Below are 107172 nucleotides of genomic sequence, written 5' to 3' on the forward strand. Positions count from 1 at the left end.
AAAAGACACTTGCTCCTTGAAAGAAAAGCTGTGACCAACCTAGACAGCATATTAAAAAGCAGAGACATTACTTTGCCAACAAAGGTCCATTTAGTCAAAGCTGTGGTTTTTCCAGTAGTCAAGTATGGATGTGAGAGTTGGACTATAGAGAAAGCTGAGGGCCAGAGAATTGATGCTATTGAACTGTGGCATTGGAGAAGACTCTTGAGAGTCCCTTGGACTGCAAGGAGATCCAACCAGTCAATCCTAAAGGAAATCAGTCCTGAATATTCATTGGAAGGACTGATGCTGAAGCTGAAACTCCAATACTTTGGCCACCTGGTGTGAAGAACTGATTCATTGAAAAAGACCCTGATGCTGGGAAAGATTGAAGGCAAGAGGAGAAGGGGATGACAGAGGATGAGATGGTTAGATGGCATCACTGACTCAATGGACATGAGTTTGATCAAGCTCTGGGAGTTGGTGATGGACAGGGAAGCTTGGCGTGCTGCAGTCCATGGGGTCACAAGGAGTCAGACATGACTGAGCGACTGAAATGAACTGAACTGATTAAGAAAAAGAGGACCTAAATAAATAAAATAAGAAAGAAAGTGAAGAAATAATAAGCAATATATCTCAGAAACACAAACAATCATAAGAGAATACTATAAACAGTTATATGTCAACAAGCTGGGCAATTTAGAAGAAATGGATAAATTCCTAGAAACATAAATCTTCCAAAACTGAATGAGGAAGAAATAAATAATCTGAAAAAATTACCAGTATTAAAATTGAATCAGTAATTAAAAGACTCCCAACAAACAAAAATCCAGGACCAAACAGAGTCACAGGGGAATTCTACCAAACATGAAAACGAGTTAAAAATCTATCCTTCTCAAACTGTTAAAAAGAATGAAGTTAAAAAGTATGAAGGGGAATACTCCCAAATTCATTCTACAGAGTCACCATTACACTGATACCAAACCCAAAGACTCTACCAAAAAAAAAAAAAATTAAAGGCCAGTGTCCATGATGACTCTAGATACAAAAATTCTTAACAAAATATAAGCAGATAGAATTCAATAATATATAAAAACCCTCAAATACCTTGATCAAGTTGAATGTATTCCAGGGATGCAGGCATGGTTAAACATCTGCAAATCAATCAATTAAATACAATACATTAACAAAATGAACAACAACAACAAAATCACATGATTAACTCAATCATTTGAGTTCAGTTCAGTCACTCAATCATGTACAACTCTTTGCAACCCCGTGGAGTGCAGCATGCCAGGACCTCCTGTCCGTCACCAACTCCTGGAGTTCACTCAAACTCCTGTCCATTGAGTCAGTGATGCCATCCAACCATCTCATCCTCTGTCGTCCCCTTCTCCTCCCGCCTTCAATCTTTCCCAGCATCAGGGTCTTTTCAAATGCGTCAGCTCTTCCCATCAGGTGGCCAAAGTATTGGAGTTTCAGCTTCAGCATCAGTCCTTCCAGTGAACACCCAGGACTGATCTCCTTTAGGATGGACTGGTTGGATCTCCTTGCAGTCCAAGGGACTCTCAAGAGTCTTCTCCAACACCACAGTTCAAAAGCATCAATTCTTCGGTGCTCAGCTTTCTTTATAGTCCAACTCTCACATCCATACATAACTACTGGAAAAACCATATCTTTGACTAGACAGACCTTTGTTGGCAAAGCAATGTCTCTGCTTTTTAATATGCTATCTAGGTTGGTCATAGCTTTTCTTCCAAGGAGTAAGCGTCTTTTAATTTCATGGCTTCAGTCACCATCTGCAGTGATTTTGGAACCCCAAAAATAGTCTGTCACTGTTTCCCCATCTATTTGCCATGAAGTGATGGGACCAGATGCGATGATCTTAGTTTTCTGAATGTTGAGCTTTAAGCCACTTTTTCACTCTCCTCTTTCCTTTCATCAAGAGGCTCTTCAGTTCTTCTTCACTTTCTGCCATAAGGGTGGTATCATCTATATATCTGAGTTTATTGATATTGATTCAGCAATCTTGATTCCAGCTTGTGCTTCTTCCAGTCCAGCCTTTCTCATGATGTACTCTGCATATAAGTTAAATAAGTAGGGTGACAATATACAAACCTGATGTACTCCTTTTCTATTTGGAACCAGTCTGTTGTTCCATGTCCAGTTAAAACTGTTTCTTCCTGACCTGCATACAGGTTTCTCAAGAGGCAAGTCAGGAGGTCTGGTATTCCCATCTCTTGAAGAATTTTCCACAGTTTATTGTGATCCACACAGTCAAAGCTTTTGGCATAGTCAATAAAGTAGAAATAGATGTTTTTCTGGAACTCTCTTGCTTTTTTGATGATCCAGCAGATGTTGGCAGTTTGATCTCTGGTTCCTCTGCCTTTTCTAAATCCAGCTTGAACATCTGGAAGTTCATGGTTCATGTATTGTTGAAGCCTTGCTTGGAGAATTTGAAGCATTACTTAACTAGTGTGTGAGATGAGTGCAATTGTGTCGTAGTTTGAGCATTCTTTGGCATTGCCTTTCTTTGGGATTGGAATGAAAATGGACCTTTTCCAGTTTATCTCAATAGACACAGAGAAAGCACTTGGAAAAATCAATACTCATTGACGATTAAAAAAAAAGAAAACTTTCAGCAAATTTGGTATAGAGAGAACATATCTCAACATGATAAAAGCCACCTATGACAACTCACAGCTAATATCATACTGAAGAGTAAAAACTGCAAGCTTTTCCTCTAAAATCAGGAACAAGACAAAAATGCCCACTCTTGCCACCATTTCCTACCAAAAAGAGTCAGGACTATTTGAAAAAATGACTGATTCCAGGTCAGGGACAGGAAATGTACAAGATAAGTCTGGGCCAACTTGTGCCAGAAAGCAAGAAAGTTATCAAAAATTAAGATGAGCAAATCTAAAATACATAGGAACCAACTTAATAATTTTTCGCTGGCCAAAATGGGACAATTTAATCAGCAAAAATAATAATTAAAGCAATTCAAATATATGAAAATCAGTGCATTTACAATAATATTTAAAAGCCCTCATTTGTCACAACTGGAAGTTGCTAGAACACCAGTACATTATTCTGACAACTGATAAATAAAAAACAATCACTGATTCTATCTTCCATCTACAAATTGTTTTCAGGGCAACCAAAAAAAAAAAAAATGATGATAAAGTTCTCTATGGTAGGATTTTAGTTAGCAAATTCAGAAGGAACGATAGATTTAGAAACTCTTTTTTTTTTTTAACTTCTAAAGAAATGTTGACAAAATGTGGTCCACTGAAGAAGGGAATGGCAAACCACTTCACTATTTTTGCCTGAGAACCTCATGAACAGTATGAATAGGCAAAAAGATATGACACTGAACGATGAACTCCCCAGGTCAGTAGGTGCCCAATATGCTATTGCAGAAGAGTGGAGAAACAACTGCAAAAAGAATGAAGAGACAGAGCCAAAGTGAAAACAACACCCGGCTGTGGATGTGACTGGTGATGGAAGTGAAGTCCAATGTTGTAAGGAACAGCATTGCACAGAAACTTGGAATGCTCAAGGTCCATGAATCAAGGTAAATTATAAGTGGTCAAACAGGAAATGGCAAGAGTTAACGTCCATATTTTAGGATTCAGTTAACTAAAATGGACTGAAATAGGCTAATTTAATTCAGATGACCTTTATATCTACTGCTATGGGCAAGAATCCCTCAGAAGAAATGGAGTAGCCTTCATAGTCAACAAAAGAGTCCAAAATGCAGCACTTGGGTGCAATCTCAGAAATGGCAGAATGATCTCTGTTCATTTCCAAGGCAAACCATTCAGTATCACAGTAATCCAAGTCTATGCCCCAACTAGTAATGCCAAAGAAGCTGAAGTTGAACAGTTCTATGAAGACCTACAAGACCTTTTAACACCAAAAACAGATTTCCTTTTCATTACAGGGGACTGGAATAAAACAGAAGGAAGTCAAGAGATACATGGAGTAACAGGCAAGTTTGGCCTTGGAGTACAAAATTAAGCAGGTCAAAAGCTAACAGAGTTTTGTCAAGAGAATGCACTGGTCATAGCAAACACCCTCTTCCAACAACTCAAGAGACAACTCTACTACACATCGACATCACCACATGGTCAATACCAAAATCAGATTGATTATATTCTTTGCAGCTGAAGATGAAAAAGCTCTATACCGTCAGCAAAAGCAAGACCGGGAGCTGACTGGCTCAGCATGAACTCCTTATTGTGAAATTCAGTCTTAAATTGAAGAAAGTAGGGGAAACCACTAGACCATTCAGGTATGACCTAAGTCAAATCCTTTACCATTATACAGTGGAAGTGACAAATAGATTCAAGGGATTAGATCTGATAGACAGAGTACCTGAAGAACTATGGACAGAGGTTCGTGACATTTTACGGGAGGCAGTGATCAAGACCATCCCCAAGAGAAAGAAATGCAAAAAGGGAAAATGGTTGTCTGAGGAGGCCTTACAACTAGCTGTGAAAAGATGAGAAGTGAAGGTCAAAGAAGAAAAGAACGATATACCCATCCAAATGCAGAGTTCCAAAGAATAGCAAGGAGAGATAAGAAAGCCTTCCTCAGTGAGCAATGCAAAGAAATAGAGGAAAACAATAGAATGGGAAAGACTAGAGATCTCTTCAAGAAAATTAGAGATACCAAGGGAACACTTCATGTTAAGAAGGGCACAATAAAGGACAGAAATTGTGTGGACCTAACAGAAACAGGAGATATTAAAAAGAGGTGGCAAAACTAATAAAAATAATTGGGAAAAAAAAGAGGTGGCAAGAATACACAGAAGAACTATATGAAAAAACCTTCATGACCCAGATAATCACAATGGTGTGATCAGTCACCTAGAGCCAGACATCCTGGAATGTAAAGTCAAGTGGGCCTTAGGAAGCATCACTACGAACAAAGCTAGTGGAGGTGATGGAATTCCAGTTGAGCTATTTCAACTCCTAAAAGATGATGCTGTGAAAGTTCTGCAGTCAATATGCCAGCAAATTTGGAAAACTCAGCAGTGGCCACAGGGCTGAAAAAGGTCAGTTTTCATTCCAATCCCAAAGAAAGGCACTGCCAAAGAATGTTCAAACTATCGCAGAATTTCACTCATCCCACACACTAGAAAAGTAATGCTCAAAATTCTCCAAGCAGGGCTTCGACAGCACGTGATCCATGAACTTCCAGATGTTCAAGCTGGATTTAGAAAAGACAGAGAAACCAGAGATCAAATTGCCAACATCCGTTGGATCATAAAAAAGAGCAAGAGAGTTCCAGAGAAACATCTACTTCTGCTTTATTGACTACACCAAAGCCTTTGACTGTGTGGATCACAAAACAGTGTGGAAAATTCTTCAAGAGATGAGAGTACTAGACCACATGAACTGCCTCCTGAGAAATCTGTATGCAGGTCAAGAAGCAACAGTTAGAAACAGATATGGAAAAACGGACTGGTTCCAAATTGGGAAAGAGTACGTCAAGGCCGTATATTGTCACCCTGCTCATTTAACTTATACGCAGAGTACATCAGGTGAAATGCTGGGCTGGATGAAGCATCAGGTGGAATCAAGATTGCCGGGAGAAATATCAGTAACCTGAGATATGCAGATGACACCACCGTTATGGCAGAAAGTGAAGAACTAAAGAGCCTCTTGATGAAAGTGAAAGAGGAGAGTGAAAACTTGGCTTAAAATTCAACATTCAAAAAACTAAGATCATGACATCTGGTCCCATCACTTCATGACAGATGGGGGGAAAAGGAAAAACAGTGAGAAACTATTTTTTGGACTCCCAAATCACTGCAGATGGTGACTGAATCCATGAAATTAAAAGACGCTTGCTCCTTGGAAGAAAAGCTATGACCAACCTAGACAGCATATTAAAAAGCAGAGACATTACTTTGCCAACAAAGATCCGTCTAGTCAAAGCTATAGTTTTTCGTAGTCACGTATGGATGTAAGAGTTGACTATAAAGAAAGCTGAGCACTGAAGAATTGATGCTTTTGAACTGTGGTGTTGGAGAAGACTCTTGAGAGTCCCTTGGACTGCACGGAAATCGAACCAGTCAATCCTAAAGGAGATCAATCCTGAATATTCGTTGGAAGGACTGATGCTGCTGAAATTCCAATACTTTGCCCTCTGATGCAAAGAACCAACTCATTGGAAAAGACCCTGATGCTGGGAAAGAGTGAAGGCAGGAGGAGAAGCGGACAACAGGGGCTGAGTGGTTGGATGGCATCGTCGAGTCGATGGACATCAGTTTGAGCAGGCTTTGGGAGTTGGTGATGGACAGAGAAGCTTGGCATGCTACAGTCCATGGGGTTGCAAAGAGTCGGACACGACTGAGTGACTGAACTGAACTGAACTAAGAGAAATGCTGGATCTACTCACAATTATCAATTGCTAAAATAGGTGAAAAGTTGATGATAAATATTCTAAAGTTGGAATGAAGCTGTCATCATTTAAACCCATGAATCATATATCATCATGAAATATGAAACTATCAGATATTGTGTTTCCAAGATGTGATGATACAGGAAATACACACCAAGCACTATGAAGTATTCTTACATAAAATATACAGACTAAATTTAATAAAAGTTCCAGATCTAACTATCTAAAAAAAATAAGAGGAATATCATAAGGAAGCAATCAGCTGTAAATTCAGGAAATATTCTACAGTGCAAGTCATATTATTTCTCCAGTAAATTAGTGGTATGGGACAAAAAGGCAGGGTAGTAGTTAAATTGAGTAAAAGGGACTTAAGACATGACAGTCAAGTGCAAGGTGTAAACTCTGCTTAGCTCTTAAATTAGATAAGACAATGGTAGAGAGGATCTGTGAGACAATCATACGAATTCTAATATTTGCTAGATGATGGGTAGTATGAGGATATTTTCTTAATTTTAGTGAGTCTGATAATGATATGGGGATATGATTTTATTTAAGTCCTATTGGACATGCATACTGAAATTGAGTATGCTTTATAATACTTCAACCAAAAAAAAAAAGGATAAAATTTGAAAATACTATGAATTAAATGCCAACAAATTGCACAACTAGAAAAAATGGACAAATTCCCAGAAACTGACAACCTACCAAGACTGAATCATGGAGAAATAGAATATTTTAACAGACTGATTATTTGTAAGGAGACTGAAACAGTAATCAAAAACCTCCCAACAAACAAAAGTCTAGAACCAGACAGCTCCCTGGTGTATTCCAACAAGCACTTAAATAAGAATTATTACCCATCCTTCTCGAACTCTTCAAAAAAAAATGAAGAGGAAAGAACACTTTCAAACTCGTTTTATGAAGCCAAACAAAAACCAGACAAGGATACCACACAAAAAAGAAAATTCAAGACCAATATCCCTGATGAACATAGACGCAAAATCCTCAAAAAAATCCTCAACAAACAGCAATACATTAAAAGTATGCATCATGAGCAAGTGAGATTTTATTCCAGGGATGCAAGGATGGTTCACTGTCCACAAATTAATCAATGTGATACATTATATTAACAAAATAAAGGATAAAAACCATAAAATCATATCAGTAGATGCAGAAAAAGCTTTTGACAAAATTCAACATCCATTCATGATAAAAACTTTCAACAAACTGGGTAGAAAGGGAAACATGCATCAACATAATAAAGGCTTACATGATAAGCCCACAGCTAACCAGTCAATCCTAAAGGAAATCAACCCTGAATATTCACTGGAAGGACTGTTGCTGAAGCTGAAGCTCCAGTACTTTGGCCACCTGATGTGAAGAGTTGACTCACTGGAAAAGACCCTGATGCTGGGAAACATTGAGGGCAGGAGGAGAAGGGCACGGCAGAGGATGAGATGGTTGGATGGCATCACTGACTCAATGAACGTGAGTTTGAGCAAACCCTGGGAGATAGTGCAGGACAAGGAAGCCCGGCATGCTGCAGTCCGTGGGGTCGCAGAGTCAGACATGACTTAGCGACTGAACAACAACAGTAACAGCTAACATCATACTCAATGGTGAAAAGTAGAAAGCATTTCTTCTAATATCAGAAAAAAAAAAAAGAAGAATGCTCACTCGTATCACTTTCATTAAGCAGGGCATTGGAAGTCCTAGCCACAGTAAGTGGGCAAGAAAAAGAAAAGGAATCCAAATCACAGAAGAAGTTCTCAATTTGCAGATGACATGATATTATGTATATAGAAAACTCTGAAGAGTCCACCAAATAACTATTAGAACTAAGAAATGAATTCAGTGAATTTTCAGGATACAAGATCTATATATATATATATATAAAAGTTTGTTTCTATACACCAATAACAAACTATCAGAAAGAGAAGTTAAGAAAATGGTGTCATTTAAAACTGCATCAAAAAGAATAAAATGCTTAGGAATAAATTTAACCAGGAGGTGAAAGACTTATACCCTGAAAACTATAAGATATTGATGAAAGAGACTGAAGAAGATACAAATAAGTAGAAACATGTTCCATGCTCATGAATTGGAAGAATTAGTATTTTCAAAATGTCCATACAACCCCAAACATTCTATAGATTCAGTGTAATCTCTATCAAAGTTCCCATGGCATTTTCCCACAGAAATGCTGTTCAGTCACTCACTTGTGTCACTTTGTGTCCCCATGGACTGCAGCACGCCAGGCTTCCTTGTCCTTCACTATCTCCCAGAGTTTGCTCAAACTCATGTCCATGGAATCGGTGATGCTATCCAATCATCACATTCTCTTTCATCCCCTTCTTTTCCTGCCTTCAATCTTTCCCAGCATCAGGGTCTTTTCCAATGAGTCAGTTCCTTGCATCAGGTGGCTGAAGTGTTGGAGCTTCAGCTTCAGCATCAGTCCTTCCAATGAATATTCAGGATTGATTTCCTTTAGAATTGATTGGTTTGATCTCCTTGCAGTCCAAGGGACTCTCAAGAGTCTTCTCCAGAACCACAGTTCCAAAACATCAATTCTTTAACACTCAGCCTTCTTTATGGTCCAACTCTCACATCTATGCATGACTACTGGAAAAATCATAGCTTTGACTGGGACTTTGCTGGCGAAGTGATGTCTCTGTTTTTTAATATGCTGTCTAGGTTTAGCAAAACTTTTCTACCAAGGAGCAAGCGTGTTTTAATTTCATGGCTGCCGTCACCATCCACAGTGACCCCAAGAAAATAAAGTCTGTTACTGTTTCCATTTTTTCCCCAATCTATTTGCCATGAAGTGATGGGATGGATACCATGATCTTAGTTTTTTGAATGTAGAGTTTTAAGCCAACTTTTCACTCTCCTCTTTCACTTTCATCAAGAAGCTCTTTAGTTCTTCTTTGCTTTCTGCCATAAGGGTGGTGTCATCTGTGTATCTGAGGTTACTGATATTTCTCCTGGCAATCTTGATTTCAGCCTGAGCTTCATCCAGCCTGGCATTTCACATGATGTACTCTGCAGAGAAGTTGTAAGTCACCATGCAGGAGGTCGCCATTAGGTCCACTATAGAGCCACCAGGTGGGAGAGATACCAACTGCAGCACCATTACACCAAAGCAGTTCTCACACTGTTGTGAAATTTCTGGGCCCCACAGTAGCCTTCTTAACCTGGATATCTGACAAAGGGACTGGGAAGCCCCTGGGAATCTGACTTTGAATATCGGTGGGATTTGACTACAGAACTTCCACAGGACTGGGGAAACAGAGACTCTTGGAAGGCACAAACAAAATCCTGTGTCCACCAGGACCCAGGAGAAAGGAGCGGTGACCCCACAGGAGACTTCCATAGAAAAAGAAAGAAACAAATCTAAAATTTGTGTGGAACCACAAAAGACCCTGAATAACCAAAGTAATCCTGTGAAAGAACAAAGTTGGAGATGTCACACTTTCTGATTTCAAACTATATTGCAAAGCTATAGTAAACACCACCACCATCAACAAAAAAAACACCAATAACCAAAAAACAAACAGACCTTGAGTGAAGGAGGTCAAAAGATAAAAGGAAAACAGATCTTTTCCCTGAAATGCAAAACTGTAGTCAATTTAACTGTATATCCTTGGGTTAGTTGTTCAGTTGCCCAAAGATTGAATTTTCTGTTATGTAAAATGAAAGTCCTAACAACATCGAGAGCATCAAATGAGAATTTGTATGTGTAAGTCCTTTGTGAATTATAAAAAAACTACATTGACATTAGTGGGGTGTTTGTTTACACAAGCTTTTGTATACACACATTTTGTGAGAGAAATGCAATTTCAGATGATCTTTGTTGAATGAGTAGGAATTAGATTTGCAGAAGAGAGAAGGGATCAGCCAGCTGTGGGAAAATGGTATGATATAATAAAGAGTAATTAGAAAAAATAATGAGCTGAGTGAGAAAATATTTTAGTAAAATAAAATAATGACTAAATATTAATAAGAAGGAATGTAATGGAGGAAAATATTCTTATTTAAAACTTAAAATACTACTTTTCCCTCCTGAAGGTGGAGGAAGAGTGTGTAAATACCATATGAGTAGAAATATAAATCCCACATCATTTTCTTCCATATGAGAGGGTGAAATTTCAAATTTATCCAGTTCTGGGATACTCAAGAGAAAGTCTCTGAGTATACTGCCTTAGAGATAATGTTAGTGAGCAGCCTGATATCTGAAGGCCAGCCCAGAGCCCAGGGATTAAGCTATATAATGAGAAAATTCAGTTTCCTGCAGAGTTTAGTGTGAAGGGTACCCTAAAATGGAGTAGCCAAAACAATGTGAAAAGACTCCTGAGGAGGAACAGAAGAAAAAGAGCTTTAAAAAGAGCTGAGTTTTGAACTGAGGGTGTTTTCAGAGAGGAAGAAAGAGAACAGGGAAAAGAGTTCTTTAGATTTATGGGAGCAGAAATTCAGTATTAGGGATAGCCGTAAGAATGAAAACTGTGCTCCCCCTTCCCAACCTCCCCCATCTTTTTGCTCCTGCTCAGAGATTTGCAGACCCCTAGGCAAGGAACTGGACCTCCCATTTGATGTGGGTAGGACTGTCAAGCATGTTTAAATAAGAACATCTCCTGACAAAGAGACGGGACCAGGGAAAATGTATATAAAAGATGAAACATACACACAAACATATGGTATTAGCATAAAAACAGACACATAGGTCAAAGAAATAGAACAGAGAGCCTAGAAATAAACCCACATATATGGTCAGTTAATTTATGACAAAGGAATCAAGAATATATAATGGGGAGAAGATAGTCTCTTCAATGAATTGTGTTGGGAAAATTAGACAGTCACATACATAAGAATGAAACAGGACCCCTATCTTACACCACACCAAAAATCAGCGCAAAATGGATTAAAAACTTGAATGTAATACCTGAAGCCATAAAACTCTCAGAAGAAAATATGGCAGGGGGGTGTTCTCTGACATTTGTCTTGGCAGTGAATTTTTGGATTTAACACCAAAAACAAAGGCAACGAAATCAAAGTAACACATGGGACTGCATCAGACTAAAAATATCTGTACAGCAGAAGAAACCATCGACAAAATAAAAAGCCATTCTATAGAATGGGAGAAAATATTTGCCAATCATGTATCTGATATACTATATATATTACAGAAAAAGAACAAACAATTCAATTAAAAAGTGGGCAGAGGGTCTGAATAGCCATTTTCCCAAAGAAGACATACAGTTGGTCAGAGGTATTTGAAAAGGTGCCCAACATCACTGATCATCAGGGAAATGTAAATCAAAAGCACCACGAGATATCATCTAACATCTGTTAGAATGGCTGTTATCAGAGAAAAGAAATGCGTGTTGGCGAGGATAATAAAAAGAGAACCTTCTGTGTACTTTTCATGGGGATATAAGTTGGTGCAGCCACTGTGAAAAACTGTATGGAGGTTCCTCTAAAAAATAAAAGTAGAATTTACAAATGATCTGGCAATTACACTCTGGGTATTTATCTGAAGAAAATGAAAACACTAACTAGAAAAGATATCTGCACCTTCATGTTCATAGCAACATTACATAAAATTACCAAGATACAGATTCATTGATAGATAACCATTGATAGATGACGATTGATAGATAAATGATAAAGAAAATGTGATGTATAGCTATAAATATACATATGTGAATATTATTCATCCATAAAAATAAAGTATATTTTGCCTTTTGCAATAACACTGACGCAAGGGCATTATCCTGAGTGAAATGTCAGACAGAAGGACAAATACGGTATGATTCCACTTATATGTGATTTCTAAAAAACTAAAATAAAAATCTGACTCAGATACCAAGAAAAGATTAGTGGTTGCCAGAGGCAGTGGGTAGAGGGTAGGTGAAATGGCCCAAAGCTGTAAATTTTCAGTTACACATAAGTAAGTCTTGAAGCTCTAATGTACAGAATAGTGTCTATAGCTAACAATACTGTATTGCAGGTTTAAAAGTTGGTAAGAGAGTAGATCTTAAAAGCTTTCACCACAAGAAAAAAAAATTGTAGTTGTGTGAGATGATGACTGTTAGCTAAACTCACTGTGGTAATTGTTTCACAAAATATACACATATTAAATCATTATATTGTACACCTAAAATGAATACAATTGTTATATATCAATTATAACTCAAAAAAATAAATTTAAATAAGAAGGTAAAATGGAGAGAATTCCCTGGCAGTCCAGTGGTTAGGACTCCACACTTTCACCACCATGGGCCTGAGTTCAACCCCTGGTCAGGGAAACAAGATCTCCCAAGCCACACGGTGCAGCCCTTTCCCCAAAATAAAAGGCAAGATAGGGGGACCACAAGAGTATAAAAATGTTGGTAATTGTTGAAGTTGATAATGATTGACCTAATTAGGACTGAGGTTGATTATACTATTAACTCTGTTTTGTTGTATGTTTACATTTTTCCACAAAAAATGTTACAGAAAAAATGGAGCTGTTTTTAACCTGGGATGGTGTAAGTTACTGATTGGGACTACATTAAAAGTTGGTTAAACATTAAGGTAATGTTTGTTAAGAGCAAAAAACACAACTCACAGTGTAACTACATTAACCCAATATATTTACTCATATTGTGTAAATAAGTAAGTGAATGAAAGTGAAATTCACTCAGTTGTGTCGAACTCTTTGTGACTCCCTTTGGAATTCTCCAGGCCAGAATACTGGAGTTGGTAGTCCTTCCCTTCTCTGGGAGATCTCCCCAACCCAGGGATTGAACTCAGGTCTCCCGCATTGCAGGCGAATTATAAATTATTATAATGAGCAATGGTTGTAAAGTTTCACATTATATTTCTTGAGATGGTTGATTATTAACTGGATTAGTGGGTAAGTTTTAAACCATTAGCTGATAAAGTGGGTGATAGATAAATTGTCCTGCACATACAGAAAGGCTATCTAAATATTTTATTTTCATAAGGAAACAAGTTCAGTGAACAGTAAAGCTGGTTCAACTACGTGGGAAAGCACATGGCTCATGTGTGCCCCTGGCAGAACCCCCAGTACAGGGAAGAGCAGGTGCTGTTTTCCAACAACACCTCCTTGTGTGTGTCCCGATACTATAGTTAGAAAATGGCTCAAATTTTTAGTTGCTTTTCCCAGAACTCAAACATCACTTTCCTGTTTATCTTGGTGGGATGCCTATATTATACTTGTGATTTTTCTGCTCTCTGTAACCTATTAAAACAAGATTGTCACAGATGGGAAAACAAGAGGTCATTAGTTAACAATCAGATGTTTGATTTCTTGAGCAGAAAAGACACTCTTGTGCATTTTAAACATTTTTAAAGGAGAAATAGGACTAGTCCCTTCAAGATAAAGCCTGTTCCCTGGGTTTTCCTCAAGAGTCAACAGTCACTTTAAATTCATTTCCTCATTTAACTCTGTCCTTTGCATTTAACCTCAGCTCTGCCTTTTAGTTTTTTTTCGGAAGGCTCTTGTCAGTTCATAGAGGTTACTGCTGTATAGTTTCAGTAAACATTGCCAGAAGAACACAGGAAAACCAAAGAGGTGGACAGTGAGCTTTGGTCCAAGTTGGTCTGATATGGTGATGACAGCAGTTCTACTTTTTTAATTCTTTCTTTGATTTTTAGAACAGTTGATTTTGATTAGATCTGGGGGAAGGGAATGAGTTGTACTAATTCCTGGCTTGGGGAGACACAAGCTTTTGTTCTCCCTGAAGTATTAGGTAACACTCCTAGTGCTACTCCTTTCATTTTCTATAAATGGACATAAGAATAGTCCTCACCTCGTGATTATAAAGATTAAATGAGTTAATATTTGTAAAATGCTTAAAACAGAGATTTTGGCACAAAGTACCCTCTATAGGGTTTATAAGATAAATTCCTGCATGGCAGTGTAGATCTTCTCTATAATATTTGAATAAATGACAACAGCTACATTGTTAGGAGTTCTAGGATCTCCTTGGTGAACTGGTCATTCACTGGCTATTGCATGGTCAGCAGATGGTTTGGTGAAACTTCACTAATTTGGAATAAGTTTACAGATTATTAAACCTGAATAAGTGAAAACTCTGAAATCAGTGATCTTCGTTAAGTATTTGAAACATTTTATATTCGTTCTACTCATGGAAGCATTGAAAGTGTCACATTTGACTAAGTATCTTCAGCATATACATGCTTAGTTTGTGATTTTGTATACTTAATTGGAACAAAATGAAAGCTAATAAAGGTTTTGATATGGACAGCTATTAAGTAGATATCAGTGAAAAATATGGAAAAAAAAAAAGCATACAGAGATGTAAATACACTTCTTTGAATGCCATAGACCTAAATAGGAAGTTTCAAAGATATAGCTGGACTACTTTTAATATCTACAAAAAATTAAATTTAGAAGAATCAAAGTCTTTGTAGAATAACTGTATCTTAGTAAATGTGAGAATAGTTAAGAATCAGTTATCATTACTATGTAAAAGTAAGTCAAAGAAGTTTTAGATTTCACTTGTATTGAAATTACATTTTATTTTTATAATTCACATACATCAAAATGTTTTAAAAGCTAAATTTTAAAAGCCATTTTTAAGACTTCCTAAAGTAATCTATTTGAAATCTTGATTAGTGCAATGGGCAGGGCTCTGCTTAGTCGCAGTCCTCTCAGGCTCTTTGCGACCCCATGGACTGTAGCCTACCAGGCTCCTCTGTCCATAGGATTCCCCAGGCAAGAATACTGGAGTGGGTTGACATGCCCTCCTTCAGGGGATCTTTCCCACCTAGGGATCAAACCCAGGTTTCTCATATTGCAGGCAAATTCTTTACCATCTGAGCAATTCCTTTTTCTTTCTTCCTATCCCACCCTACCCGGTTCTCTGTCTTAGGGCATTTACTCTGAACTCCAGGTTGTCATTATTTGTTTACATTTCTGCCCCCTGCATTGAACCATATACCTCCTGAGTGTACATAGAGTGACTATTTCACTGGTGTGACACTTGACAGGCTCGTAGGCAGCATGCTCCTAGTACACTGCCAGGTTCCTCTGTCCATGGAAGTCTCCAGACAAGAACACTGAAGTCGGTAGCCATTCCCTTCTCCAGGGGCCCTTCCTGACCCAGGGATCGAACCTGGGTCTCCTGCATTACATGCAGATTCTTTACCACCTGAGCCACTAGGGAAGCTCAATACAGTGTTAAACAGTCTAATTAGTAATATATGAAACAATGACACTTTATTTAATAAAGCTCTGGGAAAAGTTGGATATACATCTGAGATAGATCCAAGTCTTGATTTTTTTACAGAGTTGGATTTTTAGTTTGGTTTGGAAATTGAAGCTGTGGACAAAATACTTACTTGAGTATTACAAAGGTCAAGCTAATTGGAATTACTGTCCTCTTTCACCAGATTGGATCCCCAATATACTGTTTACTTATATGGCAGAATTTAATGACAGTTTTAAGTTCTGTGTAGTTTATCAAGAGTTTTTGGATTCAGACCAGTTTTTCTAAAAATATTCTATAAAGTGAATAATTCCTTATAGTCTTCTGCTTTTAACCTCACACATTTCAGCTCTTGTGCTGTTAACTTCAAGGATTGCTGAAGTTACCAGCAGGCTATTCAAATGATACACAAGTCTAACACAGCATTTCCCACATTAGCATGTGCTCAAAAAACACTAAAAATCTAAATCACAGCCCTTTTTATTCTAAAAATAAATGACAGGCAGAAAGAAACACCCTTGGCTTATTTCTGGTAAGGTTTTTATGTTCTATAAAAGAAAGAATTGTATTCATCAGCATAGCACATATTTTAATAACAGATATTTTTGTTTAAGAAGTCGTAAATGTAGTAACGCTTATTTGCCACCCCTCCTGCCCCCGCCCCCATCCACTTTTCAGGAGTCGTTGCAGCAGTTTTGAGCTTAAGTGCCTGAATGTGGACACTGAAGTGAGCATTGAAGTGAAGTCGCTCAGTCATGTCCGACTCTTTGCGACCCCATGAACTGTAGTCCACCACGCTCCTCCGTCCACGGGATTTTCCAGGCAAAAGTACTGGAGTGGGTTGCCATTTCCTTCTCCAGAGGATCTTCCAGACCCAGGGATTGAACCCGGGTGTCCCACATTGTTGGCAGACGCTTTACCATCTGAGCCACCAGGGAAGTCCTAAAAGTGAGCATTGATTACCTTAATTAACTAGGTAGCCAAACATTTTTTGACGAGGTTTTAAACTCGGCAAGATTTCACAGGGCTTAAAAATGGTTTGTTTTTTTTTTTTTCAAAAAAATCACACTTCAGTACGTTTAAAGTTGGCTCAAAATGGGCACAGGGGCTTGGGTTGACACCACACAATACTTATTTTTGCTTTTAACTATTTCAGGCCTTCTTGAAATACAATACACCTTGTTTTCGTGTAATGGAAAAAGGAGCCTTGGAATCTTGCAGAATCTGATTCCTGGATTCAGTTCCAGTTCTGCGTGACCTTGGGCAAGTTTCTTTACTTCTCTGAATTTCCGTTTCCTCCGACGCAAGGCGACGATGGCAACAGCCACCTTGCAACCTAGTCTGGAGCGCGCCTGGAACACACCCAGTTGGTCCCACACAAACAGCAGCCATATTAAGGCCGCCCAGCTCCGCGGCGACTCGGCGGCCGCGCTCTGCCCAGCAGGTGTAGGCACCGTGCGGGGCGCGGGTCCCGCTGCGGCGGCGCGGCCCCCACCCTTCCGCGGCTCGCGGGCCTGCCCCTCTGCGTCCCCGGCCCGCTCGGGGCGGGGTCGGCGGGGGCGGGGGGCGCCGGAGCCGGCTCGGAGGCGCGGCTGGCCGAGTGCGGGAGCGCGGAGGCGGCCCCGGCGCCGCCCCGGCCCAGGCGCGAACGCGCGGCGGCCGCCCCCTCGGCCCTCCCCTCGGCCTGCCCCGCCCCCCGCCTCGCGCGCCGCCCGCCCGGGTCGCCGCGGGGCCGTGGTGTACGTGCAGAGCGCGCAGAGCGAGTGGCGCCCGCACGCCCTGCGCTGCTCCGCGGGCCGGGCCCGGCCGCCCGGAACGCTGAGGCGGCGGCGGCCAAGGCGGCGGGTCTCGCGCGCCGGGCCCGCGTGCCCGAGCGGAGGGCGCCGTCCGCCGCGCAGGCCGCGCTCCCTCAGCCCGCGGCGGTGATGAGGCGCTGAGGCGGCGGCCGGCGCTGCGCGGCGCGACCGAAGGACGAGGACGCGGCCGGGCCGAGGGCGCGGGGCGCCGGTCTCCTGAGGCGAGGGGCGGCGGGCGCATGGCGCAGTGACGGCCCCTGCCGCTCCGCCCGCTCCCCGGCCCCAGGCTAGGCCGTCCGGCCGCCACCCCTCCTGCTCGGCCGCCGCCTCCACCGCCGCCGCCATGGCCAATGACAGCGGCGGGCCCGGCGGGCCGAGCCCGAGCGAGCGAGACCGGCAGTACTGCGAGCTGTGCGGGAAGATGGAGAACCTGCTGCGCTGTAGCCGCTGCCGCAGCTCCTTCTACTGCAGCAAGGAGCACCAGCGGCAGGACTGGAAGAAGCACAAGCTCGTGTGCCAGGTCGGCGAGAACGTTCCTGCCCCCGGCACGGGCCAAGCGCAGCAGCCGGGCCGCGCGCCGCCGCCCAGGGCCGCCGGAGTCAGGGAGGCCAGGAAGGCGGCGCCGCGCCGGGACCGAGCCGTCGAGGCCGCGGGCCCGCGGGCCTCCGGAGACGCGGCCAAGGCGAAGGCGAAGGCCAAGCCCACGGCCGACCCCGCGGCGGCCGCGTCCCCGCCCCGCGCGGCCCCCGGCGTTCAGGGTCGGGTAGCGGCGGCCGCTGAGGCGGAGTCCGCGAAGGAGGAGCTGCTGGCCCGCCCGTCGCTGTACCAGGAGAAGGCGAACCTGTACCCGCCGAGTAACGCGCCGGGCGAGGGGCTGAGCCACGGCGGCCTGCGGCCCAACGGGCAGACGAAGCCGATGCCGGCACTGAAGCTGGCGCTGGAGTACATCGTGCCCTGCATGAACAAGCACGGCATCTGCGTGGTGGACGACTTCCTGGGCAAGGAGACCGGCCAGCAGATCGGCGACGAGGTGCGCGCCCTGCACGACACGGGCAAGTTCACGGACGGGCAGCTGGTCAGCCAGAAGAGCGACTCGTCCAAGGACATCCGAGGCGATAAGATCACCTGGATCGAGGGCAAGGAGCCCGGCTGCGAAACCATCGGGCTGCTCATGAACAACATGGACGACCTGATCCGCCACTGTAACGGGAAGCTGGGCAACTACAAAATCAATGGCCGGACGAAAGTAAGTGTGTGCTAGGGGTGGGCGCGGGGCGAGCAGCGCGGTTGCTGTGTGTGAAAGGGATTTCCTTCTTGTGCAGCAACCCGTGGAGAAAACGGATATCATCCACCTACTCCCGGTGCACGCACTTTGTCTAATTGCATGGTCTTCTGGCTAAACTTAGGCTCCCCTTGAACGCTGCTGTTTTGTGTACACTGTTTTAGTCGCTTCAAACGTCGCTGGAGTTGCAGCCGCGCGATGGGGATTATCGGGGTGCAACCCAGAGCAAGTGCTGGGTTCTACCTCGGGCTGGTGTTTGCATCGGCTCTTAAAGTCCCCATGCGCTTTGAACCACTCATCAGACTCTGGCTTACACAGTCCAGGGTTGTGTGTTTAGTTAAGAATCTGCCAACTGACCAAGAAAAGGTACATCTAAAATAAGCATGTAGGCCAAAGACTCCTTGCATTCAGGAAGAGCTTTACTTCTCCCCTCCCCCTCTTAGAGCTCGCATCCATCTCCCTGTCCCTACTGTTTTGAAACCCATTACTAAACAGGAGAAGAAGTATTTCCGTTTTCAGACCTCTCTGTGTAGGTAGGTTACATTTTTAGCATAGGTTTCCTTTATTTGCTTTTGTTAGTATAATCCCTCTCTTGAAAAAGAACTGTTTAGCTTCCTGGAAAAAAATACGGAATTGGAGCAGGAGGGAGGGCTCTAACGTCTCAATTTGATGAAATCTCTTTGTTTTCTCTTTACAGTTGTAGATTTTCCCCTAACAGTTTCTTTCATTCCTACCTGGTCTAATCCCTCTTACCCCCTCAGTGCAGTAAATGATAAACTCTTTCCTTCTTTGTACTCTGTTTCCATTTGACTCCCCAGATCTTAGTCTGTCTTTTCTTTGTATCCAGTTCCACTCCCGGCCACTCTACTCCACTTTCTTCCACCATCCATCTCTGTCTGATATTGTGAGTTTGAGGAGATTGTTTAAAGAGGTCATCACACGTGGGTGTTTATACAGACACTGACTCTTCCCAGTAGTTCTTTTGTGTGTGTCACATCGTCTGTTTTGACAGTCGTTATGTGTGACTCAAGGCTGAGCATAGGCAATAAGGAAAGTTCTAAACATGAGAATTTGGTGAGAAAATACAATGTAAAGTCGAATTTATGAACTGCTGCTTCCTTACTGGATGAAGGCACATGTCTTAATATAGTCTCAAAAAAAAAGTTGAACGCTTACTTAACTTTAAGCTGGAAGGAAAAAGGGGCCTGATTAAACCTCACCTTTGGTCTTTAATGAAATTTTCATTTATATGCATGTATGTGTTTCAACTTTATTATGAACCAAATCTGAATATAGTCATGAACTCTAGAGCAGGAAAAGCTTGAAGGCATTTTGATATAACAGTACAAAACTGACCAAAGTATGTATGTAGTTGGGACACAAGCTTAAGGTGAAGTCATGAAAAAGATAGTGTCCTAAATCTTCCTTGATCTGCTTTCCTTAGTTAATTTAGCTTTCCAAATTAAGCTAAATCCTCTTCTCTCCGATCTTCCTGTTTTTAACTGTCCTTCTCAGGGAAGGGATAGCAGTCAGCCCAGCTCTTACAAAAGTGTCTCCTAATGGGGAGGCTGTTAGAAAATAGCCACCCCCTTCCTCAGGAGTGCCTGTGGCTGAAGGGCCATTGAGGTTTTCAATCACCTGACTACACAGATCATGTGAAGGAAGGATGGATTTTAAACTCTTGAGATTTGATCTTATGCTTGCTTACCTTAATTTTAGGGACACAGTTTCAGGATCTGTGAATAGTCTCAGGGACTGCCTTTCATTGTACTTTTTGGATGAGAGAGATTTCGGTAATCTTGTTTGTGTGATTTTAAGCATTCCTAAAAGAAATTGAAGATGCTTGCTTTCAGGAATGGGAAGGCAGTCAAATGACCAGCCACCATATAATGAACAAACTCAGTGTGCTGTTACCAGATTAGGCTCAATACAGACATGGTCACAGTAATTTTAATTCTGTGAAGTAGGTAGTATTATTCTTCCTTTATGTTTGAGGATGTTTTAGCTCCTAGTTGGAGAAGACCTACCACTTAGGATAACGTAGCTGGGATTCACACTTAGGTCATTCAGACTTCAAGCCTGGTGCTTTTTCTACCATACTGGATATGGGGAGGATATTAAATGAGAAGATATAGGTTGCTTAGCACACTATTGGAACTAAAATTTGATATACATATTTTGTGAGAGCATTAGCCGTGTATGTGAATAATTGTAGTTATGTTAGGACTATATAAACAGTTTTATTAGGTGACTATACAGTGTTTATTTCAGGTAGTGACTAAAAAGCCAGTTAAATTTATCTGCCTCATCATGCTTATTTCAGTATATCTCTCTTTTTAAAAAAAATTCATTTTTGGCTGTGCTGAGTCTTCGTTGCTCTGCGGGCTTTCTCTGGTTGTGCCGAGCTGGGGCTACTGTCTAGTTTTCACTGCTATGAATTCTCTTGTTGCAGAGTACAGCCTCTGGGGTGCGTGGGCTTCAGCAGTTGTGGCCCACGGGCTTAGTTGCCCCATGGCATGTGGAATTTTTCCAGACCAGGGATCGAACCTGCATCCCCTGCATTGGCAGGCAGATTTTTAACCACTGTACCACCAGGGAAGTCTGTTCAGTATAACTCTTAAGAGAGGCATGATATGGGTGCTATATATTCAGACTGAATAACAACAACGTGATTGCAAGAAAGGGTCTTCAGTTAAGTATTTCATTATCCTTTACAACATTATGGTGACTCTGAAAGGTACTTGCCTTGAACATGTGGTATTTTTCTCAGATTTTCACAGCAACTCTGTAAAATAGTTAGGTTGTTGGTGTGTTCTACCTAGTTATAGATTAAAAAAGCGAGCCTCAGAAAAGTTAGGTCACTTGTTGGAAATCCTGCAGCACGTGTGTGTGAGTGAGACTCTCAGTCGTGTCTGACTCTGTGACCCCGTGGACCACAGCTGGCCAGGCTCCTCTGTCCACGGGATTCTTCAGGCAGGAATACTGGAGAGGGTTGCCATTTCCTTCTAATCCTGCAGCATACCAGGACTTAAATTCAGGTTTTCTGACCAAGATTTGATGTTCTTCATTTACAGTATCTGTTCTGTATGGTCTTTGTATATGTCAGGACCTGCTAATGAGATGATGTATAATTTATAATTGGCTGTGGCTCATTTGGTATTTTTTTCAACTTCTCCCAAGTTTCTGCTTCCGGTATGCTTCTCTGGCCACTGTTTGTCCAGCTACTTTAAAAGAGGAACTGTAAGGGAAGGATGAAAAAAATAGAGGAGCATGAAGAAGAAAAACAGGAACGTGATTGTGGTCACTGAGCTCCAGTTTCCACTTTGTCTGGTCCTTTTTTGGGATTTTCTTCCTTTCTGCTCTTAAACTGCCCTTTAATCGTTTATGCTTTTTCACACCCTTTCTTCCGTCAAGAAGGCTTGCCGTGGTGTCCAAGAGGAGGGAATCATGGCCTGCTGATGTGAAGAGTAACGTTGTGTGGAAAATCATAGGTGCTTTAACTTAGAGTAAGAATAGCGGAAGAGGGGTAGAGGAAGAATACAGAGGAACGCAGGTCCTGGGGAAGTAAGGGACTGTTCAGTAGGAGCTTCTTAACCACTCTGAAGGAAAGCATTTGCCTTAAAAATAAAACTGCTAGGATCATATACGTAGTTTTCGAGTTTTGTCTAAAGCTTACTCTAAGGAGTAATAAAATAAGACCAATAAGCAGCAGATTGTATTCCTGAGATTTTTCACCAGTCCCACAGTTAATTGGGCAGCTCTAGCTGATTATGGCTTTTAGAGCAAAGAACCGGATAAGGAAAGACCTGATCCTTTATCATCACTACCACAGAGATGTGGTGTCAGTCCTCTTAGATGCTACAAAGAAAACCAAACAAAACTGTCTCTCAATTCACTTCTGCCATTTTCTCTATACTCTTGGCTCCCAGGATGTACAAGTTGAAGCAGCTTGTTTAATGTTTTAATAGCTATATCATAGTTCAAGTTCAAAGTCAATTATTCTGTATTCAGAAAGGCTGAAAACATTACAACTTAAGTAATAACAGTTTTGCATAGTATTTTGTTGTTTTAAAAGAGATGCAGGTGGACTGAAAGAGTAGTCTTTTTTGAAATTTTAGTTATTTATTTCTGGCTGTGCTAGATCTTCATTGCTGTGCAGTCTCTTCTCGCTGCGGCGAGCGGGGGCTACTCTCTAGTTGTGATACCCCAGCTTCTCATTGCGGGGGCTTCTCTTGTTGCAGAGCACATGCTCTGGGTGCACTGGCTTCAGGCTCAGTAGTTGGACTCCTGGCTCTAGAGCATAGACCTAGTAGCTGTGGCACATGGGCTCAGTTGCTCCGAGGCATGTGATGTCCTCCTGGGTCAGGGATCAAGGTCTCCTGCATCAGCAGGCAGATTCTTTACCACTGAGCCACCAGGGAAGACCCTGAAAGAATAGTCTTTGTAGATTGTGACAGACAAGTTCAACTTTGTAGAAAATACATTTTGTATGGTGAATTAGTTCATATATGGGGTAGTTTCTTTAATTCTAAAGGAGTTTTATTTTAAATTGACAGATTGTTATTTAAATGTGTATAACTCTTCCTTTATTTCCTATCTAACAAGCGTCAGAAGTGTCCTGAAACACCTTAGGCACACAGGAGGAGGCTGTCTGAACTCAGAAGGATGGTGGACCTGGTGCTGTGATGAGACCTGGGGTGGATCCTGGATCTCCCAGTGTTTCTGTGTCCTTGAGACAGTGGCTTAATCTTTCTGAGCCTCAGTTACTCCATTTGGAAAGTGGTGTTAAGTGATGCCTGCCTTTTCTGTCTCTCAGGCTTCCTGTGAGGAGTGTGTATAATCATGCGTGTAAAAGCACTTTTTAAATTGTGAAGCACTATGCAAAACTGTCGTTAACTTTTCTCATTTAAAATTTTCTGATTTCTTTCTTTAAAAGAGTTCTGTGCTTTTCTTGTCTTTCCCTCTTTTTTCTTTTTTTTGTCTTTCCCTCTTTAATAAGCTGGAGGAAAAAAAGAGTAAGAATGATCACCCATTTTTTACTTCCCCCTACACACACACACACACACACTTTTTTTTTAAAGAGAAGAAATAAGTCCCAGAGAGGTTAAGTGACTTGTTCAAGGTCAGAGGGCTGGTGAGTGACAACACTGACTTTTGACTTACTTCATTCGTATATCTGCAACCTGATGCCGCGTCTCCTATAGAAGTTAACTCTTCCCACTTAACTAATTTTGGCGTGTTGTGTGCCATTTTTGAGGCTATGCTTGAACATTTATGACTTCCTTCTCCCTTTTATTCCCATCACTCTGCAGTTTGTTTGGCTTATCTGATATTCTAGTTAAAATTTTCCTCCTCTCTCTAATTCCTCCCTGGCTACCCTAGGTGTTCTTTATTCACCTTTTGTTTTTGCTCTGCTGTTAAAGCCATTTTCCATGAAGCAGGCCTGCTGTCTCTTACTTCCTTAGTTGGAACTGTCTTCCTGCTCTGTTTCTGATTTATGTGTTCATTCTCTGCTTTCCTTTCCCCCTTTTCCCCTATCAGGCATGAAATCTGTCTTTGTTCATCTTCTAGCATGTTTTCTGAAGCCTGAGCCTTCCCAGTATGCCTTTGGATTGATGGTATCAGCTTAGTTGTTTTTATTTAATTTTTCTCTTCAGGCTTTTAAAGCAACACCCACTGTTTCAGTCTGCCTTTCATTTGCACACATTCCTGGACAGTGTTTCATAGATGCACTTTAATGCTATATTTGTGTTCTACCTCCCTTTCCACTTTGCCCTTGTTTCTGCACTTGAAAACACTGTTTGTGACTACAAGATGGCCCTCAGATCATATTGAACCATATTTATAGCTTGTCTTTGACTCTTTCTGTTCCAGCTAAAGACTTTCCAGTCTAAAAAACAAAACAAAGAAACAATTAAAAAAAAAAAAAAAACTGACAAATGATTAACCGAAGTCTTCTCTTACAATGGTTTGTTTCATACCATATTTCTTAATCCAAACTCTGAATTGTTCTGCCTTCTTTATTGGAATGTTTTGTATTTCAATTATCACATTTTTTCAGAACCAAGTCAGAGTTTTATTTCTTTATAAAAAAAAGAAAAAAATGTCCTTATTTCTTTTTGGCTGTGCTGGGCCTTTGTTCTTGCCCCCCGGCTTTCTCTAGCTGTGATGAGCAGGGGCTCTTCTTAGTTGTGGTGCATGGGCTTCTCACTGATGGTTTCTCTTGTGGAGCAGTGAGCAGACACGGGGCAGTGAGCACACGAGGCAGTGCACACACGGGGCAGTGAGTGCACACATGGGGCAGTGAGCAGACACGGGGCAGTGAGCAGACACGGGGCAGTGCACACACGGGGCAGTGAGCGCGCGCACGGGGCAGTGAGCACACGGGCAGTGAGCGCACACGGGGCAGTGAGCGCGCACACGGGGCAGTGCGCACACACGGGGCAGTGAGCGCGCGCACGGGGCAGTGAGCGCACGCACGGGGCAGTGAGCACACACGGCTCTGGAGAGTGTGCTCAGTAGTGGTGCAAAGGCTTCGTTGCTCCGCAGCATGTGGGATCTTCCCAGATCAGGAATTGAACCTGTGTCCCCTGCATTGGCAGGTCGATTCTTAACCACTAGACTCCTAGGGAAGCCCCACAGTTGTATTTCTGAAGAGCTTGGATTGTATCCGTACCCTCTGTCTGTTTGCTCATAGAAATCACTATAAAATTTTCTTAGGTTTGGATTTTCCGTTTTCTTTAGTTGGTGTCCCAAATCTAGTTTCTTTTCCAAAGCAAAATACATGTACTCTTGGCTCCTTCTTCTCATATTCTCTGAGTCCTGTTTTTATAATCTTTTATTTGCTTGTTGATTCACCAAATAATATGAAGTGAGTACTTTCTATGTACAGGAGCTATCCTCAGGGCTAGGAGTACCTGAACAACGGGAACAAAAATGCCCCTAATCTCATGGAGCGTAAATTCCACTTGAGGTGTGGGGTGGGGAGAGTGAGTTAATAAAGAGATGTATAAGTAAGTACATGATATGTTAGATGGTAAATATTAAGACAAAAAATTGACAGAGTGATGGTCAAGGAGGGTATTCTTTTACATAGGATTGGTTAAATAATGTATTTACAAAAGACTCGAATGAGGTGAAGGGCTGGGTTCTAGGGAAACGTGGGAGAAGAACATTCCAAGTAAAGGCATTAAATAGCCAGAACAGTGCCCCTGACGTGGAACGTGCTCGGTGTGTTGAGAAAACAGTGAGGAGAAGGTCACTGCGGTCGCAGCGGAGGGAGAGACTGAGAGCATGACAGACGTGGTCAGCGAACAGGGGCCGGGAAACAGGGTCATCTCATGGGGTATTTCGACCGTAAGCCCTGGCGAGAGCCCTGGGTTCTGTCCTGGGTGCTGTGGGAGGCCCCTGGAGAGTGTGTTCTGGAAGGTCTTGGGGGCTGCTGTGTGAGAGTGCACGGGAGGCGGCAAGGGTGGAAGCAGGGGAACCGGGAAGGAAGCTCTTGGAACAGCCTTGGCTTTATAGGCGGTGGCTTACCTTAGGGTAGTAGCTGCAGAGCTGCAGAGAATTCGTTGAATTCTGGGTTTATTTTGAAAGTAGAGTCAGTGAGATTTGTTGATGGATTAGATAGAGGAATGAGAGAAAGGAAGGAGTTGAGAACGCTTCCAGGTTTTGCCTTGAGCAATTGGAAGGAAATAATTGCTGTTTTATCTTGCTCTGACTCTCTTGCGTTTCTCCTCCTGCCCCACTTTTTAAGCTTCCATTTATAGCAGAAATTGTTGACACTTATTTCGCAGCCAAAGCCAGAAGAAAAAAGTTCCATGCTCTACTTTTCCACATTCCTTCGAGCTGGCCGTGCTCACTGCTCCTGCTGCTGACCTCCCAGTGCCATCCTTCCTTTTGCAGAGGCTTTCTGGCGTCTTCGCACCGCGCGCTCCACGCGCCCGCCCTGGGGCTGCTGTGGGATCCCTGCAGGACATCTTGAGGCACTTCTGGTGCTGTCTACGAGTAGGGCTGTGCTCACTCAAGATGGCTTGTAGATACAAATCCACGTGAAAAGAATTACACGGATTCTGAAATTTAGGGAAACATTGGAGAAAATTGGATGGTTCAACGTGACAGACAAGGATAAGTTTAAATTAAACTTCAGAATAAAATTAGGAACAGAACATCTTCATTTAAACCTGCTGTTGGAAGTAAAGCCACTGTAGAAAATTGAGGAAGAATGACCATAAAATATCAAAAATAATTCCTGATATATTGGTGCAAACAACTATTTTCTGCCTTTTTGCTTTCCTTCTCACTCCTCATTACATCTGTGAGTTCTTTGACTGGTTTATGCTCCCACAATTCTACATCCTTTTACATCTAGCTTAAGTCCCATTCCCCATCCCCATATCTCCCTCAATTCTGAACCTCCAGTGATTCGCTTTTCTCAAAAACTTTATATATCTTGTATTCCTGAAGTATCTTCTCCAGAAAGTTCTAAGGACAAGGAACTGTTTTATACTCTTCTGTCTTACACGAGACGGAAAACCTTTCATTGTTCTTGTTATTTATTATTCATATGTTAACACTCAGTAAATTGCCCTCAACCAGTACCTTTCTCCTCCACTGCCCCTCTTTCCATGTCATCTAACTACAGTAAGACTTTTTGGAAGTCTATGAGCATTTTCATCCTATTGTGGTCAACTCTCCTTTCTATGCTTACTATGCTATTTCTAGTCCGTATTTTCCAGATAAAAATATCCTGGCCAACATGACCTGTACTATTTTTAACTGCAAGTACTGGGAGAAAGTTCTGAAAGTGAAATGAAGTTTTAGCCACTGTGGTAGAACCCTACACATCCATGAATCTCATGGGGAAAGGCATGTACATCTTTCCTCCTTCAACCCGCAGTGAGAATCCCCAGGGAACATGTGTCACTTTAGAACAAGCTACATAGCAGACACGACGCTGAAAGTGACCTCTCACACACTCCTCTTGAAGCTTGTGCCTAGCAAGCTGACACAAAGCTCATCATCATATGTATACCATGGGATTGATGTGTAAAATAAGTTTTTGAAGAGAAAAATTATCATAGTTTTGATTTGGTTTTAGTATTTGGTAATTTATTCAGAATTTCAGATCACAGTAAAGGAGGTTTAAAAGTTATATTTAACAAGAGAAGGCATGAGTTAAACAAGATGAGAAATATTTCTTTATGATGAGAAAATCTTTGGCTTTAACCACATGCACGTATTTAGTCAGCTTCGGGGAGAAAGTTGATTTGCTTGTGTTAAAGGAGGTAGTGCACATGGTAGAAACTGCAGTACAAAGGTCATTTGAGTTTGGTCCTGAGGTGCGTTCATGCATGCACTCATACATGTGTGCGTGCATTCATACATGCACTCATACATGTGTGTGCGCATTCATACATGCCTTGTGCATTCATACGTGCACTCATACATGTGTGCATGCACTCATACATGCGTGTGTGCATTCATACATGCACTCATACATGCGTGCGTGCATTCATACATGCGTGTGTGCATTCATACATGCCTGTGTGCATTCATACATGCATTCTTATTATGCTTAAAAAGAATTTCACTTTCCAGTTGTTCTTAACTTTGGTACTTAAAATGTATTTTCATTCTCTGAGAACAATTTTTTGGGTGGAAGAAAGTAGCCTGAAGATGTAATATTTACCAAAGATAATACATGTGCAAAGAATGGGCATAGTTTTAGATCAGAGTATTTGGAATCAAACCTCTAAAAGAAAACTTTGGCTAAAAATCATGTACGGTAATAAAATAGCACCCTCTCCAGTAGTTTACAGGTTTGTTTTTTTTTCCGCCAAGATAATTACATACATTTGTTCATGGCTTTGTTTTGTATCTGGACCCCTTTAGAAATCTAGTGGTAGCCATGCACCTTCCTACTCTAAAAATGAACATACATGCCTGTTTTGCTTACACAGAGCAAATCCATAGATCCTACAGTGAGAATCTCTGTTTTAAGACGAGTTCTAAAGAACAAACCATTTTTAAGCATCTCATGTCTGGTTATGGTTGATTCAGTTGCTCTTGTTGCTCCATGTCCACAGAACTGTGCTTTGAATCCTCTCCCCCACTCCATGATAATAGGCAATTTAAGTTATGGAGACTTAGATAAAGGATATATATTATAACTTAAATCTAGTGGTGTATATGTACAGACTTCTGAAAGATATTTACCTTGTACTGTCTGGCTGTAAAACAGAACAGAGTTAACTGGTGTGTACCAGGATGGAAACCATGACCTCAGCGAGAATGCCTTCCCAGAGGACATAGCTCCACAAGCATGTCTGCTAGGTTATCCTTGCTTTAGAATTCTGGATGTGCAGTTTTGGCATAAAAGACTGAGGCTATTACCAAGAAATAACACTGGATTATGATTCTTTCTCTTCTTCTTTCCCTTTACACTTTACACTGTCTTGTTTCCTACTCCCACTGAATATGTTTATGTATATTTCACTTTTTTTTACTTGTAACTGACATGTCAGTAAGATTAAATCTGAATTTTTTAAAAAATAGAAACTAAAAAAAAAAAAAAAAGGAAACCGTGGTAGTAATAGAGCACCAGGGCTGGGAGTGGGGAGCAGTACCCTTATAACAAAAATGAAACTAGCACTCATATTGGTTGGTTTTGTTTTTATTAAAAATAGTTCCTGTAACTGTTAGATTTGAAGGATCTCTGGATAGTTTTGGTAGAAAATATTTTAAAAATGTGTGAGAATAATTTGTCCATCTTGTTTTCAGAAACTGTGCTTTGGTGTTGCATAATAACTGTGAGGTTGGTCTCTGATGTAAAGATTCTTGCAGGTGTCTAGGGGCAGGGGTGATTGCTGATAGAAGCCAGGAATGGGACTCAGACCTGCTCGCAAGGCAGTGCTTGTCATTGGGCTCTGAGCCCTGAACAAGTCACTCAGCACCCTTCCCAGCCTCTTTGTCTCTGAAATGGGAATAATGCTGACCTGATTAACAGGAGAAATGTTGGATCATTGGTGATTGTAAGAAGCTTTTTAAAAGGTGACTGACTTTTCCACTCTCCGCAGTGCATTTTCGATCACTGAGCCTTGGTCTTGGCTATCCTCAGCTCTACACCTTTGACCCCATTCATTGTGTTGGTACACCTTTCTTGTTCATTTGCTCAGTCGTGTCTGATTCTTTGCGACCATGGACTGTAGCACACCAGGCTTCCCTGTCCTTCACCATCTCCCCAAGCTTGCTCAGACTCATTTCCATTGAGTCGGTGATGCCATCCAACCATCTCGTCCTGTGTCGTCCCCTTCTCCTGCCTTCAATCTTTCCCAGCATCAGGGTCTTTTCTAATGGGTCGGCTCTTCAAATCAGGTGGCCAAAGTATTGGGGCTTCAGTTTCAGCATCAGTCCTTCCAGTGAATGTTCAGGGTTGATTTCCTCTAGGATTGACTGGTTTGATTTCTTTGCTGTCCAAGGGACTTAGCATCATCTTAACATCACACATTCAAATTCAGTTTTAGATTAAGAATTCTTAACTTGCTTTTAATGGGATTCATGCGTGCCTGCTAAGTCACTTCAGTCGTGTCCGACTCTGTGTGACCCTATGGTCTCTAGCCTGCCAAGCCTCTCTGTCCCTGGGATTCTTCAGGCAAGAGCACTGGAGTGGGTTGCCTTGCCCTCCTCCAGGGGATCTTCCCTCCCCAGGGATCAAACTCTTACGTCTCCTGCATTGGCAGAAGGGTTCTTTACCATTAGCGTCACCTGGGACGCCCTTTTAATGGGATACCAGAACCATATTTTTAGTTAAAAGGAATCTGTTGTTGCTTAGGCAGTTGGCTCATAGCCTTGGCATTGTGAAAACAGACTGGTCAGTTGATAAGGGCACCTTGAACTGAATTTCAAAAGTTGTGTTACATCATGGGTAATGAAATAACTCAGTCTGAGGGACACCTGGATCAAAGGCGTCCATCTTTCTCCCCATGTTCTCCCCTTTAGCAGAATGAAGTCAAATAGCAATAGATATTTTATTTATAACTGAATCATTTAAGGTGCATATAAAAAATTGAAACCTTTAGATGTTAGTTTTAGAGATAGTCATGCATACAAATGAGCTAGTACCTATAAAGTGATTGGATCATATCTCACACAAAGAAATTTATACTTATTTTATAGTTATTATTGATATAAACATAGGTTAGATGATTTTGTAATTTGTTGATAGTGTTTATCTTATTTGCCATATAGGCTATGGGGCTTTTAAAACAATCTGAGAAAGTAATTCTTCCTTCCCTAAAATAATGAGGGGGTTATTGGAGTGAGCTATTTTTCAGTCATGCTTTATGTCTTCTTTACCCTTAGGAATATTATTTTTTGGCTATTATCATTTTGTAGAATTACTTTGGTGTCTGCGCTGTTGAACTTGACTCATAATAATTGTGCTTCTAGTGAAAAATGCATTTTAAGAAGCTCGTGTTATCCTTGATTTAAGAAATTGTGTATAGTTTTCACATTTTTTCCTAAAATTGATCATTTTTAACAGTTGAAACATGAAGCCAGTAAGATATGAACTTACTTACATATCGTAGGAAATAACTTTTTTGTATTGACACTAGACAAAATTGTTTACAAATAAAATAAAGCTTATTTGAAATAAAGAATTGAGAGGAGAGTGAAGTTAAATTGCGTATGTCCATAGCTGTACTTTTTTTTTTAAAGAAATATATGCTATCTAGATATAGAAGAGTAATTTCTTTGAATTTTATAGTACTTTTTATACTTTAATATATTTAGATTAAATACTTGGTAATTTTGTGCTTGCTATCTTTTCAGTTTGGAAATTGCTATATATCTTAACTGTAAAGATCTTACATGTGAAAGAAAGATTGCTGCTTTATTTGTGACTTTATATGTTGTCTGATGATAAAAATAATGCAGTGCTTCAAAATATATGAAGGCAAAACTAATAGAATAGAAAGGGACAATAGATAAAAATTATAGGTGGAGATTTCAATACTTTGTTCTAGTAATTGTTAGAACCAAGCAAATAGATTGTCAGCAAGCATGTATAAAAGATTTGAACACTGTCAGCCAGCTTGACCTAATTGACATCTGTTGAACACTCCTCAAAATTACAGAATAAAATACTTGCTTTGTAAGCACACATGGGGAATAGACCCTGTAATGAGCCATTAAATAGGTCTCAGTGGACCTGAAAGGACTGAAATCATTTAGAGTTAAGTTAGAAGAGAAGACGAATTAAGTTAGAAGTGAATAGGAAGAAATATTGCAAATCTCATATATGTGGAAATTGAAAAACATATTCCTAAAAAATGTATAAGTCAAAGAAGTAATAGCTATGGAGGTCAATGGGCAGGAATAAGAATCTAGAAGTAGACTCACGTTGAAAACATCAGTTGATTTTTTTTGTTGTTCACAAAAACACTAAACAGGTAGTATTTTTTTTTTAATAAATGGTTTTGGAATAGGTGGATATCTATATGGAAAGAGTAAACATGACCTTTACCTCAGTTCGTACACAAAGAATTAAGTCAGAGTGGATCATTGACCTTAATGTAAGACATTTTTAAAAGAAAATAAGAGAAAATCTTTATGACCTTGAGATAGGCAGATTTCTTAAGGCAAAAAAAAAGATGAACCATAAAAGAAAAAAACTGACAAATTGAACTTAAAACATTAAAGCAGTTTGCTTATTGAAAAACACCATTAAAAAAAAAAGACAAGCCCTTTTAGAAGAAAAGGGTTTTATATAATATGTTTTATATATATAAAACATATCTGACATAAAACAATAATGTGTTTTATATTTATAAAACATATTTGACAAAAACTTTTATCTGTAATATTGGAAGCTTTCATTAAACTCAATAACAAGGAGGGAAACAGCCCAACAGAAAAATAGGCCAGGACTTCCCTGGTGGTTCAGTGGCTAGGACTCTGTGCTTCCAATGCAGGGCCCCGGGTTCAAACCCTGGTCAGGGAACAAGATCCCATGTGCTGTAACTAAGACCTCATGAAGTCAAATAAATAAATAAAATATATATATATTTGAAAAAAAAAAAAAGAAAAATAGGCCAAAGATTTGAAGCGATAATCCACAAAAGAAAATATGTGAATGACCTAGTACGTGAAAAGATTCTCAACATCATTGGTTATTAGGGAAATGAAAATTAAAGCCCAGTGAAAAAGCATCATACATACACTATAAAATGGCTAAAATTTAGAATACTGACAATACCACCTTTTGGCAAGGGTATGAACCAGCTGGAATGCTTATACACTGATCATTCATTCATCACTTGTAGGGATGCAGAGTGGTATGGCCACTTTGGGCAACAGGTCAGCCACTGCCCCAAAAGTTAATACATACAGACTCATCATATGACCCTAACTAAGTATCTAAGGATTTCACTTCTAAGTATCTCCTAAGAGAAATAAAAACATATCCAAAGACATGAGTAGTATTCATTATCATTAAAAATAGGAAACAACCCAAAATGTTCATTGTCTGGTGACTAGATAAATAAAATGTACATCATACAGTGGGATACTCTTCAGGCATAAAATGAACTACTCTTTTATGCAACAACATGGATGAATCTCAGAAGCGTTGTGCTCAGTGAAAGATTGTACCATAAATTATTTAGCTCCTTGTGATCAAAGTTTGGGTTATTTCTAATTTTTTGCTATGACAAATAATTCTGCATCAGATATTCTTAAAGGGGAACCTTGTGCATTGTAGTAATGTTTTTATAAGAAAAATTTCTAGAAGTAGTAATAGAATTGCTGAGTTGAAGATTTTTATTTACTTACATTGCCAACATTTACTTAATGCTTATTTTGTACCACACACTATTATAAATACTCCTTCTACCCAAATTTTCTTGTTAATTTTTACAATGACTGTATGAAGTATAGGTACTATTATTTTCCTTATTTTGCAGTTGAGGAAACTGAGGCACAGATTAAGAAAAAAAAAGTGCCAAGTCACACAGCTAGAGATTTACAGAGCCAGGGCACAAAGTGGGATGGTCTGACTCCAGAACCTGACCTCCTACATAAGACATGTGAAGTAGTTTTCTATTTTATGCATGTTTTAGGAGAATTGTATTTACTTTTTAGGTTTCCTACTTGAACTTCCACTATGCATTACAGAAATTTCTTAATTTTAAAACACTGGGGATAAGGCAAGCCTTTCTTTTTCCTTAACGGAATAATTTCAGAAATGCACTATTGGAATGTTGTTTAACATAGACAAAGTCATATTCACAAAAAATACCAATTGTTCACTTCAAGGAACACTGTTTTGATAGTATACAAACACAGCATACAATTCTTTGGGCAGGTTAGTTTTTTCATGTAGATCACAAAAGATATTCGTCAAGTAGTAAAATTAACCTTTACATAGATTGTTGTTCAGTTGTGTAGTCGTGTCCAACTCTTTGTGACCCTCTGGACTGGAGCACGCCAGGCCTTCCTGTATCTCACCATGGGGAGGCCTGGTGTGCTTCATTTTCAAATAGGCCATATATGCAGAAGATGTAGCTCCTTTAAGTGTGTAAACTTTGCATTGGAATCATGTTAATGTCAGCTGCTGCTGCAAAGTCACTTCAGTCGTGTCCGACTCTGTGTGACCCCATAGACAGCAGCCCACCAGGCTCCGCCGTCACTGGGATTCTCCAGGCAAGAACACTGGAATGGGTTGCCATTTCCTTTTCCAATGCATGAAAGTGAAAAGTGAAAGTGAAGTCGTTCAGTCGTATCCGACTCCTAGCGACCCCATGGACTGCAGCCCACCAGGCTCCTCCATCCATAGGATTTTCCAGGCAAGAGCACTGGAGTGGGTTGCCATTGCCTTCTCCGTTAATGTCAGCAACCCACTATAAATCTTCTGAATCAGACATTTTGAATCCTATGTGAAGGCCAGACAACTTCTTAAAACTGAATAGAGTTTCTAGTTCATTTTTGTGTCTGAGAAAACGTATATAAGGTATATTCTTAACCGGTAGGAGAGATTAAAAAAAATGTGACATCTCATATTTCAGAAAACCAAAGGACATTTATTAACTATTCTAAATACCTCTTAACAACCAATAAGTTGGCAAAGAAAAGAAATCTTTTGTTAATGAAAGCAGCTGGTTTACATTTTTTTGATTATATTAATCCCACAAGTTAATGTTCTCTCATCTTTTTTCTCCCAGGGCTTTTACAAGTAGGTGATACATCCGCTTTCACTTGGTTATCCCTTATTTATTCCTTAACCTACTTGTAACATGACGTGTGCTATCAAGTGATGTTCTGAAAGGAAGGAATATTTTTAAGTTATTACTCCCCTATTACATGAGGACCTGTCCTTTGCTCTCTCCTGCCTTTTTTCCCCTCTGTTACTCTGCAGCACTTGACTGGAGGGAGTGTGATATAACTGGAGAAGAACGTAGGGTTCAGAGTCAGGATGCCTGGATCCTCAGCCCTCCTCTGCCATTGGCTAGTTGTGGACGCTACCAAGTTACCTGCCTTGTTTTCACATTTGTCTCATGGGATAGCAGTAGCACTCATGGCGTGACTGGGCGAGGACTAAATGAGCTAATGTATGAAAAGCATTGTAGCTGGCACGTGGTAAGCTGTCAGAATTCTCACCTGTGGTTATCCACCCGTCCCTTTTTCTTTCTCCTTCCTTGGCTACCTGATACTGCACTGCCCTGGCTTTCTGTAATTCTCAAACTATCCCTTCTCTGCTGGCTTCCTTCTGAGTGCAGGTATTTCCCTCTCTGGCATCAGCATTCTCCTCTTTACATGTAGTATGAGATTGGGCACTGGCTTTGAGATCAGGTAGACCTGGGTTTCAGTTCTACTTCTGCTGCATATTAGCTGTATGGCCTCCAATTTTAACCTGAATCCTTTCTCAGCGCAGGTTTTTGTTCTGTAAATTAAGGGCAGTTCCTTTTTTCAGGATTATTGGGAGGGTTAAAGGTAACAAAATATTCAGTATAGGGCTGAGCTGATGGGTCTGCTCCTCCTGCCGTCATTTCTAGCTTGTCTCATCCACTTGATCTCATCCAGTTCTGTATCTTCAGATACCATCACTGAACTTTTGATTCTTAATTCTGTTCCCCAAGTTGGATTTTCTTCCCCCACTGTGTACTTTCTGTATGTCTTACTGGCGTTTTAGAGTTTTCCTGTCTGATATCAGATTACTCCTCTGTCATCTCCCCTCGGAAACTTGCTCTCTATCGTGTGTTCCGTTTTTCCGTCGTCCTCCCAGTCGTGGTACCTTAGAACTGGATTCATTCATACTTTGTTTCAGACTGTCTCTGCTTCTCCTTCCAGTTTGGGTTCCCTTCTCACCAACACTGAGCTCAAACACCTATCTTTGGCTTTCAGTTCGCACTGTCTTTTGATGTGTGCTTTTTCCTAATAGCCATGAATGTCATCTCCCTGTTTCCAGGATTCCCTGTTCTCCCTAATCTATCCTTTACTTTTATCTTCACATTCATCTTCCTAAAGTGGGAGTCAGCGAGTTTTTCCAAAAGGGTTACATGTTTTAGGTTTTGTGGGTCAAACATTCTTTGTTGCAGCTACTGAACTCTGCTGTTTAACAGGAAAGCAGCCGTAGTCAATGTGTAAATGAATGAGCATGGCTGTGTTCCAGTAAAACTTTATTTACAAAAATAGGAGGTGAGCTAGCTTTGGCCCATAGGTCAGAGTTTGCTGACTGCTGTCCTAAATGACAACTCAGATTATTGTCAGTGCTTGCTTATATGACTTCAGGCATTCTGTAGCTTGAAAAATAAATCTGAATTCCTTAGCTTAGTGCTTGAGATCTGCCTCAAGTTAGCTTTATTTCCCTTTACTCCTCATCATACATTGTTTATTTTAGCAAATGGAACGATCTGTTCTTTGGACATGCCATGCTTTATTAGTTCATCTCATGGTTCTTTTGTTGGTTAAGGTCTTAGAGTAAGCACCCTGTGTATTCTTTTTAATTTTTCTCCTTCCCTACCTTTCTTTCTTGAAATAATTTCCTTTTAAGAATACTGCCAGGTGGAACAGTCTTCCTAGTGACTTGCTTTCCTAGTCTTATCTAAAGTATTTTGGTTTTAAGTGTTTTACTTCTCATTGTTTGGAGAAGAAAAATATGATGCAAGGTTCCAGAAATATTCATTCTTATACCAATTGCTCTGAATGGTAGTTTCTAACACTTTCTTAGTCATTCTAATGTGTGTGTAAGGGATACACTGGTACTTGGAAGTTCTTTAGGAAAATAGCTTTAGATCTGATGGGCTTGTCGCTCCCCTGGTAGCTCAGCTGGTAAAGAATCCGCCTGCAATGCAGGAGACCCTGGTTCGATTCCTGGGTCGGGAAGATCCACTGGAGAAGGGATAGGCTACCCACTCCAGTATTCTTGGGCTTCCTTGGTGGCTCAGCTGATAAAGAATCGACCTGCAATGTGGGAGACCTGGGTTCAATCCCTGGTTGGGAAGATCCCCTGGAGACCGGAACAGCTGCCCACTCCAGTATTCTGGCCTGGAGAATTCCATGGGCTGTATATGGTCCATGGGGTTGCAAAGAGTCGAACCTGACTGAATGACTTTCACACACAGTGATGAACTTAGTGGCAGTTTCTTCAGAACCTATTTTGACCTCTGTATAATAGTATTCTATTTTGCCTACCTCGGCATTTGAGATCTTCATTTTTCTCTCTCTAAATATATCAGTATATTCTGAAATATTTGGAATTAAGTTGCAGGCGTGATACCTGTTACCTTAGTATATTCTTTTATATGAGCACACAACTATAATCAAAATTGGGAAATTAACACTGATACAATTCTATTATTTAATATACAGATCTTATTCTGAGATGGTAGCTTATTCCAGTAATGTCTGTTGTAACAAATGAAAATCCTAGATCATGCATTGTATTCAGGTATCATGTCTTTTAAGTCTCCGTCGATCTGAACTAGTTCCTCAGATCTGCTGTTTTATGACTGACGTTTTTGAAGCCTGCAGGCCTGTTCCTTTGTAGAATGTCCTTGAGTTTGGGTTTGTCTGACATTGTCTAGCCATTAGATCAGGGTTATTTGTCTTTGTCAGGAATATTACTCAGGTGTTGCCGTGTTCTTCTCAGTGCCTCTTACCAGGAGGCAAGTGATACTGATTTGTCCCTTTACTGAAGAACATCTCTGTTTGATCTTGTGTGTCTTCCTTAGGGCTTGAGGGCATTCCATATCAACTTGGTGAACACATCCCTTATGAGCCCTTGGAGCTCTTCCTAGCAACATTCTAATTCCTTCAGTTAATATTTTTTAGTACTTTCTCTAGACATGTGCTGGGGGCATAAAGATAAGTAAAACACAGTCCTAATCTTAACTGTACTTATGGTGTGATGCAGGAGTCAGCAGGTTTTCCCCAAGGGCCAGACAGTAATTACTTAGGCTTTGTGGGCTCATGGTCTCTGTTGCAACTACTCAAATCTGTCGTAACACAAGTGGCTAACCATGGAATAGGTTGCAAAATGGAAATGACTAAGATTAAAACGGAGCCTTGAAAGAAATGTCTTGTTTATAGTGAGCTTCTTAGATCTGTATCAGCAAACCCTTCTGCTATTTGCTGGAAAGCTTTGACAAGCACTGCTAGGCATTTGGAGCCATGGAAGGATTAGAGGCAGGCAGTGACATTAGATTTTGATTTTAGAAAGTTAACTTGGATGGAACATGGAGAATGATACAGAGCAGGTCATGGCAGTCCTGGAGGCAAGGAGAGGAGTCCAGAGGCTGTGAATAGGAATCCAAGGAAAAGATTAAGGACCTCTTTCAAAATAGAAGTAATAGAGATGGAGATATCCATACTTACGTAGCAAGAGATGTTTGATCTGATTGATGATATAAGCAAGGGCAGTGGAGGAGAAGTCAAAGATGATTTCTGAGCTTCTCTAGGGAAATTGGTTACCGAGGATGCCACTTGGTGAAGGAAGGGTATATGAAGAACAGCAACTTGACGGCCAGGGAAGATAGGCAGGTAAGTTGTTTTGGAATTGTTGAGTTTAATAAGCCTGTGTAGATACATGTGGAGATTGTTTTATAGATCTAAGGCTGCAGAGAGCCATCTAGACTAGGGTGGTTAGCATATAGATCTTAGCCGAAGCCACAGGATTGATTGAATGCAATCCCCTGGAGAAAGCAGCTTTCACAGCAATGGTAGTGCTAATTACAGAAGCTTTGTGGGAAACAGTACTCTTCTTTGGGGGAGAAAGGGCATGTTAGGAAAGTGTATTGAAAGAAAAGGAAGGAAACCAAAAGACAGTGGTGTTTTAAAAACCAAGGAAGAATAGAAAGTTATAGATAGTATCAAGTACTGCAAAGAGGGTTAATTAGGATTAGAACTGGAAGCATGCAATGCTTTTATTAAAAAGGTTGGGGGGCATCGTTTGGGACTTTGCTTGTGGTGATTTCAGTGAGTTGAATGGTAAGTGAGAAGATGTAGGCAAAGACCAGTCTTCTTGAACTTGGATGGAATCAGTGAGTCATTTGAGTATCTTGTTAAAGTAGAAATTCTGAAATCAGTGAGTCTGGGGTGAATCCCAAGATTCTGCATTTCCAACAACTTCCCAAGCAGTGGAAATGCTGCCATTCTGAGAACTACATAGACCTACAGTTAACAGGTTGTACATTGAAGGCATCCCAGGGCACTGTAGCTAGCTCACAGGGGTGCCATGACTATTTTTAAATTTCAAGGAAAGTACAGTAGTATCTCTTAGACACCACACTGTATTCCTTTTGGTGCTGTCACACCTTTGTGAAGCTGGGTTTTCAGTGTTTACTCTGATTTAAAAAAAAAAAGTTAAGTACTGCCTAAAAACCAGTGTGAAACAGGAAATGAGGCTGATTCCACAGTTTGAAAAATTATGCAGTGCCGGACAGATGCTAAATTATTAGGATTTAAGTACTTGCTAAGTAGTTTGGCCTGTATTCCTTAATAAAGTGAACCCTCAGATATTTCTTTTGGCTTACGAGTGCCATGAAAAAATTACTGCGACACTAATTACTCTTGAACCAAAAAAGTTTGGGAACCGTTGGTGTAACTGTTCTTCATAGAAACTTACAGTGGAGCAAAGCAACTGAGAAGATTGGATGGTAGCTGAGAAAGGGCTTATTTTAAAGTATTGATAGAAAAGACAGGTATGTTACCTGCTGGGGGAGGGAGCAGCTGAGAGAGAAACAGATCTGAAGCTATGGCAGATAAAGGTGTTAACTTGGAGTGAAAGGTCTCTGAGGCGATGAGACGGGATGGAATCTGGACCCTGCTTTCCCAAACCTTGGAGAAGGAAATGGCAACCCACTCCAGTATTCTTGCCTGGGAAGTCCCATGGACAGAGGAGTGTGTCAGGCTTATTAAGTCCATGGGGTCGCAGAGTCAGACACAACTGAGTGACTTCACTTCCACTTTCCCAAACCTTGCTCCAAACGTGCAGCATTGGTTTGCTGGAAGCAGTGCAGAATCTCACATCCCACTCCAGACCTCCTAAATCAGAATGTGGATTTTCAGTAAGATTCCTAGGTGATTAAATGCATGTTAAAATTTCAGAAGCCCTATATAGGCAGGATTATCCCTCCATAGGAGAAAGAATGACCCTTTTTAAAACTCCATCACCATATGTGTGTCTTGTACACACCAGCCATTCTGACTAAGGAAAGTGAGTTAATGAGGCCTGTAGATTTAGATACATTCTAAGAAGTCTGAGAGTAAGAAGCTGAAGTTTCTACCTGATTGCCTTAATTACCTCAGGTAAGTAGGAAACATCTCTGCATCTATTGAATTGAAAAGTTGGAGCCGAAGTAATAGCTGGAAGAGGTGAGTTATAGAAGAAGCATTTTGAGGAATGCAAACAAATGGACTAGGAATATAGAAATTGGCAAGCAATTCTGAAGGTCTGGCTGAGACTACTTTTAGTTTTTCAGGTGTTAGTCTGCGTGGTTATAACCTTTTCCAGTGGTGCTGAGTAGCTTTGGGTATAAATTTGTTAGTTTGCGGGGTGAGGTTAAGGGAAGAATAAAAGGGCTAAACAAAACTGTATCCTGGATAAAAAAGAAAGAAATCACAAGGAGAAATACGAGAAGGGGGGTAGAAGGATTGGAGGTCTTGAAAGCTAATGGAAAGGTCACACATCCTGGGCTTGGAGGAGTTTTGCCCTATTCCTATCTACCAGGGAGAGGTAAATTCTTTTTGTCAGGCTGTAGAGATTTATCAGGACTTGGTGATTGATTGGCTAACAGGGAAGAATGACTAGAATGACTCCCAGAGTTCTGGTTTTAGAGACTGCTTTACAGTACACTTTTATTAATGAGGAACTGCTTTCCAGTGAAGCAGGTTTTTTTTTTTTTGGATGGGCAAGTGTGGAGTCTACCAGTGTACTTTCTGACTCTCTATGAATTTGACTCTTCTAGGTATCTTGTGTAAGTGGAATCATCATACAGTATTTGCACTTTGTGTAGATGGGAATGCATTTTTTTCTTTTTAATTAACTTATTTTTTATTGAAGGATAATTGCTTTACAGAATTTTGTTGTTTTCTGTCAAACCTCAGCGTGAATCAGCCATAGGTATATGTGTGTGTGTGTGTGTGTGTGTGTGTGTGTGTGTATATATATCCCCTCCCTCCCATCTCCTGCCTCATCCCACCCCTCTAGGTTGATACAGAGCCCTTGTTTGAGTTTCTTGGGCCATAAAGCAAATTCCTGTTGGCTATCTATTTTACATATGGTAGGGTAAGTTTCTATGTTACTCTTTCGATACATCTCACCCTCTCCTCCCCTCTCCCCATGTCCATAAGTCTGTTCTTTATGTCTGTTTCTCCACTGCTACCCTGTAAATAAACTCTTCAGTACCATTTCTAGATTCCATATATATATGTTAGAATATGATAGAATAGAATATTTCTCTTTCTGACTCCCTTCACTCTGTATAATAGATTCTAGGTTTATCCACGTCATCAGAACTGACTCAAATGCATTCCTGTTATGGCTGAGTAATTTTCCATTGTGTATATGTACCACAACTTCTTTATCCATTCATCTGTCGATGGACATCTAGGTTGCTTCCATGTTCTACCTATAATAGTGCTGTGATGAACAATGAGATACATGTGTCTTTTTCAGTTTTGGTTTCCTCAGGGTATATGCCTAGGAGTGGGATTGCTGGGTCATAGGGTGGTTTTATTCCTAGTTTTTTAAGGAATCTCCATATTGTCTTCCATAGTGGCTGTATCAATTTACATTCCCACCAACAGTGCAAGAGTGTTCCCTTTTCTCCACACCCTCTCCAGAATTTATTGTTTGTAGACTTTTTGCTGATGGCCGTTCTGACTGGTGTGAGGTGATATCTCCTTGTGCTTTTGATTTGCATTTCTCTAATAATGAACAATGTTGAGCATCTTTTCACGTGTTTGTTAGCCGCCTGTATGTCTTCTTTGGAGAAATGTCTGTTGAGGTCTTTTTCCCACTTTTGGATTGGGTTGTTTGTTTTTCTGGTATTGAGTTGTATGAGCTACTTGTATATTTTGGAAATTAATCCTTTGTCAGTTGTTTCATTTGCTATTATATTCTTCCATTCCGAGGGTTCTTTTTTCACCTTGCTTATAGTTTCCTTTGCTGTGCAAAAGCTTTTAAGTTTAATCAGGTCCCACTTGTTTACTTGGTTTTTATCTCCATTACTCTAGGAGGTGGGTCATAGAGGATCTTGCTTTATGTTATCGAGTGTTCTATGTGTTTTTCTCTAACAGTTTTATAGTTTCTGGTCTTGTCTTTAATCCATTTTGAGTTTATCTTTGTGTATGGTGTTAGGAAGTGTTCTAGTTTCATTTTTTTACATGTAGCTGTCAGTTTTCCCAGCACCATTTATTGAAGAGGCTGTCTTTACCTCATTGTATAATCTTGTCTCCTTTCTCAAAAATACCCATAGGTGCATGGGTTTATTTCTGGGCTTTCTGTCTTGTTCCATTGGCCTATATTTCTGTTTTTGTGCCAGGACCATACTGTCTTGATGCCTGTAGCTTTGTAGTATAACCTGAAGTCAGGAAGGTTGATTCCTCCAGCTCCATTCTTCTTTCTCAAGACTGCTTTGGCTATTCGGGGTCTTTGGTGTTTCCATATGAATTGTGAAATTTTTTGTTCTAGTTCTGTAAAAAATGCCATTGGTAATATGATAGGGATTGCATAGAACCTGTAGATTGCATTTGGTAGTATAGTCATTTTCACAATATTCATTCTTCCTACCCAGGAACATGGAATATCTCTCCATCCGTTAATGTTGCCTTTGATTTCTTTCATTAGTGTCTTACAACTTTCTGTGTACAGTTCTTTTGTCTCCTTAGGTCAGTTTATTTATTTCTGCAATGGTGAATGGGATTGATTTCCTTAATTTCTCTTTGTGATTTTTCATTGTTAGCATATACAAATGCAAGTGGTTTCTGTGTATTGATTTTGTATCCTGAAACTTTGCTAAATTCACTAATTTGCTCTAGTAATTTCTGACACTATCTTTAGGGTTTTCTATGTACAGAATCATGTCATCTGCAAAGAGTGAGAGCTTCTTTTCTGATCTGGATTCCTTTTATTTCTTTTTCTTCTCTGATTGCTGTAGCTAGGATTTCTAGAACGATGTTGAATAATAGTGGTGAAAGTGAACACCCTTGTCTTGTTCCTGATCTTAGCAGGAATGCATTGTTTTTCACCACTGAGAATAATGTTTGCTGCAAGCTTGTCATGTATGGCCTTTACTATGTTGAGGTAGGTTCCTTCTATGCCCATTTTTTGAAGAGCTTTAATCATAAATGGGTGCTGAATTTTGACAAAGGCTTTTTCTGCATCTATTGAGATGACAATATGGCTTTTATCTTTCAGTTTGTTAATACGGTGTATCACATTGATTAATTTGCATATATTGAAGAATCCTTGCATCCCTGGAATAAACCCAACTTGATCATGGTGTATAAGCTTTTTGATGTGTTGCTGAATTCTGTTTGCTAAAATTTTGTTGAGGATTTTTGCATCTATGTTCATCTGTGATGTTGGCCTGTAGTTTTCTTTTTTTATGTTGTCTTTGTCTGGTTTTGCTGTCAGGGTGATGGTGGCCTCGTAGAATGAGTTTGGAAGTGTTCCTTCCTCTGCAATTTTTTGAAAGAGTTTTAGAAGGATAGGCATTAGCTCTTCTGTGTTTGATAGAATTCTCCTGTGAAGCCATCTGGCCCTGGGCTTTTGTTTTTTGGGAGACTTTTGATAACAGCTTCAATTTCAGTGTTTGTAATTGGGCTGTTCATAATTTCTATTTCCTCCTGGTTCAGTCTTGGAAGATTGAATTTTTCTAAGAATCGGTTCATTTCTTCCAGGTTATCCATTTTATTGCCATATAGTTAGTTGTTCATAATAGTCTCTTACAATATTTTGTATTTCTATATTGTCCTTTGTAACCTCTCCTTTTTCATTTCTGATTTTGTTGATTTGATTCTTCTGTCTTTTTTTCTTGATGAGTCTGGATAAAGGTTTGTCAATTTTGTTTTTCTTTTCAAAGAACCAGCTTTTAGTTTTATTAATCTTTACTGTTGTTTCTTTCATTTCTTTTTCATTTATTTCTGCTCGGATCTTTATGATTTCTTTCCTTCTACTAATTTTGGGGTTTTTTTGTTCTTTTTCTAGTTGTTTCAGGTGTAAAGTTAGGTTGTCTATTTGATGTTTGTCTTGTTTCTTGAGGTAGGATTGTATTGCTATAAACTTCCCTCCTAGAACTGCTTTTGCTGCATCCCATAGGTTTTGAGTTGTGCTTTCATTGTCATTGGTTTCTAGAAATTTTTTTATTTCCCTTTTGATTTCTCCAGTAACCTGTTGGTTATTTAGAAACATCTTGTTTAATCTCAATGTGTTTGTGTTTCTTACAGTTTTTTCTTGTAATTGATATCTAGTCTCATAGAGTGGTCAGAGAAGATACTTGATACAGTTTCAGTTTTCTTAAATTTTACTGAGGTTGGTTTGTGACCCAAGGTGTGGTCTATCATGGAGGATGTTCCATGTGTACTTGAGAAGGAGGTGTATTCTTCTGCATTTGGATGCAATGTCCTGAAGATACCAATGAGATCCATCTCATCTAATGTATCATTTAAGACTTGTGTTTCCTTATTTATTTTCTGTTTTGATGATCTGTCCTTTGGTGTGAGTGGGGTGTTGAAGTCTCCTACTATTATTGTTACTGTTTTCTCCTTTTATATCTGTTTGTGTTTGTCTTATGTATTGAGGCGCTCCTATGTTGGGTGCATAGATAATTACAATTGTTATGTCTTCCTCTCGGATTGATCCATTGATCATTATGTAGTGTCCTTCCTTATCTCTTGTAATCTTCTTTATTTTAAGGTCTGTTTTATCTGATATGAGGATTGCTACTCCAGCTTTCTTTTGCTTCCCATTTGCATGGAATATATTTTTCCATCCTCTCACTTTCAGTCTATATGTGTCTTTAGGTCTGAAGTAGGTTTCTTGTAGACAGCATATCTATCTATGGGTCTTGTTTTTTTATCCATTCAGCCAGTCTGTGTCTTTTGGTTGGAGCATTTAATCTATTTACATTAAAGGTAATTATTGATATATATGTTCCTATTCCCATTTTCTTAATTGTTTGGGGTTGATTTTGTATATCTTTTTTCTTCTCTTGTATTTCCTGACTATGTAAGTCCCTTTAACGTTTATTGTAAAGCTGGTTTGGCGGTACTAAATTCTCTTAACTTTTGCTTGTCTGAAAAGCTTTTTATTTCTCCATTAATTTTGAATGAGATCCTTGCCGGGTACAGTAATCTTGGTTGTAGATTTATCCCTTTCAGTACTTGAAATATATCCAGCCATACCCTTCTGACCTGCAGAGCTTCTTCTGAAAGAGCAGCTGTTGAGCGTATGGGGTTTCCCTTGTATGTTACTTGTTGCTTCTCCCTTGCTGCTTTTAATATTCCTTCTTCGTGTTTAGTCTTTGTTAGTTTGATTAGTTTGTGTCTTGGCGTGTTTCTCTTTGAGTTTATCCTGTACGGGACACTGTGTCTCTTGGACTTGATCAACTATTTCCTTTTCCTTTTTGGGGAAATTTTCAACTATAATCTTTTCAAAATTTTTCTCATACCCTTTCTTTTTCTCTTCTTCTTCTGGGGGCCCTATAATTTGAATGTTGGTGCATTTGATATTGTCCCAGAGGTCTCTGAGACTGTCCTTAGTTCTTTTCATTCTTTTTACTTCATTCTGCTCTTCAGAAGTTATTTCCACCATTTTATCTTCCAGCTCACTGATTAGTTCTTCTGCTTCAGATATTCTGCTATTGATTCCTTCTAGAGTATTTTTAATTTCAGTAATTGTGTTATTTGTCTCTATGTTTATTCTTTAGTACTTTTAATTTCAGTAATTGTGTTATTTGTCTCTATGTTTATTCTTTAATTCTTCTAGGTCTTTGTTAATTGATTCTTGCATTTTCTCCATTTTTGTTTTCAAGGTTTTTGATCATCTTCACTATCACTTCTGAATTCTTTTTCAGGTAGTTTGTCTATTTGCTCTTCATTTATTTGGACTTCTGTGTTTCTAGTTTGTTCTTTCATTTGTGTAGTATTTCTCTGACTTTTCTTTTTTTTTTTTTTTTTTAACTTACTGTGTTTGAGGTCTCCTTTTCCCAGGCTTCCAGGCTGAATTCCTTCTTCCTTTGGTTTCTGCCCTGCTAAGGTTGGTCCAGTGGTTTGTGTGAGCTTTGTGTGGGGTGAGGTTTGTGCTGAGTTTTTGTTTGTTTGTTTTTCCTGTGATGGGCAAGGCTGAGTGAGGTAGTAATCCTGTCTGCTGATGATTGGGTTTGTATTTTTGTTTTGTTTGTTGTTTAGATGAGGCGTCCAGCACATTTGGTGGTTGGGTGATGCCAAGTCTTGTATTCAGGTGGTTTCCTTTGTGTAAGTTCTCACTATTTGATACTCCCTAGGGTTAGTTCTCTAGTAGTCTAGGGTCTGGAGTCAGTATTCGCACTGCAAAGACTCAGGGCTTGATCTCTGGTCAGGAACGAAGATTCCACAAGTGGTTTGTTATGGCATTTAGTGAGATTAAAACAAATATCCAAAAACAAGAAAAGGCACTTACAAAATCAGGCAAATGATAATTAAAACAATGAAATATACACATATACATATATACCCTTTTATATATATACTGTTTTGATCAAAGTCAAAACTGTCCATCAAAAATAAAGTACAGTATGTTGACCCAGTGAACAAAAGAAATAAAAAATTATATATACCAGTTACGAACTAAACTAACTAAAGCACAAACTGGAAAACAAATCTAAAGCAAGGTGCCAAGTGGGGAATAAAGCAATGAAAATTAAACTAACAAATATGTTGAAAGGAAAGGAAAGAATGAAAGAATAGATATGCAGAGTTAAATAGGGGTAGATAAAGAAGATTTATATACACTAAAGATTAACTGCAAGGGGAAAAGAACAGTAGGAAAAGCAAACAAAGGAATAGATATAGAAAAAATAATAGGTTTAAAAAATTAAAATTAAAAAAGAGGAAAAAAGAAAAGGGAAAACTCCATAGAACTGCAAAAGCCAAACATAGAGGCAGAGGTTTATAACAACAATAAAAAATGTGGCTGAGGGAAAAAAAAAGCTCAAAAGCTTAATTAGATTTCATAGTGCCAATAAAATTGACAACTACAACAGAAGTGGGAAAAAAAGGAAAAAAAATCCAAAAGAATCTACAGAACAAGTCAAAACATAGGAATAATAAATATTTTTCCCAAGTCACTGCTGTCAGAGTCCTTTCCCTCGCTGGGAGTCACAGTCCACCTCACCTCCGTAGGATGCCCTCCAGCACTGCTGGTCTCTGGACCTGCTGTGGGGGCAGCTCAGATTCTAACCTGGTCCTGCTCCTGTGTGTTCTTGCCTCCAATGTCCACAGTCATCAGAGCTAGTGTGTTTTCTTTTGTGGGAGCTCTCAGTGGCCTTTTATATATTCCATAGACACAGAGTCTGCCTGATTGATTGTGTGGATTTAATCTGCAGCATGTACAGATGGTAGGAAGGTTTTGGGTCTTCTTCCTTAGCCACACTGCCCCTGGGTTTCAATAATAGTTTTATTTCCGCCTCTGCATGTGGGTTGTCCCCTGGGGTTTGCTCCTGAGGCTGCCCTGCAGGGCTTGGGTTTGCCCCTGTGCGGGCCAGGGGTGGAGGTGGTGCAGCTGCTTGGGTCGCAGGGGTTCTGGCACCAGCAGATATTCAGGGGAGTTTGAGGCTAGGGCAGCAGGAAATATAGTGCTCTAGAAGGTATGGCAGCCAGTGTTGGCTGATACACTCCAGTATTCTTGCCTGGAGAACCCCCCTCCCTGACAGAGAAGCCTGGCAGCCACAGTCTACAGGGTCGCAAAGAGTTGGACACGACCAAAGCGACCATACGCGCATAGACACAAGACATTTTCTGCCTGTGGCAGCTCTGCCCCAGTGAGAGTTGAGCATGAAGGTGGCGCAGCTGCTTGGCTTGCGGGGACCCTGGTGGTTCCGAGTGTGCAGGGACACAGACTGCCCCCACTGCAGGAGTTATGGCCCTATCAGTCTTTTTTCAAGCCTCTTGTAGCTGGTGATCAGACGCCTCTTTGGCCAGTCTTTCTCCGTAGCTCCACCCGTTCAGGCACTTAGAGGGCTCCCTTGCTTGGGGTCCTTCTCTGCTGTTCGGCACATCAGTCACTGAAAGGGGCACCCTGGATGGGGTTCTACTCTGTAGTTCAGTGCCTCAGGCATTTGATGCGGTCAGCCTCTCTGTTGTTCAGCTTCGGATGCTGGCATGTGGAGAGAGGCTATGGTGGTGGCTTCACCCTCCATGCGTGACTCAACAGTATCACCTTGCTTCCATGGCTGCCTGGCTTTTCTCCACAGGCATTTCCCACCACAGTCTCCTCCCTCATATCCCTCAATCCTGCTGTCTGCAGTCAACAGCAGCCCTCGCCCTGGGATTGCTCCACACTCCCTAAACTCCAGCTCCCAGCCGCTGCTCCTTATAGAGGACCTGCGTCCCTGTCCAGGGTATGCATGGCTGCAGCAAGGACTGTCTGATTCTCATTCCATTTAGGCTGCCACAGACCAGCTGTTTCACTCTCAGCCTTGAATGTTTCTCCTCTGACTCCGACAATTGCCCCGATGTGGTTATCAGACCTCTGCTTCAGTGCCGCCACCCGCCGAGGGCAGGTCCAGCCCTACTAACACTCCTGTTTTCCCCCTAGTTCCTTCGTCCTACCGAGTTTTGCGTGGTTCTATATATTCTTTCCACTGCTCAGGTACTCCTGTCCGCTCTCAGCTGGTGTTCTGCATGCACTTCTGTGTCTGAAGGTGTCTTCCTCATGTATCCGTGAGAGATGTGCTGCACATCCACCTCGTCCTCCGCCATCGTGTTCTCTCTGGAATGCATTTTAAGGTTGACTTAATATACGTCCTACAAACAGACTGTCCTTTTTTTTCACTCTGGGCGTACAGTAGGCTCTCATTAGCCATCTGTTTTATGTCCAGCAGTGTATATGTCTCAGTCCCATTCTCTCAGTGTATCTCTCCTTCCCTTTCCCCCCTTGGTGTTCATTCTTTGTTCTCTACACCTGTCTCCCCTTCTGCCTTAGGCTTGTCTGTATATGCATTCTCTTTTTAATCCACACAGTAGACTTTTGAGATTATATACAGTCATCCCTCCTTATCTGCAAGTTCCCCATACATGGATTCAACCAACTGTGGATCAGAAATATTGGGAGAAAAATCCAGAAAGTTCCAAAAGCAAAACCTGAATTTGCTGCAATGCTGGTAACTTACAGTTCACCATCAAACAACACAGGTTTGAACAACACAGGTCCACTTAAATGCACATTTTTTATCATTAGTTAGTATTGCAGTAGTGTACCATTGGCTGGCTTCCCAAGTGGCTTAGTGGTAAAGAATCCATCTGCCAGGCAGAAGAGGTGAGTTCTCAGTCCCTGGGTTGGGAAGATCCCCTGGGGAAGGAAATGACAACCCACTCCAGTATTCTTGCCTGGAAGATCCCATGGGCAGAGGAGCTGGCGGGCTACAGTCTATGGAGTCGCAAAGAGTTAGACACGACTGAAAGACTAAGCTGCCACCACCACCACCATATTGTCAGTAGTTGGTTGAATCTGTGGATGTGGAACCTCGGATATGGAGTGCCGACTGTAAGTTATACTTGGTGTTTGGGTATGTTAAGGGTTGGTGCCCCTAATCTCTGTTCAAGAGTCAGCCATGTTTACATAGCATTTACATTGTATTAGATATTATAAGTAATCTAGTGAGTGAGTGAAGTTGCTCAGTCATGTCCAACTCTTTGCGAGCCCATGGACTGTAGCCTACCAGGCTCCTCTGTCCATGGGATTTTCCAGGCAACAGTTCTGGAGTGGGTTGCCATTTCCTTCTCCAGGGGATCTTCCCAGCCCAGGGATCGAACCCAGGTCTCCTGCATTGCAGGCAGACGCTTTACCATCTGAGCCACCAGGGAAGCAAGTAATCTAGAGATGATATTAAATATGTGGAGGATGTGTAGATTATTTGTAGATACTATGCCATTTTATATAATGGGCTTGAGCATCCATGATTTTTGTATCCAAGAAACAAATCACCATTGATATTGAGGGACAGTTATACTGTTGGTGCCTCCACATGTAGCTCCTAAGTAGTGGAGCTCAAACTTGAATACAGGTTGGCCAGCTGCAAATCTTAATACACTTAGTCATTATAAGTTTCTTATCTCCTCTATACTACCGTAATATTTTATTTGTGTTTTATTTTTCATTGTATTTTTTACATTTTGTCCATTATAGTTGGGGAATTACAGCAGTTTAGAGTATAGTGAATCAGACCTAGGTTACCCCATTCTATATATTAATAATATGCTTAATAAACATTTGTTAATGTGACTTAACATTTACCTTAAATGTTATAGTGGGGATTGCTTGTTTTTTAAAAAATTAAATTCTTATTTTTAAGAATGTTTTTGTGATATGTGTGTGTGTGTGTGTGTGTGTGTGTGTGTGTGTGTGTGTGTGTGTGTGTGTGTGTGTGTGTGTGTGTGTGTGTTTATTTTGGCTGTGCTGCATGGCTTGTGGAATCTTAGTTCCCCAACCAGGGACTGAACCACGCTGCTTGGCAGTGAAAGAACGGAGTCCTAACCACTGGACTGCCAGGGGATTCTCTGTGCTTTATATTTTAATCTCACAGGTGGCTTTTTATATTTAGCCCCAGAACACATTTTTTTTAAGACTTTTTATACCATTCTTGACTATGTAAAATTCTAGTTAAATTGTTGCATTTAGTGTATCTCTAGAGATAGTGAAATTTTTTCTGTTAATCTTGGATGAACCTTTCTAACAGTAGTTTCAGCATCTTATCAAGTATTTCTGTAAATACTTTTCAAAAAACCAAAGCAAAATAAAACTAATAGTGCTTCTGCAGGGCTTTTGTTATCAAAGTAATTTATTTGAGGTCACCCTGTTTTTTATTACAATTGGGTATTCACAAAACTGAGACAGTATCCTAGGGTGTCCTCATGTGAGCTGTTTATTTTAAGCGATGAGTGTTCTGTACTAACAAAGTTTGCATTTTTAGAGTAATAAAAGTTACCAGGTACTGTTTAATTTTGGCATCCATTGTTACGTTATGCCAGTTTGTTATGCCAGTTATATTTCTTTTAATCCCACCTATTTAAAATGTCTGCTTTATGTCTTTATAAAAGAAGCAGTGTAGGATTGGAAATTGGGAGACCCAGATTTTTATCCTTTGGCTGTCTAGTTAGATGAGTCTAACTGAAGAGTTTGGGCCAGATCTTTATGGTCTCTTTCATTTTTAAATTCTGGAGTTTATTTATTTTAAGTCTTTGCTGTATCAGAAGTACTGCCAGATGGAACATACAGTCTTCAAACTAGATTGGAAGGTTACGCAGTCCAGATTCCTGGTTCCGGCGACGGAGAACACTGGCATGGCAACGTGGCCCGTGAGCTCCACAGCCAAGTGGAAGGTGTGGCAGGGATGGCGCTTTCCCGTCTCTGCTGCTCGACATTTTCCGCAGAACAGTTGTACCTGGTGTTTATTTGATTAAAGAAACACTGATTATCTTATACAACTTCCCTGGTGGCTCAAACGGTAAAGCGTCTGCCTGCAATGCGGGAGACCTGGGTTCATTCCCTGGGTCGGGAAGATCTCCTGGAGAAGGAAATGGCAACCCACTGCAGTATTCTTGCCTGGGTTATTTTATACATATGAGGCATTTTTATTAGGCCTCATATGTTGCTAGCTGCCAGGATGCATAAATGAGGTGATGTGGAGCCTTAAAATGGGGCTGTGGAGCCCAACAAACCTGGGTCCACAGTCTAGCTGGCCGCTTAGCTCTACGTCCTCAGGTAAGTAGTTGTAAGGATTAAATGAGCTACTAAAGATTATGTTTTGCATGGTGCCTGGTATATAGGAGTCCCTTGTAGAGATTATGATGGAGGTAGAAAGGGATTAAGACTTAGAGAACTCTTTCCTCTGTTGTCTTGCTTGGCTCACGTCCTGTGAGAGGGAGAATTCTGAGTTCTCCAGTGAGGCAGCAGCTCTGAAGGTGTTGGTCTTAGCCAGCACTGTTGACGCTCTGTTTCCCGGGCAGTGTCTAAGTAATTTTGTGTCCTAGCTGATTTGCCATGTAAGTCAGGTGCACCGTTGTTATTTTTACTTTGCAGACAAGAGAAATCAGGCACACAGAGGTTTGGTAACTCCGCAGTGGCCCAGCCTGCAGAGTTGGGCTTTGAGTGCAGGCAGTCTCTGCGCCCTTCCTTTATTTTGTGTGGCCTTTGGGACGGTAAAGAGCCATGTTGCAAACTGGAAAGCTGTGTGTAAGATGGGGTGCTGTCTTATCTGATGTGGAGAGGAGTCTCCACAGTCCACTGGCGATGTGTCTTCTCCACGCTAACCCTGCTCACTTCTCCCATCTGCTACATGTTGCCCTTAGTATTTTGGCCTTTTTTTTCCCCTTGATAATACTGCAACTTGTCAGTAGTCTTCCTCTAATGTATCCCCAGAAATGGATACAGTAGACCCATTATACTACTCAGATATGGCCTGAGTAGTGCAGAATCTAGGAACTGTTTAACGTTGCTTAATGTTGCAGTGGCTTTTTAGTAACACAGTAACTTGTTTAAGGTTATGGTCAACCTAAACTCCTGGATTTGGGGAGGTTTTTTTTTTTTTTTATGCTATCTTCTGGAAATTGTCTTATCCCCATTTTATAGTTTACTCTGCCTTCCAGGAGTTGTGAGAATTAAATGAAATTAAATGAAAGAATGAGTATAAAGTTCTTGGCACAGTTACCAACAGGTGGTGATATCTTAGTAAATGATGGTGGTTTTCCTGTTATATATATTTATCTAAATTTTTCCTATTCAGAAGTTATATGGATAGATTCTTCTGTTTTTGTGATTCAAGATCATTGGTAATGATAAAAATTTGTGATCAAGTTGCTGAGCAGCTATATTTGAGCAGAAATAAATGTAAGTGAAGTTAAGTTTAAGGAAGGATTGTAGAGAGATGGGAAGTAACATTTGAGAATCATATATTCTCATGCTTCTGCTGTTTGTTTTAAATTCTGTTAGGTAATTTTAGTCACTGTGGTTTGGTTTTACATGTTACATGTGTGGGAGAAGGAAAGTTTGTATTATTGCAGTACTATCCTCTGCAAAGCCTTTTAAAATATACAATGTCTAGGACTTCCGTCATTGGTCCCGTTGGTTAAGAAGCTGCACTTCCACTTCAGGGGGTACAAGTTCGATCCTTGATCAGGGAACTAAGATCCTGCTTGCCATGTGGTGCGGCCAAAAAATAAGGTGATGTCTACACCCTCCCCCCCAAAAAAAATCATTGATAAAAACCAATTAGCTAGAGGCTAAGACATAACAGAATCTCCTTCCAGGCAGATGGAGACCTAGATGCGGGATTTTATCCCACATCTAGAGATGTGGGAGAAGCAGTCTCTTAGGTTTGTATAGCTCGCACCTTGACATCATATCAAATACAGAAGTGTGTGTGTGTAATTTTTGTCATCCCTTGCAAGTGGAAAGCTGTTGAACTTCAAATTTATTTCTTACAACCTAACAATATTTCTGTCAACCTTTAGCATAGATGGTAAAACTCAACTTCTACTTTAAATATATTTAAGTTACTTACATTAATCCCACCTCCCCCTTAGTCATTAACTAATTTATTCAACAGATGGTTGAGCACTTGTGTTTGGCACAGATTAATAAAGCCTGATTCATACCCTACAGGAATCCAGAATCTGATTGGGAAAATCCAGGAAACAAGTATTATAATGGTGTATAGATATGGTAGTTCATAAACAGTTAAGCAGCTATCTTTAGAATGATGTGAAAAGCGAAGAACAGTAAAGAACATAGCTCAGTCAAGGTGATGAAAGTAGAATAGAGTTTTAACATTGTTTGAATTGGGCCATGATTATTTTCTAAAACCAGATCTGGCTCTTAAATTGGTTACACTCCTATGCAGCAGTTTGGAGAGGCAGAACTTAAAACAAGGCCCAGATGGATTTACTTGTAAAATGTAGATAGTCACTCACGACTCGCAGAGCTGTGGCGGGACTGACATGAGATGCCTGTGTGCAGGCCCCGTGGACCGGTCTTCTCTCCCAGGAACACTTGTCCTCTCACAAAGGCTGCGGCCTGAGTCTCTGTCAGTCACACCACAGAAGCTTTTCAGAAGTGCCTGGTTGTCGGCCTACAAAGAGAGTTGTGCTGTTATTGAAAAATTCAGCTCATTATTGGAGTTGTTGATCTCTTGAGTCATATATTTCTATAACCATGAGTTATATGTTCTTATGAACAGAATGCTGACTCTATTAAGTTTTAAAATGAATAAAGTATTTAGTGACTACTAAATATCTCTTTAAGCATTAAGGCTCAGGCTAAGTTTAAACATTTAAGTACAGCATTTGAGCTCATTCATTTTGGGAATTTTCTTTGAAAAATCAGATGTTTGTTATTACTGTTGCATTGATTCTACATCAAGAAAATTAAATATAAAAACAAACATTTTGATAAACCATAATGGAAAAGAATATGAAAAAAGAATGTATGTATGTATGTAACTGAGTCACTTTGCTATACAGCAGAGATTGGTGCAACATGGTAATTAACTGTACTTAAAACGATAGGGTTTGTAATTACAAAAAACCAAAAAGAAACTGTTTTTTCCTTTATCGAATAACGATGGAGGAAACGGCTAGCTGTTTACCGGCGCTGGTGAGAGCAGCAGACTCACTGTGTCGCGGTTGCACTTTGCTGCTCTGTCACCTGCTCAAGGAATGAGAACCCGCTGAGCTGACTGTGTCGCTTCCTCACTCAGAACTCCCCAGTGGCTCCCTGTTACCCGTGAGATAAAACCGAGTTAATGATCAAGGAATGCGGGCCTTCCAGGAAGCAGCTTTGGATGTGTCCGGCCTTGCCTGTCACACCCCTTGCTCACACTTTGGGCCCCCCTCCCCCCGATTGCAGTTTACAAAGCACACACCTGAGCACATTCACCGTGCTCTTCCTTATCTTCGTTTGTGACTTTTTCTTTTCCTGGAATATTCTCACTCCTCTCTGCCTGGTCAATTCGTATTCTTCTTTCAAGACCCATTTATCAAGAAGCTTTCCCTGATCCCAGCTTCCCCTAATGGTTGGTTGATTGAAATGATTAGTTTTCCTTTCTGTTCCACTGGACTATAAGTTCTTCAGAGACTCTCTTCCTGCCTCCGAGCAAGTGAACTCTTTAAGTCTCAACATGTTCAAAACTGGACTCCTCACAAGGCCCCTGCACTGAGGCTGTGCCACCTGTATCTTTGTCCATTTAGGGTAATTGCAGTTTTCCAGCTTCTCAAGCCAAAAACCTTAGAGTCATACTCTCTCTCTTACTCTGTATGAGTCCTTCTGGAAATCCTGCTTATGCTTCCTTCAGAGCAGATTGAGGGTCCCCTCACTTCTTAAGACTGTGATCCAAGCAGTCAGCATACTTCATCTGATTTATTGCAGGGAAAGCTTTCTCACTCATCTTCTGCCTTCCACTTGTGCCAGCCTTGGTCTGTTTTCCACATCAGGGGTTGCAGACTTTCTGCGAAAGGCCAGGTGGTAAAAAATTTTAGGCTTTGTGGACCAAACCCTGTATTACAGCTACTTGGTTCTTTTATGGCCTGAAAACAGCCATAGATAATAATACGTAAACAAATGAGTATTCCAAGAAAACTTGACTTACAGAACCGGGCAGTGGGCAGTAGTTTTCCAGCCACTCTCCACGTGGCAGCCAGACCGCTCAGAGCCCTCCAACGACCTCTGTCTTACTTAGTCCTTTCAGTGGTGTCTAGAGCCCCAGAGCTCTTCCCCTCTCTGATCTCATCTGACTGTCCACTGCTTTGCTCTCGCATCTCCAGGCACACACACCCTCCTTTTCCTCACACAGGCCAGGCCCACTGCCCAGAACACTCACTCCTCTTCTTCAGATCTGCTCAGATGTCAGGTCTGCTTGACCTACCCCATTAACACCCTAGCATTGTATTCCCCATTCCTGCCTTGTGTTTTCAAAATACTTATCTTCTCACATACTACTTATTATGCTCTGTGTTGACTTAATTATTTTGTTTGTCCTTTCTCCTCCTACCAGAATATGTTCCGTGAAAGCACTTTTTTCTCTCTTCATTATTGTACCCCCAAGATCTAGAACAGTATCTGACATACAGTAAATGTTTAGAAAAGATTTGTTGAATGAATGAACAAATAGTGGGTATTTTTGAGGTGGTTGTTTTTTAATGCACTCTTCCTTCTCTGTCACTGCTACCAAATCCTGGCTGTTTCACATTCTTCATTTTGCCTTAATTGCCCTGTCCTTCAGTCCTGCACCCCTCGTCCGGGCTAGCGTCTCTTGTCTGTGTGTTGGTAGCCTCTAATTCCAGGTCACCCACTCCATCCCCTGTGAGTAGCCTGAGTCATGTTGGAGAGGTGAAATGTTATTTCGCTACTGTTATTTGAAATTTGTTACAGTTGTTCAGTCGCTCAGTCATGTCCAACTCTAGGCGACCCCATGGACTGCAGCACCCCAGGCTTCCCTGTTCTTCACTATCTCCCTGAGTTTGCTCAAACTCATGTCCATTGAGTTGGTGATGCCATCCAACCATCTTGTTCTCTCTCGCCCCCCTCTCCTCTTTGCCCTCCATCCTTCCCAGCATCAGGATCTTTTCCAGTGAGTCATTTCTTTGCATCAGGTATCCAGAGGATTGGAGCTTCAGCTTCAGCACCAGTCCTTCCAATGAATATGCAGGGTTGATTTCCTTTAGGATTGAGTAGAAATTTGGGCCTTTGTTAATCAAAACCCTATGGAGTGCTTGTTTAAAATTCTGAGATCACAGGCCTCATCACATACTTACTAAATCAGGATTTCAAGTATGGGGTTTGGAATCATAGTTTAAGAAGACCAGGTGATTCTTACTGAACACAATTGGCTTCACTGACTTGTAAAAAAAAAAAAAAACCTCCTGAGCGTCTGGCGAGAGCTTTTCTGCCAGCCCCTGCCCATCTGTCCTTCCCCATCTCCCACAGCCCTGATGGGGACTTCATCTTCCACTGGTGCTTACCTGGTTTTGGTCCTCTCAGGGTGCCATATTTGTTAATGGTTTTTGAAAACATTGTTTCCTTTACTTGGAAACTCCCTCTACTCTGGAAAAGTTCTATTATTATCCTTCAAAATTCTGCTCATTTGTCACTTTCCCTATAAAATGTTTTCTGATGCCCCATTCCCATTAGAGCATTAATCATCCTTGCTGTCTGGGTACCTTGTGTAAGACCCTGTTTTGTTTATTACACTGTCCTGGATGCCTTTGCGTGACTGTCTCCCTGTTATGACCTACCTGAGCCAGTTCAGTTGTTTAGGTATTAGGTTCTCTTTGAGAGATACTGCTCAAGTTTGCAGCTTCAGATTGATGAGCGCTGTTGACCTAGTCCCCCAAAACTGAACTTTTAGATCGCATGTTACTGTGAAACCAAAACTCAGACAGAGCTCGCCACACCCACAAAAGTAGTCTTAGAGACTCCTTTCTAAACTGGATGAAATCTCTACTCTCCATTTTAGAAACTCTTTTATGAAAGGTTTATTCCAGGCAGAAGTGCTAATCTGGTTTTAGTATTCCTTTTAACATAGGTAGGATCAGACAACAGAATTCCCTTGTAGTGGATTTATCACAGAACCTGTAGGAATCTTAAGCCCTCGGGAACCATCCCAAAGAGTATAGGCTCCTGGGTTCATTAGACTCCTGTGCATGTGCTCGTGTAAGAGCAGTGGTCCCTGTTTGATATCTAACCAAACCACATAGCTTATTCACCGCTTTTCTATACTGGCGTCATTTCTAATACCTGTTATGCTAATTACCAACCTCTCTGGATTTGAAAAGAGATAAGGATAGAGGGCTTACCTGAGGTTTTTGATTAGAAGCTTCCGTCATTAACCAGTGACTCTGTCCTGGAGTGGTTTTGCAAATGTTCACTAATGATCCAGGATGAATAATAGGACCCTCTAATTCAAGTCCTCCAGTCCATTAAAGCAAATCAGCACTCTCTATGCTGAAATAACTTACATAGTTTAAATCACACCTCTTTTCCAGACACTGGAATTTCAGGAAGCAGGTGTTGAACTTTTCACCTCTGTATCGCCAGGCTTAGTGCACTGCCTGCCCTGTGGGCCTTGAGAGGTGCTGAAATTATTGTTGGTAATGTTCAGCAGTTGGGGGTTTCGTTTGTTTTCTTTGTTTGAATGCTAAATTGCAAGCTCTGCCAGAGAATTATTTTATTAATAAAACAAGTTTGCCATAGCTGTCAGAGACCGTGTCTTAGCAGTGCACCTTCCTGCAGGGGCTGGAATGCAATAGTGTCTCCCGGAGATCAAGCTGAGGCCTGCCTGGACCCCTGCCTCCTTGTGGGGAGAGGTTGCTCTGTCCTTTTCCTCAGGTGCTGTGGGTGAGTGGCATAAACGCAAAGCCTGGCCTGGGAACCTGAGGAACAGCTGTGCGGAATTGGTGAGCTTGCAGCCGAGGCTAGCAAATCACAGGTCTCCTCTGATAGCAGAACCCAAATAGAAGCTGCTCCACAGACTGGTTCCTGACGTGTGAAGTAGAATTTTATCAATTCCTTGCTAAAAGGGGAAAGAGTGCAGTAAGGCATCATTAAAGATGATTACACTGCCTGTTTAAACTGTTCATAAGCAAGTTGATTTTTAAATGTATACTGGAGTTGTTTTCTCTCAGGCTAGAATTAGGGCCCAAGAAGGACAATAGGTGTCTGGTGTTGAATTAAACAGCCCATCATTTTTGGGCCATTTAAGGAGTAATTTGTAGCAATACTATTATATTATCTTTTCTTTTTTTCCCTGAATTTTTCACTCCTATGAGTATGGTCAGAGGAGTCTGTTGGACTTTTTAAAACTTTATAATTAATATGATTATACTCTGCTTTTGTATACAAATTATAACTAGCTTGTATTAAAATATTCTATAGGAATGTAATAAAAATGTTGAAATTGTTGTTTTATCATATGATAGAAGATTTATAGTTAAAGAGCTCTCAAAAATCAAGAGAGAAGTGATGAATAACCCGTTAGTTAGTCGCTTAGTCATGCCCGACTCTTTGCAACCCCATGGACTGCAGCCCACGAGGCTCCTCTGTCCATGAGATTTTCCAGGCAAGGATACTGGAGTGGGTTGCCATTTCCTTCTCCAGGGGATCTTCCCAACCCAGGGATCGAACCCGGGTCTCCTGCACTGCAGGGAGATTCTTTACCAATTGAGCTATAAGGGAAGCTCAAATAACCCATTAGGAAAGTGAATAAAGGATGTGAGTAAGCAGTTGACAAAAGAATTAAACAGCAAGTAAAAATACAAAAAATCTCATAAATTGGGATTTCCCTGGTGGCTCAGATGGTAAAGAATTTGAGAATCTGCGTGCAATGAGGGAGACCTAGGTTCAATCCCTGGGTGGGGAAGATCCCCTGGAGAAGGAAATGACAACCCACTACAGTATTCTTGCCTGGAAAATTCCATGGATAGAGGAGCCTGGCCAGCTACAGTCCATGGAGTTGCAAAGAGTTGGACACAACTGAGTGACTAACACTGCATTTTATTTATAACATTAAAGTTTAGCAAATGAGTCAAGAGATTTAAATTTTTAAATACCTATGGATTGTCCTTCCTCATCACCCCTGTTTAACAGGCTAATTAATACAGTGAACAAAATTCATAATTTTATAAAGTTTTTAGTTACATCTTTTAGGAAATGAGATTACCTAAACAAGTATAATTGAAATCTGCAGTTTAAGAAAGATGATTATAGTAGATACCAACTTGTTTTTAGTCTAGTTCTTTTGATGTTATGTGTCCTCCCATATTTGAGCTAGAGTTATGTAAACCTGAATGATGGTGATCGTGGTGGGTCCCTGTGCTGTGGGAATGGAGGAGGAAGAGACTTCAGAGCGGTAATGCAGAGTTGGAGGAGATCTTCTGCAGAACATGGGAGAACTGAACCTTGGACGCGCGCAGGTGTGTCTGTCTGTCTGTCGTCATGGCAGGTGGCGAGTCCCTCAGGAGCCAGCTACTGGTTCACCTGAACTCTGCAGTCAGACTGAACACAGCCTTACTGGAAACAGGAGGAGGAGGACGTAAAGGAGGTGGTTTTCCCCTCCAGACTCCTCAGCATCTCTGTGACGTGTGGCAAGTTTTTCATTCTCATTGTAGCTCGGTTTTCTAATCTCCAAAATGAAAAGATTAATTGGACCTGCCTCACAAATTTGTTGTGAGGTGTGAATGAGATGATCCTTGCCTGGCTTATGGTGAGTGCTTACTAAACGTTAACTGTCAGTATCTGCAAAGGCAGAGGGCTGTAGACCTGGGTCAATATATTTTAATAGAATAAATTTTCAAATAGTATAGCTTTTCCCCACATTCAGGGTAAAAAATTAGTACTTTGTTAGCCATAAAATTTTACTTTTCTTAGCTTTGAATCAGTATTTTAAAATAATTCAGTTCAAGAAGGAAAAAAGTAAGTTTCCTTGTTCAACTTCATATTGAATACAAGCCTTCCAATGCCAGAAATAAATGTCTTCAGATTCCAGAGAGGTACCACAAACCTCTTCCTTCCTTTTATTCTTAGAGTAGAAAACAAGTTTATGGTTTTTCTTATCCTGAGAACATCTTCAATCATGTATATTTTCATGTCAAAAAGGGAAAAAATAGCATTTAATTGTTTTGCTTATGTTTAAATAGGCTTTTCCCAACGAAAAACTGAAATGTTTAAAATTGGTGTCTCAGAGACATGTCAAATTAGGAAGGTACCTCAGAATGGTAGAGTAGGCAATTGCATTGTTTCTTTTTCAGGCAAATGTCGAGCCTTTTCCACTGTCTTCCAACCCAGCCCTCATGGGAGTGTGAGGTCATGTCTGCTACTCCTCAGAAAGGATAGAAGAATACCCAGGGAGTATCACTCCAGTCCTCATCAGATCTCCAGAGATAGTTCAGTTTTACTTGGTAGACTTCAGTGACTTTCCTTATCCTTAGGACCACTACATACAGTGTAAACCTCTTGAAACAATTTTATCCTTTATAGGTATGTCTTAATCCATCTGGGCTACTATAGCAAAATACCACAGACTGAGTAGCTTATAAACACAGAAATGTATTGCTTACAGTTCTAGAGGCTGGCCGGCTCAAGATCGAGTGACCATGCGCGCCACGGTCTGGCGAAGCCCCTTTCCTGGTTCGTAGCTGCTTCTGGCTGTGTCCTTGCAGGGAGGAAGGGTCAGGGTTACCCTCAGAGCCCCTTTTTAAGAGCACTTATCCATTCATGAGGGCTCCCCGCTTATGACCTCAGCGGCTCGCAAGGGTTCCACCTCCTAAATCTTTGGGGCTTAAGAGTTTCAGCATGTGAATCTATGCAGGGATGCAAACAGTCAGATCATAGCAATGTCCTTTATCTTACATAATCTTTCATATAAATCCTAGAATAGGGAAACTGCCTTCTTCAAAGCTTTCATTGTAGCCCGCCCTACACAAGGACCCCAGTGGTTCCCTGTTACTTACCTTTCATGTCCTTCCTCTGCTGAATTTTCAAGATTTCATCTTATTTCTGCCAAATTAACTTTGCCTACCTAGTCGGTTATTAAGTGACAAAGCAGACCACTGTAGAAGCGCCCCACTGTGACTGAGTTGCCGCCTGTGTTTGCCACGCCCATACTGTTCGTTCTCTCATCACTTTACCTTTCCAGATCACACTTGTCCTTGGTAGCGGAGCCAAGGTGGTGTGTAGTTCAGAGCCTTGTCCTTTTACTTCATCCCACGTGAATAATTCCTTTCTTCTGAATTCCTTTTCTGTTTGTTACCTGCACGACTCAGTTTATCAGTTGATTTGCAAGTGTGTGGTGTTTTCTTTCTCTACAGCTAAGCCCTTTCAGACATACCATACTGACCCTTCTTGTAGTATGACATGGTAGGTATTTCATAATACTTTTTAATACTGCTAATGACTCCTAGACTAATAATGGTCTCAAGCAGGTAAAATCAGGTGTGGAATGAGTTGTTTTACCAAGAGATTAAGAGAAAATAAATTGAATTTATTAAAAGTATTGTGAACAAGAACCTGTATATTAAAAAAAATAAAGAATAGCAATAGTCTTTTTTACACAAATATATATATATATATAAAATATACCTAGAAAACAAAATTACCAATTAACACTTAAAGCATAAAGGTTATTTAAAACCTGTAAGCACTGTGTAACATTTAAGGAACTTTAAATTTTGATAGTCCAAACTGTAGCTAAGGATAACTTTGTTTAAATGTGAACACTTATTTTAAACATAACGGCTTCTAGATTTCATGAGATTTTATAGAAATGTCTTTTTATGTTTTCTAGAATCCAAGTGGGGAGGAGTTTCAGGACATGCATGAATTGCTCAGCACAGTTTCACTGTCGTGTTTAGGCCATGCAGATACTTATTGAATTCATGACTGTCCCAAATCTTTGCATGTTTCCTGCAATATTTATCTTTCCCTGGAACCTCTAGAAGTTTGACTCCTTCAGGTCTCAGGTTTTGCAAGATGATCCACTCTTTCTGGCTGTGCTTGGTTTTCCCTTCTCTTAACAGTCTCTAGTTGTAGGCACAGAAGGGCTTGTCTGTCTTCTGGGGTAGGATTCTCTTGCTGCTTTCTCTTTTATGCATTACTCATTTTATAGCCACCTGCATTTAGCTCTAATTATCAATAGGCCTTCTATTTGCTGGGTTATGGTGGGGTTTCTCATCTTATCCTTTATACAGTTGTAATAGTGTCCTGCTGCCTTTGCTATGGCTGCTATAGACATTTTGAGTCAGCAGACAACAGGCAGGCCCTGTGTAGCACTGACTCCCTTCTCCTTCCTTCCTTTCTCTTCACTCCGTGGTGTCCCTGCCACCAGAGCAGAGCTAAAGGGCTCTAGGGAACACCAGACAAGGCTCCAATGATAATGGCCCCTCAGATAACACATTTAGGTGGAGGTAACTGAGCTACTTCAGGGATTATAAAATTTAATTAATACAGTTGTTTAAAACTTTTATTGCATCTTTTATTTTTTCCAAAAGTCTCACTTGGAATTCAATGGAAACAGATAAATGCTACCCCAGTTGAAGGTTGGGGCAAGACCTGTTTGTGTGGCCTCTTGTAATTTCATGGGCCTGTGGGGTTGCAAAGAGTCGGACATGACTTAGCGATTGAACAACAGCATTTCCCTGGACTCCCCATCAGCCATCCCTAGGTACTGCCATGGAACCCCAAAGGGAAACGGTGTAGAAGTGACTGACACAGACTTCTCATTCTGAAGCACAGTCATAGAGTCTCAGTTTTGTTCTACTTGGAATACCTGGCTTATTGGGACCACTGCTGGGAAGCTCCTTTGTGTGCCCTGTGCATAGTGTTGACTCTTTCACTTAGTATTTCTGTTTTTGTCTTTCTTTTTTTTTTTTTCTTTTTTAGTAAATACTCATTCATTCAGTTACATAGGCTGAAAACAGCAGAATCATCCTTCACTCTCCTTTTTCTCCACTTCAGTCCGTGAGCAAACTCTGGTGTTTTCTACCTTCAGAATACCTCCTACCTTACCACCTTAGTCAACCCGATTTTCATTTTTCTCCTGGAAACAAACTGCAATAGCCAACTAGCAGTCTTTTTTCACTGTCCACCCCCTGCCCCCCAACACACACACGAGTATAGGAGTGTGTTATATGGATAACATACTAGTGTCATGTTATATGGATAACATAGTATAGTGTCAGTGACTTGGGTTCTGAAGCCAGATTGCCCACATTCATACTTGGTCTCCTGTCGTGTGTCATTAAGAACATTAACCTTCCTGGGCCTCAGTTTCCTTAACAGAGGGGCTTGTTACATGCTAATTTGTCATTTAATCTTGATATTAAATGAGTTAATGTTCAGCGTTGATCTAAATTGTGCCTTTCCAAATTGGTTCCACTCAGAGACAGTGTTGGAGGCGGTTTGTGACTATTGGATGGTAGCGTAAGTGTTCTGTGGTGAGCTCAGGGAGAATGGCCATCTTCCATGGAGCAGGACAAAGCCCACTTGATTTTGATTATCAGCATGAATCAAGATCACAAAAGAGAGGCCTTTCTGCAGTCTCTTGGATCCTTCCATGTCAGCTCTTCCCATCACTGTGACACAGAGTTCTCCACACCTTGCATTGTTCACCAGCCTACCCTGTGTTTTTTATACACATCAATGTAGAAGGTCTTTACTTCTTATCTACAAACATGATTTTTCACTAGAGAAAGAATTTAAGTCAGAATAGCCAAAAATCAGAGATCTATGTTATAAGCTGTTTTCCCTTTTTACTCGTAGTTAGACTTTTAAATTTATTATTATTGTTGTTGTTACAGGCCATGGTTGCTTGCTATCCTGGCAATGGAACAGGTTACGTACGTCATGTCGATAATCCAAATGGAGATGGAAGATGTGTGACATGTATATATTATCTTAATAAAGACTGGGATGCCAAGGTATGCCACCTAATTGAGCATTTATTTTTTATCTTACAGGTGTTTTTTCTCATAAGTAGTATTAAGATTCATACTCCTCATAGGTGAGACTGACTTAAAATGTAGAACAGTTAAACATTTCTCCTTAGATATGCTTTACTCTAAGGTATTAGGGGTGGATCTTTAAAAATGAAGCAGATACTGATATAGCTCAAAAAGTAGATTCCCTTATTTTGGATATTGAAGCATTCATCCAAAATATAACTTTTACAAAAGTATCTTTTATTAAAATAATACCCAAAACACTTATGAGATTTTTTTGCTCTATCACAGCTTTTGAGGGAGATTATATATAAATGATTATTAAGAATTATTTGCTATTTAACTCCTACATTTTATTTTTTGCATTGTTGCAGAGATGTTATTTGGCATTGAGTTGTTGGACTGTTGGAGGCAGGACTTCTTTCTCTGATTATGAAGTTTATCAATACTGACAGATTCTATGGTACAGTCAGAATGTACAATACAGCTAAACTCCATTGTTTCAAAAATATATTCCTTGAATATCAGTCTTAGTTTCACTTAAGTTTAAAAGATTTAAAGTTTAAAGATTTAAAAGATTTAGAAGTGTGTCATGTATGATTGCATTGGAGATTGTATAAACTAATTTTGGTTGATTTCTTTAAAATCTTTTTTATTTACATATATTGAAGGAAAATAGAAAAGTGAACATAATATATAGCCCAGTGGATTTTCACAGAGTGAACACACTTGTGTAGTCATGGTAATTTTTAAAAATCAAATAACCTTTAAAACACCTTCCTTCACCACACACACATACACACAAATGAAAATCACCAGGTCTTAAATGTGCAGAAACTTAGTCCTGTTCTATAAGCATATCCTAAAACTTAGTGATCCAGTAATCTTTCTGTACCATACTGATTTAAAGAATATCCTCTGTCCTTGATACTCTTACAGAAAACCTTAAAGACTCCACACAAAAACTATTAGAACTGATAAATGAATTCAGCAAGGTAGCAGGGTACAAGATTGATATACAGAAGTCTATTGCATTTCTTTACACCAACAATTAAATATTGAAAAGAGAAGCTAGAAAAAATCCTGTTTAAGATGACATCAAAATATATGTATCTAGAAATATACCTAACCTATATGCTGAGGTTTATAAAACTCTGATAAAGGAAATCAGTGATAATGCAAAGAAAAGGGAAGATATCCCATGCTCTTGGATTGGAAGAATTAATATAGTTAAAATGGCCATACTACCTAAAGCAATCTACAGATTTAATGCAATCCCTATCAAATTACCCATGATATTTTTCACAGAACTAGAACGTGTAATCCTAAAATTTATATAGAATTGCCAAAGCAATCTTAAGGAAAAAGAACAAAGTTGGAGGCATAGCCCTTCCAGACTTCAGACAGTACTATAAATCTATAGTAGTCAAAGCAGCATGGTATTAGTGTAGACACAGACATGTGGATCCATGGAATAGAATAGAGAGCTCAGAAATAAATCCACACATCTACAGTCAATTAATCTTTGACAAAGGAGGCAAGAATTTGCAATGGAGAAAAAACAGTCTCTTCAGCAGATGGTGTTAAGAAGCTGGACAGATATATGTAAATCATTGAAGTTGTTATATTTTTTATATATTTACACACACACACATATAATAGAACACTCCTTCACACCATACACAAAAATAAGCTCAAAATGGCTTAAAGACTTAAATATAAAGCATGACACCATGAAACTTTTAGAAGAGAACACAGGCAGTACATTCTCTGACATAAATTGTACCAGTGTTTTCTTAGGTCAGTCTCCCAAGGCAATAGAAACAGAAGCAAAGATAAATACGACCTAATCAAACTTAAACAAAAACAAAAATACAACCTATGGACTGGGAGAAAATATTTGCAAACACTGTGACTGACAAAGGCTTAATTTCCAGATACACAAACAGTTCATGTAATTCAATAACAACAACAAAAACCCAGTCAGAAAATGGCAGAAAACCTAAATAGGCATTTCTCCAAAGAAGACATTCAGATGGCCAATAGATGAGTGAAAAAATGCTCAACATTAACTAGTTATTAGAGAAATGCAAATCAAAAGTACAATGAGGTAACCTCACAAAATGGTCAGAATGGCCATCATCAAAAAGTCTACAAATAATAAATGCTGGAGAGGGTATGGAGAAAAGGGAACACTCCTACACTGTTGGTGGGAATGTAAATTGATATAGCCACTATGGAAGACGGTATAGAGACTCCTTAAAAAACTAGGAATAAAACCACCATATGACCCAGCAATCCCACTCCTGGGCATATGTCCAAAAAAGATGAAAGCTCTAATTCAAAAAGATAACATGCACCCCCATTGTTCATAGCAACACTGTTTGCAGTAGCCAAGACATGGAAGCAAGCTAAGCATCTATCAACAGATGAATGGATAAAGAATTTCTTATGAGGGAATATTATTCAGCCATAAAAAATGAAAATGCTATCTGCAGCAACATGGATGGTCCTAGAGATTATCATGCTAAACAGAATAAGTCAGAAGAGAATGACAAGTACTATTATGTATGACTTATGTGTACAATCTAAAAATACTACAAGTGAACTTATTTACAAAATATTTAGAAATAGATTCAGACATAGAAAACAAACTTGTGGTTAACAAAGGGGAAGGTGGGGAGGGATAAATTGGGAGGATGAGATTAAGAGGTATACACTACCATATATAAGATAAAAAAGGATTTACTGTTAGTAGAGGAAACTGTATCCAATATCTTATAATAAACTATAGTAGAAGATAATTTTCAAAAAAGAATATAGGAAAATACATATATATGTATAACCAAATCACTTTGCTGTACCTCTGAAACTATCACAATATTGTCAGTCAACTATGCCTCAATAAAATGAATAAAGAACAAGTAACAGGGCTTTCAGAGAAGGCAGTGGCACCCCACTCCAGTACTCTTGCCTGGAAAATCCGATGGACGGATGAGCCTGGTACGCTCCCGTCTATGGGGTCGCACAGAGTCGGACACGACTGAAGTGACTTAGCAGCAGCAGCAGCAGCAACAGGGCTTTCCTGGTGGCTCAGTGGTAACGAATCTGCCTGCCAATGCAGGAGACACAGGTTCAGTCCCTGGTCTAGGAAGATCTCACGTGCTGTGGAGCAACTAAGCCCATGTGTCACAACCACTGAGCCCTGGAGCTGGGGAGCCACAACTACTGAGCTCATGTGCCCTAGAGCCTGTACTCTGCAAGAGGAGCCGCCGTCATGAGAAGCCCATGCTCCAAACTAGAGAGTAGCCCCCTCTCCACAGCTGGAGAAAGCCAAGACCCAGCACAGCCAACATGAATACATTTTTTTTTAAAAAGAGCAAGTAGCAAATGCAAGAATATTGTTATAGAAGTGTGACAAGCAGTTAAAAAATGTTTTTTTGAAAAGAAAGAATTTCCTCTGTCCTACTGCAAGTTCAAAATGGAGGTAAGTTTTATTGCTAGTATATTTTGGGGCAGTATGCCAACAAACATGGTTTTTTGTTAAAACTTTCAAAGTTTGAAATCGAGAAATTGTTAATTCACCTTGAACTCAACACACAAAACAACTGGTGTAAATTTAGTTAAAACTCAACTTTTTTTTTTTTCACATTTTGTGAATATCTAGAAAATTAGAAATATGTTTGATCAACTCTTCCACATTTTGTTAGAGTCTAGGTTCTTTCTAGGCTGATCCTTTAATTTTTATATGACCTAAGGTCATCAATATATAGTTTTTAAATTAGTACATAAGCAGAAAAAAGTCTTCATTGCTTTTATATGTAAAACTGAAAACTTCCCTTGCAAGATTTTGCTCTCAATAAGTACACTGTACCAGAGGGTGTTCTGGGTGCTGGAAACTGAGCAGAAATGGAGCTCTCCCTCCCAGAGCGTGGCTCCAGGGGAGGGTGCAGACCAAGCAGATCGACGGTTACCGCTGGTTATACCAAGTGCAGGGCAGACTGCTGTGGGAACACACAGGAAGGCTGCCTAACACAGGGGTCAGGGAAGGCTTCCCAGAGGAAGATAGGAAGCTTTGAAATCTACCTCTGTTCCCATTGACTCCAGGGGAAGGGCAGAGAGAAGCGGGAGGAGAAAAGAAGGTACGCTTTCTGTCACAGTCTAGACCCCCTTTAGATGTCCACGAGTGCCCTGGGAACCTCCTGGGGCAACGCTCGAACCTGAGGACGGCAGGCAAGGGCACCAAGTAGCTTGAATCTAACTCACTTGACTATGAGCCTGGTGGACAGCTTCTCTGACTGTCGTGGAACTGAGGAACAGGCTCAGCCTCCATGGTGTCTTGATCAAGTATCAACATTCCTTTCAATTCAGGAGTCTGTCTGTTAGGAGTTTAGTTTTTCAAGGGTAAAGAGTTCCTCAGTTGGGTGGGGGTTACCTTGCTTTACTCCCACCCAGATTATAATCACCACAAGGACATCTGTCTGAATTGTTCCCTACTTTGCACCCAGGGCCAACAGCAGGTCCCAGAACAATCAGTATCAGAATGCATGGGGAGTCCCTCTGGTCTCCGATAGAGACAGACACCCACTGGGGTAAATGGTAATGGCCCTCTGTGGACGAGTTCAGTTATGTAGGCCCAGGCTGGGAAGCTAGTTTCTAGTGCTGACCATAAGTGACACTTTTCCCTGCTGTATTGGATTCCTTAAATAAGACTGCTCTATTATCTTTTGAACTTTTAAAATATGATGAACTGTTTCTTTGACACAGTTAATCATTTGTAGTAATTTTCATCAGAATGATTTGAAATGGATACATTTTTAAGAGTAGGTGAAGCAAGTCATCACCATACATAAATAAGGAATGCTTACTAGTTGTTCAGACTTTTAGGTGTCATTTTAAGACTTTTTTTTTTTTAAGACTTTTGAGTTTAGAGACTATTCATCTGTTTCATCAAATATTTACAAAATTCCCTAAAACAAGGAATGAATTTTTCCTTCTATCTCTGCATATACGTGAAATCTCAATTCCAGACATTGTTAATCGAGATATTATGTGAACGATTCAGTTAAGACTTGATTTACGGAAGTGGTCTTTTCCCCCTAAATTTAATTTTTTCACATTCTTGGTTGCTCATATTTACATATTTGGCTCCTTTCCTAGGTAAGTGGAGGTATACTTCGAATTTTTCCAGAAGGCAAAGCCCAGTTTGCTGACATTGAACCCAAATTTGATAGACTGCTGTTTTTCTGGTCTGACCGTCGCAACCCTCATGAAGTACAACCAGCATATGCTACAAGGTAGTATTCCTTTTAAGAAAAAAAAAATGGTAAACAGCATAGTAAGATAGGAGGGGCTTGATAGCATAAACATGAATTTTCTAATGAGTATCTTGCTGTCCTTCAGTTACCTTTATCATAAGGCTTTAGTCATGACGTTTAATCTGAATGATTTTATAAGGGTGTTCACAGTCCCAAATGTCTGCAAGTCTCTGTGCAGCCCCTCCTTGTCTAGGGGAGGCAGGGAGGCTCAGGGTTCTTATCTTCCCAGGCCTGTCTGCTTGGTCTATGCATCTCCTCACTAGTATCCATTCTCGGACCTCGTGAGAGTGTTCACGTGGGGAATAAGGACTAGCTAGACAAGGGAAAGGGCAGCTTTGTTAAAGGGGGTCCAGCAGAAGTGGGGGGCAGAGGGATGATATGGAAAAAGGATACAGGGTAGAAAAATACATAACCAGAGAGTGGACATGTAGAGAAAAAAGAATAGAGCAAAGAGAAGTAGAGAAAAGGTGTTAAAAAAACTACTCTTCTGCTTTAATAGACAGTGTCTGTTAGGCTTATACTGTTGTTTACATTTTCTGCTTTATACTCATTTTCTACAAGGTTTCATTTTCTAAACCTATTTTTTACTGTACTCTTAAAAGTTTTTTTTACCATTTACCATGACCTAATTAAAATGTGTAGGCTATTAAAATGAAAGATGTTACAGACATTGTTAGCAAAATAAATATTTGTTTTAAAAAAAAAAAGCTCTACTTTTTATATACCTGTTTTTCATTACAGAAGGGATTTGGGACATTATGATAGTGAATTGCTGTTACACAGTGGCTTAGATCTGGTGAGATCCCTTAGAAACACAAGGAGAAGAGCTGGCTCTTGACAGTGATGTTGTATCATTTCATGAGGTTCAGACTGTGAAGCTTTGGTCACCTGTCCCTCCTTCCTTCTTTCTGAGCCGTGCTGCCTCAGCCCTTATGCATCTTAGTGAGTAGCAGGCCGAGCGGTGTGACTTGAGGCTGTAAGAACTCCTGGGTGGAACCTGGGGATCCCATCACGTCACAGACTCTGTCCTAAATCCTGTCTCTCCTCCCATCACCCCAGTGCCCATCTCAGGCCTGACTGCTGCTTAAAAATCGTTTCTGAACTCGAAACTACTTCATTGATCTTCCTTTGTATTGAGTCTTGAATGTGATGTGGTCGTGTCCTTTCTCAGTGGAGATAGAATGAACATTTTCGGTAATGAATAGATGCCATGCAATTGTGAGTTGCTCCAGGAGTTTGGAGGAGGGAGAAAGTGGTCTTACATTGGAATCAGTTGGTCCAACTGTAGCCGCTGGGCCTGGAGTGAGGAGAAACAAGGAGTAGACAGTGTTGGCAATGCTGGGAGGAAAGGGCAAGGCTGTGGAGTCAGAGCAGAGACAGATACATGGAGGAGGAATCTAAACAGATAGGGGATGAGGCAGGAGAAACAGAGTGATGTGTGGTGGTTTACAGCTGTCTTCTGGGAAGGCCTTGGACAGTGCAGGGACCTGATCCAGATAGCTGAACTCCGGTTACTAAGGAACTAAGAGTTTGGGGCGGGTGCAAAAGATAGAGAATATTTGTGCACCTTCCCCATTGCCAGGCCACCTGTGTGATAGGATAGGGGCTGGAGCTCTGGAGCCGGGGAGGCCCGGAGGCCCTGGGAGGCCACACATTGACCTCAGCTCTGTCCCTTTCCAACCTCCCTGACTGTCCAGACTCCCAGGCTCTGCCTCTGCTCTGCCTTTGACTCTTGACTGCAGACAGTTTGCTGGTTCATCATTTGATCAGTGTTGCTTTTCCCCAGTGAACACCGGCCAGAATCTGCAGGACACTTTACTGACTGCTGCATTCTTCTAAGAAACTGATCCTTTCTAACATGCTTTCACTCCCTGTGGTGTTTGCAGATTTTCTGCATTTTTAGTACCAAAAGGTGTAACTAAGTGCTTTGTGGTCTTTAATAAATGAGACAGTCTTCATTCATTTGTGAAATGAGGTGTTCCAAATTATTGAAATTTTCAGAAAAATGAAACAAGACATAGTATAATTGTTTTGATTAAAATCCTAAAAAATTCTTCGCATGATTGAACTTTCTTGACTCCAGGTTGTAAAATGATAAACGCCAGTCATGATTCTTTGTTGTTCTGAGTGTAGTGGCATCCTCAGATGTGGCTGAGACTGCCCACCCTCCCATGCGCTACAGACCCCTGGTCTGGCATCCTCCTGTTGCTCTTCTTTTCTTTTGGAACGCTAGTGATAACATACTTTTTCTGTGACAGCCACTCTTTCCTTCTTGGTGTCAGTTTCTGATCTACTATAGGCTTGCAAAACAGATAATCAAATAGGTTATGTAGGTATTAAGAAAATCGTAAAAAGTCACAAACTCTGCAGCGTTAATTTGAGCTACTCCTGGCTCTGTGTTATGCTGTTGACCATTGGGGTTCTTGGATAAGTGGGTTGTTACTGTGCCCACGTATCACCTGATGTCATTCCAAGTTAGGTGTTGTTTTGCCATGATGAGTTTTACTAGACCTTTGCAACAGCATTCCCTTTTTTTCTCTCAGTGTGATCATTCTTACCCTGTTCTAAATTTTCTTTTAGGTACGCAATAACTGTTTGGTATTTTGATGCAGATGAGAGAGCGCGAGCTAAAGTAAAATATCTAACAGGTAAACATTTGGGGCCTGGGTACACTAGAAGGAAGAGACCCCAAGCCAGGCGGTGCTCTCCATTGTTTTTGTCAGATTCTTAATCCTCCTATTTAGAAGAGGACTGCTGTTAAGTCACCTTCATTGTTACCTTTAACCATCAAAATTGCCCAAAGGTGAGGCAAGTTTGAGACAAAGCAATCTGGGGAAATGGTTCGAGCAAGCTGAGTTTTCCGTGATTATCCTTCTCAGTCATAGGCTGTCTTCTTCTCATTCTCCCCATGGAAGAAAGGTAACATCCTTTCCTCTTTAGATGTACATGCCCTGGAGAATAATCCAGGTCTCCCATGTTAAATGTGGATATGAATTTAAATGAATTTAAATGTGGATATGAACAAAATTAACACAACGAGATGAATTGAGATGCTGAAATCAGTAAATCTGACAGGCATGCAGAGTCCATATCTGCAAGTGGTGTCCAGTCACCCCCACTTGTCGACACTCTCCTGAAAAAGTTGGGCTTGAGGTTTTCAGCAGATGGACTGCTGACCTGTCTTTTCTTTAACCCCACTTTGTACCTCACAAATCTGCTCCAGTTCACATTACTGATTTGACTACCTGTCCTGTCACCAGCCATGGATAATCCCACATCAGCCTTCTATAAAACTATAAAAATTGAATATTCACAAGTTTCTGTTTATTTTCAGTCACTATTTGTGACAGAAGCCTAGTAGTGTGCTTTCAGTGAGGCTGAACATACTGCTATTAATATTTTATAGCAATTCAGTTTGTTTTTCAAAAAGAAAAAAGGAGACAAAAGTCATTATCCCTCTGTAGAGAGTGGTTTTCCCCTTTGAAGGTTTACTAGTTCAGAGTCCCTGCACTTACCATAATCAACCCTGGGGGTGACTTCTGGGAGTCTGAGTGTGACCACTCTCAGATGATGTGTGTTTGCAAGTTGAAATGCTGCGCACAATGGGATGTAGGAACAGAAGCTCTCTGGTACTTAATGCATGAATTTTTTTTTTTTTACCTTGCAGGTGAAAAAGGTGTGAGGGTTGAACTCAATAAACCTTCTGATTCGATCAGTAAAGACGTCTTATAGAGCCTTTCATCCAGCAATACCCCACTTCACCTACAATAATTATTGACGCTATTTGTTAACTTGTGAATACAAATAAATGGGATAAAGAAAAATAGACAACCAGTTGGCAGTTTAAGGAAACAGAAACAACTTTTTTGTGTTGCATCAAAACAAAGATTTTGATTGTGTGGCTTTGTACTGCATGACTGACTCCAAACCTGTGATGGGAGGAATATAAGTTATCAACTGAAAGTGGTATTTACATCTGGACATGAAATAAGTGCCCTAGGTAGAATTGTTTTCATTCATATATTTTGCCAGATCTGTCATCTAGCTGAATTCATTTCATCTCTCCCTTTTTTATATAGTCAAGTTTGAATTTGAAATAATTTTTGTATAATCAGGTACAATTTATCAAAACTGAATTGAGAAAAAATTACAGTATTATTTCCCAAAATAGCATCAATCTATTTTTGTAAACCTCTTCGTACTATTAAATTTTGCCCTGAAAAGCCTCTTAAAATGATTGTTGCCAGTGACTAATGATTTTGTTTTTACTTAAAATAAGAAAAGGAGCACTTTAATCACCAACTGAAAAATCAGATTGTTTTGTAGTCCTTACACTAATTTGAACTCTTAAAAGACTGCTGCTGTTGTTTTTTTGACATTGTTAATAGTGAAAACTGTCACTGTTTACTTTACCATTTACTACCAGTAACTTTTAGTTCATGTTTTATAGGAAAAATACACAGTAAAAAGGTTTTATCTTTTAAGTTACATTAAAAAAGAAAAAAAAAACTACAGTGACTGGCACTAAATGAACTTGAGGTTATCCTCCTCAGCATCAAGTTCCCCAGATAAAGGGCTTTCTTCTGCTTTCAGGTACATCCTGTAGATGTGGAACATCCTGTCCCCTTTCCTAGACTTTTCCTTTTGCTTCCCGTCAGGTTGATTGTACTTTGAGTTTTGCTCTTTTCTTCCTCCTTCTCTGCCCATCTGGCCAGCAGATCAGAACCTCATTCCTGTTAGGTAGCGTCAGGGGGAGACTGTGCCTCCAGACCGAACGGTGTTATTACAGACTTGACATCAGTGACTCCTCAGGCCACTGCTGATGCCTCCCAAGAGGCGGTGCTGTCCGTCAGGACTGAAAGATGGACGTTCAGCTTAAAAATCAAAGCACGAAGCAAAAAAACCAGATACTTCTGAGTCTTCTTTTTTACTTTTCAGAAAAAAGAGGGAATCCTACAAAATCACGTTAAGTCCTCCCAGACTTGAGTTATTTAACACCTGAATTAGGATGGATATCTTAGACTTCAGTTTCCTAGGCTGTTTAGCAAAGCCCAAAAGGTGGTATCTGTATTTTGCATGAATTATGGGTGTAAGGCCTTGCCCACTTCAGTTTTCTATCTCTGTCCTTGATCTTCTTTGCCAAAATAATGTGAGTGTACAGAAATGTTTCTGTATATTTCAACCTATGACAGTTTTAGCATCTGTATAGTTTGTATTCAATTAGAGACCTTTTCTATGGAAAGCTCAGTAATTTTTATTAAAAGATTGCTACTGTTCATGTAAAACATGAAAAAAAGTTGTTTAGTGAACTGGCAGCATGGATTTAGGGTGGGATTAAATATTCAGTATTGTGATCTCACTTCGGAGAACTTGCAGGAGACAATTGTAGTTGATTGTTGGTTTTCCTCACCCACTGCAGTTTTGTTCCACTTCCTTTCCTAGTCCCAGATAATGTTAGTACAATGCAACATCTCAACAGTAAGTGCCTCTGCCCCTGCTCTCCCCTCGCGCCCCAGCCTGGTCTGCAGTGCACTGCACTGCCTGAGGCCACAACTCAAAAGCGCTATTATTTTTAGGTTGAGTAGAAATTGTATGATGTTGGTGGGAGGTTTGTTTTGTCAAGGTGTACAATAACAGCCTTTTAATCTGGGAGCCCCTGTGTCATTCAGATATGTATCTCTGCAGTTGTGCAAAGTGTCAGATTCTACTGTCTGTGGGTTGTGCTTGCCTGACAGGTTTTAAATTTTGTTGTGGGGTTTTTTTTTGTTTGTTTTTGGAAAAGTTTATAATTTCTTGGAGATTGTTGTGAAAGGATGGAGAAATCAGGATAGCCATTTCTTCAATATCCATTTAAAATCTGTTCTTTTCATGTTAGTGGGACTGTTAACTTGTCACCAAGCAGGACTCTATATAAAACAAAATTTAAAACTATTTGTGGCCTATATGTGTTTAATCCTGGTAAAAGATAAAGCTTCTAATGCTGTTTTTATTCAACATATTAACCAGCTGTAAAACACAGACCTTTATCAACAGCAGGCAAAGAATTTCAGGATTTACATACAGATAGACTATAAAATCATGTAATTTGAAAAGCAGTGTTTCATTATGAAAAAGCTCTCAAAATGCTTGTAAAGCTAATCTAATTAAACAGATGTATAAATGTTCTTGAAAAAATTATGCTTATTTCCACCTGTCTCTTGTTGTTTTTTGATCCTTTATCATACACTGACTTTCTTAATGGGCTCCTCCATCAGATAATGTGCTTTTCTCTCACTCATCTCTGGCTTAGTCCAGAGCATGTGGTACTGCTTTTTATAAATGATAACAAGGGAAAGAGAACAGCAAACATGGAGTGTGACAATCTTAGCAATAATTTTAGCAATCCTGGGAGTAGCTGGACTGTCCATGGGATCCATTTGTATTCTCAACATTTAGATTCTTGCCCTTTTAATACGATTTTTTTTAATGACTCTAATACTCACACTGTCGAGCCTGTCTGTGTGGCCCCTCTGCTGCAGAAACGAAGGGCCATGAGGTGTATCTCTAACCGTCACAGGTATCCTGTGTGTATATATGCAGAAAAGTATAATCGGTGTGGTCATGAACTAAAGAGCTCTTTACAACATGAGGTCAATATACATATTCATTTACCTCTTACTTAAAATATTCTTTGGTGTGGTGTTTTTGTTATATTTCAACCTATCTTAGGGCTTCCCTCATAGCTTAGTTGGTAAAGAATCCGCCTGCAATGCAGGAGACCCCGGTTCAATTCCTGGATCAGGAAGATCTGCTGGAGAAGGGAAGGGCTACCCACTCCAGTATTCTGGCCTGAAGAAGTCCATGGGGTCACACAGAGTCAGACACAACTGAGTGACTTTCACTCAGTTAGGGCACTTGTAAAATTCTACTGAAATATAGCTGAATGGATTAAAGGGGAGGGCCAGTGTGAGTTAGGGATGAAAACTGATTATTTTTGGTATTGTGGCGAAAAGAGCACAGACAAAATTGACAGATTTGTTTAGTTCTGACGCAACCACTGAATTTGTGTGACCTTTGGAGCCTTTTTCATCTGAAAATAAGCACAGTGGCTCCAGTCTTACAGAAAGAGTTTTGCGTGACCCAAGTGAAACAGAGTATTCCCAAGATGCAGAGGGTCTGAGAACGTGAGCTCTATCTTGGTTTTGGATGGCAATTATATGTATTTATGCCATATATTTAATAATTGTACCTGGGTTTTTAGAAGTACCCAGTCTCCACTGCTTCAGGAATAGGCTCTTAGGCATCTTAATGTCAAGAATGCAGTCCCCAGATTCTGCTGTTGATTTTAAGGCAGAGTCTTTTCATGATCAGTTCAGTTCAGTTCAGTCGCTCAGTTGTGTCTGACCTCTTTGCGACCCCATGAACCGCAGCATGCCAGGCCTCCCTGTCCGTCACCAACTCCCGGAGTCCATCCAAACCCATGTTCATTGAGTCGGTGATGCCATCCAACCATCTCATCCTCTGTTGTCCCCTTCTCCTCCTGCCCTCAATCTTTCCCAGCATCAGGGTCTTTTCCAATGAGTCAACTCTTCACATCAGGTGGCCAAAGTATTGGAGTTTCAGCTTCAGCATCAGTCCTTCCAATGAACACCCAGGACTGATCTCCTTTAGGATGGACTGGTTGGATCTCCTTGCAGTCCAAGGGACTCTCAAGAGTCTTCTCCAACACCACAGTTCAACAGCATCAATTCTTCTGCGCTCAGCTTTCTTTATAGTCCAAATCTCACATCCATACATGACCACTGGAAAAACCATAGCCTTGACTAGATGGATCTTTGTTGACAAAGTAATGTCTCTGCTTTTTAATATGCTATCTAGGTTGGTCATAACTTTCCTTCCAAGGAGTAAGCGTGTTTTAATTTCATGGCTGCAGTCACCATCTGCAGTGATTTTGGAGCCCCCAAAAATAAAGTCTGTCACTGTTTCCCCATCTATTTGCCATGAAGTGATGGGACCAGATGCGATGATCTTAGTTTTCTGAATGTTGAGTTTTAAGCCAACTTTTTACTCTCCTCTTTCACTTTCATCAAGAGGCTCTGTAGTTCTTCACTTTCTGCCATAAGTGTGGTGTTATCTGCATATCTGAGGTTATTGATATTTCTCCCGGCAATCTTGATTCCAGCTTGTGCTTCCTCCAGCCCAGCATTTTTCATGATGTACTCTGCATATAAGTTAAATAAGCAGGGTGACAATATACAGCCTTGACGTACTCCTTTTCCTATTTGGAACCAGTCTGTTGTTCCATGTCCAGTTAAAACTGTGCTTCCTGACCTGCATACAGGTTTCTCAAGAGGCAAGTCAGGTGGTCTGGTATTCCCATCTCTTGAAGAATTTTCCACAGTTTATTGTGATCCACACAGTCAAAGGCTTTGGCATAGTCAATAAAGCAGAAATAGATGTTTCTCTGGAACTCTCTTGCTTTTTCATGATCACTAGAAAGTAAATTTCACCTGGAACATGGCAGTGCTCAAGGACACACCATTGGACCAATGATACGTATAAGGGGCCTGGCCTCATGAGCTGGGAAGAGTTTTACAAGTAGAAAACACTTAAATATAAACCAGGTCATAAGACAGGGAGGGCCTGAACAGCTGCAGGCAGCTTCTGATCAAATGGATCATTTCTTAGCTCTGAATAGGTGCTATAGAGGTTATTAGATAAGGAGTTAACTGGATGAAGTCTATATTTATTGAGATGAGGTCTTTTTCTGCCAAAATTGTTTTATTTCTATGGTCTTCTATAAAATAGCGTTTCAGTTTTTTTAAGTCAAAGTTACAGATGCACTTGTAGGTAAGTCAGCTTGTTTCATGTGAGGCTTGGTAAGAAAAATAGCCGCTTGTGTTCTTCCCCTGAGAAAAGATTTTTACTCTTACGTGATTTTTTGGGTATGTGCTCAATTGCTGTGCTGAGTCACTCAGTGGTGTCTGACTCTGGTGACCACTTGGACTGCAGCCCGCCAGGCTCCTCTGTCCGTGGGATTTTTCAGGCGAGAACACTGGAGTGGGTTGTCATTTCCTCCTCCAGTTGCACCCAGTTAGTTCTAAATGATGCAGGTCCATTGCCACGCTCTAGATTCTTCATTATGTCTGAATGTCCCTGCGTGGGAGGTAAGCATACAGGTGTTTCTCCACCCCTCCTCTTCTGCCTCTACCATGCCTCCCTGAGCCCTTACATACTGTCTCGTGACTTTAGATCACAGGAAGAGTTAGAGACTGTTTGGGACATCCCTGGTGAGCCTTCCCTGGTGGTCCAATGATTAAGACTCTGTGCTTCCACTGCAGGGGGTAAGAGTTCCATTCCTGGTCTAGGAACTAGATCCCACATGCTATGTGACACAGCCAAAGCAAAAGGAAAAAAGACTATTTGTGCTATTCAAAGATGAGGTGTAGAATAAATCATGATAACTTTTATAGTTTACTTTTTTCTTAATGTCTTGCTTGGTCTTCTGTCTCAAACCCCCAAGGCCTCCAACCTGCAGGAACCTAGTGTGGTCGTACTGTCTGTCCGGAGCACAGCTGTCTCCACTGACCCCCTCCCACGTTGTTTGGAGGTCCTAGCGCTCCTTTCTGTGGGGTCTTCGCTTCCTGGGGCCTGTGTCTTCTCCTCTCTTGGCTCACTTCCTCAAGCTGGTGTAGCATGTCCTTCAGTACTTTCTGTGAAAGAGTACCTGGGAGGTAAATTTTCTTTAACTCTCACATTTAATTGGTAATTTGCCTGAGTTTAGACACCTAGCTCGGAAATAATTATCCGTCAGAATTTTGAAGGCATTCTCTCGGTTCTAAGTTGCAGTGTGGATGCTGAGAAATCTGAAGCCATTCCTATTTCTGACTCTTTACACGTACTCTGCTTTTCATTATGTGGACACTCACAGAATAATTTCCTGTCGCCAGGGCTGTGACAGCGTGCCTATTCTCAGCCACTGTGAGAGGCATGCAAACTGTAAACTCATGCCCTACATTTGGGGACATTTTCTTAAATTATTTCTCCCCTCCATCTTCTCTGCTCTTTCTGAACTACTGTCCAGACAGGGACAGGGAAGCCTGGTGTGCTGCAGTTCATAGGGTCGTGAAGAGTCAGACATGACTGAGCGACTGAGCTGAACTGTCGTCCAAAGAGTCCACCTCAGGTGTGAGCCTGTCACTGTTGGCTACTACTGCGTGCCTTTGTCCTTTGCTTTGAAGACGTCTCATTTCCAGTTCTCCAAGGGTTTCACATGTGCTGTCACATTTTTAATTTTTAAGAACTCTCTTTTTTGTTCTCTAAATTTTTAAAATATATGAAAACCTGTTCCATTTAGTAGATACAGTATTTATCTTTTTTTGTTTGTTTTAATTTTTTATCATTAGACGTTTTCCTCCCAGGTCTGACCATTCTTGCTTGTGTGTTCATATTTAAGGGGAAGTACTTGAGCTTCTGGCTTTCCAAGGAATCTTAGTTGCTGCCCAAATCTGAATCTCTTTCATTATCTTCCCAACAAAGTCACCTGTAACCTGTAGCTATAGCATAACTGTGAGACACAGAAAAAAGTTCAGTTTATGTGCAAACAGAGAAGTAAGCATCTGAAACTAGAGCCAGCACCAGCATCCCTGTGAAGGCTGAGTCAGGTGGAAACTATGTTAGAGAGCCAGGGCAGTGGGGGCCTAGAGGTAGCGGTGTCCGGGGAAAAATGGACCCCCCCCCCCCAAGTGGTGGGAATACTGATACATCACACCAGTGCATCTCCGGTGCTGCCCACTGGGGCGTCACAGGGAGGCTTCAAAGTTCATGAGATGGAAGGAGGCTGCTTGAGGAAGGCACCGTGTCAGAGAAGGGGAGATGTCTCCTGGAGGCTTGATGGTAAAATGGAAGGAGGAGGGAAGCAAGGATCTTAGAAAAATAAAATTATAGAATCAAATGAGATTGCAAATCACTCCCATCTCACAAATATGTCCTCTCTGTGAAATACTGTTTTTCACTGTTCCAACAGAAGAAAACACTCTTGATTCAAAAGCCTCTCATCTTTGCCTATATCAAACTAACTGTTTTTGCAAGTCAAGGAAAAGAATACCTTTCAAAATGAGCAGAATAGGGAAGAAAAATAGCTACAAACAGTACTATCTAGAAGGAAAAAAAATGAGAATTATAGCTGATGAAAATTCTTTCCTCAACCATAAGGCAACTGCAGAATGTTCAGTGTGAATGAAATATCTTTAAAAACAGGACTTTGTAGGAATAAAAATTAAAACCTGAAATTCGAAATTCAAAATCTCAGAACAAAAATGGACCAAAAGAAAAAATCCCTCAGGAAGCTGTGAAACAAGAATTGATGTAACTCCAGCAAAGAAACTAAAGATGACAAAATTATCTGAAATTAAGATTAAATTGTAAGATACCCCAGGAAAAATAAATCCAACCGAATATATAATGACGATCATTAGAAAAAAAGAGTAGGAAAGCAGACCACAGTGCCATATAAAATGGTCACAAAGGGTTAGAAAGCAGAAGGGGACAGACGATGAGCAGATGTGTTGTTTAGTCACTAAGTCATGTCCAACTGTTTTGTGACCCCATGGACTGTAACCCACCATTCCCCCCGTCCATGGGATTCTTCAAGCCAGAATACTGGAGTAGAGGTTGCCATTTCCTTCTCCAGGGGATCTTCCCATCCCAGTAATCAGACCGCTATCTCCTGCTTGGCAGGCTGATTTTTGACCACTGAGCCACCTGGGAAGCCCCTGTGTTGCAGTATGCTTACATGAAATAGCAACTAGAATGAACAGTTTACAAATAACAACTTGAGAGACTCACAGACATGATAAGAAGCTAGACTCCATCCTACCATCAGGGATCCTGTGAAAGTGAAAGTCACTCACTCAGTCCTGTCCGACTCTTTGTGACCCCCATTGACTATACAGTCCATGGAATTCTCCAGGCCAGAATACTGTAGTGGGTAGCCTTTCCATTCTCCAGGGGATCTTCCCAACCCAAGGATAGAACCCAGGTCTTCTGCATTGTAGGCGGATTCTTTATCAGATGAGCCGCAAAGGAAGTATTTGAATATCTTGATATTAAGAATGCAACTGAACAAGTGTCTGGGTGTATCTTACTGAATTATTTTGAATGTATACAAATACATGTGAGGAATCTTGTTAAAAAGGAAATCCAATTTTCTTTCATGTTGGTGCAGATTTTCATGTTTAGTTTCCAAGAAATGCTTATAACCTGGAATGATTTGGGTCTCTAGAATATGTCTTGAAAATACACACATTTTGATTCTTTGGAGAAGTATGGAGAATCAGTGTTACATTAAGATGTTTTTGTAAAAGCAGGTAACAGATGTTGAGAAGTGCCTAGCCATTTCATGCACTTAACACCAAAAATTTAACAGGCTCCTCTTTGTTCCACTAGACCTCTGATACAGGGGCAAAGGACGTTACATTAGACTAATCAAGATGATAAGAGAGCAGAATAATAAGTACTAGACATTCAAAGGAAGAGTACTATGATTTTGAAAACAGTAGAAAATATAGGTCCCACCTTGTCTGGAAGACTTCCTGTTGGCGGTACCGTGTTTTGCCATGTCTGGGTACTGGTTTCTTGCAGAAGACTGTACATTAGTGTTCAGAGTAAAAGGTGAAATATAAACAAGTTTAGGAAGATTAAGGTAGATCAGTAGATCTACCTTAGGTAGACCTGTAGATCAGTCCTTGTTTGTTTGAACAAGCACAGACTCTTCACCATGCTGTGTCCCCTCTCCCAGGACTTGAGATCATAACCTGTCTTTTCCCTTTATGTGTCAGAACCAGTCATTATTATTCCCATTGTTGAAGTTTCTCTTTCTCTCTCTGGCTTTGCTATGCCTTCAGTTTTTCAGAGAAATTTAATTTACTAAGGTGGTTCAGATGGTAAAGAATCTGCCTGCAATGCGAGAGACCTGGGTTCAATCCCTGTGTCGGGAAGATCCGCTGGAGGAGGGCACGGCAACCCACTCCAGTATTCTTGCCTAGAGAACCCCCATGGGCAGAGGAGCCTGGCAGGCTACCGCCAAGGGATCAGTCAGACACCACTGAACAGCTAAGCACAAGAGCGCCATCTGGTGTTCAGTAAGCAAGAGGGTAAATCTTCGTAGGTTTAGCACCAGAACCAAAGGCGGCAAACCGCAGCTTGTTTCTGTATTAGTCTACAGCATTGTAAACTTTGATAATGAGATGATTCCTGAATCACTAAAGATCAAGTCTTTCACTTTCATATCAAAAGATATGAGATGATGTATATGTAATTATATAACTTTCTAACAGTGGAATGTTAGAAATAAAAAGGCAGAGAAAAAGCCAGAGCTAATCACCACATGGCATCCTATGCCATTTCAGTTCCCTAGAGAATTTAATCTCCCTGGTGTCTCCAATGGTAAAGCGTCTGCCTGCAATGCGGGAGACCTGGGTTCGACCCCTGGGTCGGGAAGATCCCCTGGAGAAGGAAATGGCAACCCACTCCAGTACCCTTGGCTGGAAAATCCCATGGACAGAGGAGCCTGGTAGGTTTTAGTCCATGGAGTCGCAAAGAGCCTGGACACGACTGAGTGACTTCACTTTCAGAGAATTTAATCTGTAATAATTGTCTAGTAGAGTTTTACTTCATCTGGTGGATATGCTACTAGTCAACAACAAATACAACAAATTTCCAAAAAGGCAACAATAACCTCAAGGATAAAAAAATCAAAGAACAACAGGAACCCACTGCCCCTCAATAAGGATTAACTGCAAAAAGAGCTCAGCTTGTTTTCAAGGCAGCCCAGTGAGGAGATCCCAGCTGGGTACTAAGTCTGAGGAAAGTTAGAGCGCCTGCCTGTTTCACTGTGACATTCTTACTTAAAACTCCCATAAGCTTCGGAAAGAAAATCTCAGAGCTTTTGGACCATGGGATAAAGTCTGCTTCCCTTTTCTCCTTCCTCATCTCTTCAAAATGAAGGGCAATAACATTTAAAAGTTGATCCCTAATGATTTTTGAAAGTGAAAAACCAGCAGAACGTAAAACTGACTGTTTTTCCTAATAGAAAACAACAGATTTGGGAGTATCAGAATCCTTAGATACTGACATGAAGTCTTATTTAATTCCAAATTTTAAATTAACTTCAACTTTCTTGCCAGTTAACATAGTCCCATCATCACTTAAAACTGACCAATTCTTGATTTTACAACTTAAGTATTTCTGGAAGCCATCTTCTCTCCATCCCAGCCATTGCCCTTCCCCCTCTTGCCAACCCCCCGACCGTGAACCCCTCAGAACACTTCTCAGATGTTCTTGGCTGGTGTATAAGCCTTCCCAATCCCCACAGCACCACCCCAACGTGAATCAACAGATGTGTATTAACAGGGACTATACAAACGACGTAAGTGGAGAATGCCATAGATGGGTTTTTCAGCCTCAAAGTTTTACTTGAATTTGTCCTGTCTGCAGTCTTTCTCCTACCATTTCACCCTTCACATTTTCCTCTGTTCATTTAGAACAGCTCAGGTTCTCCCAGTAGAATGTGCTGGACTGCTGCCAGACCTTAGTGTTCCTTCTTTCTGCAAGGCCCTTTCTCTCCACCCCTGCTGGACTAACTTGACTTGCCCTAGAACACTCAACTTGGGTGTACAATTTGTCTCCTCCATCTCCTGAAGCCCTGGGCTGGGCTGATTATCCTTTCCCACAGCACTTAACTATTTTGAAATTAATCTGCTTTTGTTTCACTCCCCGATAGGTTGTACTACTCCTTGAGGCCATGGGTGGGCTATCATATGCTTCATAGCACCAGAGCTTTGTATGGTTTTGGCACACAAAAAATATTTCCTGAACATAATTTGTTAAATGATCTTGTATGAGAGTATAAATGTATATATTCAACATAATACACATTTTAAGTCATTTATAAATATTTATTAAATACTATGGTTTAACTTAATGTTTCAAAAGAATCAAAACTCATAAACACTCACTGAGATAGGCTAAAACGAAAAGGACAGATCATAGCGTTAAGACTGCTGAACAATAAGGTCTCATACATTGCTGGTAAGCATGTAAGCTGGCAGGATTTACTGAAGCTAAACAAGGTACCTGGTGACCCTGCATTTCCAGTCTGGGGATATGCTCAACAGAAATAAATAAGAATGTTCTTAGCAGCACTGTTCACAACAGCCAGCCCCAAACAGGAGATGATGCCAATGTTCATTAATATTAGAATGATAAACTGGCATATTTACAAGTACTACGGAGCAATGAAAAGAATGAACTTCTGCTACCCATAGCAACAAAGATACTACTTCATGAAGTTCAAAAACAAGTAAACTAACTTGAGGTGACAGATGAAAACAGTGGTTACTTGGGGGCTGTGGGTGTTGACTAGAAGAGATGCCCATGAGGACACCTTCCAGGGTAACTGAAATGTTCCCTAACTTCAGTGATCACACAGAGGGGAACCCAGCTGCACCTATGTATGTAAAAGTCATGCTGCAACAAAGTTAAGAAAAAGAAAAAACGTATGAACTAAAGCCTTGAAAATATGCCAACAGCTGGTTGTTACAGCCATGAGACAACAAAGTAAATTTCATCAAACTATCTTTGTCCCTTTGTTGTAACATAAAAAAGAATTTTTAAAAGAAATACTTTGCATCAGCAAAAAGGTATTCCTAAATGGCTTCAACTTTGGCTTAAGATTCATAATACTGTTTCCAGATGATGTTTCACTTGTACATAAACCAGGCAACTGTTATGTTACTTAGCATCTAAAATTTTGAGAAAACAGCTAAGCTATGACCTACAAAATTACAGTAGCTATTTGTTACTAGCAATATTCCAAAAGAAATTTATTTTACTATACTTATCTATAAGTAGATACTATAATATCAACATATTTATAGAATACATATAATATCTATATAATATTTACTATAAATATCTATTTACTATAAAATCTGCCACCTTTTAGTGAAACAGAAAAATAAAATCTTTATAATATAGGAAATGTTAAAATTTGGAAGAAAAAAACCCAAAGACCTTGAGTAGCCTAAAACAACTAGTTTGTAATTTTGGTCAATATGTCTGACACCATGGATATTACCAGTTCTGGGAATGAGTTTTAATATTAATAATGAAATATTCAATTTAACCAAATACCTGACAGAATTCCTCACTGCATGTTTTAAGGAAAATAAAAAGATTAACAGATTTAAATACTTTTAAAAGCCAGAAAGAAGTATCTAAAAAATATACATGAATGCATCCAGAAGAAATTCTGGGCTCCAGTGTACATAAGACAAGAGTATAGCACCTCTAGGCAAAATATTTTTTAATTACAATCTCATATATATTTATATAAAGTAGAACATTTACTATTGATGAACTAGATTATAACCTGCAAATCTTATTAACCAGAAATTCCTGAGTGTAGTAGTGAGGCAATTAAGGTGGACGTTGGAGACCCATTCATTTTTCAGAGATTTTTTTCAGCTTTTGACTTGGGTGCTATCACGTTCAAGGCACCAGTCCAAGTGCTCGTTAATCTGAGCCTCTGAAACTTCATCCTGACACACAGGACAGTGTACCACTCTGCTCTGATTTGATGAACTGCTGGGATTCTGAGCTGCAGCTGGAGGATGTAAACTACTCTGCAGATCATTACCACCACTCTGGGTTTGCTCTTTCTTGATAAAAAAGTTGTCAAAAAAAGTCTTGTCTTCTAGCCTGGGTCGTTTACTTGGGAGTTTACCTTCAGGCCCACCTGCATCCTGGGGCACAGTGACAGATGTCGATTCCATGGCTTTTAAGGAGTTCCTTAGAGATATCCTAGAAGATGTAACCCTCCTTTGAGAACTGGAAAAGACTGACTTTTTAGTGCTGTCGCCCACAGTGAGACTTTTCTTTGGAGACCCATTCACACTTCTGAAAGCCTTGTTGTTGGCAATGGACACTTTCGGGAAGTAGTTGCTTAAGACATTTTGATGACTGGTACTGAGAATAGGGGATGCTACGGAAGTCTTTTTACTTGGACCATTCTGTTCAAATTTCACCTCAGTTTTAGAATGAGGTCTCAGGGCATTTGCTGAATGGTCTTGACTTAAAGGCTCTTGGGTTTCATTAATAGCATGTGAAGTGATACATTTCCCAGATGAACAATTGCTGGTTTCCCCTAGGACATAACCTTTCCCGCTAAAGGGGATTAACAGATGTTTCTCCCCTCTGTTCAGTTTGTCTGCAAAAGAAGTAAGATTTTTCCTTGATTCAAAATTTATACCATAACAAGTATTAAGCTAATGGATAGTTTTTCCAAATGAAGAAATACTGTTTTGTTCTGACTTAGAACTATACTGTAATTCTCTATTAACAGGAGGGCAACCTTCAGCAGTCAGAAAGCTCTGATACTGAGAACACATAAAGGACAAAAACACCCTCCTTTCAAAACAAAACACAAAATACCATCATACTTAGATAAGGAGTTCTATCATGCAAATATCAATAGCAAAATAACTTTTATCAAGAAAGCTCCTTTAGTACTCTTAAGCCACGTCCCAGATGGGAAAAATCTGCTACTGCATTATCTTCCCAGCTCACAAAACAGGATATAATCTTTCCACATAAATTCTTCTATAGCTTCTCAACTTAGTAAATGTTTCAGATTTGAGAAAGCTTATGTCCATGAATCCTTATCACATCCAATCAACAACTTCCCAAGGGAAGAAACATTAACCTGACTACCCCTTCAAAGGGCAGTAACTCTGAACTGCAGAGGAAAGGGGTAAATCTTGAAGTGTTAGCATATACCTGCCGTATCCTTTTCCCATTCTTCTAATGAAAATACATACATCAACAGAAGTTGCTTGGATAGACTCCAACTGATAGGAAGGGGTGTAGCTAGGACTTACATTCCGGGCATTGTTATTTGAATTACTGTTTTTACCTTGACAATCTTTTTTTTGCCTTCTGTTTCCTAATGACCCAGTGAGTCAGGATAGGGAAAGGGACTTTACCCTTAAATTTTAGCAGTGGAAGCTATTCCCACTTTTTCTCACATGTATATAGAGCAAAATACATTTTTCTACCACCGTTTTATGGACAATGGGATTTTTTTCTGCTTTAAGTCCATACTTGAAAGTATCTACACAAGAAACACTCTTTAAGCTTTATCTTTTTCTTCAAAAAATATTGCTAAGGGTTTTATCTCTAACAAGAGAAAAATAAAAAAATAAAAAAAATTTTAAATGGGCTTCGGTTGAAACCAAATTTCTTGTTTTGCCTTTTTTTCTGTTGAACAAATTAATTAAAGCTTTATCTTTATGCCAGTCTCTGAAGTGTCCTTCAGAGAACTAGCCACAGTAGTGGAAAAGTAGGAAGACTACAAGCAGACTTACCTTTATGCTCTGCTTCTGATACTGGCTGCTTTCCCAGTTTTGTCTTCCCTTTGCCCTTTTTTGAGTAGTTCTCTGGCTCCTTGATTTTGATGAAAGTGCCTCCACAGGTTCTCTGGTGTTCAGCCCACCAGTAGTCATGGGCGGAGGGTGCCCTGTTGGTGGCGCGCTTCACATAGCCGAAATACGGCTTACTGTTCTGGCATGGCCCGTTGCAGCGCCACCAGTGCCGGCGGTACTCGTCCACCTCGTCATGGAAAGTGTGGTACACCTGGGCCGGAACAAAGTTCTCAGCGTTAAGCAGGCAAGTTAACAATTTTACGAAAATATATGTAATAAATAAGCAGCCTCCCACAACTTCCTTTTTTTTAAACTTTCCAACTTCTCAAGGGTTTTCTGAAGTTATATTCTGGGAAAGATACTAACTATATTTAGCTTCTCTTCAAAAGTTCATTTTAATGGGAATCAGCAGTAGTTAATTTAGTGCTACATAAACTATGTAAAGATAGAGAAATGTGAGACTAGAAGACAACTTTAAAAAAACCAAAAAGCTTCTATATGTGAGTTTTAGAAACTCCCTTTCTAAATGATGAAAAATTAGGATAAAGATTTTATATAATGTCATAATCAGTAAGAATTGTTCCCACTGCTTAAGTTGAAATTTTCCCCTATAGGTAACCATACCAAAGGATTCTGAAGGACTCTTTCCTATAAACACTGGACCCAAACACAAGCACCTGGTCTCAGGCTGCCTCTGCAAAATCCGTTCTCCACATTCACCCAACTCTGCTCATTTCCTCACAAACAGCTTTCTGGGGTACCACTTAATCTGTTTACAGGTGAAAAGCTCTCCAGGGTTTGAATGTTCTCATCCTTGTATCCCTAGTGGTTATTACCAGCTTGGCATAGGGAAGGTGCTCAGTAAGTGTTTGCTGACTGAGTGAATGAGAAACTTCATTGAGACAAATTCTCTTTAAAGGTGCTTTTCAGTCCTTGAACAGGATCCCTCTGTTTCACCCTCTAGATGAAATCTTACTTAGAACCTAAGCAGCAGACAGACAGAGAAGAGTTCAGGCTGAAAGGAAGGTGAGCCCTCCCACATGGTGGCTCTGAGGCTGGTAGGGCCCCATTTTACAAATGATACTTCCAAATGACTGAGCAACTTTTCCTCCTGTCCTCTCAGTGGAATGTTATCAGTTATATAAGATAAGGAGCAACAACAGCATATGAGTCTTGTTTTTTTTTAACTCTTAATTTCAGTAACTCTCCGGATAGTTTTATATTCACTATTTCTCCACTATAAGCAAACAAATTCTATTGTTTGGCAAGCATACAAACAATGCAAATTATGGTAAGTGCAGAAGAGACTGGAGGACAGGTTTGGGAGCAAGAAGGCTTGTAAGACCCTGCCTTCTCTCTTACGTTGAGAACACCTCGCTTAGTAATTCAGTGGTAAAAAAGACAGGGAATTGGATCTCTTTTGATTCCAACTTCTGTAATTCCTATAGCCTGGGGCTGTAACTTTTTAACAATGTAGTTAACTAAAAACTGTCCTCAATGTGGATGCCCCATGGAGTCTGCCATTATCAGAAAGTAACCTGGCAAAGCAAGGGCTGTCTACTTGATAAAACCTCCTAAATTCTCTTCCAACTGAACAACAGGAAATACACTAGAATTTTGCTTAAAGTGTAAAAGTCTTTTATACTAGCAACTCCGTAATTCCTTTGCTAATCTGGATTTTATGTGACTGTGTTAATGCAAGCCACTTATTTGATATTAAAGGAACTCAGTCCAGTAATGAAATGAGTTCTCTAGAAAATTAAACTGACAGCTAGAAAATAATACATGGAGGATGAGTACTTTCCCTTTCCGTCACACTGGCTTCTATTGCTTTTTAAAATAAGGAAATTTCTAAACACACAAAGGCATTTAATCTCTGTAGGAATTAATATTTGTTTTGGTTCAATTAAATTCAGTACTTGCTAAGTGCTTGTAGAGGCACTATGTTATACATCTTGTGCAGGTGTATACAAAGATACACAGGTGTATATAAAGATAGGTAAGACCACCCTACTGGGGTATGAAAGTAAAATATAACATTGTAAAAGGTTAAATATCTGCTGAGGAGGTTAAAAGGAGGGAGAAGTTATATCCCACTGTAAAGATGAAGATCATTTTGACAGAAAATAGAAGAGGCACATTTTAGGGAAAGAATATATGAGGAAAGGCACAGAAATTTTCCGTTAGAAACATAAGCAAGGGAGTTGTGGAAAGTAAGAAAAAAGGAACAGTAAGGTTACTGGATAAAATGAATGTATAATAACAAAGACAACATTTAATTAGTACCCAAACTGTGCTAAAATGTTTTTGCTTGCATTTTCTCTAACCCTCACAAGGATCCAATAGCCTAAGTATTGTTATCATCCTCCTCTTACATGTGAGTAAACCAAAGTATGAAAGAGTTTAAGTAGGTCCCACAATCAGTGGCACCAGCATCAGGATGTGGGCAACCTGACTCTTCCTGCTTTTCTGACCCCAGGCTCTGCCACCTCCCACATTATGCAGAAATCCAAGTTAAACACTTCAGATGAAGGGAGTAACATACAATAGCAGCAGAATATAGGACAGACTGAAGGAAGAGACAATGAGGAAAAGTAATTAGGAGATGACAGTAATAGTCTAGAAGAGAGGTACTCAGGCCTGCAATAACTCTGCACAACAAGCTGCCCCCAGAGGTCAGAGGTCTCAGGGATGTCACTAGAACTGCTGTCTTCTACTATGGGTCCCAGATAAGCTGGTCTGCTTCTCTGGGCCCCTCACTTGCCCTGGGAAATCCTCACACACAGTATTTATTTCTACCCAGTTCTCTATTTTTAATTAAATCCCAGGAAATACTGAATAAATAACTACTAAATATCATAAATGTGTGTGGCTTTATATACCGTTATATTGGCTCCTGTCAGGCGATTGATGCGATGCATATGCTTACAAAACTCTGGACCATGCCCTTCCCGATCTTTATCATTATTAGTGACAAATAAGTAGGCATGTATCATTTCATGCAAGAGGGTCTGAAACAAAAAACAATCACATTAATTTGTTATGGTGCTTCTGAAAATAAAAATGCATTTTCTGACTCTATCTGGGAGTCTTAACCTTCTTTGGATCACAGACTCCTTTCAGATACTGAAGAAGTCATGAACTATCTTATATAAGCACACATTCACACAACTTTGCATATAATATCCAAAGTCCTGTAGATCCCAGGTTAATTCCCTATTCCAAGAAAGCCTTTTAAATTATTAACCAAAATCCAGTAGAAAAGACTGATAAATTCAGCTACATGAAAATTTTAAAATTCTGTATGGGGAAAAAAATGTTATCAGTAAAATGAAAAAACTCAGGAAAATATATGTGTAACTATCTCACAGGCTATTAACTCCTAAATTATAAAGCACTCCTAAAAATCAACGGGGAAATGATCAACAATCTGATTTTAAAATAGGCAAACTTCATGGACAGGTCACAGAAAATGAAATATAAATTATCCATAAACATGAAAAAATGCTCAATTTCATTTGTAAAAATAGAAATGCAAGTTAATACATAAGTATACAACTTCTTGCTTATTGAGACTGGTAAAACTAAAGTTTGACACTATTAGTAAAGCTAAGGGAAAATAAGCATTCCCATATATCACTGGTTGTTGTTGTTTAGTCATGTCTGACATGACATGTCTGTTGTAAGTCATGTCTGACTCTTTGCAACCCCACGGACGGCAGCCCACCAGGCTCCACTGTCTATGGGATTTCCCAGGCAAGAATACTAGAGTGGGTTGCCATTTCCTCCTTCAGGGGGTCTTCCCAACCCAGGGACTGAACCCCAGTCTTTTGCACTGACAAGCAGATTCTTTACCACTGAGCCACCAGGGATCACTGGTAGGAATACAAAATGGTACAACCCTTGTGGAAAATTTGGTTAACATCTAACATATTTACAAACACATTTATTGTTGGACTCAGCAACACCTAGACTAAAATGAAAGGCCATGTGTATAAGGTATTTCATTGTGGCACTGCTTACAAAGTGAAAGAGTGAAAACAATGTTTAGCAATAGGGGCTTCATTGAAAGAACTATGGTACAGCCACATAATAGAATTCTATGTAGCCATAAAAAAGAATGAAAAGTACCTCTATGAAATGATATGGAGGGCACTATAGAATGTATTGTTTTAATGAAAAAGGCAAGGTACAAAAGAGTGTACTCAGCATTTTGTATAAGAAGTATGCTATGTGGTGGGGAGTAGATAAGAGTGGATATAAATACTGGCAAAAGAGAATGATAGAAAAAAAACTAGTAACAACAGTATCCTTTATGGTGAAAAGGTCAGAATAGAGGCAAGGGGGAGACCAAGATTTCTCTGTGTATAGTCTTCTGTAGTTTGAGGATTTTAAATCATGTAAAATATTAAAACAAACAATAAAACTTACTGCTCATTCCATACCAAGGATGGAATAGTTTAGGTATAAAGTTTACAAAAGCATTTATGGCTGATATGTCATAATCTATTTGAAAAAATATGAATACAAAAGTGAAAATCATAAAGGTCCTCAAAAGCATAGCTTTTTTCATAACCCTCCATAGTTTTTTTTAAAAAAAGTTTTCATCAGAACTAGATTGGCATTAATGAATTTTAGTTGTATAGAATTATACAAATAGAGAAATGCAAGAATCAAACATTTACCAACTCTTATCTTTTCAAGAAAATGCCACTCTATCGAGACTCAAATTCAAAGGTCATTCTATATTTCAGATGTTTTTCAACATTCTAAAATAATGATAACTACTCTCACTAAAGAGAAACAACTTAGGTTCCTGATTTTTGGTTCAATTCAAACACGTCTTGAAAATGGTACATGGCATTATACTGAACATTTCCATTTTTATTTATCTACCATTTTCCACATTTAGGCTCTATCTACATATCATTTGTCCCCAAACACCTCAATTTCCCACCACTGTTCTAGATCTGGCCAAAAACAACTACTTCTAGACCTAAATATGCCATAAGCTTAGTGGCCTCACTTGTGTCCATAGCATACCCATTCCTTCTGCCAAAAATAGTCTCCTCTACCATTTCTACATGTCAGAATTCAATTCTGTCTTGTTAGGCTCGCCTCCTGGAGAAGGAAATGGCAACCCACTCGTGTTCTTGCCTGGGAAATCCCATGGACAGAGGAGCCTGGAGGGCTGCAGTCACAAAGAGTTGGACATGACTTAGCAACTGAACAACAACAAACATCAAAAGCAAATACTAGAATAACTAGATTAGTCTGGTACACAGTAGGTACTCAATACAGTGAGTGGTAGGCATGCTGATGTTAGTAGTAATGAAATCCACATCTGTGAAACTTTTCTTGACCTCCTCAACCAGTTTAAGTTTTTTCCTTTTCTGAATCTTATTCATTATAATTTAGGCAGCTACTTCAAATACAGGCCAGTCCCTCTATTCTTCCTCCATCCATCTTACTCCTGATTTCACATAATAACTTTCTGCCAACAGCAAATGCTCACCTGAAGCATTACCACATAGTTCCCATTTTCTTCTTGCCTATTACCTTAAGAAAAAAATCGTTCATGTGTTATTTAAACCAACATTGTTCATGCAATGAACTCAGTTTTCAATTAGGGCTGTTCAATTGGCGCTCCTTATAAGGTTGATCTGGTTAATCATAGTTTAATTTTTTTTAATGCTTTACTGTTTTTTTCCTGCTTCTTCACTGAATTACCAACAGAATTGTGTTTTTATCTACCACTATGACTGTAGATTGCTTATTTCTCTTATTCATTTCTGCTGATTGATGCTTCACGTTTAAAGCTATGCTATTACTTTTAGAGTCATTATGTGTCTGCATTTAATAGGTTATTTTATCATTTTAAAATGTCTCCCTTTTTTCTAGTAAAACTTCTTCCCTTAAAATCTTTATACTAATACTAGATAGCCATAACAGTTTTCTGTTGCCTAATATTTGGAAGATACGCTTTTTCTCATCCTTTTATTTTTTTTTTAGCTCTACCACTTTATTGCTACCAACCCATTTCCCTCCACCCTCATGCACACATGCTCAGTCATGTAATCCCATGGACTGCAGCCCGCCAGACTCCTCTGTCCATGGACTTTTCCAGGCAAGAATACTGGAGTGGGTTGCCATTTCCTTCTCCTTCTCATCCTTCTATATTTAACATATGTGTGTCTGTTTTAATCACATCTCAGTTAATGTCATATGCCACTGCATGTCTTTAACTGGAATGTTTAGTCCATTTACATTTAATATAATAACTGATATTGTTTTTATGCCCACTTTTCTCTCTATTTCATCTGGGCTTTGTCCCTTTATTAGTTTCTTTTTTATTGAGTATTTCTGTTGTACTACTTTAACATTTAGTAGCTTTTTTTTTCTTAATTGTGATTAAAAAAAATGTAACAAAACATTTACCATCTTAACTATTTTAAGTATACAGTTCAGTAGTGCTAAGGACACTCACATTGTTGTGAAACCCACCACTTTTTGCTATCCTTAAAAAACATATTTCCAGGCATGTTTTAACTTACTTCCCATCCAACCTCTATCACCTATGCTCTCTGGTGCATACATTTCAAATGATACAACTGAGGCAAGACAACTCACACCAGGTATATCTTGAGGATTTTCAGGCAACTACTGGACTCAACTAAACACAGTTTAGGGCTCCTACTGCTTCATTCAGCTATTAGGAGTGATCACCATCTATAGATATGAAGTGTGCCCTCACATTGGTTTTTTCTGCCAGCCCAGCTGTATGTCATGGGAGGACACCATGGTGGCTGAACAGAAGAGAATCAAAATTCGTGTGTGTCAATAAAAAGGTTTGGATCTTAACTTTCTTGCTGCTTCTAAACCAACTACTTTGTCTATCTAAACCTTATCTTATTTATAAAAATAAGGATAACACATAGTGAACATAAACAGGACTGTTGTAAAAATCAAAGTAGCTAACATACCTGAAAGCCTCCAACTTTGAAACACTGTAAGAATATAACATAATCATTATTTGCCCCACAATAAAAGTTTGCAGTAAGGGAAAACTGATTTTTTTCCCCCGTGTACAGGTTAATTTACAGCAGTCTAATAATAGCTGTTTCTAAATTACTGAGCTAAGAATCAGGTTTATGCAAAGAATACCTCCACAAGATCTTTTCTTGGTCTCAGCTTTAAAAGGGGTTCACTGAGACGGATGGAACACATTCCACCCCTCCCTTCATAGCTGCATATCCCAGCACACCTGGAAAACAACCACCACAAAAATTGTTAGTCACCAAATATACACAAAATGGAAATAGAAATGAAAGAGCAAAATCCCTATTTATTGTTCTTGGACAGTTCAGACTGAGAGAACTCTATGAAGGATGGCTTTCTTGAGAGTATACCCACTTTGTTGGGAGATACTTGTATTTCATCGGAGTAGTGGCTTCCCTAGCCTGTTACCAGGCTGTAACAGCTTGAAAAAGATAATATTATTTTGCTGCTCCCTGTCTCCTCCCTACCAGCTATGCTCAATCAGTTGTAGTCGTAACGGCCAGATCTCCATTAGCCTATGTCCAAAATTATAATGGAATCCTATATGGAAGAGATACGTTAAACACACGAAGTGTCATATCTTCTCTCTTATTTTAGATGCTTTGATATCAATTCAAAAACAAGTACAGTGGTATACAACGACTTCTTAGACTTACTTGTTAACTCCGTTCATATACCGGGGTACATTATCTCAAATCAGAATTTCTCAAACCTGGAGTGCCAGGAAGGGATCCTTTTAGAGGCATCCCTTTAGATCCCCTGGATCCAGAAATATGGGAACATGAGCACCTTCCCCACTCTGGGGCTCCGGGGCTCACTGCTAAGTACACCACACAGTGTGTCCCTGGCACTCTCTCTTGGGGCAGATTCTGGCTGTTTCTCCCACCTGGATCCTAAAGCACACCCCTAAGACAAATTAGAAAAGCGTTAACCTGCTTTTTAGTAACCGTTAAGGGCCTCTGGACTGTGCTGTGTACTTAGTCGCTCAGTTGTGTCAGACTCTGAGACCCCACGTACTGTATGAAGCCCGCCAGGCTCCTCTGTCCATGGGATTCTCCAGGCAAGAATACTGGAATGGGTTGCCATGCCCTCCTCCAGGGGATCTTCCCGACCCAGGGATCAAACACAGGTCTCCCAGGTCTCAGGCGGATTCTTTAACGTTTGAGCCACCAGGGAAGCCCTTTCTAGTGAAGTGAGATTCAAAGAAACACAATTTTTCTCTCAGTGCGCCCCTTACAAGTCAAGCCATCGCGGGATGAGCCACGGGGCTTTCTTGAAGTCGTTTAAGGTGAGAAGGGAACGGGCTGGAAGGAAGATAATCCCTGTGGGGCCGCCTGCCCCAAATCCAGAGCCCGGGCTAACGCCGCCGGGACCGGGAGGGGCGACAGAAGGGCCGCCGGCGGCCCCGTCCACAGCGGGGCCCGGGACTCACAGCGTCATCCTCACGCTCCACTTCACCTCGACCGCCTCCAGTTGGCCCCAGAAGAAACGGTCGTTGAACAGAACAAACAGGGCCTGTAAGTCAGGGGTGGGGTCCACCAACTCCCAGGACGCGTCGACCAGCGACAGGGGCTCCTGGGCCGGTTCGCGCTCCGAGACCTGCAGGTTCCACTCCTCCTGAAGCTGTAGTGCCAAAACCAGGTCCTCATCCATGGCTGCCGAGGTCCAGAGGGGGTGACTCCACGTCCGGGGCGGGGGGGGGGGGGGGGTCTGAGGGCCCGGTCACACGCCTAGGAGATACCGGCTTTCTGGCCAGTTCGCCGATCTCGCGAGACTCAGGGGAAACGGGCTCGACAACGGGAACTTAGCTTGTCCCAAACGCCGAAGTCAAGATTCTGGGTCTTAAAAAAAAGAACTCAGCGTGACACCACCTATGGGCTCAAAACTAGGGTTGAAGGTTTCAGATACCTGGTTACAGTCTTCACGGTTCGCGAGTCACGTCAAACACCAACGACACACTCCGCCCACGCGTAGCACCTCGTAGTACCTACATCTCTCTGCCCCGCCCTCCACTCACTTCCGCAATAGCTTCTCCAGCGTAGGAGCCCTAGGCCCCTGAAGCTACTGCGCAGGCGCACCGTCGGCACGCGGCACCTTGCGCAGGCGCAGTGACTGAAGTTCAAACCCGGGCGCAGGCGTATTCGTCTCTCTTCCATCCTGCTTCCTTAGCCCTGGAGTTTGTCCCGGCTTGGGTGGGCCTCCACAGCGGCGCACCGGCCACGGCGGTAGTGACAGGGACTGCGTGAGTCCGGACGGAAATGGCGATGGCGATGTCAGACAGTGGGGCAAGCCGGCTGCGGCGGCAGCTGGAGTCGGGCGGCTTCGAGGCGCGGCTGTACGTGAAGCAGCTCTCGCAGCAGTCGGACGGGGACCGGGACTTGCAGGAGCACCGACAGCGCATCCAGGCGCTGGCGGAGGAGACGGCGCAGAACCTGAAGCGCAACGTCTACCAGAACTACCGGCAGTTCATAGAGACGGCCCGTGAGATCTCCTACCTGGAGAGCGAGATGTATCAGCTCAGCCACCTGCTGACGGAGCAAAAGAGCAGCCTGGAGAGCATCCCGCTTACCCTGCTGCCGGCTGCCGCTGCCGCGGGCGCCGCCGCCGCCTCTGGAGGGGAGGAGGGAGGAGGTGGAGCGGGGGGCCGCGACCACCTCCGGGGCCAGACCGGCTTTTTCCCCAGCCCCGGGGGCGCCTCCCGGGACGGTTCTGGGCCAGGCGAGGAAGGAAAGCAGCGAACCCTCACCACCCTGCTTGAGAAGGTGGAAGGCTGCAGGCACCTGCTGGAGACGCCGGGACAGTACCTAGTGTACAATGGTGACCTGGTGGAATACGAGGCGGACCACATGGCCCAGCTGCAGCGAGTGCACGGCTTTCTCATGAACGACTGTTTGCTGGTGGCCACCTGGCTGCCACAGCGGCGGGGGATGTATCGCTACAACGCCCTCTATCCCCTGGATGGTTTGGCTGTGGTCAATGTCAAGGACAACCCACCCATGAAGGACATGTTCAAGCTGTTAATGTTTCCTGAGAGCCGTATTTTTCAGGCAGAAAATGCAAAAATCAAACGGGAGTGGCTGGAAGTGCTGGAGGAAACCAAGAGGGCCCTCAATGAAAAAAGACGCAGGGAACAGGAGGAGGCAGCGGCCCCTCGAGGGCCACCCCAAGTGACCCCCAAGGCCAGTAACCCGTTTGAGGACGAAGACGACGACGAACCAACTGTTCCCGAGATAGAAGAAGAGAAGGTGGACCTCTCAATGGAATGGATCCAAGAATTGCCTGAAGACCTGGATGTCTGTATTGCCCAGAGGGATTTTGAAGGTGCCGTTGACCTGCTGGATAAATTGAACCATTATCTAGAAGACAAGCCCAGCCCACCTCCTGTCAAAGAACTGAGGGCGAGAGTGGATGAGCGTGTCCGCCAGCTCACCGAGGTGCTAGTTTTTGAACTCTCCCCGGATCGGTCCCTGAGAGGTGGTCCCAAGGCGACCCGCAGGGCAGTTTCTCAACTAATCCGACTTGGCCAGTGCACGAAGGCTTGTGAGCTGTTTCTGAGAAACAGGGCGGCAGCTGTGCACACCGCAATACGCCAGCTCCGCATTGAAGGGGCCACCTTACTCTACATTCATAAGTTGTGCCACGTTTTCTTTACCAGCCTTCTGGAGACCGCCAGGGAATTTGAGACCGACTTTGCAGGCACCGACAGTGGCTGCTACTCTGCCTTTGTGGTCTGGGCGAGGTCAGCCATGGGCATGTTCGTGGATGCTTTCAGCAAGCAGGTGTTCGATAGTAAGGAGAGCCTCTCCACAGCGGCTGAGTGTGTCAAAGTGGCGAAGGAGCACTGTCAGCAACTGGGTGACATCGGACTCGACCTCACCTTCATCATCCATGCCCTTCTGGTGAAAGACATCCAAGGAGCCTTGCATAGTTATAAAGAAATCATCATCGAAGCCACTAAGCATCGCAACTCCGAGGAGATGTGGAGGAGGATGAACTTGATGACTCCAGAGGCCCTGGGGAAACTCAAAGAGGAAATGAAGAGCTGTGGGGTGAGTAACTTTGAACAATACACGGGGGATGACTGCTGGGTGAACCTGAGTTACACGGTGGTCGCGTTCACCAAGCAGACCATGGGCTTCTTAGAAGAGGCACTGAAGCTGTATTTCCCAGAGCTGCACATGGTGCTTTTGGAGAGCCTGGTGGAGATCATTCTGGTTGCTGTCCAGCATGTGGATTACAGCCTTCGGTGTGAGCAAGATCCAGAGAAGAAAGCTTTTATCAAACAGAACGCGTCCTTCCTGTATGAAACAGTCCTCCCTGTGGTGGAAAAAAGGTTTGAGGAGGGTGTGGGGAAACCTGCCAAGCAACTCCAGGACCTGAGAAATGCCTCCAGACTGATTCGCGTGAATCCCGAAAGTACAACGTCAGTGGTCTGACACCTGGACCTGTTTATGTGTAGCCCTATAGATTGCTTATATATTATTTATATTTATATTAAGTTGTATTAGCATATTCTTTATACTCTCAAACACATCTTAAAAGATGCTCTCTCAGATAGAAATGCAAAATCAAAGGAAAAAAATGTTAAGCCCATATAACAAAAACATTGGAATTATTAAAATAACTAATATGCCTTCCTTTTAAGGTATGCGAACTCTCTAGTGAATATATTGTCACAGTATAGCGTTTCAGCTTATCCTTTGACTCAACACACTTTCTCACAGTATAGATTATGCGGTGCAGATAGAACAGTGTTTGTAAATACACAGAGTGTGTAGTGAAAGTCTCCCAGTTCACTGAAATGTTAGGTTTCTGAAAGGATACAGTGCCAATAAAACACCCTGCTTCATATTCTTGTGGACTGTAAAATGTGTGTGAACAGTTTAGGGGAAAGGGAAGGAGTTGAGAAAATTGGCTTTAGGGAAACTTTGGTCAACAGAATTCCTTCATGAAAGTAGCTAGTGTGTGGAGTCTAATACTCCAGTCCTTATAGTTCACAAAAGGAAGCTTTTGTAAACACAGTTTAGCAAGCATTTACAACCTGATTTAAATGGTTCATTAGTTGTAGCTGCTAATTAGCAGCTTGATAACACTTGATTTGGGTGCATTTACTTGAAAATCTGAAGAACTGTGATAACATTTTTTTTTGTACATATCTCTGAGTTGTCTAAAGTTCCAGCTGGAGCTTTTCCTTGTCATGTTAAGAATAATAAAGATAACAAGACACATTGTTAATAATAAAGATAACCCACTTTTAGTGTGGGTTACATAAAGTGAATCAGACTTCATGCAAATGAGAGCAAAGTTTTCATTGAAATACTTATTTGGATTTCAGGGTCTGGGTGGTTAGGAAATTAGGGAAAATCATATGCAGACCCCATAGCATTCTCAAGTGTGACTGCTTTGAGCAGAGATTTGTTTTTTCTGGCTAAGAGGAAAACAGAAAAGTGCCCATTAAACTATTGTATCTATTGTATATTGATTATATGGCCTTCCTCATACCTGGAGAGAAACTGCTAAGACCCGTTTTTCCCCAGCTTCTAGTTATCATTCTTGTCCATAAGTGTCATTTCTGATGTCAGTGACTTCGAAAGGTCATTTCTTTTATCTGAATGAAAATAGTGGTATTAAGACTGTGGAAATTATGTAAAACCTGAAATAGTTTTTAATAGCAGCTGAGAGTTGTAAAGCTCCTTGACATTAATTACTCATATGCCAGACAAACCTCTTATTTTCTGTTTAGCTGTGCATATTTAAAAGGTTAAAAATCATTTCTTTGACTAAATTTTTTCACATAACTTTAGCATTTTCTAGATAATAACCATGACTGGATATTTCAGTTGAACAAAAAACAGTTGTAACCTGCCTTTTGTTTTTTTTAAGATCACTGGAAACTTGAATTTGATAAAAATTTTATGCCGCTTGAAGTTTCTAAAGTTATATTGTATGAAACATGTATTGTGTAAATATTTGATGCTGGGTTCATGAAATGATACTTCTGAAATCAAAACTTCTCTTATGCCATGAAGTTGCAGAAACCTCAGTGTGTATACTCAGATATTCAAATGGTTGCCTCCATAGCATTGTCTGCTTTTTAAAACTGGAAGTACAGAATTTTCTTCTGGTAAAAGTTGTGTGTTCCTCTAAGTTGTAGCTGGAGGAAGTATGCTGTTGAAGAATGGGTTAGTGTGGGACAAGTTGATTAAAGAGCATCGATGTTGCAACGTGCCTTTGTGCCAAGGCAGAGCAATTTCACTGCATTCCTCCAAGTGGGGTCAGAGCTCTAGTTCTTGTTTAATTAGACTCCAAAACAAGGTCTAAAAATTGAATGCAGTTAGAGATTGCCCCTAAATCTAGTACATACTGTATTATACCACTTACGTGTTGATTGCCTTTTCTCAATTGCTTCAAACATAACACTGTCACTTGAGCTTGAAATCAGACTTGAATGAATTAATTACTGTTGAAAAAAGACGCCCTGTGGAATTAAGTCTCTTTTTGATTAAAGCCTCATTTCACTTAAGTGCTGAAAACTCATTTATTTTTGTTTCAAATACTACCTGTAGTTGTTATCAGCACTAGTATTCTGCAGCTTGCTTTCCTGGGATTGGGAATTCAGGACTTGACGTGTAGTATAAGATCAGTATGTGTACGTTTTGCTTATTGGTATGCTGTGATCTGAGGGAATCTGAAATGTCTTACCAAAATAAAGCTTACATTTTTTTCTTACACTGGATAAAATTGATTGATGTTACATTATTATATATTCATTTCTTCTCTTTAATGATTTAATATTCTTATGTTCATGTTACTGAAATGTTTTAAATGCCTAGGTTTTTATGTTTTGTTTTTCTATGTGGGGATCATAGGTACAAAACCATTACTAATTTAAGTAAGTGTTCTGCTACTATCAGAACTGTGAATTGTCAAATCGCAGATTTTTAGGATTTCCCTGAATGGGAGTCAGATATACCAAATATGAATTTACTGGGTTTTGTAGCTTCTGCACATCTTTAAATGAAGAAAATATAATGTGGGCTATATGACCTAAGAACTTGGGTCACAAATGACAAAAATCTCCTTTTTAAAAAAAATAATATGTGGATACTGCGGGAACTATCATATATAATTGACTTAACAGTATTTATCAAGTAACTTAACAGTATTTATCAAGTACTGTGCCTCACATTGACTAAAACATGGGGTGGGGAGGACAGGATAAAGTTAAGTGTGTTTCCTCTTAATGTGCTTAAAAACCGGAGAAAATAGAGAATAAAAACATGGAAAAAATAAATTAGCAAATTAAAGGCAAAACTGTTGCAAACTAAATTAAGCAAAATTAATCTGAATAATTGCAAACCGTGTTAAAAAAAAAAAAGACTGAAAAACGTGTGTGTTGTAGTGTAAGTGCCATGGGAGTGCTAAGAAGGAAGAGTGCAGTGTTATTCTGAGGAGTTTGGAAAGGCCTCGTGGAATCGTTGGCTTTAAAGTCGGTCCTGGAAGGGACAAGGTTTCGGTGTGCACGGAAGACGGGCATGAGAGCTTGAACAGAGACACGCAGTGGGCAGGCTTGTGAAGTAACGTGCCGCCACCATTGCAGATGTGCTAGATTCAAGGCAAGGAAAGCTGTGTCTGTAATTCATCCCTACTAACATACCTGCAGAGGGTATGGAGTAAGAAGTCCACATCATCACACGCGGGCCCCTGGTGACCCTCCTCAGCAGAGGTACCACTGGTAAGAGTTTCTCATAATGTTTTCCCCAGAAATTGGACCACACGGCACCTGCTGTTGAGTGTCTTGCTCTCACTTGAGTGTTACCGGTTCAGTACTTCTCAGATCCCAGTGCTCCTCGCCAGCTTGGGTTTTTCTATGACTGAACGGCACTCTGTCACAATGAATGGATCTGTCAGGGTTGTGCATTTTCTAATTACTTTGCTGTCTTCAGGGTTTTTCAGGATTACCAGAAATCCTGAAAAAAGCTCCCTGTGCATGTATCTTTGCTTACTTGTGTGATTATGTTGTAGGACAGATTGATCGAAATTGCTCAGTCAAACCATGCATTTTAAATTTAGGTAAAACATTGTCAAATTGCTGGTCAGGCAGCTTGCACCATTTTACCTTCTCAGCAGTGTCAGAGAACACCTGCTTCCCCAAATGTCACTGTTTATTCATTCACTACTTTTTGTCATTCACTTTTTAATAAGATTATTCTGATTAGTAATAACATTTATTCTTTACTCATCTGTGAAAAATGTTACCGTGTTTTGTTTGTAATTTTTATGAGTGAGTTTCAGCAACCTTGCATATCTTTCTTTTTTAAGCTCTGTAAATGTCTTTTGCCATTCTTTTCTTTGATGATCTTTGTATTATGATTTTGTAGTTTATAGTATAGTGAAGAAATTAACTTTCATGTATACTGTGTTACAGATTTTTCCCTAGTTTGTCATTTATTCATCTATTTATTCGTTCATGTATTTATTTTCATAGTATAGTAACTGTTAATCTCTTACGAAGCCACATTTATCTGAGTTTTCTTCTGTGTGATTTGTATGGTTTCTATTAGGTTTTGAAAGGCCTTACCCACTTTCAGATTCCAAAAACATTCATGCTTTTCTTTTAGTAATTTATTATATTTTAATACTTGATAGTTTGCTCCATCTATCATTTGTTTTAGAGTGAAGAATGATGTAAGAATCCCATTTCCTCACAAATAATTAGCAAATTGTTGCAGTATTTTTGAATCATCTTTCTTTTCCCCCCAGTTACCTGAAATGCTATTATAATAATATATTACATTTATTAGATGTGGATCTGAGTACACTTTTAGGCTCTGTATTCTGTTTTACTGAATCGGTGATTTCTGTGCCATTAACAGTCTTAATTGTAGATTTTTAATTTGACAGCTGGTACAACTGGCCTCATTCTTCTGCTGTTTCAGTTTTTTCCTAAGTATTCTCACATATTTATTATCCAATTTTAAGTAATTTAATAACATTCCTTACCATCCTGCCAAAGAGTTGTCATTTTCATTGAAATAATCTCAAATGTAGATTAATTTAGGGAAGTCTGACATCTTTATAATTTTGAATCTTCCTATTTTATTTATTTATTTATTTTATTCCTATTTTATTTATGCAAGGGTACTTTCATATTTCGGTAGCATTTTCAAATTTTCTTCAGGTAGATCTTGTACATTTCTTGGTGAATTTATTCCTTGGTACTTCATCTGTTAATGCTTTTGTGAATGAAATCCATTATATTTTCTGATTGTATGTAAGGAATGTACTGATTTTAGTTTTCTGGGGTTTCTCTTTTAGAGTTTTCCAGTGTGTAATTACATCACCCAAGATGTGATTCTGAAGATAATTTTGCCTCTTAAATTTTTATACATCTTATGTAGTTCTCTTAATATCCTGTATTAAATTGAACACCTAAACCTATATTAAATCATAGTTTTTGCTTGATGTTAATATAAAGGAATTAGGAATTATAGTAGATACATATCTACTAGAAGTTTTTTTTTTCTTGTTGTTTGTCCTCAAAGCATGATGTTGGCTTTTGGTCATTATGTTAAAGAAGTGATCATGTATTTCAGTTAACTAAGACTTGTGGTTTTAATTTTTTAAGCTCAAGAATTCATGTTGAATTATCAAATGAATTTCAGCATCTATTTAGAGTATTTTTTCTCCTTTTTCATATTAATTTGGTAAGTTTTTTAGAAAGATTTCCTAACACTGAATCATACTTCACTCTATGAATTAATTCTATCTTGTTGTAACACGTAATTCTTTTAATATACTGCCTGATTCTAATGAATATTTCATTAGCATTTTTGCATTGATATCCAATGCTCATGTCATTCATGAGGTGAGCACAGCATGATAATAACGATGGTGAAGTAATGAGACACATCCCCTTTCCTTTTGATTGCTGAACAATGAGAATGAAAAATCATACAGTGTGACACACGTGACTTGTGTCACTTCAAGTATAATGAGCCTCCCTAAGCTGCTGGGACGGTCAGAGCTCTTAAAAGGAGTAAAGGATCCCATTGAATCTCATCCCCATTTCCAACGGTGTCAGCGAAGTACAGGATATGTAAATATATGCATGTTAAATACGTTCTGTATATAGTGAGGAACAGGTATGTTTCATTAGCACAGAGAATATTTGCATTTCATTTTTTTGCCATCAACTTACCTAGAGCAGTGTTGGGCATAACATTAATGATAAAAGCTTATTAAATAAATGCTATTGAGTACATTTCTTTAAAACTATTGACGGTTATAGCTTATGAGCTTTCTAGTTTGCACCACCTTTTGTTACATGCTTGATCTCATTTGATCCTTACAATAACCTGGAAAATAGGTATCATTATACTCCTTGTTCCAATGACTCAGGGATAGCCAGACACCTGGCCGAGGTGTTTCCTCACTGAGTGGCAGGCTGTGTTCAAGACCAGGTCCCAGGCCCAGTTTTTTCATTCTGTCATTAACCGGACCATTACTTACATACAGAATCATTTCAAATTGGTATTTCTAAGTAAATTTTCTGAAGACAAGATTATTTTTGTGTCTGAATCAATAGGAATCAGAATATTTGTGTGAAAAAAATTTAAGTATGACAAGCAATGTGTGAACCTTCCTTTGGAGGACCATTGATCAACAATTACTATGTTCCAGGCTGTGTGGTAAGCCCCCTTAACAGATGATTTATTCTTCACACCAGTCTATGAAGGAATTTCAATTTTTTGAAGTTAAATAATTTGCAAGTAATCCAGTCTACAAAGGGGTCCCTAACTAAGTGGAACTTGAACTCAGAGGACATTCCTCTAAGCTCTAAGTCAGAGGTCCCTGACCTCTTTGGCACCAGGGACTGGTTTCATGGAAGATTATTCCATGGACTAGAGTAGGGGGGTGGGGTAGAAGAGATGGTTTGGGAATGATTCAAGCTCATTACATTTATTAAGCAGTTTATTTCTATTATTTGTTACATTGTGATATATAACGAAATAATTACACAACTCACTATCATGCAGAATCAGTGGGCACATCACTGCCTCAGCTCTACCTCAGATCGTCAGACATTAGATTCTCGTAAGGAGCATGCAACCTAGATCCCTCTCGTGTGCAGTTCACATAGGATTCGAGCTCCTATTAGAATCTAATGCCACCACGAATCTGACAGGAGGCAGCACTCAGGCAGTAACGCGAGTGCTGGGGAGCGGCAGTGACAGATGAAGAAGCTTCAGTTGCTCGCCTGCCCCTCATCTCCTACTATGCAGCCCAGGTCCTCAGAGGCCGGACCAGTACTGCTCTGTGGCCCCGGGGTTGGGGGCCCCTGCTCTAAGTCACTGAGCTGTGTGATTGGATTCTGTCTGATGTTGACATCTCACCAGGATAGGTTGCTCTTTTTCCAAAGGCTTATCTGTACACATTTTG

The 107172-nt window shown here is 40.5% G+C and overlaps 4 protein-coding genes and 2 non-coding genes across 16 annotated transcripts; 3 read left to right on the forward strand and 3 right to left on the reverse strand.

Annotated features, from left to right (window-relative positions):
- Positions 1 to 16900: 16900 nt before the first annotated feature.
- On the reverse strand, positions 16901 to 51830 carry LOC122446830 (transcription initiation factor TFIID subunit 4-like). Its single transcript, XM_043477307.1, has 3 exons — positions 51710 to 51830; positions 17529 to 18646; positions 16901 to 17490 (listed from the first exon to the last, which is right to left on the reverse strand). Exons 1-3 carry the CDS (start codon positions 51828 to 51830, stop codon positions 17023 to 17025), a joined length of 1707 nt encoding a protein of 568 aa, XP_043333242.1. The 3' UTR covers positions 16901 to 17022.
- On the forward strand, positions 17383 to 76387 carry EGLN1 (egl-9 family hypoxia inducible factor 1). The gene is made up of 5 exons (XM_043477143.1): positions 17383 to 18671; positions 64752 to 64871; positions 70053 to 70189; positions 72791 to 72858; positions 73878 to 76387. Exons 1-5 carry the CDS (start codon positions 17769 to 17771, stop codon positions 73940 to 73942), a joined length of 1293 nt encoding a protein of 430 aa, XP_043333078.1. The 5' UTR covers positions 17383 to 17768; the 3' UTR covers positions 73943 to 76387.
- On the forward strand, positions 32641 to 32712 carry TRNAG-UCC. The gene has a single exon. It is a non-coding gene; the product is annotated as a tRNA-Gly (tRNA).
- Positions 48730 to 97774, reverse strand: SPRTN (SprT-like N-terminal domain). Of its 11 annotated transcripts, none has more exons than XR_006270967.1 (7): positions 97163 to 97632; positions 95836 to 95935; positions 91554 to 91682; positions 88615 to 88882; positions 55052 to 55909; positions 54378 to 54535; positions 50859 to 51850 (listed from the first exon to the last, which is right to left on the reverse strand). XR_006270967.1 is itself a non-coding variant. In XM_043477142.1 (5 exons), exons 1-5 carry the CDS (start codon positions 97381 to 97383, stop codon positions 54492 to 54494), a joined length of 762 nt encoding a protein of 253 aa, XP_043333077.1. In that variant the 5' UTR covers positions 97384 to 97632; the 3' UTR covers positions 53792 to 54491. The 11 variants fall into 11 exon arrangements, 6 of the variants coding, with proteins under 6 accessions (XP_043333077.1, XP_043333076.1, XP_043333074.1 ...); XR_006270965.1 differs by lacking the exon at positions 50859 to 51850 and having other exon boundaries at positions 53776 to 54535; positions 55052 to 55179; positions 55328 to 55909; XR_006270968.1 differs by lacking the exons at positions 50859 to 51850; positions 55052 to 55909 and adding an exon at positions 48730 to 49179.
- On the reverse strand, positions 50202 to 50273 carry TRNAC-GCA. Its single transcript has one exon. It is a non-coding gene; the product is annotated as a tRNA-Cys (tRNA).
- A 64-nt stretch (positions 97775 to 97838) lies between the features above and the next one.
- Positions 97839 to 102471, forward strand: EXOC8 (exocyst complex component 8). Its single transcript, XM_043477136.1, has one exon. It carries the CDS (start codon positions 97989 to 97991, stop codon positions 100164 to 100166), a length of 2178 nt encoding a protein of 725 aa, XP_043333071.1. The 5' UTR covers positions 97839 to 97988; the 3' UTR covers positions 100167 to 102471.
- The last annotated feature ends 4701 nt before the right edge of the window (positions 102472 to 107172 follow it).

The sequence above is a fragment of the Cervus canadensis genome, chromosome 8 (genome assembly GCF_019320065.1).
Source record: "Cervus canadensis isolate Bull #8, Minnesota chromosome 8, ASM1932006v1, whole genome shotgun sequence".
In the NCBI taxonomy this organism is placed as follows: Eukaryota; Metazoa; Chordata; class Mammalia; order Artiodactyla; family Cervidae; genus Cervus; species Cervus canadensis.

Excerpts from the sequence above, each read along its gene's own strand:
- SPRTN (XM_043477137.1), bottom strand. The coding sequence starts at position 97,383 with ATGGATGAGGACCTGGTTTTGGCACTACAGCTTCAGGAGGAGTGGAAC. Across the intron at positions 91,683-95,835 it reads CAAGAAAAGATCTTGTGGAG|ACCCTCTTGCATGAAATGAT; the intron begins GTATTCTTTGCA and ends TTTTTGTTTCAG. Across the intron at positions 88,883-91,553 it reads TGACAGGAGCCAATATAACG|GTGTACCACACTTTCCATGA; the intron begins GTATATAAAGCC and ends GTTCCGGCCCAG.
- EGLN1 (XM_043477143.1), top strand. The coding sequence starts at position 17,769 with ATGGCCAATGACAGCGGCGGGCCCGGCGGGCCGAGCCCGAGCGAGCGA. Across the intron at positions 18,672-64,751 it reads AAATCAATGGCCGGACGAAA|GCCATGGTTGCTTGCTATCC; the intron begins GTAAGTGTGTGC and ends TTGTTGTTACAG. Across the intron at positions 64,872-70,052 it reads ATAAAGACTGGGATGCCAAG|GTAAGTGGAGGTATACTTCG; the intron begins GTATGCCACCTA and ends CTCCTTTCCTAG.
- EXOC8 (XM_043477136.1), top strand. The coding sequence starts at position 97,989 with ATGGCGATGGCGATGTCAGACAGTGGGGCAAGCCGGCTGCGGCGGCAG.
- LOC122446830 (XM_043477307.1), bottom strand. The coding sequence starts at position 51,830 with ATGTCGAGCAGCAGAGACGGGAAAGCGCCATCCCTGCCACACCTTCCA. Across the intron at positions 18,647-51,709 it reads GAACCAGGAATCTGGACTGC|TTGCCCAGCTTCCCGTTACA; the intron begins GTAACCTTCCAA and ends TTGATTTTGTAG. Across the intron at positions 17,491-17,528 it reads CGCGGGCTGAGGGAGCGCGG|GCCCGGCGCGCGAGACCCGC; the intron begins CCTGCGCGGCGG and ends TCGGGCACGCGG.